The 144,179-nt window shown below is 43.1% G+C and overlaps 1 protein-coding gene across 5 annotated transcripts; it reads right to left on the bottom strand.

Annotated features, from left to right (window-relative positions):
- Positions 1-26,412: 26,412 nt before the first annotated feature.
- On the bottom strand, positions 26,413-127,553 carry LOC120933250 (GEM interacting protein). Of its 5 annotated transcripts, XM_040346355.1 has the most exons (23): positions 127,464-127,553; positions 126,910-127,383; positions 117,024-117,161; positions 92,519-92,612; positions 90,468-90,543; positions 88,963-89,023; positions 87,569-87,694; positions 80,642-80,706; positions 78,996-79,106; positions 74,086-74,166; positions 69,584-69,766; positions 62,083-62,220; positions 51,834-52,024; positions 49,753-49,859; positions 49,541-49,642; positions 47,729-47,824; positions 47,500-47,651; positions 44,952-45,140; positions 41,532-41,669; positions 39,015-39,199; positions 32,650-32,917; positions 30,690-30,729; positions 26,413-27,459 (listed from the first exon to the last, which is right to left on the bottom strand). In XM_040346355.1, the coding sequence occupies exons 2-23, from the start codon at positions 127,106-127,108 to the stop codon at positions 27,293-27,295; spliced, it is 2,907 nt and encodes a 968-aa protein (XP_040202289.1). In that variant the 5' UTR covers positions 127,109-127,383; positions 127,464-127,553; the 3' UTR covers positions 26,413-27,292. The 5 variants fall into 5 exon arrangements, with proteins under 5 accessions (XP_040202289.1, XP_040202291.1, XP_040202293.1 ...); XM_040346357.1 differs by having other exon boundaries at positions 127,141-127,535; XM_040346359.1 differs by lacking the exons at positions 117,024-117,161; positions 126,910-127,383; positions 127,464-127,553 and adding an exon at positions 116,154-116,251.
- Between the last annotated feature and the right edge of the window lie 16,626 nt (positions 127,554-144,179).

Genomic DNA, 144,179 nt, shown 5'->3' with positions numbered 1-144,179 from the left:
TTGAAAAATTGAAAAATAAAAAAAAATATTGCGGAATATTTTATTTTAACATGATGAATAAAATATTTTAAGACAGGGTGTTCAAATATTTTCCAAATCATTTCTTAAAAAAATATCAGATTATTCTAATTTCTGTGCACTGTGAGGAAAAGCAAGTCCTAGGTAACAAACTGAATCCTCCAATGCAAGAACAGTGGGCCAGATTCACAAAAGAGATACGACGGCGTATCTCCTGATACGCCGTCGTATCTCTGTGTTCCGGCCGTCCTAACTATGCGACTGATTCATAGAATCAGTTACGCATAGATAGCCATAAGATCCGACAGGTGTAATTGACTTACACTGTCGGATCTTAAGGATGCAATTCTATGCCGGCCGCTAGGTGGTGAGGCCATTGCGGTCGGCGTAGAATATGCAAATGAATAGTTCGTGCGACGTCATTTAGCGCAATGCACGTCGGTTTAATTTACCCGACGGAGCATGCGCAGTACGTTCGGCGCGGGAACGCGCCTGATTTAAATGGTGCCCGCCCCATTTCAAATGGGGCGGGCTTGCACCGAGCGCATTTACGTTACACTGCCGCAAGTTTACAGGTAAGAGTTTTGAGAATCAGGCACTTACGCTGTAAATCTGCGGCGGTGTAACGTAAATGGGATACGTTACGCTGCCGTGGAGCAATGTAAATGTATCAGAATCTGGCCCAGTATGCATTTCTTCCTTTAGGAGGTGCTGTGCAGCTATTGTAACAAGAAAAAGGTTTCAGTTTTGCTTTTGCAAGTTAGTGGGCGTGTTTGGTTTGTTTTGTCCTCTTCACTAGGCCTCAATAGCATTGGAAGAAAATACAAAGCAATAAAAAGGACATGAAAGTATATACTTAATTAAAAAAGGTAAGAGTTTACATTTATCTGATTCTGAATCCAGAAAACTGAATCATTTAGCTACATTAGTCTATCTTTATAAACTTGTGTGTAAATAATAATTTAATTACCAGTAATCTGGTTCTTCCCCCACCCCCACACACAACCATAGATTAGTGTCTTCTTGCAAAGTAGTCATTTTTTCTTGTTTTTATTTCCTACTCCCCTCAGAAAAATGGTGAGACCAACATCTAGCATATGGAGGCATTTTCACATTAGAAGTTCTTCTGAAAAGAAAAATGTGACTTGCAAATATTGTCAGATGAAATGTTCATTTCCAAATGCTACCAGGATGACAAAACACATTCTTGTATGTAACAAGTGTCCTGTAGATATAAAAAAATTCTTCATGGATCGAAGTGAAGAGGACAACAATGATGACAATCATTTTATGCCAAGTCAAATTGTCCATAGTCATGTTTTATGTTCCTAAAGTAGCAGAATGACCTTCAATCTTTAAAAGACAAAAAAGTGCTAATGTAGAATTTTTTTTACATTTTTCAGAACATTTCATTTTTTCCCTCCCAAAAAATAGAAAACGTTTTTTTTTTTTTTTTTCGAGCTTTAAAATTTCTAGAAATTTTACATCTCTACCTAAAACTGAAGCAGGATTTCGAAAACTTGACTTTCTAGCTATGCAATGTGGCAGAGCTGTGTGTTTCACAAGAATGGCTGAACAGAATTCCATATCTATTGGCAGGTAAAAGAGTTCATACATATAATTAGGTGGTGTACTGAGCTTTTTGCCCAGAGTTTCTAATGAAATAACCATCACAATGCACAGAAATGTTGGGCGAAGACGGTGGTGTCTGTCTACGCTTTCACAAACACAAATAAAGAAAACAGTGATGAAAATTGTAATGTGTCGATTGATGCTGTAAGTACACTTAGTACAGAAAACAGATACTGTATCATGTTAGAAACAAACATTCGCTGCCAATTTTCTTTCCCTGACGTAAAACGTAGAGCCGGGAGAGAGGGCAAACTCCATTCTCCCCTGAGTCACGGGAAAATGAGAATAACGAGGTCGTGTCTCAGCAGATAATCTGCTGCAGGCTCTCGGCCATCATGAAGAGAATCAGAGATATCATCAGTCCCATGTATGCAGTGGCGGTGCGTCCATAAAGGGCGCAGGAGTGCCGCCCCCTCTCTCCTGCACCGCTCTATGCAGTTTCAAACAAGACATTAAAAAAGATGTCTGGCAGGTGTATCTGAACTCTTGATAAGTCATGGATCACTGCCTTGGACATACACATATATACAACATCCTGAAGTCCAATAAAATTGATCCATGGCCAAAAAAGCCAACAGCTTACAGGGGTCAAACAGACCCCCACTTCACCAGTGCTGAAGAAATTTGACTTTGCTTAAATGGACGTAGATAAGCAGATACCAGTCAAGTCTGTACTCTGGTTCTCTACTTGGGGGGGGTTGCTACCACAGGACGGCACATTTTCTCAAATCGCCTTTCAGGACAACCTTGGAGAGAGCGCAGCTCCGCCTCTTCTGTAGGAAACACCCACAGGCTTTAAATCCCTCCTCTTCCACCATGGCTTCAGTTATTGTGTTTCCTCCGCCATGGTGGAAGCATCAGGTTGGAGCCAGGGAGCTGCGTTCTCTCCAAGGCTGGAGACAGGCTTTTCCCTCATTGTTTTACCTTTTTTGTAAGGTGGTGACTGAACCATCCCAGCTCCTCCGCTGTACCTTTAAGGGGGGATGCTCCGGAGTCCTCTGGTCTCGCCTGCTCACGGGAGCTTTAGGATCCATAGGGGACGCTGCGTCTGGTGCCCGGAGTCCGCAGGTTTTGACCCCGGTGGTCGGGCAGGTACCGTTTCTTTCAAGAAACATGTCCTGCATGTCGGTTCCGGGTCCCGGTCTGGCGGGTGACGTCACGCCGGCGACGCGGCGTTTCCTGTGGAGGCGTGGCGCTCGTGGCTCCTGGCGCCTGGAACGCAGGGACTGGAGGGCGGGTTCTCTGACCGGCGCTTCCGTTTCCGGCTCCTACTGATGACGCGGAGCCCGGGAAATTCAAAAGCCCAGCGTTTTCCTCTACAGCTGTCTCTCTGCAATGGAGGAAAGAGTTACAGCGATGGCGGATGCAGGCGCCGTCAGCACCGGTCAGGCCCAGGTAAGAGGGGTACAATGGTGCCTTTATTCTTATCCTTATGGGCTTTCTATTGTGTTTGGTTGTTTTCCTCCTTATGGGAGCCTGCTCTGCTCTGATGGAAGCCTATGCTGGGCTATCTAGCAGAAACTCTGGTGGTTGCTATGTTCTATCTTTCTTCTTAAAGGGGACATTTTTTTTTTTTTTTTTTTCACTCTGGTGGTGGTATTAGCACGGTGGTGGTTTCCCTTGCTTAGCTAAGAGAGCTTTGATTTAAGTCAGTTTAATTTCTCGTTTCAGGAGAAAACTGCTAGTAAATCTAAACCAGCAAATCCACCAAGCCAAAGGAAATGTCCTTCCTGTAAAAACCCTTTGAGAGACTCTTGGCAGAAAGCCATGTGTAGATCATGTATTAAAGACCTAGTTGAAGAGGAATCTTCTCAACAAATTAAAGAATTATTTTCATCTGTCAAGGAACTCTCGGACTCACTTAGTTCAGTGAAATCCATGCTAGTGCAGAGTGCGGTCCATACTGAGCCCCAGCAACCACCAGCAAGCCCAAGAGCTTCCACCTCCAGGCCGGTAGTGGTGGACTCTGGGGATGAGGGGACAAGTACTCTTCCCTCACTTGTAGACTCTGAGGAAGAGGAAGAAGAGGATGCAGGCAGAACCTCTAAATATAAATTATCCCTGGAGGATGTGGATGAACTTTTAGGTGCAATCTACACTACCCTTGACATTCAGGAGGAAAGAGTACAACTATCAGTCCATGATAAAATGTACCAGGGTATGGATGACTCCAAACATAGAGTTTTTCCTGTCCATAAAGTGTTATCTGACACAGTTAAGAAAGAATGGAAAGACCCGGAAAAAGGTCCCTTCCTTCCTAAATCTCTTAAGAGAAGATTTCCCTTTGAAAACAAAGAAACTGAGGTTTGGAATAAGAAACCCAGAGTGGATGCTGCCTTTTCACAGGTTTCTAGAAGGACAGATCTGGCCTTTGAAGACATGGGGGTCTTGAAAGATGCGATGGACAAAAGAGCAGATGCTCTCCTTAAAAAAGCTTGGGACTCCGCATCCGCCAGCCTTAAACCAGCCATGGCTTCCACGGTGGTAGCAAGAAACCTGGAATGCTGGGTAGAGAAACTGAAGGGCCACATTGAAGCAGGCACCCATAGGAAAGACCTTTTAGACTCCTTTCCTCTAATCCTTAATGCAATTAAATACATGGCTGATGCATCAGCCGAATCAATTAAAATGGCAGCCAGATCCTCAGCACTTGTCAATTCAGCTAGGCGTGCAGTCTGGCTAAAAACGTGGTCAGGGGATACAGCCTCAAAGATTAAACTTTGTGGCATCCCTTTTTCAGGGGATTTTCTTTTTGGGCCAGACCTGGAAACAGTCTTAGATAGAACGGCCGATAAAAAGAAGGCTTTCCCAGCCAAGAAGAAACAGACGTTTAAAAAGAATTTTCGTGCTGTTCAACAACCCTACAAAAATAGAGAAGATGTCAACAAAAAACGTTGGATTCCTCAAAAGGGTAGGGGAAGAGGTGGGGTTCTCTTCAGATCTCCTCCAGATCAAAACCCTAAAGACAAATGACGTAACTACTCCAGTAGGGGGAAGACTGTCATCCTTTCTCCCTCAGTGGAGTCAAATATCCACAAGTCCTTTCGTGAAGAACATCATTTCACAAGGTTACAAACTGGAATTCTCGGAATGTCCGCCAAGCAGCTTTTACATTACAGCCCTTCCAAGAGACCAAGAAAAGGCTTCGGCCATGATGAACCTTTTACAGGATCTGATTCAACAAGAAGTCATTGTCCAGGTCCCGAAACAGCAGGAGGGTCGGGGGTTTTATTCCCATATATTTCTTGTAAAAAAACCTTCAGGCAAATACCGGTTGATTCTGAATCTAAAGATCCTGAACAGATCAATACGGTACAAACACTTCCGTATGGACACAATTTACTCCATCACAAAACTGTTGTCTCCAGGTTGCTTCATGGCATCCCTGGACCTAAGGGATGCCTATTTACATGTGCCAATAGCACCAGCCTCCCAAAAGTTCCTTCGCCTAGCCATCAATCTGGGAACATCAGTATGGCATCTCCAATTCAGGGCCCTACCATTTGGCCTGTCATCTTCCCCCAGAGTTTTCACAAAGATTATGGCGGAAGCCCTGGAGCCTCTAAAACTGAGGGGGATCTCGGTCGTGCCATACCTGGACGACCTATTATTCTTCGCAGATTCCAGGGATCAGCTTGTGACGAACCTCCAAACGTCACAGACTCATCTCAAAAATCTAGGTTGGATTTTGAACTTAGAAAAATCGCATCTAGATCCCTCTCGGGAGATGAGGTTTCTGGGCTACACCCTAAACTCAGTAGTGCAAAAAGTGTTCCTGCCTCAGGAAAAGATAGACAAAATCTTTTCAGCAGTGGGTCAGATCCAGACGAACCTTTCAGTACCAGTCAGAACAGTTATGTCAGTTCTGGGCCTTCTTACAGCTACAATTCCGGCAGTCCAGTGGGCAAGACTGCATTCCAGACCACTTCAGAAAAACATCTTGCAGGTCTGGTCACACCAGGTGCCGTTCGAGAAGCGTTTCAGACTTTCTACGAAAGTGAAACGAGCACTATGGTGGTGGAGGGACCCTTCCAATCTAACGAAGGGTCTCCCATGGTTTTTTCCCCTGGACAAGCGTCTAACAACCGACGCAAGCTCCTGGGGTTGGGGAGCCCACCTGGAGGGTCAAACCGCTCAAGGCAAGTGGTCAAAAATAGAGGCAAGAAAATCGTCAAATTGGCGAGAATTGAAAGCCATTCATTTGGGTCTGATAGCTTTTCAACAGGAGGTCAAAGGACATCATGTACAGATTCTGTCAGACAATACGACAGCAGTGATCTATGTGCTAAAGCAAGGGGGAACCAGGAGCCAAGGGCTCATGGACTTAGCCAATCAACTTCTGTCATGGGCGGAAATAAATGTGGCCTCCCTATCGGCAGTCCACCTGAAGGGATCACAAAATCTCCTAGCAGATCTGCTAAGCAGAAAAAGAGTGGTGGAAGCAGAATGGAGTCTGAACCAGGAGGTGTTCGATATAATATCGGAGGAATGGGGACATCCCCAAGTGGACCTATTTTCAAGTCAACAAAATGCGAAGGTCCAGGAATTCTTTTCAATTCACAGAATGGATCAGGCAGTGGGGATAGATGCCCTGGCACACCCATGGAATTACCGGCTGTGTTACGCCTTTCCCCCTTTTCCACTAATCCCTCTGGTCCTAAGGAAATTCAGGGAGGAGAACACCAACTTGCTCCTGATCGCTCCTTTTTGGCCAAAAAGGCCTTGGTTTGCAACACTTTTGAACCTGGCCTCAAAACCTCCCTGGAGATTACCATACAGGAAGGATCTATTGACACAGGGCTCTGTGTGCCATCCGGAAGCAAGCAGGCTACATCTAACTGCTTGGTTTCTGAAGAAGACCTTCTAAAATCTAAAGGACTTTCTGATAAAGTAGTTAAAACTCTACTATCAAGTAGAAAAGAGGTAACTAGGTCCATCTACCTCAAGGTATGGAAGAAATTTAACTCTTGGTGTTCTTCCAAAAGTTTCGAAATCAAGAGTACTATTTCAGTTCTAGAATTTCTCCATGAAGGAATGGAGAAAGGTCTAGCCGCCAGCACCCTGAAAACACAGGTAGCGGCTCTCTCAGTTTATCTTGAAAGATCTTTATCCAAAGAAACTTTAATTTCTAGATTTTTTAGGGCTCTGGCTCGAAATAGACCGATAGCCCTCAAAGTTTTCCCTTGTTGGGACTTATCTATTGTTTTGCAAGGTCTCACGGGAGCTCCGTTTGAACCTTTACAGAGTGCATCGTTAAAAAGTTTAGTTCTCAAAACAATTTTTTTAGTTGCCATTACATCAGCAAGGAGAATCAGTGAGCTCCAAGCTCTAGCAATTAAGGAACCCTTCCTTAGAGTTTTGCCAGACCGAGTGGTCCTTCAAACGGATCCAGCCTTCCTACCGAAAGTGGCCTCAACTTTCCATCGGTCGCAAGAAATAATTCTACCAACATTTTCCTCAGTTCCGGCTAATGCAGGAGAAGAAGCTTTCCATACACTGGATGTAAGGAGATGTCTGTTACAGTTCCTTTCCGTCACCAAGGAGTTCAGGAAATCAAACGCTCTTTTTGTGGTATTCTCTGGTTCCCGTAAAGGGGAAAAAGCTTCTAAGAGTACGCTCGGTAGATGGCTTAGACAAGCAATTTCTGAAGCCTATCAAGCAAAAGGAGAAGTTCCTCCTTCTGGGATCGCTGCTCACTCTACAAGGTCAACCGCAGTTTCCTGGGCCGAAAGGGCCGGTGCTACGCCTGATCAGATCTGTAAGGCTGCTACTTGGTCCAGTTTCTCAACTTTTATTCGGCACTACAGGTTGGACTTGCTGTCGGCCGCAGATCAAGCCTTCGGCAGGAAGGTACTGCAGGCAGTAGTCCCACCCTAGGGTAAGTTACTTGGTTATCCTCTCCAAGGTTGTCCTGAAAGGCGATTTGAGAAAGGCCTAGTTAGACTTACCGGTGACGGTATTTCTAAGAGCCTTTCAGGACAACCGCTATTTCCCTCCCTAAATGTGTATAAAAAAGTAAAGTATATATCTATCATGGTGTTGTGGTTCTCTGTGCTTTGTTTTCCAGTGCCGGAGGCCACACAATAACTGAAGCCATGGTGGAAGAGGAGGGATTTAAAGCCTGTGGGTGTTTCCTACAGAAGAGGCGGAGCTGCGCTCTCTCCAAGGTTGTCCTGAAAGGCTCTTAGAAATACCGTCACCGGTAAGTCTAACTAGGCCTTTTTTTTTTTTGTGTCCTACATTTCCTACATTAAAAATAGTTGAGCGTGTTTTTTTTTTCCGCGGGACGATCGGCCGAGGTATCAGTTGACGGGGGGGGGGGGGGAGGTGTGTGATCGCCATTAGAGGGTAAGGGGGGGGGGGTGATATATTCTTACCTCCTTGGGTCCTCTTCCTGTGTGGGAAAATTTCCTGTATCGCGGGACTGCAGAAAATAAGTGTCTATGTGGGAAAGTTCCGCAGAATGCGTGCATGTTGGGAGGTATGTGTATATGTGTCAGAGATCGCATACAGCAAATGCTCATTTTGGTGCAGCAGGTGCTCATTCTTATGTGCATGTGAAGGATAATGAGCATAGGAGCCTAACTAGACATGCAAGGACAAGAATGTGCATTAGTATTGGCGCATTTATGCATGAGCGTGCGTGTTTGCATACGCACATGTCCACAGATCGTGTCGCCTGGTGGCCTATTTAAACCAAAAGTCTGCCTGGCCAAAGTGCTGGGTTTTCTTCAGCTCTGTTCCTATGGGCCAGATTCACAAACGAGATACGACGGCGTATCTACTGATACGCCGTCGTATCTCTGTTTCTAACTATGCGACTGATTCATAGAATCAGTTACGCATAGCTAGCCCTAAGATCCGACAGGTGTAATGGACTTACATTGTCGGATCTTAGGATGCAGTACCGCGGCCGCCGCTGGGGGGAGTTCTCGTCGTAAACCAGCGTCGGGTATGCAAATTAGCACTTACCGAAATCCATGAAGCTTTTTCCCTTCGTTAAGTCGCCGTAAGTGTTAGTTTGCCGTCGCAAAGATAGGGTACCTTTTACAAAGTGTAAAGTTAGTACACCATGTAAAAGTGTACCTGTCTTTCCCGCGTCGCTGTCAAATTTTTTTAAACATTTTTTTTTTCCCGGTGCAACTCTTTTTTTCCCGACGCAACTTTTTTTTACCCGTCGCGATTCACAAAACCTCGGCGCATCGTAACTTCGCGCAAAGCACGTCGGGAGCATGCGCAGTACGTCCGGCGCGGGAGCGCGCCTAATTTAAATGGGACTCGCCCCATTTGAATTGGCCCGCCTTGCGCCGGCCGGATTTAGGATACACCGCCGCAAATTTCCAGGTAAGTGCTTTGTGGATCGGGCACTAACTTGGAAAAATTGCGGCGGTGTAACTTAAATCGGAAAAGTTAAGTTGCGCCCGGGCTACGTGAATCTGGCCCTATGTTCCTAGTTATTGAAAGTCTGCTAACTTTGTTCCTGACCTGGCTGTGTCTGGCATGTCTCTTGGATCCCCCTTGCCTTACCCCAAGCTTGTTTGTGTTACCGACCTTGGCTTGGACTTCTGACCAAGGGAGGCCTGGAGTGGAGTAAAACAAAGAGAAAGATAACGGAGGGCCGGGCATGACTAAGTGTAAAGCGAGCCATTAAAGGGTTAAGATTGAGGAGATGTGAAGGGGAGGTGACAGGATGAGAAAGTTGGTGGAAAGGGAGGAGCGATATATAAGGAGGAGGAGGGGACTGCAGGGAACAGTTCATATGGAGTGAGACAGAAGGAGGCAGTTTTTCCCACCCACCCTCCCTGTGTTTTGCATGTCGTGTTGTTCATTTGTTTTCTTCTCTTTCAGATTTGTGGATTTGGGTCGTCATAGCAGCGGTGTAACGGCGGTGTCCTTGGTCTTTGATGGTGGCAGATGACATATGTGATGGAAGTGGTGGGGGGCTCATCTGTGGTGTGGGCCTCTCTGGGGTATTCCAGTGGAACGGTGTCTGCTGGAATACAGTTATGGTTGCACTGCGGGAAAAGGGGGTTGTCTCCGAGCTGGTGATACGGCTGGAGGCCTGGTATGGTAAAAAGTTTGTCCCGCAGTGTAGTGGTGGAAAAGGTTAAGTTCGGGGTGCCGTCAGAGACCAACAGGCTGTGCATGTCTAAAAAAGTTGTCGTTACAAAAGTTAATTGGAAATTAATTAATTATTTAATTAATTGGTTAAAGCGGAAGTAAACCCATCGATTTGATAGTTTCAAAAAACAGTTAACATTCCCAGCATGCCGGAAATGCTAGCTGTCACATTTGCTTGTGCTCTCAACCAAACTGTCAAACCATCCAATGGCTGGTTTCATAACTGATCACATGTGCAGCATCATGGCAGTTGTCGATTTAACAGAGGCCAAGATGGCAGCTTCCTTGGCTGAAAACGATTGGAGGGTTTACTTCCACTTTAATAAAAAGGCTGCTATGGCCATTTATAACTCCAAACTCTTGTGTGGTCGTTTTCATTTAGGTGGGGTAAGAAAAATGGGATGTGGGGGAGTATTGTGGGTAGATTAAGGTGGTATGGGTAAAATGGGGAAAAACTTTACTACATTGGTCATGACACCGCCTCCTTACTTGGTACCTCACAGCCAGCATGTTACCGACTCCTGCCTGTTCCTGACCTTGATCCTGACCCAGTCCATTACCATACCTCCCAACATTTTGAGATGGGAATGAGGGACACCGATTAGCAAATGTATGTAGGCATAGGACACGCCTCCTGCCACACCCCCTTAAAGGAGAAGTAACCAACCAAAAGTTATTTAAATCCACAAGGGATTTTTTTTACCACTACTATTCCTTTATATTGGCTTTTAAAATTTACAAATGCAGCAATTTAGAAATTGGATGAAAGGTTTAGCTCTGGTAAACACTATTTGAAAGATAAAAGTGCATTTTATATGCAACTATTCAGATCAGACCAAAATGAGGGACAAATGAGGACTAAAGAGGGACAGAGGGACGTTGCTCCAAATGAGGGACAATCCCTCGAAATCAGGGACAGTTGGGAGCTATGCCATTATTTCAGCTTTCTGGCATCTCCTGCCCAAGTAGTCCCTGTCTCCACTACCAGGGTGCTTGAAGGGGTACGTGATGGTACGTGATGTTATGCATGGATTCTCAATTCTAGGTTTCCTCCTTGACAGTCATGTGCCAGAGTAGACTTGCATGTCTTACTTTACATAACATTTCTGTGCATGTGTGTGTTTTTTTTATTCTTTTAGGTAAGCGGCTGTGTTATCTTATCCTCTACATCTTCACATCCTGTTTTGGTAAAATATATCAAAGGTAAGACCTCAAAGGACCACAACTGAAACATACCACGTTGTCTTTGTTACTCAGATGAGATAAGGATCCTTCCTCAAACTTTGTGCACGTCATTTATTAACCACTTCCATACCAGGCACTTATACACCTTCCTGCCCAAGCCAATTTTCAGCTTTCAGTACTGTCGCAATTTGAATGACAATTGTGCGGTCGTGCTACACTGTACCCAAACACATTTTTTATCATTTTGTTCTCACAAATAGAGCTTTCTTTTGGTGGTATTTGATCACCTCTGCGATTTATATTTTTTTGCGCAACAAATATTTTTTTTTTGAAAAAAAAAATAAGTTTTTCTTTGTTTCTGTTAATTTATTTTGTAAATAAGTACCTTTTCTTCTTCAATGACGGGCACTGATATGGCTGTACTGACGGGCACTGATAAGGCGGCACTGACGGGCACTAATAAGGTGGCACTGATGATGGGCACTGATAGGTGGCACTGGTATGCGGCACTGATGGGCACACATAGATGGCACTGATGGGCATTCATAGGCGGCACTGATGGGCACTCATAGATGGCACTGATGGGCACTCATAGCTGGCACTGATGGGCAATCATAGCTGGCACTGATGGGTACTTATGGGTGGCACTGATAGGTGGCGTGGGTGGGCACTGATAGGTGGGCACAAATGGGCACAGATGAGCACTGATAGGTGGCACTGATGGACACTGGTGGGTGGCATTGATGACACTGGTGGGGGGCATTGCTGGGCATCACAAATTTAATGCCATGATGGTGCTAGTCAGTGCCCATTTGTGGGCACTGATTGGCATATGTTATGCATACATTTGTACATGTGGATGGCCATGGGGACTTACCTGGCCATCCACATGTTGGGTGCTTCCCTGGTGGTCCTGGGCGGCATCCTGGTGGTCCAGTGTGCTCATCTGAGGGGGGGGGGGCTGCGCTGATAAACAATAAATAATGATAATAATAATTATAAACTTATCAGTTATATATCAGTCAGACGCGAGTGAGGAGGAGCCGATCAATGGCTCTTCCTGTTTACATCGTGATTAGCCGTGATTGGACACGGCTGATCATGTGGTAAAGAGCCTCCGCCGGAGGCTCTTTACTGAGATCGGTGTTGCGGTGTGTCAGATTGACACACCACACCACCGATCGCCGGGGCGCGCCCCGACAGGCGCACGGTGGCTGTTATCCTGCTGGACGTCAATAGACGTCCAGTCAGGATAACACAACCACTTTCCCCCCGTCAATATGCTATTGACCGGGCGGGAAGTGGTTTAAGAAAAAAAAAAATGTATATTTCATTTTTTTGCAAGTGCATGGGCCAGTTATTGTGATAGAACCAACGCAGTTTTTTTTTTGCCGTAAAAAAAACCCCACGCCAAAAATATAATATATACAAGATTACCAATCATTAGATGTGGTAGCTGTGTCGGTTTTCTTTATTTCGTTTTTTTTTTCTCTCTCTGTTCTCACCTGGTGATCTGACCAGTACCACACCTCCTGTATTAGTGAGACACAACTCTGGAGGAATGAGAACATGAGGCACAGCATATAGCAGCTTGGTCAGTCTGAGGGGAGTGTTAAATGTTTTAATAGATTCAAGGCCCATACACACGATCAGACTTTTTGACAACAGCGGTCTGATGGACGTGTTTTATCAAACAATGCGACCGGCTGTATGCTCCATCGGACAATTGTTTTCAGTTTTTTAATGGACAAATTTCTTTTTGGGATAAATGTTTTGCATGAATAAACAAAATCTAATCATTGTAAGATCAACACCAATATTCAGGATTAGACTTCACACATGTATGAGCATATCCATGAGTTCTGGACTGAAGCATTCAATACTTTTTAATTTGGTGTTAGCTGACCGGTTCAAATCTACTAAATATTTCTTGAGGAGGAATAATGTTTCCATAATGGTTACACCATAATAAAATCCAAAGTACAAACACGCATGCTCAGAACCAATGCTAAACATCGGACAACAATGGCAGAAGTTGCCCAAAGGGTGGCGGTAAAGAGCTGAAAAAACATGTGATTTGGTGAATGTTGGCTGAAAATGTTCTGCCGTGTGTATGCAGAACAAGTTCACGGCCAACGCCCTTCGGACTAAAATCCACAAAAAAGTCAGATGAAAGTCCGATCGCGTGTATGAGGCTTTACTCTAACTAGTAAGAAATTCTCAATTTGTTGAACTGTCATCACTCTGGCTGATGTCCCCTCTCTGAACAGAGGCCTGTACTGGTTTGTATTGGTCTTTCTTGACTGATGCTACTTCCTCTACCATGATGACTCAGACCGTCTTCCCGCTGTCGGCTGTCCTCTCTTCCACTGATGTCCCCGTTTCCAGCTGTCTCTCAATCTTCATATCCTCCTGGGTGGTATTCTTACATCTTTCCAGTGACTACACATGTATCTTTCTCTGCTCAGTCACATGTCATTCTTGCTACTCATTCTCATAACTCTCAACTTTGTTCTCATCCTGTTTCCACTGACAATAGAGAAATAGGCTGTATAGCAGGAATAATAAATAGTCACTACAGTATAATAACAAGTAAGATCATCAGGGCTGCCATCAGGAATTATGGGGCCCCTGGAGCAGAGAACCGGGGGGGGGGGGGGTGCTGCCACCTGAAATAGAGAAGCGGGGGGGGGCTGCCTCGAATTGAGAAGCGGGGGCGGGCCCTTTAGAAAAAAGAAGAAATAAAGAAAAATATTAAAAAAGGGGTGTAGCCATCCGGGGCCCTGGATAAAAGGCCCTTTAATAAAAATAAAAAAAGGATTATGTCTTAAGTTTAGAGTTATTCCAGTTAGATCATGTATCGGTTTATTTGCATTCTCTATGAAGTGCACTGTTCGTAGATGCTTCTGTTGTAACCAGTTCTTAAAAATGTACACAGATGCCTTTTAACCGTATGCTTGCCTTTACATGACTCTGTATTGCCTTTTCTACTTTACAATAAAACCCTTTTGAAAACAAAAAAAAAATAAAAAAAAAAATATATATAATAATAATAATGATAATAATAACATTTATAATAACATTTATATTATATTTTATATATATATATATATATATATATATATATAATAAAATAAATTAAAAAAAAAATATAAAAAAACAAAAACTTTTTTTTATAAAAAAAAGGGGGGTTGTCATCCGAGGCCCTGGGGATCTCTGGGGACCTCCTGACCTCTTTAAAAAAAAAAAAAATGTCCCTTTAATAAAAAATAAAATAAGAATATATTAAAAAAATATATATTTTTTTATATAAAAAAAAAAAAAGGGGGTTTGCCATCTGGGGCCCTGGGGACCTCCGGACCCCTACAAAAATTAAAATAATATAAAAAAAGTTTTTGTTTTTTATAAAAAAAGGGGGTTGTCATCCAGGGCCCTGGGGATCTCCGGGCCCCTGGGGACCTCTAGAAAAAAAAATTGTCCCTTTAATAAAAAATAAAATAAAAATATATTAAAAAAAAATTTTTTTTTTTATTTAAAAATAAATAAAAAAAGGGGGGTTGCCATCCGGGCCCCTTACAGGTGAAAGGCGGTGATCAGTGATTGCACATCGGACACTTTTGACACATTTTTGGGACCATTGTCATTTTCACAGCGAAAAGTGCTATAAAAATGCACTAATTACTGTGAAAATGACACTGGCAATGAAGGGGATAACCAGGAGGGGGTGCTGTAGGGGTTAAGTGTGCCCTAAGGGAGTGTTCTTACTGTGGGGGGTGTGGCTGTGCTTGTGACGTCACTGATCGTTGTTCCCTAACACAGGGAACAGACGATCAGTGACAGCCACACTAGGAAGCGTTTGTTTACACTTACCTCTCCCCGTTCTTCCTCTCTGTGACCCAATCACGGGACACCGGCGGCGATCCACGGGTCCCGCGGGCGCGGTCACGGAGGACAGGGCCCGTAGCTGGGCATCTTAAAGGGGACGTACCTGTACGTCCATATGCCCAGCCATGCCATTCTGCTGACATAAATAGTCGTGCGGCGGTCCTTAAGGGGTTAAAGTCAGATGTGTCTGCAGAAATCTTGCAGTCTCACTAAAAAATCACCGCCATTACTAGTAAAAGTAATAAAGTAAATAAAAAGTCTATAAATATATCCCATAGTTTGTAGACGCTACAATTTTTGCGAAAATCAAACGCTTATTGGGATTTTTTTTTACCAAAAACATGTAGCCGTATATATATTGGCCTAAACTGATGAAGAAATTTGATTTTTTTATTTTTATTTTTTATTGGATATAAAATTGAGGAAAGTGGTAAGTGGAATCTTGGGGTGAGGGAGCATCCAGAAGACAGCGAAGATCGCTGTGGTACCAGCTCCTCCTACGGTGATTCTTGGCTTCCGCAGGGATCGTCAGCTGTGAAATATGAATACTTACACTGGTAGAAGTTGGACCAATGTAAATATGAAAAAAAAAAAACATACCTAGAATTAGTCATTGGGATCTGCTTTATGTTACACCAGTCTGCGTTTTACATTGCATTTATGTCTAATGTGAATACCAGCAGATTCAGATTATGTATCTCTGTTTTCACTGTGGATGCAATACAGACAACCACAAGTGACATCAAAAAATTCTCATAGTTGATTTTGTACCATCACATGCTGCCATCTAGTGGCCACATGTATTTGCAAGTATTTTGTAACGGTTTTATTCATTTGTATTTTTTTCCATTCCCACCTCTCTATTGCGGTACATTGCAGGATCATGCTTAACATGCACATTTCCACAACCATGCATTTTACGTATGTTAGTGCGCTGTAGAGAAAAAAAGTTTTCATTGGCACCCCAATGTACTATACCAACACAACGTCACATGAATTGCATAGCAACAGAAGACAATAGGGTGGATTTACTAAAGGCAAATAGACTGTGCAGTTGCACTGTGCAAGGGAATTTGCTTTAGAGCTTAGTAAATAAGGTGAAGCTTCAAGGGGTTGTAAAGGTACAATTTTTTCCCCTAAATAGCTTCCTTTACCTTAGTGCAGTTCTCCTTCACTTACCTCATCCTTCCATTTTGCTTTTAAATGTCCTTATTTCTTCTGAGAAATCCTCACTTCCTGTTCTTCTGTCTGTAACTCCACACAGTAATGGGAGGCTTTCTCCCTGGTGTGGAGTGTCATGCTCGCCCCCTCCTGGACTACAAGAGAGTCAGGACGCTCTCTATGTTGCAGATAGAGAAAGGAGCTGTATGCAATCACATGCAAGAAAAATAAAATAACAGCATTTTTTCTTGCACGTGGATGATGGAAGTCAGCAGAGCTTCCCCTTATTTACAAAGCTCTGGAGAAATGGCCCTTGCAGAGTATAGGTCACTGGAGTATGTGCTTTACTTTACAAATCTTTTGCCAACTGGTAAACCACTTTCTAAGACCCCCATACACGCTATTAGATTTTCTGCAGATTTTCGTCTTCAGATTTACCAAAAACATGTAATATAAGATCAAACCTTTAGAGCCGGCTCACACAGGGGCGGCACGACTTTGGGGGCGACTCGGCAAGGCGATCTCAAAATGACTTCAGAGGACTTGCAAAATGACTTCTGTATTGAAGTCAATGCTAGTCGCCCTGAGTCTCCCCCAAAGTCTTACAAAAACCTTTTTCTAAGTCGGAGCGTCTTGAGTCACTCCTATTAGAACGGTTCAATTGAATAGAGCAGAGCGCGACTTGTCAGGCGGCTGAGTCGCCTGACGGGTCGCCCCTGTGTGAACCGGCTCAAATGCCGCGTACACACGATCATTTTTCAGCATGAAAAAAACTTAGGCCCAGATTCTCAAAAAAGCGCCTATCTTTAGGCGGGCGTAGCGTATGTCAGATACACTACGCCGCCGTAACTTAGAGCGGCAGGTCCCGTATTCAGAAAGGACTTGCGCTCTAAGTTACGGCGGCGTAGCGTAAATTGGCCGACGTAAGCCCACGTAATTCAAAGTAGGCTGGTAGGGGGCGTGTTGTATGTAAATGATTGGTGACCCCACGTAAATGACGCGCTTTACGAATGGCGCATGCGCGCGCATGCTCAGTATCACGTTGAATTTTCAAAGTAAATTACGCCCGCTCAATTCTTAGTCGACGTGAACGTAATCTACGCCCAGCTCCATTCACGGACGACTTACGCAAACGATGTAAAATACGACGCTGTTTGTACGTTTCCGACGTCCATACCTAACATGACTTACTCCTGCTTTATGAGGGGTAACTTTACGCCGGTCCGACACCTTACGTAAACAACGTATCTTGATACGCCGGGCGCACGTACGTTCGTGAATCGGCGTATCTAGCTCATTTGCATATTCAACACGGAAATATACGGAAGCGCCCCTAGCGGCCAGCGTAAATATGCACCCCAAGACACAACGGCGTAAGAGACTTACGCCGCTCGTATCTAGGCAAAATTCATGCGTAACTGATTCTAAGAATCAGGCGCATAGATATGACGGCACACATTCGGATTTTACGACGGCGTACGTGGAGTTACGCCGTTGTAAGTCCTTTGTGAATCTGGGCCTTCGTTTTTAAAAAAGTGAATTTAATATGATCGTGTGTGGGCTGCACATCGTTTTTCAGGTTCTGAAAAACGACCAATTTTTTTGCTGCATTTTTTAACGTCGTTTTAAACTATGTCATTTTTCGGGTTGTAAAAAATGATCGCGTGTGGGTTAAAACGACGTAAAAAATCTGCGCATGCTCAGAAGCAAGTTATGAGATGGGAGCGCTCGTTCTGGTAACACTACCGTTCATAATGGAGTAAGCACATTCATCACACTGTAAAAGACAAAAAAGTGCGAATCGTCTTTTACTAACACGGAATCAGCTAAAGCAGCACAAAGGCGAATGGAACTTCCCCTTTATAGTGCCGTTGTATGTGTTGTACGTCACCACGCTTTGCTAGATCATTTTTTAAAAACGATGGTGTGTGGGCAACGTAGTTTTAATGATGAAGTTGGGAAAACTTCGTTTTTTTTCATGCTGAAAAATGACCGTGTGTACGCGGCATAAGAGTTTTAATTTGTATGCAATCAGGCAGGCCCTTGCACTACATGGTTTTGGTAAATCTGAAGACAAAAATCTGCAGAAAATCTAATAGTGCGAATGGGGCTATATCTGTTTCATTTCAGTATTTGTTTTTCTTGAGCAGCTATTTAAGAGAGGTAAGTTTTATTAAAAAAAAAAAGAAAAGAAAAGAAAAATGATCCATACATTTATTTATTTTTTATAACACCACATATACATTTTTTTTTATTATTATTTATTGTTTTTTTTTACAAATTAGACATTGTAACATGGGGCATTAAAATACAAAATTATAATTTATGACAACAATATTTTCAAGATGAGTTTTTTTTTTAACGTGGAAGCAGTTTATACTAAAATGTATCTAAGCCTTAATGTGCACTAAATCTATTTTATACCCCCACTGCTGTACGACTGAGCTTTATTATGAGTCTGGGGTAGACAGCACCATGGGGGTTAAGATTTAGGGACGATTTACATCTATGTATTGCAGGAACGCATGTGTTAACGTGTGCGTAATCACAATGCACAGCAAATTATTCGACATGTTTTGCAGTGTCATTTATTTTGAATAACACCCCAACACAATTAAACAATGCACAGGCATTACAACACACTGCAACACATCACAGCACACCATAGTGTGTTGGAGAGAAAAATTGGAACGTCTGGTATTTGATACGTTGGAAACCCGATAACTTCAATGGACGTAAGCGCACATCAAAAAACCCACATTAACACAAGTGCATTAACACAGCGAACAAATGTAAATGGGCCCTTAGTGTATATAAGGGTTTAGTCCTAAAGAAAACACATGCAGTCAATGATCCATCAGAGTGCGCCTTGGGTAACCATTGAGATCTAAACCTTGGCTATTCTGACAAAGATCAATGCTGCCCGATTACATGGTGTACATGGGCAGCATTGTGGGGTGCAGGTGCTGTAAACTCAGAGGCGTATCTAGTTAAAAAAGCGCCTATGGCAAGCACTTAAACTGCGCCCCTGTCGAAACATTTGAACCCCATCTTTCAGATAACCTTAACAAAAAAAACAACTAACAAAACTAGTGATATTTATCATCCCTTGTGATACCTTGGGTTGTGACATATCCTCTTTATGGAGAAATGTGGGGTTTATTAGACCCCTGATCCCTCCTCTGCCCTCCAAGGCCAGGTAAATGCAGAACCGATACTGGAAGTGATGAAATCTTCATCACCTAAGGCCTCAGTTTTCACAGAGGAGAGAGAGAAACTGATGTTCCTCCTTCTTTTTTGTGCGCTGCCAATCCGACCAGATGGAATGGGAGAGCCTGGGATTACAGGGGAGGACTGTGGCTGAACGCAGCAGGGATAGCGCTGCCATTCTCGCTTAGCAAAGGTGCTGAAAAGGAGATCCTGCCTATGCTCGGGAGGGGGGAAGAAGAGACCCTCAGACCCTGGTAAGTGCCTTGCTGCCCAGCCACTTAACAGCGCCCCCTTCATATGGTGCCCATGGCACTTGCCATGGCTGCCATACCCTAGATACGCCACTGTGTAAACTGCAGTGGAGTGCTGGTATGTGGACAAGTCCTTAACCACTTAAGGACCGGACCAATATGCTGCTAAATGACCCAAGGGGTTTTTACAATTCGGCACTGCGTCGCTTTAACAGACAATTGCGCGGTCGTGCGACGTGGCTCCCAAACAAAATTGGCATTTTTTTCCCCCCACAAATAGAGCTTTCTTTTGGTGGTATTTGATCACCTCTGCGGTTTTTATTTTTTGCGCTATAAACAAAAATAGAGCGACAGATGCTATATTTTTTACTTTTTGCTGTAATAAATATCCCCCAAAAACATATATAACATTTTTTTTCCCTCAGTTTAGGCCGATACGTATTCTTCTACCTATTTTTGGAAAAAAAAATTGCAATAAGCGTTTATCGATTGGTTTGCGCAAAATTTATAGCGTTTACAAAATAGGGGATAGTTTTATTATTATTTATTTTTTTTACTACTAATGGCGGCGATCAGCGTTTTTTTTCGTGACTGCGGCATTATGGCGGACACTTCGGACAATTTTGACACATTTTTGGGACCATTGTCATTTTCACAGCAAAAAATGCATTTAAATTGCATTGTTTATTGTGAAAATGACAGTTGCAGTTTGGGAGTTAACCACAGGGAGCGCTGTAGGAGTTAGGGTTCACCTAGTGTGTGTTTACAACTGTAGGGGGGTGTGGCTGTAGGACTGACGTCATCGATCGAGTCTCCCTATAAAAGGGATCACTCGATCGATGCGCCGCCACAGTGAAGCACGGGAAAGCCGTGTTTACATACGGCTCTCCCCGTTCTTCAGCTCCGGGGAGCGATCGTGAGGGGGCGGCTAGAAACGAATAGCCGCGCCCTCGTCCCGGATCGCTCTACGTGGGTTTCCGACCGCCGCATGTAGCGACGTTTTTACACCCGCGCATGCCCAGAAGCTAGTTATGAAGCTAGCTTCAATGGAAAAACGTGGTGAACGTAACCTCGCTTTGCTAGAGCATTGTGAAAAAACGATGGTGTGTAGGCAACATCGTTTTTGAAAATTGAAGTTTCAAAAACGTAGTTTTTTACTTCACAGAAAATGTCATTTTTTTTCATCACATAAAGTGATGGTGTGTACGCGGCATTAGTGGTGGTGTCTGTATTCATTTTTTTTTTTTAAAGGACTTTCTCTTTATTTTTGCCGGTGGTCTGCCAGCAACTCTCCATGTCCTAGAGTAGACCTAGGGTAACAATACCAACTCTCTACACTTTATCTGTTAGCTTAGGTTCACATCTATGTACTGCAGTAACACATGCACATTGATCACATCCCATCATTTGAATGGCCCATCTCTGTAGAGAAAAGGTTCTTGTTCTCAAGCAGTGCACCACAACTACTACCGTATGCATTGTGGTGTGGTGCAACACATGTGCGTTGGCAAGGTGCATTGGGGTAGCATTAAGAGTGAATGGCACTACAGTGCACCAAAAGACCACACCCGCCTTTCCATGTATGCTAGCGCAGGGCATAGATGTGAACATAACAAGTGGAGTTCCACTCTCCCCCCCAAAAAATCAGCAGCTACAAATACTGTAACTGCTGACTTTTAATATAAGGACACTTTCCTGTCCAGGAGTCCAGCACAGTCTTCACCCGAACTGGTTCTTTACTTTGGGTCCCTAGAGTTGGCATCATAACTAAGGGAAACCGGCAGGGAAGCTGCACGATTTCCCACTACAAATGCGCGAGACGCGCTACAAATTATGCATAGTCTCGCAGGCTTCCGGGATCTTTGATGTGCCCCAAAAGGCTGTGGGCGAAGGTGGGGGTTCACTTTTTGGGTGAAGTTCCTCTTTAAGGAGCAGTGTTGTCACCCTAATATATTCATATTATAATACCTTCCTTTGTCCACCCCCCCCTCCTCCCTGATGAATCTGCATTTAACATTTTTGTAAATCAAAACCTCTATTGGGACATAATTACTTGGTCTTCTTGCTGTTTTTTAGCTCCATGATGACACTGAGTTTGGCGGCAGGGGTAAGTAGGCTCCTATAAACATAACTGTATCTATTCTAAGGGTCCTTTCACACGGAGCGGACCGTTTTTGTGTCCGCTCCGTGTGTGTCCGTCGGCTCAGCGGGGATCATCCGTAATCCCCTCTGAGCTGTCGGCGGACAGGGCGGTCCCCGCACACTGTGCAGAGACCGTCCCTGTGTTTCCTCCGCTCTCCCCTATGGGGAATCGGATGAATACGGACCGTCTGTCCGTATTCATCCGATCCGATCCGCCGGACGGAAGAAAAATAGGGTTTTCTTCCGTCCGAAAAACCGGATCTTTACGGACGCGGATCTTTGCGGACGTTAGCGGATGCATCATCCGCTAACGTCTGCAATCCCATAGGGATGCATTACAAGTCCGTAAACAGACTTGTAATAAACCGACGAACGGTCCGCACATGTGAAAGGGGCCTTAGATCGTTTTTCTGGAGCCAGAGCATTATATGAAAAAACAAATCACCATCATTCCTTTAGATGTGCATGCTCCTCTGATGGACACTGGGTGCTGCAGACTTTAGTTGTGCAATCTGTTTATCACTGGCTTGACTGCACTAGAGGGTGAGCTAGGGCAGTATAGGGGAAGGCTAGGGTAGTATATAGACAGGCTATGGCAGTATAGGGGCAGGCTAGGGTAGTATATTGACAGGATATGGCAGTATAGGGGAAGGCTAGAGTAGTGTATTTAAAGGCTAGGGTAGTATATAGACAGGCTATGGCAGTATAGCGGCAGGCTAGGGTAGTATATAAACAGGCTAGGGCAGGCTAGGTTAGTATATAGACAGGCTAGGGCAGTATAGGGGTAGGCTAGGGTAGTATATAGACAGGCTAGGGGTAGGCTCTGGTAGTATATAGACAGGCTAGGGCAGTATAGGGGCAGGCTATGGTAGTAAATAGACAGGCTAGGGCAGTATAGGGGTGGGCTAGGGTAGTATAGGGGCATCATGACACACAAAACTGCTGGAAAAAAGATCTTGGTCGTCAATTCGCTGGGTAAATAGAAGAGAAGGAAAGGTGGCTGTGGTTCAATTTGCCGCCCATCTCAAAGTGCTGCCTGGGTCCAATGGACACACTGGGACCCATGGTAGGGCCAGCCCTGGTCACCATTAAAGACTGGAGATCGGTGCTGATTTGTCTTCAACCCCGAGGGGCACATTGCTTGATTTGCCAAACATGAGAATGCGAGACAATTATTGTTGGTGAGTTTATACCCTATTGGGAAGTGGTGGCATGCTTTTCACGTGGTGCGATGTGGAGATCTCAAGCAACTTTATTAATACATCATGGACTTTTTAATTGAACATATTTATGTGTTGTTATTTTTAGGATATTATTTGAATTGGGCTTTATTTCCTTATTATTGACTGGGTGGTAATTTATTTTCACTAAGGTTTTTGTACGCCTTTCACAAGTTTGTTATAGTGCCATTATTTATCGTATATATAAATGTTTTGGTAGATTTTGTTATTATACACTGTTTATTTAAAGTGGCAGTTAGATATTCACTCATTTATTTTGCTCATCTATTTATGGCGCAGTGGTAGGATCAATAGTATAGGAGGGTTTATAGTTTAGATCCTGTGGTTTGTCCTGGTACACTAGAGTGTAGCAGCCTGCACGGTAATGCCCCCAGATGACGTCAATTATGACGAAACACATTGGAAAGAGCTAACGCACGTGACGTTGTCACGCTTGCAAGCAGTTTCTGGAATACTTGGAATCGTTTACTATTATGTTTTGTATATACAGCACTTGTTTTTATGATCCTTATGTGTGTATCCTTGCATTTTACTTTTAATAAATGTGTTTTATGGATTCCTACTATGTGGGATTATCTGTTTTGATTCTACGAGTAGTCTTGCACTACCACCATGGCCATGTATATCCATTATATTCCTAAGGAACCATGAGGATTAGATGTAACCATCTGGGTCTCAGTACCGAATACTGATGCCCCGTACACACCATCACTTTATGTGATGAAAAAAAATGAAGTTTTTAAAAACGTCACTTTAATTGACTGTGTGTGGGGGAAAACGTCGTTTTATGTCTTGTAAAAAACGACCAAAAAAAATTGAAGCATGCTTCAATTTTATGTGTCGTTTTTCAAAAGTGCACTTTTTACTTCACAGAAATTGACCGTGTGTAGCAAAAAACTTCGTTTTGTAAGACGTTTTTTCATCCACGCATGCCCAGAAGCAAGCTTCAATGGTAAAACGTGGTGGAACGTAACCTCACTTTGCAAGAACATTGTGAGAAAAACGATGCTGTGTAGGCAACTTCGTCTTTGAAAATTGAAGTTTCAAAAACGTCATCTGACTTCTTAATAGAGTCCATAGATTCTGGTAAGAGTCAATTTAACTGTTGGTGATGGACCATGTGGTGAATATATAGGTTTTTTGACAGTCCTCATTACACAGTGGTGAATGTCACCTTTGATTGGGGATGTTGTTTTCATTTATGCACATTTTAAACGGAATTATAATTTATATATACTTGTTTCACATACGTTTTTCACTTTACCAATGTGGTTTGCAGTATATTATTATTAGTTTTGCAGAATTTAGTTTATTTAGCAGATTGCACAGCTAATTTCTAATGGGATGCTGGGAATGTGTACTTTAATAAGGAGCAGTGTTGCCGCTCTAGGCTTCTGTCCTGATCTTGAATACAAACATCTACCCCTCGCCTCATCTTCATTACACAGCGGGGCAGCTAAGCAACCTTTTCTCTATATGTGCTCATGACTCCTAAACATCTTCTATTTATGCGTTTTCCCCATCTCAGTTGTCTGTAACCTTCACTGTATGTATATACAGCAGTACATTTTGTGGCTCTCAGAACAGGCAGAAGAACGCTGGATACAGAGAGGTACAGAGAGCTGTAAAACGCATGCAATGCAAATCCAGTGCACATACCAACCAACAGATTTTCAAACATTTTCTCTGGATGCATGCCACGCGACATCACTGGTGGTTCATCAATTGCGTGCCACATACTTAATAAATGTGTAACAAAATTCATGATTGTATCTGGAGCCATTTTTCTTTGGCAGTAGGAGCTGGCCAGATTAACACAACATTTCTCCCAACTAGTGTCAGGAATAAGAAAAAGAAGCTGGAAATAGTAGTAATTTGTTCTCAGCTGCTTAGATGTGAGTACACTGTCCCTGAAACATGGACATAGAGAAGAGAACAGACTCATTCCAAGGGAGCGCAAAGCTGTCCACACATATTATAATTCTTCCAGGAACACACATAACTTAAATGTTCTTCTGCAGTACAATTAGACTCTTCATAGCTGAACTCCAAAAAAAATTCTAAATACACATACAATATAGATGGAGTTTTTTTTAACCTGCCAAGGGATTTGTATTTCTGTCCATCTAGTCCTGAGATTTACATATCCTTGACATGAAGCATATCCTGGTGGTTAACACCACTTCCATTTAAAGGGTAAGGAACTTTCCCACAAAGTTTCCTTACCCTTTGCCCCCCATACCCCTAAGCAGTTTTAGCCCCCCAAAATGTGTCTACTTACCTAATCAAGGTATTGTGTTCATTTAATGTCCACACATGCGCAGTTCAGCCCAATAGACTATCAATCCACCCGGTTCAAGTCCACAGGTCTGTACATCACATACACAGACATCAGATGAAGAACCAAGGGGCTAATGCCTCGTACACACATCCGGGTTTGCAGACAGGAAAACTGCAAGGAGAGCTTTTGGCCAGGAATCCTGGCCGTGTGTATGCTCCTAGCAGTTTTTCCGACGGGAAAACTGCCCAAAAACCACCGGACAAAAAAAAGAGAACCAGCTCTCCTTTTTCCCGCCGGGAAAACTGGCGGACTTTTGCCCGGCGTTTTTTGGCAGTTTTCCTATGGGAAAAACTGCGATGAAGCATACACACGGCTGTGATTCCCCACCAAAGCTCCATCGCAGTTTTTCTGTCGGGAAAACCTCTCGTGTGTACGGGGCAAACACTGACCGAGCCGGTTTTTGGCTTTCCCGGCGGTAAAAAGTACACCGGGATACCCGATCGTGTGTACGAGGCAAACCAGTTCTCTTTTTTCCCGCTGGGAAAACTGGCAGACTTTTGCCCAGCGTTTTTTGGCAGTTTTCCAATGGAAAAACTGTGATGGATCATACACACGGCTGGGATTCCCAGCTAAAGCTCCATCGCAGTTTTCCTTTCGGGAAAACCGGCCGTGTGTAGGGGAAAGACTGAACCAAGCAGGTTATAGGCTTTCTCCTCGGGATTTTCGACGGGAAATATTCCCGACGGAAATCCCGCTCATGTGTACGGGGGAAAACTGTGTTTTTTTTTGTATGGGAGAGTTTATTCATTCCAAATGTAAAAACAAACAAAATTCTGAAGTACTTTCAAACGACATTCATCAAGTCATCAAGTGTACTGAGAATTTTCATATGAATATTCAAATGAATGTTCTCTCAAAAATCTGCTAGTGTATTGCCAACTTTATCCTATAAGGAATGCACTGGTATCGTTTTTTTTCTCCCCGTAGCTTGCTGACTAGACAATGAAAGGGCAGAAGCAGACTAATGAGGTCTTCTTCCTACTCACTTTGCTCTCTTCTCTAACCTCCATGTTCCTTGTCAACACATTTACATAAAGCACACCTAATTGACTCCAATGTGACTTTTAGTCTGAGTTCTGCTGTATAGGAGCTGATACCATATCAAATTCAGATACTTACACTAGTCACATAAAAAAAAATGTACTAATGAACACAGAGCTGTATTACTCTGTGTATTTTATAACTGCCTAGATTTCAGCTTTGAGTAACAGCTTGTAAAATGCAATGCTTTCACCTTTTTATTGTTGTTTGATATTTCACTAACAAACCTAAAATGCTTACGGTTGCAGTAGTGCGGGTGAGGGGGGCGGGTTTGTTTGGCGCCCGTGCCCTCAAAATATTGAGCACTGGCCGCCAATGGACTGTTCCATACCACCAAATGTTACAATGATTTTTAGAATGATGACATTCTGAACACATATTTTCTTAGGAATTCCCATCTTGTCATTTTACAATGAAAATGTACCCAGACGTATTAAAATGCATTTTCTGATTTATGCAAATGAAAGCAGGAAAAGTCAAAAAGTATTTTTTAAATATGTTTTTCCAGTGGCAAATTAGGACTGTCCCAGTAAAATCAGGACAATTCCTACTATATTTAGGAGTGTTTACGAGCCAATCACTGCTACCCATCTAATGGGCTTCTTCTTCATCATAAGTCCAACCTCACGCATCCATATAAATGAGATTCTTCCGATAGTGTCTTCTGTAAGCATCCACCTTGCATTCACTAATGTTAATCTCATTCTTATCTGTTTTATAAACTCACAGTTGTTTTCCAGGTTCACAAAGCACTGTTGACCATTGGCAACACCAGTACTGGTCTTTGAGATGCCAAGAAGATCCAACATTTTCACAAATTAATAAATAAGTCCACACTTTTTTTATAATATCTGATGATCGCCAGCAAAAAATAAAAAAAAATCTAGAACGCTTTTGTGAATTCCTCCATTCACTGGCACTTTGCAGGAAATTTAGGCCAAAGTTCTCATTATTTCCATTGTCATGTAAAAATTTCAGATTGGCCTGTTCTAGATCCTAGGTGTTCTGCATCTCTAGCTTTTACATAACACTTGATTAGCTACTGGTCTTTTTTAATATGGAGCTCAGTCATTCTGCTGATTGCCACCTTCACTATCAGACCTCCGAATTGGTTCCCCTCGAGCTGATTTCACTGGTAGCCGGCTGAAGTGACCCCTGGAGTAAGTTGCATTTGAAGCGTCTAAGTCTTCTTCTTCCTGGGAGACCCCATCACCAATTTTTCCATCTACATCTAGAAAGAGAGACAACAGTAACCATTTTTACTGATATTTGCCTGGAAAGGTTCTCATTTATTCAGATTTTGGAATAACTAGTAGTAGTTGTCGCTTTCAACTGGACATGTTTCTAACACTTATAAGATAGGAGCAAGCCAACTTTACAGAACAAGTCCAGCTGAAGGTGACACTACTTCAATTCATGTAGACAACAAATATTTTCTGATTAATACAAAAGAAGATTGTAGAAATCAGCTCAGTTATTGCAAGATGTGTGTGTGTGTGTGTGTGTGTGTGTGTGTGTGTGTGTATATATATATATATATATATATATATATATATATATACACATACACACACTGAGTTTTTTGTGAGTTTGCCCACTTACAAAGAAATTAAGGGTCTATACTTTTTTATCATAGGTGTATTTTAAATGTAAGAGATAGAATATCAAACAAAAATCCAGAAAAAAAAACACAATACAAATCTTATAAATTGAGTTGCAGTTCAGTGAGTAAAATAACTATTTGATTCCCAAGCAAAACATTACTTAGTACTTGGTGGAGAAACCCTTGTTGGCAAGCACAGAGGTAAGACTTTTCTTGTAGTTGGTTACCAGGTTTGAACACATCTCAGAAGGTATTTTGGTCCACTCTTCTTTACAGATCTTCTCTAAATCCTTAAGGTTTCTTGGCTGTCGCTTGGCAAGTTTTAGCTCGATCCATACATTTTTTATAAGATTATGGTCTGGAGACTGGCTAGGCCACTTCTAGCCTTAATGACCTTAATGTGTTTCTTCTTGAGACACTCATTTGTTGCCTTGGTGGTATGTGTTGGGTCATTGTAATGCTGGAAGACCAATCCATGACCCATCTTCAGTATTCTGGCTGAGAGAAGAAGGTTCTCATCCAAGATTTTACAATACATGGCCCCATCCATTGGCCCATCAATGTGGCAAAGTCGGCCTGTACCTTTTAGCAGAGAAACAGCCCCAAAACATAATTATTCCACCTCCGTGCTTGACTATAGGGATAATGTTCTTAGGGTCATAACCTGCATTTTTCTTCCTCCAAACATAGCGAGTCAAGTTAATGTCAAAGAGCTCAATTTTGGTCTCATCTGACCACATTACTTTCTCCCAATCCTTCTTTGAATCATTTATATGTCCATTGGACAACTTCAGACGGGCCTGTACATGTGCCTTCTTGAGGAGGGGGACCTTGTGGCCACTGCAGGATTTAATCCAGATCACTGTGGTCCCAACTGCCTTGAGATCATTCACAAGCTCCTCCCATGTAGTTCTGGGCTGATCCTTCACTCTTATAATGATCATCCCTACCCCATGAGGCAAAATCTTGCATGGCGCTCCAGCCTGTGGGCGATTGATGGCTATTTTGTATTTCTTCCATTTGCGAATAATCACTCCAACAGTTGTCTCCTTCTCACCAAGCTTATTGCTGATGGTCTTGTACCTTATTCTAGCCTTGTGTAGGTTTACATACTTGTAGAATATTACAATATTGTACCTGTTGTGCTTTGGTTTTGCCCATGACAGTGAGGTTTGAATGGAAGAAAGAGATTCTGTGGACAGGTGTCTTTTATACACATAACAGATTGTCGTTAGAAGCACCTTCCTAAATTGATGGGACTAATCTGTGTACCACATGAGCACATACTGTAGCCAGTCTGTGGGAACTAGAATTATTGTTGGTTGGTTAGGGGATCAAATACCGTATATACTTGCATATAAGCCAAGTTTTTCAGCACATTTTTTTACCTTATTACCCCCAAGGAACCCTTGAAAGTATTTTCAGGTCTACAGGAATCCCTGTTAAAACCAATTAATTGTGGGTCAGTAGGTAAAATACACCCTACATTCATGGCCAGACAAATGATTGGTGTCATGCTGCTGGCTCTTTTAAGTAGCACTGGTCCCCAAACTAAGCAGACACCATCAAATAAGAGGGTATTTAGCCACAGCTCAAGGAACCCCAAGCAATCTCTGGAAGAACCCTAGACTCCAGGAAACAGGACTACAGGTGTGGGTGCCCCCTACTGTGTTAGTAACAGCCTGTATACCCACTGGGCAGGAGCATGAAGAAGGAATCAAACACAAATGGGCCTTCTTCCTAAAGCATGAACCAAGTTCTTATTGGGACCAGATGCTTTTTTCTCTTCAGCGACCCAAGAAAAGCACAACTTTACACAAGTGAAGTTGTCACAAGTGATGATATACATACGTGAAGTTGCCAAGTCATGCCCAAGGCCTTTATCAGGGCTTTATTATCAATCCATGAAAGGATTTAACAATTAAACACATGGGCATTTGAACAACTGAATCTACCCGAATCCCTACAACCAGTCTTTTACTGAATCTGAAGTTTGACAAATATACAGTACAAATATACCGTATTTATCGGTGTATAACACGCACAGGCGTATAACACGCACCCTAACTTTAAAAGGGAAGTTTCAGGAAAAAAACTTTCCACAGCCCCCTGCGTATAACACGCAGGCACAGTTTACCCTCTATTTTCAGGGTAAAAAAGTGAGTGTTATACGCCAATAAATACAGTATATGTTTTCAGCAAATAAAAGGAAGAATGTAACCCTATCTTTCACTTGCAGCTCTAGTTGTAATTACACTTTAATGGGCTTATTTGGGGCAAGAAAGGGGAAAATATAAACCCTTGGACACCTCCCATTTGGCCCCTGAATTTGATGAAGGGTCTGACCACCGGCTTCTGTTCTAAGAAAAGACCCACATCTTGAAGCACCTACTTCGCCTGTTTATAAGATGGTAAGGGACCCATGTATTGGCAGTCCCCTTTACTGGGGATAACATAACATATCCCTGGTGTACCAAGATATTTTATTTTACCTTAACAAAAAAACATATTGGGAGGTAAAATGGTAAAAGTGATTTGACTCACTATGTTCATATTAAAATGATATTGAAAACATTCCCTTATCTGCAGAATTTTACACTATCCAGATTGATAGGGTATTGGGCCCTAAACAGAGGTACTGTATGGGAGTCACATGTAGTTCCCAAGAAGTCCCAGTACAGGTAGACAGTGCATTTATATGAACATCGGCTGTGTTATACACTGCAAAACAACATGAAATATAACACAAAGAGACAAATTTAGAACAAAATGAAATGCTATACGAACACCCTTCGCTCATCTGCTGTGCAGAAGTAAATGAATTGGGTTTAAATCACTACAGACAGAAAGAAAGTTACCTGGTGGGTGAGGACAGACTTCAGCACCCTCTGCTGTACCCTAAAACAGATCACCAATACAGAATCACTTTCATGTAAAATACTTTCATATATTACAGTACTATTATATTTTTTCTAAATCCTTTATGACATTTTTTTTCTATAATAAATACAGTACCTATTAGCTAAAATCCTATGAGCTAATTGCCTATTATTATCTATTACCCAAGTTAGTCTATGTTCCCTTTATTTTACCTAACCCTTCTTAATGCTTTACATTCTCTTACATTTTTTTCTTATTTTGTTTTATTCTCTATGGGGCAGATTCAGATACAATTACGTTGCTCCACGGCAGCGTAACGTATCTGATTTACGTTACACCGCCGCAGGTTTACAGCGTAAGTGCCTGATTCACAAAGCACTTACCTGTAAACTTGCGGCGGTGTAACGTAAATGCGCTCGGCACAAGCCCGCCCAATTCAAATGGGGCGGGCACCATTTAAATTAGGCGCGTTCCCGCATGCTCCGTTAGTAAATTTCCCGACGTGCACTGCGCGAAATTACGGCGCCCCGACGTTTTAATTTAAATGCGACGTGCGTTACGGCGTTTCGTATTCCCGGACGTCTTCCGCCAAAAAAAAAATCGAAATTTCGACGCGGGAACGACGGCCATACTTTAACATGGCTGATCTAAAGATAAGCCATGTTAAAGCAGGTGTAACTTTGCGACGGGTAAAAACGACTAGCGACGACGTACGGGATTGCGACGAACGTCGCGGATCTTCGTGGATCGCTGTAACTAGTCATTTGCATATTCTACGCCGACCGCAATGGCCTCGCCACCTAGCGGCCGGCCTAGAATTGCATCCTTAAGATCCGACAGTGTAATTCAATTACACCTGTCGGATCTTTTGGCTATCTATGCGTAACTGATTCTATGAATCAGTCGCATAGTTAGGACGGCCGGAACACAGAGATACGACGGCGTATCAGGAGATACGCCGTCGTATCTCTTCTGTGAATCTGGCCCTTTCTTTTCTTTTCCATTTACATAATTTTTTCTACTTGATCTTTTTTTCTGTCTGGTCCCTTTCTATCTCTTACAAGTCACAGTAGAGCAACATGCTTTAGCACAGCTCCAAATGGCAAAACGAAGTTCAGTACCTTAACCACTTGCCCACTGGACACTTATACCCCCTTTGCCAACCAGGCCAATTTTCAGCTTTCGGTGCTCTCACATTTTAAATAACAATTACTCAGTCATGCAACACTGTAACCATATGACATTTTTGTCCTTTTTTCCCACACAAATAGAGCTTTCTTTCGGTGGTATTTAATCACCGCTGGTTTTTGCACTATAAATGAAAAAAGACCGAACATTTTTGTAAAAAAAAAAAAATGCATTTTTCTTAGTTTCTGTTATAAAGTTTTGCAAATTAGTAATTTTTCTTCATACATTTTGGTCAAAACTTATCTCTATTTGTCCTGTTTATCATTAAAATTGAAAGTAAAAAAAATAACCACATTTTGAGTTGTCCCCCAGAAAAGCAATAGAGAGGGAATCTTCCAATGGGGACACTAGTTCTGGTAACCTGGGGGTTCCCAAGAACTTACTTTAGTTTGCTTGGATTTGCTCTCACTTCCTGTTTAGCTATGGGACAGGAAGTAAAGGAAAATCTCTGCAATGGGACACAGATGGCAGAAAAAAATCTGACAGGGTTTATAACCCAACCTTGCTCTATTCAAAATGAAAACAAAAGTTTTGCCCATAGTTCTACTTTAAGTACTGTATGGGGTCGATTTACTAAAATGGGAGAGTGCAGAATCTGGTGCAGCTGGGCATGGTAGCCAATCAGCTTCTAACTTCAGCTTACATATATTGGTAAGCATCAGAAGGGTACTTGGTAGGTTGGTAAACATCTGAGGTATTTACATCAGGTTATATATCACAGTAAAGTTGTCGAATGCAATTATTTCTTACTTCTGCCACTAGTAACTCAACAGAATCCAATTCTGCCTCAGATGGCTCCTCTGCTGCTCCCTGGTGGCTGGATACAGGAAGCTCATCCATTCCAAATATTTTCTCATAGTTGTTGATGAGGAATTCGACAGCTTGTGCCTGGTAGCCAGAGTCCAGCAGACAGGTCATAGGCTTGTCCTGTCCAGGAGATGGACGGATCAGCGTTGGGCCGAAGATAATTCCCAGGTTATTAGGATTCATTTTGTTCTCCTCAAATCTCTCCGAAACACTGGAGGTACACAAAATGATTTTAATAGTTCATTCAAATGTTCCATATCTGAAATCTACATATGAAATCACACGTGTATTTTATATATTAAAGCCCAAATACGAAAAAAAAAATAGCTTTTTTAGGTAAAAGGGACACAGAGAAGATTTACTTACCAGATCCTCCTCTTCTCTGTACTACTAGACTGGTTCTTGTAGCACCTTTCCCCCCACAATATAGTCTAAGGTTCTGATGTCATCAAGACCAACACAGGCTGCATAGTCCTGCATTGGACATGATGATGCCAAAAGACCATCCACCACTGGAGTGTGGAGGAGCGCCATCTGTTGGGGAGCAGGGGATCAGGTAAGTAAAAGCGCTTCTCCTCTCCCCTAGACAAAACAAGTGGTTAACCCTTGCAGTGCAGGTGCAGCCCCACTAAAAGGGATAATTCTAAAGTTTTCCGAAGTTGGGCTTTACAGCTGGAAAAAATACCTTTGCAATGGGTCTCCCTTTGCGATGCAAGAGTTGAATGCTCGTTTTTACTTAATGTGCCAGTAAAAAACACTTTTACTTACCTTACCCTTAACTCCCTCACTGGTACTGTTTCCCTGCAGACTCAGTGATACAAGATACCATCCAGCATCATTCAAACCACTTCCTGTGATCCCAGGTCTTAGTAGACACACCCCCAGGGTTGCATCAACACTGGATTTGGCTCACAGTACGTCTTCACAGAACATTGCTCACATGCTCAAATGTCATTGTTGTCTATCTATCTTGTCTAACTATCTAAGAGAGGTAGGGGCAGATCCTCAAAGATCTGCACCGGCGCAGCGTATCTGAGATACGCTACGCCGCCGTAACTTACCTGGCTTTGGTTTGAATCCAGAAAGAATTTGCGCCGTAAGTTACGGCGGCGTAGTGTATTTCTCGCGGCGTAAGGGCGCGGAATTCAAATGCGGCGAGTAGGGGGCGTGTTTCATTTAAATGAAGCGCGTCCCCGCGCCGAACGAACTGCGCATGCCCCGTCCGTCAAAACTCCCAGGGTGCATTGCTCCAAATGACGTTGCAAGGACGTCATTGTTTTCGTCGTGAACGTAAATGGCGTCCAGCCCCATTCACGGACGACTTACGCAAACGAAGTAACATTTTCTAAATTATACGCGGGAATGACAGCCATACTTAACATTGAGTACGCCACCAGATAGCAGCTTTAACTATACGCTGGAAAAAGCCGAACGGAAACGACGTAAAAGAATGCGACGGCCGCTCGTACGTTTGTGGATCGTCGGAAAAAGCTAATTTGCATACTCAACGCGGATTACGACGTGAAAGCCACCCAGCGGCCGCCGGAAAATTGCATCTTAGATCCGACGGCGTACTAAGGCGTACGCCTGTCGGATCTAACACAGATGCCGTCGTATCTTGTTTGGTGGATACCAAAACACAGATACGACGCGCAAAATTTGAAATTACGTGGCGTATCAACAGATACGCCGGCGTAATTTCTTTGAGGATCTGCCCCGTAATCTTTTTTCTTCATTGGGACTTCAACTCACTTCCTGTTGCATCCTTTGGACAGGAACTGAAGGAAAATCTCCTCAACAAGACAAAGACATAAAATATAAAAATAAACCTGTCAGCGCTTTTAAATGCTACCTTCACTACTCACTGGATTCAGATATAATTTAAGCTGACGCAAGGCAGATATAGATACAAAAATTAATGCAGCTCTGTATTCACTTTGTTTAAAGCTCAATACATCATTTAATGTACAGTACTGTACAAAAGTTTTAGGCAGGTGTGAAAAAATGCTGTAAATGAAGAAAGCAAGAAATAGAAGTGATAAATGTTTATTTTTATCAATTAATAAAATTAGTAAAAAAAAAAGTAAATGAACTGAAGAGAAATCCAAATCATATCAATATTTGGTGTGACCCCCTTTGCCTTCCAAACAGCATCAATCCTTCTAGGTATACTTGCATAAAGTTTTTGAAGGAACTCGGCATGTAGGTTGTTCCAGGCATTTTGGAGAACTAACCACAGATCTGTGGATGTAGGATGCCTCAAATCCTTCTGTCTCTTCATGTGATCTCAGATAGACTCAATGATGTTGAGATCAGGGTTTTGTTGGGAGCCGAACCATCACATCCAGGACTCCTTGTTCTTTACGCTGAAGATAGTTCCTAATGACATTGACTGGGGTCGTTGTGTGTTTGGGGTGGTTGTCCTGCTGCAGAATACATTTGGAGCCAATCACACTCCTCCCTGATGGTATGGCATGATGGTTAAGTATCTGCCTGTATTGCTCAGCATTGAGGACACTATTGATCCTGACCAAATCTCCAACTCCATTTGCAGAAATATAGCCCCAAAACTTGCAAGGAACCTCCACCATGCTTTACTATCGCCTGTAGACACTCATTATTGTACTGTTTTCAAGCCCTTCGGTGAACAAACTGCCTCCTGCTACAGCCAAATATTTTACATTTTGACTCATAAGTCAAGAGCACCTGCTGCCATTTTCCGCACCCCAGTTCCTATATTTTAGTGCATAGTTGAGTCGCTTAGCCTTGTTTCCACGTCAGAGGTATCTCTTTTTGGCCACAAATCTTTCATGAAGACCACTCCTGGCCAGACTTCTCCGGACAGTAGATGGGTGTACCCGATGGCACTGCTGGGCATATTCTGATGTCAAAGGAAAGTAAACATGATGGGTCTTTCATCTACTGCATTAAGTTTCCTTGGCCAACCACTGCATCTACAATCTTTGTGCTTCTTCAAAGGAGCTTAAACACCACATCTTGAAACTCCAGTCTGCTTTGAAATCTTTGTCTGGGAGACACCTTGCTGATGTAGTATAACTACCTTATATCTTGCCATGGTGTATGACCTTTGACATGAAACTGTCTTCCACAACCTCAACTTAGTAACAGAGTTTGGCTGTTCCTCATCCAGTTTTAAGCCTCCTACACAGTGGTTTCAATTAATGACTGTGTTTCAACCTACATATGAAGACGAAGCTAAGCTACTCCTTGGTGAAACACATTGATGTTTTCAGTATCATATGACGCCACCTGTTGCATTGCCCGATGTATTGAAACGGGACCAGGACTAAGTGGCAGCATGCCCTGTAAGAAATTGGAATAACACTAAGAGCAATCAGAACAGCCAAGCTATCGTAATGTATACACATATACACTGCCACCAAAATGGGGACTTATGCACTCTGCCTTTGATATTACTAGCAGCAGCGAGGAAGGAGATCAAACAAGGACTGAGAGCATATGGGATTGAGATGAATTGGAGCTATCTGCTGTTGTTACTTATATTGATTACTGCCTTGCTATATGCTGCTCCTCCCTTTCCTTTCCTTGATACTCTCCGTTGGCTGTCTGTGTGCTACAATAATCTGCTTAAGTCTTGCTGCCCTTAGAGACACTGCAATAATTTGACTCCATTAGCCGTATTCATTGAACTATCCTACCTTGACTGAACTTGCATTTGTGGCATTGATTTATCGGTAGGACATAATATTGGATCAGAACGTTGTATAATGCAAACATTGAATACATCCATCCATCATATGGATATATGTAATTACCTCTATAACCCCATCAGATAACGAATGTGTAGGTCCATGGGATCTATAAAGCAGTGAATATAGTTTAGGGGACTTTACACTATATCCCAGCTTGAGTTCCCAAGGGGATCCACACACATGTGATGTTACCGGATAAAGCTCTGACCCTTGAGAATAATATATAATATATAGTACAGCTCTGCGTGTTGACAAACTTGGTGTCCGGACATTATTTGTATTTGTGTTGCATGTTTTCTATTTGTTAGCCAGGTATGCAAGGTTATGAATGTGTTTTATATGTTCTTGTGTGTATTCCCTGATGCTGGGGGTCAATACGCCACCTTTTTTTAATATGTAAGAATTTTTGATACATAATATAATTAATAAATGAACATATTTTGAATAAACCCAACCACGTATTTTTGTCACTGAAGAAGCTGGTTTGTTAGCCTGGTACCTAGTTACAAGGGTTATGTTCTTATCCTGACCATACACTATACAAAAATTGTTCAAACCCATTTTCGAAAAATGAACATTCGGCCATGAGAACAAATGATAGTGCCATCATGTAATGACCGATGAATCGTTCAATGGACATAAATGAATCCGCTTTTTGTTATTTTTTTTTTCACATTTACCTAGTGCAAACAGATTTGACGGGAAACACATTAACCTTTCAATTTATCGTACGTTTGGCAAACATCATGTTTACTTTCCTTTGTCCTTCGTTTTTTTAGGTTCAAAAACGTCCCAACCGATTATCGATTTGTGCCCATTAACTGGCCGAAAAACAAACAAACTGTCTAAATGACCGAATTTCGAACGATTTTTCGGATAGTGTATGGCCAGCATTAGCAAAGATCATTAGCACCTGCTTGGTATAGTTGGTTAATCATACACCTGACTGTAAATCTACAAAATCCCTTACTTTGTGAAAGTGTGCAGGTGTAAGAATTGATGCTGGGTTGAAGCTAAAGGGTAGTCACACCAAGTGTTGATTTGATTTTGATTTTTCTTCTGTTCTCTCGCTTTGCATTATGTACAGTAAATTGATAAAAATAAACAATTAAAATACATATTTTTTAAAGTATTCTTACTTTACAGCATTACTTCACACATGCCTAAAACATTTGCACAGTACTGTATATTTTTAAATTCAAGCCGTTTAAGTACCTACATTTGATTTGATATCAGCCTTGTTCCATACAGGGTACAGCAGAACATAGCATTGGATAGAAGAAGCAGCACAAGCCAGACTGTTGTGCTGCAGTGCTCATTTGCTAACAAGGACATGCTGATAACAGAAGGATGAGCTCATCAGTGTGCTGCTTCTCTTATCACTGTCCAGTCCAAAGCTGGGGGAAGGACAACACTTGGAAGTGTTACTTATAAAAGGCAGGTCTCCTGCTCTGCCAGACAGAGCTGTGCTGTGTAGCAGGGCTGTTTAAACATCAGAACAGAAATACAAATGGTAGGTAAGACAGTATATATATATATATATATATATATATATACACACACACCGTGCTCCCCTGAAAATAAGACCTACACCGAAAATAGTACCTAGCACTATTTTCCAGGAGAGCTGCAATATACGGTAAGCCCTACCTCGAAAATAAGCCCTAGTTTAAAATACTTGTTAAATCCTATAATCCACTCTATTACGGTAGTACATAATGTACAATGTGTGTGTTTCTGTAATATAAATGCAGGGAAGAGAGCTCCGGGCGGTGCCACCGAAGCGTAGAGCAGCACTACAACAAAGGTATTTGGCACAATTATATTACAGAAACTCACACATGGTACATTATATACTCCTGTAATAGAGAGGATTATAGGATTTTACAAGCATTTTAACTCAGTTCACACTGGGGATTCCTGTTAGGCAGGGAGAGAGAGGGAGAGAACACAGCATATTACATGGCAAGACCTACCCCAAAAATAAGCCCTACTGTGTCTCTTGTTGCCAAAATTAATATAAGACCCGGGCTTATTTTCAGAGAAATGCGGTATATATATTTATCTATGTGTTTATCAGTTTGCCTGGAATCTTGCTTTAAAGATTCCAGATCAACAAATCAACACCCAAGAGCACAGTCTTATGCTGGCCATACACTATACGAAAAATTGTCCGAAATTCAGTCGTTCAAACAGTTTGTTCGTTTTTCGAACAGTTAATGGGCAACAAAATCGATAATCGCCGGGACGTTTTCGAGCCGAAAAAACGAAGGACAAGTTTGGAAATTTTCTGCCGAATGAACGATAAATCGGAAGGTTAATGTGTTTCCCGTCCGAACCTTCTGCACTAGTATATGTAAAAAAAACGAACCAATTTTTTTTAATTTATGTCCACTGAACGATTTATCAGTCATTACATGATGGCAATATTGTTTGCGCTCACGACCGAACGTTCATTTTTCGAAAGTTCGTTCGGACGATTTTTCGTAGAGTGTATGGCCAACATTATTCACAAATACAGTGTCCTCCATAAACATTGGATCTAAATTTGTAGTGAGAATGCCTCCTCCTTACTGATACAGGTGCGCGGTTAGGTGGCGGAGTGTATTGTAGTTACTGGGTGGGAGGCGGCAAAGAATATCCTTCATTCGTTGAAGAGCTTCTTGTTGAATCTCTGTCTCTTTCCTCTCTTCAGGGAAATCTTTTGAGAACGTCATAAATTCTTCATACAAGTGATGGGTGGCCACAGAATCTGGGAGCTGGAGGGAACATGGCAAACATCACTACTATAAATAGTAATAGTAAGTCACAAAACTATTATCCTGTGTCTTTTGGGTAATCTACTTGTGAATTATGTCAGTTCTCATCAGTCATTATTTTGTTAAGAAAGCAAAAAGTCTGAAAAAGTATCCCTTCCTGACCTAGAGGGCTTCAGCAGGTACATTTATATACTGAAGATGTTAGCATGCTGTTTATACAGACATAGTTGTTTGCAGCAGATACATGAAGATCTTGGAGAACCAAAGTCTCAACCAGTGGCGGCCCATCCATTAGGGGCGCAGGGGCGCCGCCCCCCCATCCATGCTTCTGGCCCCCTAATCTACATGCAGGGCGCTGGACATTTTTTGAAGCACATGATTAGAGCTAGATGTTAGGTCTCAAAAAAGGGTGGGCCCTGAGCACACCCACTTGTGTGACAACAGCGAATGAATATTGGCTATTGTCTCCCTCATTCTCCTCCCAGCCAATCAGGAATCCCGTATTGGCCAGGGAGTAACCATTTAGGATGTCATGCCTGATACAAGCCTCCATTTGTGAGTGCAACTTTTTACATTGTTTTCAATTGTTTTGGTAATAAAGGTAACTGCCTTTTATTAGTTTGCTGTCTCTTTTTTGTTCTATTCTAGAGCCGCGTACACACGACCGTTTTTCGGGTTCTAAAATTTTTTTTTTTATAATGTCATTAAAAACGATAGTGTGTGGGCTCCAGAGCATTTTTCACGATCTAAAAAAATGGGCATTAAAATTTTTGAATATGCTCTATTTTTTCACGACGTTTTTAACGTTGTCGTTTTTAAGGTTGTAAAAAATGGTCGTGTGTGGGCTTTAACGACGTGAAAAAAACGTGCATGCTCAGAAGCAAGTTATGAGACGGGAGCGCTCGTTCTGGTAAAAGTAGCGTTCGTAATGGAGTAAGCACATTCATCACGCTGTAACAGACAGAAAAGCGCGAATCGTCTTTTACTACACAATATCAGCAAAAGCAGCCCCAAGGGTGGCACCATCCGAATGGAACTTCCCCTTTATAGTGCCGTCGTACGTGTTGTACGTCACCGCGCTTTGCTAGAGCATTTTTTCACGATCGTGTGTAGGCAAGGCCGTTTTAATGATCAGGTTGAAAAAAAACGTCTTTTTTTCGAGACCCTTAAAAACGTCATTTTTTTGACCCCGAAAAACGGTTGTGTGTACGTGGCATAAGATATTATACTGCAATTATTATTTCTGCCACTAGGTGGTTATGTTTAGTGTAATTGTTATTCCTGGTATATGTTCACTGTTGTGGAACTTCACAGTTGTGGTGTAATTTCCAGTAATCAAATGATTGGAAACTCCATATAATGCATCTTGGAATTACAAAGTCTTAAAGTGGCACTTTCTTTTTAGCCTGAAATAAAAAAAAAATTTTTTAACAGCCTGCTCTGTGCAAGGATATTGCACAAAGTGACTCCTTTCATCCCCTTCTGGGATCCTCCCGTGGGCTCTCCACTCCCTTCTCTTCTGTGTGTGCGCCCATAGCAAGCCACTTGCTATAGGAGCACACATGTGGGCGCACTCCTGAGCCAGGCTGTGCGCTTCCATAGACACATACAGCTCAGCCCTGCCCCCTGCTCCCTCCTAGCAGGATTTGACTGACAGCAGCAGGAGCCAATGGCTCCTACTCCTGCTGCTGCAAGCTTTTCTGTGAAAAGAGCGACCAACGCTGCTGCAGATGGGCACAGCGCTGGATTGAGAGAGGACTCAGGTAAGTATTTGGGTGAGGGTAGGAAGAAACAGCAATTGAATATTTTTTGTACCCTAATACATATAATGCATTAAGATAAAATATCTTTTGACTTTCTGAGACACTTTAAAGAGCTGGCTTTTCCCTCTGCAAGAGAACCTCAGATGTGTTTTAAAAATACAGTAACCTTTAATCTGCACCATAACATGTTTCTTGTCACTTAAATCCCCCAACCCTACCCTTATCCCTACCACTTAATTTTGACTGCTTAACCTTAACCCTAACACTAACCTATTGTTTCACCTACTTTATCTGGCACCTGGATCTTTAGTGCTAAAAATTACCACTCCATGATCTTGGATCTACCATTCTACCTTCATGACCTTCTTGCAGACAGCTGGCCAAAGTCAAATTTCCAAAAAATTACAAACTTACTAAATAACCCAATTCATACTGAGCCACTCCCATTGTGTCTTGTGGATTTAAAATGCCTTTATAAAAAAAACTGTGATAAATAATCTAGTGCCCCAGCTCTATACTTCATTAGGTTGTTCCCAGAATCCTCTCTGTTTGGCCTTGGCTTACGGTACCTCCTTTAGAAAGTGTTTGAGTGCGCTGGTGATGTCATGGGGTGAATGTCCCGACAAGTCCACTAGCTCACGTCCATTCTCAAAGGCCTGCAGAAGCTTTTCCACCCGGGCTTTAGCTCCACTGATTCGGTACAGACCCTAGAATGAAAGACAATAGAGTAAAGAAAAGGATGTGGGGAAAAAAAGGTAGAAAATTCATCTACCCCACCTTTAAGTATATATACAGTATCTCACAAAAGTGAGTACACCCCTCACATTTTTGTAAATATTTAATTATATCTTTTCATGTTAGAACACTGAAGAAATTACACTTTTCTACAATGTAAAGTAGTGAGTGTATTGAGGGAACCATGAATGCCAACATGTACTGTGATATACTGAAGCTGAGTATAATCCCCTCCCTTTGGAGACTGGGCCGCAGGGCAGTATTCCAACATGATAATGACCCAAACACACCTCCAAGACGACTACTGCCCTGCTAAAGAAGCTGAGGGTAAAGGTGATGGACTGGCAAAGCATGTCTCCAGACCTAAACCCTATTGAGCATCTGTGGGGCATCCTCAAATGGAAGGTGGAGGAGCGCAAGGTCTCTAACATCCACCAGCTCTGTGATGTCATCATGGAGGAGTGGAAGAGGACTCCAGTGGCAACCTGTGAAGCTCTGTCGAACTCCATGCCCAAGAGGGTCAAGGCAGTGCTGGAAAATAATGGTGGCCACACACAATATTCACACCTTGTGCCCAATTTGGACATTTTCACTTCAGGGTGTACTCACGTTTGTTGCCAACGGTTTAGGTGGACGGCCATGCCCATGTTTGCAGTTCTGCCATACTCTTTACATTTTCAGATGATGGATTGAACAGTGCTCCGTGAGTTGTTCAAAGCTTGGGATATTTTTTTATCACCCAACCCCACAACTTTATCCCTGACCTGTCTGGTGTGCTCTTTGGCCTTTCATATTGTTGTCTATTCACTAAGGTTCTCTAATAAACCTCTGAGGACTTCACAGAACAGCTGTGTTTATACTGAGAATAAATTACACACAGGTGACCTCTGTTTACTAATTAGGTGACTTCTGAAGGCAATTGGTTCCACTAGATTTTAGTTAGGGGTATAACAGAGTAAGACCCCTTTCACACTGGTGCTGCCCCGAGTGTTGGCGGTAAAATAGCGGTAAAACGCCGCATTTGGAGAAAGGGTTAAAACCGCCTGCAATGCGCCGCTACAATGTATTGCCGGCGGTACAACAGCACTGGCCATTGATTTCAATGGGCAGGAGCGCATTAATGAGCGGTGAGTTCACCATTGCTAATGTGCTCCAAAGAAGCTGCTGGCATGACTTTTCCTGACGCCTTGCCAGCGCACCGCTCCAGTGTGAAAGCCCTTGGGCTTTCACACTGGAGACAATAGAGCAGCTGTTTTAGGGCGGATTGCAGGCGCTATTTTTAACGCTATAGCGCCTGCAAAACATCCTCAGTGTGAAAGGGGTCTAAAGGGGGCTGAATACAAATGCACGCCACACTTTCCAGATATTTATTTGTAAAAAAAAATTAAAACCATTTACCATTTTCCTTCCACGTCACAATTATGTGCCACTTTGTGTTGGTCAATCACATAAAATCCCAATAAAATACATTTACATTTTTGGTTGTAGCATGACAAAATTTCAAGGGATATGAATACTTTTTCAAGGCACTGTATATATATATATGTATTTTTTTTTCTTTTTTCACCTTAGGCTAGGTTCACATCACGATTTTTACATCCGATAATCGGACCGTTAAATCGGATGGAATCGTATATGACAAAATCGTATGTAATCGTATGTCAAAATGTATTTTTTAAATCGGAATCATAAATCGCACAGCTAAATTTTCCATCCGATTTTCACTAAAAAATCGGATCCTGATTTCTGGGAAAAAGAAGATTCTTGAAGTTTCTAGCTCGTTCCAGTGTCTAGTGCGCATGCGTAATAAAAAATCGGGTACGATTTATCGGATAAAAACGCACAGTCATCCGATTTATTACGATTTAGATTGACCACAATATAAAAAAAATCGGACACGATTTTAATACGATTTCAAATCAGGACCAAAAATCGTGGTCAAACACGATTTTTGATGCGATTTTAAATCGTATCAAATCTGATGCGGATCAAATCGGATGCACTTGGGGACCTACATTAATGAATGGAAGTGAATGGATACGTTTTGCCATACAGATTTGTACGATTTCAAACCTAAGAATCGTGAGAGTAAGGATGATAAAATCGTGGTGTGAATGCACCCTTAAAGCAAAGCTAAACCCTTCTATTGTTTTCAGCCAAGGAAGGTGTTTGATCTTCAACTGCCATGATACTGCACATGTGACCAGTTATGACACCAGCCATTTGATGGCGTGACAGTTTGGTTGAGAACGTAAACAAATGTGACAGTTAGCATTCCAGGGATGTAACTGTTTTTTAAAACTGTTAAATCAATGGGTTTAGTTTTTAAGTGTGTATTCAGCTTTTCCAATTTAAACGCCCCAATGTAGGAGATAGTATTGGAAATATCAGTAACAGAGTTTTTCATTATACCCAATGATAGGTTTACACTAAAGACAGAGGCCCAGATTCACGTACAGCGACGTATCTTTGTGCGGGCGTAGCGCATCTCATATGCGCTACGCCGTCGTAACATAGAGAGGCAAGGCCAGTATTCACAAAGCACTTGCTCCCTAAGTTACGGCGGCGTAGCGTAAATGGGCCGGCGTAAGCCCGCCTAATTCAAAGTAGGCAGGTAGTGGGCGTGATGTATTAAAATGAAGCGTGACCCCATGTAAATGAAGGGCCGAACGAACGGCGCATGTGCGCGCATGCTCAGAATCACGTTGCATATACTCCCTAAGATACGACGGCTCAATGCCTTCAACGTGAACATAACCTACATCCAGCCCCATTCACGTACGACTTACGCAAACAATGTAAAATCTGACGGCTGTTCCGATGTCCATACCCTAACATGACTTACCCCTGCTTTATGAGGCTTAACTTTACGCCGGACGTACTCCTTACGTAAACGGCGTAGATTACAGCGACGGGCGTAAGTACGTTTGTGAATCGGCGTATCTAGGTCATTTACATATTGGACGCGTAAATCAATGGAAGCGCCCCTTGCGGCCAGCGTAAATATGCGCCCAAGATACGACGGCGTAGGAGACTTACGTCGGTCGGATCAAGCCAAAATTCAGGCGTATCTTGTATTGAGAATTAGGCGCACAGATACGACGGCGCATTCAAGAACTTACGCGGGGTATCAGAAGATACATTGGCGTAAGTCGTACGTCAATCTGGGCCAGATTGTTTATTTTTTAGTCCAGGGAATTAATCCTTTGCTATTAACAACTTTAGAAAAGTTCTAGGACAAAGTCTTTCCTTACCTGCTGTCCCAGTGCCCTCATCTCAATCTCAGCCGTACATTTGCTTATGACAAAGGGCACCTCTTCGGGGAAGTATCTTGGGAAATTGCAGAAATCCACACCAAATAAGGGCACTTTGTTGGGCAGTTTCTTGTGACCGCATTTGATGAGTAAAAATTCTAAGCATTTCTTGTGACAAATCAAATAGCACTATAAGGAAAAGCAAAAACAACCAATAACTCAGCTAAACATAGTAAATTAGCAGTAAAGAGAGCTCATTGTACCATCAAATAAAAGGTTTTTGTTTAACCACTAGCTGTCCGGGGCAGATTTGAAATGTTAAAAATAAGGGGTCACCTCCAAACATTATATATTGTCTGAAAGCAGAGGTCCTGGAGAATGCAATTGTCCCTGTGGCTTTTATGTCACATGATACTTGCGCAGCCATTTTTTATAAAACATTTCAGGACAAAAATACACATTAATTTTAGTGCACACAAACACAATATAATGCTATTTTTTGGGCAAAATATAAAATATGTTGTTGTGCTGAGTAAATTGATATCAAACATGTCAAGATTTAAAATTGTGTATGCCTGTGAAATGGCGACAAACTAAGATACTGTATCGCTCACCCCAGAGGGGCTGCTGTAGATACACAGGTTCTCCCTTAGGGCCCTTTCACACGGGCGGACGAACGGACCGTTTTTTACAAGTCCGTTTACGGACTTGTAATGCATCCCTATGGGATTGCAGACGTTAGCGGATGATGCATCCGCTAACGTCCGTAACGATCCGCCTCCACAAAGATCCACTTTTTCAGACGGAAGAAAACCCTATTTTTCTTCCGTCTGGCGGAACGGATCGGATGAATACGGACACACGGTCCGTATTCTTCCGATTCCCCATAGGGGAGAGCGGAGGAAAAACAGGGCGGTCTCTGCACAGTTCAGCTCAGCGGGGATTTACGGATGGTCCCCGCTGAGCCGACGGACACACACGGGGCGGATCAATACGGATCTGCTCCGTGTGAAAGAGCCCTTACTAGTGCAGAAGCTGCTAGTCACACAAGCATAGATCCACATACATTGACAATTCAGGCTCAGTCTAGGGGATGTCTTTTTATTATTTTTAACTTTAACATAAGAGGGGTTTAGGGTCACAGGACACCCCAAAACGATCAATAGCAATAAAAAGGACAAACTTCTCACTAATTTTCTCTATAGCCACCTTTCCTGGAGGTAATAAGGAATGGTCAGTACATCTAGGACTCTATAAGAGCAGTCCCAGTCTATATAGCAACTTCAAAAGCTTACTTTCCTTCTGGCACAACTAACAGTCCACAGCAAAGTTTATACTCACAATCTCCTAGGGGCTGTCTGTCACCCAGCTTCCACAGGTAGATCTTCAGTGAGAGAGATAAGAAGATCCGTCTTCAGTCCCAGGACTTAAGAACAGTGTCCTCCAGAAAATACAGAACTTTAGCAATCTTCCCCAGGCCCTCAGCCCAGCTCCTACTGAGGCCCAGACTGCAATCTCCTGTCTCAGAAGCTCTCTCCTAGGGGCAGCAGCCCCCTAGGGGGCTGGAACTCTCCTTGGAAAGGAAAGCACACTCCCCCTTCCCAAACATGTATCACCTCCCCAGCCACCTTCTGGACACCTCCTTCCAGGGAATGGATGGGGCATGATAAATATTCATACTGGTCATTTGTATTTCCCTGCCTTATAATATGGAAGTCTCTTCCAGAAACAGGTGGGAGAAATCAAACACCCAGCTAAGGAATCCCTGAACAGACAAAAACAATCAATCACTGCTCCAATCACTAGAGTGAAGCCCTAAACAGTACCTAAAACTATGCATAGGTGAAACTAAAAAATAATTTTTTATTGTGAATTATAGCTCTATAATTATTTAATTTTTTTTCACTGTGATACCTCAGATGTGTGTCAAAATCACAATGTACGTGCATGCTTGCATTTGCGTGTGTTCATAGGGGGACTGGGATGCTTTTTCTTAAATTTTCTTTTATTTACATTTTATTTTGGTTTTTAACATTATTTTTTTTTGTTTAACTTTATTGCTATCACAAAGAGAGAACAAGTCCCTTTGTGATAGCTTTGGGCAGGTGATGGGTACTCTCTATGGAGACATTATGGGTTTATTAGACCCCTGATGTCTCCCCTGCTCTTCAAAGCAGCTGATCGAACACAGATTGTATTTGATCAGCTGCTTTCCTGGCAGTAACAGCTGGGGAATGACAGCCATGAGACCTAAGAAATTGTTTATTTACAATTTCTTTCATCATATGGGGAAAGAATGTTCCTCCATCTCTTCTGTGGGAAGCCAGTTCAACAACTTACCATGGCCCTTGGCTTCCCGGAGGAATGGGAGAGCCTGGGAACCACCGCAGACGAGGGGTGGGGGGTGGATGAGGGGCTTTCAAATAGAATGCCATCAATGCACCTTGCAATCAAAATTTGCTTAAAAAATAAGGATTTATAAAACACTTAAATGTTCACGAAAACAGGCTACAACTGATCAAAATTCATTGGAGCTTCCATTTCTCACCTCGTCACATTCTACACCAGAGACCATGAAGCCTTCACACTCCCTACACTTGGTTGGCACTCTGATACGTCGAAGACGGTGGGTTTGGGCAGCTGGTGACATGACCAAGCTTGGCAGACTTAAGCCGTTCTCAGAGGCGGCATCAACAGAGTCTGTGCAATCACAAAGAGAATTTGGTTAGAAAAGAAAACATTATTAGCTGTGTATGATTGCTCATCACGTAACTCACCAACATCCTCTGCATGAAAGGAATCTCTTTCATCTGGATCATCAGAGGACATGGTCCCTGTGGAAGAGGCTTTAGCGACTTTTTTGCCAAAGTGGCCTGTATGAATTAGAATAACACGGGATGGCATCATTTGTGGCACTCAGCACAGCACAATATAAACTACACTTTCCTGCAATTAGAAGGATTGTTACATGCCATGGGTCACACAGGCCCCGAGATTAGGACAATCAAGTTTCAGAGGGGCAGAAGTTATGGACACATAACACTTCTAGAGGGTACCTGAGGAGGTTTCCCAGGAGAAGTACCAAGGAAAGTCCACTGGGATCACATCTGGGATTCTGGGATTTCCCTTAGGCCCAAAACAAAAGGTACTTCCAGTAAGAGAAGTTGAGCTGAACTAACTTAAAGACATAAGCAACCCAATACCTTCTCTGCTGATCTACTGTTATTACTACTGAGAGTCAAGAAAGTTCCATAAGAACATTGATTGGGGAATCACTGCATCTCCTTTGCAGTTATGTAGGTTGGCATACTTGGGCCCTGATACAAGATACCAACCAGAGCCAAGACAGGAAGGGAGAGGAAATTCTTCCAAAGTGAGAAAATACCTGGTTGTCCCTAGGGTCACCAGAACTAGTGTCCTAATTGGAAGATTTCCCCTTCACACCTGTGCTGGGGACAACCCAAAATGTGAGATTTTTTTCACTTATGCCCTTTGTGATAACGGCAAACAGGACAAATAGAGAGGGTGGAAAAATCACCCTAACCGGACACAGACAGTAGTAAAATCTGTCATGTGTTCTAATCCCTCTCCACTCTATCAAAAACTGAGGGAAAAAAACATTTTGCTATACTTTACATCAGGTTTCAGCACTTTTTCCTGTCCCCCTCCTGGACCTTGTATGTCTTTACATTAGATAACAAGGATTGGCAGACTACCAACTCACTGATGGAAAGAGAGCTGAGCTACTGAGAGAAAGCAAAGTTGAGAAGTTTCAGCTACAAGTTTGAGGATAAATTACTCCATAGTGGTTGCAGCTCCAGAGGTCAATGGAGGCTTGTTTTAAATGTTGTTTTGTTTCTGGCCACTGTTCAACTTTAGAACTCAAAATCACATCTCCAGAGGACATACCCTTAATGGTTTGGGCTTGCAGGAAGTGGATGGAATGACACTGGGTTGGGTACAGCTTTAACAAACAAGAACAACATCATTTCCACGGCAGCTAATATGTCCATGCTATTCTATTTTATATTTAACATCAGAAACCCCCATAGGCCCTCTTTTTGCACCAAGCCCTCTTTCCCACCAACTCTTCCCTCAACACCTTATACAGTTTGCCTCTCCTTCTCCTGCACACTTGCTCAGTGGTATGGAGATGTAAAAGGCTTTTGGAATTGACTAGTAGTAATAGACAACACCAGGGACCCAGTTTCAAACACTGCTACTCAACTGACCCCTGTTGCATTCTTAAGGACCCAGTTGGTACCATTGATGAAGGTATTGTCCAGAGAGTAAGCTCCTGCATTTTAAGGTATTCTTTTAGTTCATATCGACCTTCCCCAGAAGCAATTCCCTTTTTTATGTTATATTCAAAAGCATTTAATATAACTGTAGGCACATTTCTTAACCCATTCCTCAGTACAAAGTCTTTTTCTGATGTTAAACAAAGCCCCAGCAGTTTCAAAACTAAGTGGACTTTGTGTATTTAGAATGCAGAATACTCTGACCCCCTTGGAAAATAAGCATTACATTCAAAATGCTTGTCAATACTGGCAATACTGTTGTTTAGTATGCCTTTTAAATCTCATCACCTGGACTTTCTGTAGGAGATTCCAGCGACCTGGGTTCACTGCTGCCACTGATACTCTCAGAGTCATTGTGAAAAATCTTGTTTCCCCACGAGCCTCGTTCACCTAAAAGAAAAGAGACGTTGACGTGTATCCTTTAACACTGTGCATTTGGCTTTTTTAAGGAGTAACTATCCTTTAAGGAAATATTCTGGCCAATAAAATGAAAATTTTACCTGCAGACATCCTTGCAATATCATCTGTCTTGACATTTAGGTCAGACAAAGAGGAAGATACTCTGACCAGCTGCACGGCATTCTTCCTTTTGCCACCAGGGGACGACCTACACAACAAAGACCGGACAGGTTAGTTCTTTGGATAAACAAACCAAGCAAAGTTCAGTTTGCAGAAGCTTTGGCAAACTCAACAGGAAGCCTGCAAAAATGTATTGCCAAACCATACTGAAGTCTATAGGAGCAGAATATTTCTATTTTTGTTAGACTTTGAAGTCTATATTGCAAGATATTTTAAGTGGAAGGCCGCTCAAAAAAAAATTAAAAGCCAGCAGCTACACATACTTCAGCTGCTGGCCTTTAATAATAGGACACTTACCTGTCCTGGAGTCCAGTGATGTTGGCCTTATGGCTTCACGCCGGGAACCCTACTGCACATGCACAAGGCCACGCTCCTCTCTCCTACTGGCCCGGGGACAGGGGGAGGAGGAGGGAGGAGAAGGGACCCCACAGTGCGGTCATGGGCTGCAGCGTGGACTCCCAGAAGTGGGAACAGGACACCTGTCAAAGACCATGGCCACTGCTAAATGATCCCCAGCCGTCTTCTCTTTGTCAACAAACTTGCTGGAGATCTGTCATTTAGCAGTAGTAGCACTTCTTGAATTTTGAAAAGTCTTCGGCTAGCCATACCTTAATAGATTTCTCTATCCATGCTAGACAGCATGTATAGAGGGATCTTCCCTGATGACTATTTTATTCAGACTGCCAGAACCTACAGTTGTCTAACTACCCGAACATCGGTCATGTATGGACAGCTTTACTTCAGCATCATCTTCTGTCATTTAAAGTTTTTGGTAGATGATGGAGCGTTAAACCATCTGATAATTTTCTGGAATTCCATTGATGAGATATGTGTCTTTAATTTCCTGACTCTGCACACCTGCTGTGGTTATTACCCAGATAGCAAAGATAACTTGCCACAAATTTGTGGCAGTGTTGAATTGTAAGTCTGCTGACTTGGTGCACATTTTCACTGGCAAGTTGTACACTTGCAGAGCACTTGAAGTACAAGTTCTAGTTGACACTTTTCCAATTTGTAGAAAATTTGCATGGCAAGTCTCTAGCAAGAGCAAAGTTGCAGTGATAAATCTTTAGCAAGAGCTCTGCAAGTCTACAGCATGAAAATTCAGCCACAGTGACCCCTGTGGTGGGATGACTATTTCACAACATAAATGAACCAGAACTTGCAGAATATTTTCTAAGAAAGTTGATCTGGAGTCATCCAATAAGGACTTGCTGCAATTGTGCAACAAATTTGCGAAGCCTGGCAAGTCTAGCAAAAGCTTTGCAAGTCGTTTTCAAACTTGCAGCTCAATTGCTTGCTATCTGAGTGTGAGGGATTCCCACTCTCCGTGTTATTTTTTTGTTAAATTACGAAGAAGGAAACAGGTGGTTTAGAAACACCAAAATATTTTCCAGGTGGACAAAAGCCAGGGAAACCAGGGACTGACCCATCCCACTAGGCTCTCTGTATAAATTAAAATATTTAATTTAATTGGACCGATCCTTTAAAATGAATAAACAATCTTGCTCTTTAAGCTGGGACATATTTTTAAGGATTACAGGTGGTGGGTAAAGCTAGGTTACATAGTGAAAAAATTCTTGCTCACCAAGTTGTCTAGAGGTCATACAGTAAATACTGTACATCTACATGAGAGAATATGTGCACACCTAGCTATGTGACATGACAGTGGCAGAAGGCTTTAACAGTTATGATAAAATGCCAATCTTCTTCCTGTGATCTGATTATACTGTACATGTATGTTAGGCTGGTATATATTCATTGCAACCACTTCTAGCTATATGTCCCTGGTTGGTTCCTGACTACAACCTTGTTGGTAACAAACTAAGGCTTGTATGCAGGCTATAAACCTATTCCACCTATTCTGAGCTGTTTTGTCACCTAAATAAAAATTGCCTGCCCTGGTTCAAGACCCAACTAAATGGTACACAACAAGTTGACCATAAAGTAAGTAACTAAAATATAATGTTCAACATCCTCCCCAAGGGTCTGGTGACATCACCTCTGTCCTGCAGGGATGTACTCCTGGAAGGTGAATTTTTCTGGCTCAGTATGTTTGCGTGGCAGGCTCACAATGAACTGAAGATATCGGTCTCCAGCCTCATAGGGTTCACAAGTGCTGAAGAGGTTTCCATAGCCTGAGGGGACAGATTCACACTGTGTCCTCTTCATATGCATCAGATTCTGGGTCACCTGTGAGGAGACAAACCATACAATTGTTCATGGTGGCAAAATTGTTAGAGATAATAGATTGTAAGCTTCACTAAAACTAATGCCGCGTATACACGATCAGATTTTCTGTCGGAAAAACCTTGGATGGTTTTTCCGATGGAATTCCGCTCAAGCTTGGCTTGCATACACACGGTCACACAAAAGCTCTCTGAACCTTCGACGTTCAAGAACACGGTGACGTACAACACTACGACGAACCGAGAAAACTAAGTTAAATGCTTTCGAGCATGCCTCGAATTCTTACCGAGCATGCATCGGAATTCTGCGCGTCGGAATTGCTACAGACGATCGGAATTTCCCTTTGGAATTTCTTCCCTCTGAAAATTTGAGAACCAGCTCTTAAATTTTTGTTGGTGAAAATTCCAATAGGAAAAGTCCAATGGAGCCTACACACGGTCCGACCAAAAGCTCACATCGGACTTTTCTTGTCGGAAATTCCGACTGTGTGTACGGGGCATAACAGTTTAATATTGAGCATACAACAGTATAGAATAGTACCAGCACATAAAAATTGTGAAAGATAAAAATGTTGATAAACTCAGTAGGAACATACAAGTTGTACATGCCATGAAGACATCTTATCTGTGACTACTGACCTGAGTTACATTAGTCTCAAAAGACCGTGACAAGATATATGCCAGTGACCTTATCTTGAATTTATAGGAATAGCAGCAACCATTTTTACTTCTAGCACACAAGTTGCTTTATAGACATGTTTTGCTTGTTGGACTCATTTTTTGGATATAGGAGAGTCATTTGTGATTGACTGTATATATACTGTATGTCTGAGCAATTTGTTTTGAGATGGTGGTGATATATAAAGTTTCTGTAGTGTATACACAAGAACCTTTAGTCAAAACGATTGAATAAAATGTGGTTTTGAGAAATTGTGTTTAAGATGGTTTAAGATTTGGTCAGAAGAAAGTAGGATAGTTTAATTCTAACTGGCACATACAGGTAATATAGAGATTGGATTGTCATCTGTCCCCTAAAACTTGTTAGTATCCCCCTTTGCACACATTAGGTTTTGTAATGAGGGTGCAAGCCTTACATAGCCATGCAATGTCAGCCCCACCTTCCTACAGCCAACAGAATGGCCAAGTAGCATTAGGCTGCATAGGTGCTCCAGTGTTGGCACTACTGCATCTCAGCACTAAATAGCCAAAGTGGCTCCACAACAGAGGACTTGCATCACTCAATTGCAAAACAGCCAACATTGCAGCTAAATAAGGGAAGTTTATGCATTCAGAAACACATAACATTCAAAAGTTTCTAAATATAATTACTATGGGCCAGATTCACAGAGGAGATACGACGGCGTATCTCCTGATACACCGTCGTATCTCCTGTCCTATCTATGCGGCTGATTCATAAAATCATTTCCGCATAGATAGCCCTAAGATCCGACAGGTTTGACTTACACTGTCGGATCTTAGGATGCAATACTTCGGCCGCCGCTGGGGGGAGTTTGCGTCGTATTCCAGCGTCGGGTATGCAAATTAGCAGTTACGGCAATCCACAACGTTTTTTCCTGTCGTCACGTCGTCGCTAGTAATTTTTTACCGTAGCAATTTTACACCTGCTTTAACATGGCTTAACTTTAGTAGAGCCATGTTAAAGTATGGCCGTCGTTCCCGGGTCGAATTTCAATTTTTTTTTGTTTTGGCGTAAGACGTCCGGGAATACGAATGGACGATACGCATGTCGCCGTTCGAAAAAATTACGTCACTGCGCGCAAAGCACGGCGGGAATTTCAAGACGGAGCATGCGCAGTACGTCCGGCGCGGGAGCGCGCCTAATTTAAATGGTGCCCGCCCCATTTGAATTGGGCGGGCTTGCACTGGACGTGTTTACGATACACCGCCGCAAGTTTACGGGTAAGTGCTTTGTGGATCAGGCACTTACACTGAAAACTTGCGGCGGTGTAACGTAAACGGGTTATGTTACACGGCCGCAATTCTATGTGAATCTGGCCCTATGTACTTATATTAGGAGTGGTTGGTTTCATGGTTTACAAATCCATCATAACCTCCACAAACGGATGGACCTGAGCTGGTTGAATTACACAACAGATTCTTTTACTTTAGCTGACCTTCCCCTAATTAGGCCATTACTGCAGTAAACACTAAGGAGTTGATTTACTAAGACTGAAAACTGTTGCAGCTCTGCATATAAACAAATCAGCTTCCAGTTTTTTTTAGTCAAAGCTTAATTTAACAAGCTTAAAGTGGTTGTGAAGGCTGAAGGTGTTTTTATCTTTATTGATTTCTTTGCAGGAAGGTAAAAAATCTTCAGTGTGCAGCTCCCAGCCCCCCCTCCCCCCCCAATACTTACCTGAGCCCGATCTTGATCCAGCTATGTGCACGAGAGCAGCAGCTCTCCCGGGTCTCTCGCTCCTTATTGGCTGACATGCAGCAGCGGGAACAATTGGCTCCTGCTGCTGCCAACCGCAGCCAGTGAGGAGGGATTGGGGGCGGGGCTAAGCCCCGTTCTGTGTGTCTGGACGCACAGAGCAGGACTCCGGAATGAACATGCACGTGTGGCTTGCTATAGGGCTTTCTATGGGGCACTTGGCAGGTAGGAGGGGCCCAGAGTGCCAGCGTGGAACCCGAGAAGAAGAGAATTGGGGTTTCTCTGTGCAAAACCATTGCCCAGAGCAGGTAAGTATGACATGTTTGTTCTTTAAAAAAAACATTACAAACACTTGACATTAGAAGCTGAATGGCTACCATGCAGAGCTGCACCAGATTTTGTACTCTCCAGCTTTAGTAAATCAACCCCAACGTGTCACCATAACACAATAACATGTTTATGTTAAATTGAATTGATTGGTAAGGACATTGCTGTACAAGCAGGATCCCCTCAAAGTCCTACAACTACAATGCTATGTTTTCTAATGAAATCAGGAGATTCCAGCAACTTATCTTTTGGTATTGGAAGGGTAGCCGTAGATTGTAAAATTGTCTTTTAAGGCATGCCCCCAGGCCCCTGAGTGCAGCCCACTTGGAGAAATACTTACCTTTGTCCTTGATTCAACGATCTTCACTGTGCAGCCCTGTCCAGAGCCACACCGCCTGAGCTTGCGCCCAACAGCAGGACTCATACTGAAATATAATGAACCTTTTACTGCTATCGGCAATATGTAGCCAGGGCTCTTTTTGGACATTCCCTTTATCAGTATGGGCATGAGAGTCAATTAGAAAGTGTTTCCTAGAGGATCAAGAGTTCTTCTCTTAAGCGTGCAATGGTTCAAAAAGCCTGCTTAGACAAGATTGGAAGGACAGTGCATAGTGCAAGCAAAAAATCTAGCACTTGAAGTTGCTATGATATATGTGGCTGTGTTGGTTCAAATAGGCAATGGCCAGGGGGTACTACTGAAGTTCAGTAATTGAAATCTTGAGAAAAAAGAGCTGCAACGATTCAAGCAAGGGACAAGGTGACGTCTTATGACCTGTGTTGAGTAGGTCTTATTCTTCTACCAGTCATCAGTTAAACAGATAATACTTGGGGATTTCTTTGTAGTGCCCTATGACATCTGTTGGTAACTATAAGCATTTCTTAGGTGGAGTCTGGTGCTTGTGCCCCCAGATCTATTCTGGTATTTTCACTTTGGTGCCAGTTATTCCAGAGGCTTTTCCAAGTCATTAAAGACTAGTTTGTTGGGAAACTCTAAGCTTGCTGCCTCTGAGAAGCCTTATTTGCCCCGTTGTCTAAAAGTATCTATTTCTATTTACATTATGAGTGTAATACTTTCCCGTTGGCTCCCTTCCTCTTATCAAGAACTATTCAGGGTAACGGAGGTCACATCGTAGATCTGCTTATGATAACACTCCAGAGAACTGGCCTTTCGAGCAAGATATTCACTGTGTTGTCCTATGACGTATCCCCAACACCAAATGAACTCATGAACCCAGAACTGATCCCCAAATGAATATTATGTGGTGAGTCTAATGAGATAATTGGATTATACAAATACTAGGAGTCATATTACAGGACTGGGTGTATATCCCAACACGCCAACAAGTCAAAATAAAAGCTGAGTTCATGTTTTGATTGAATACAGCCCTGTAATGAATCATATTAATAACACGACAATGTCAGACGCAAGTTTGGTTACACTATGCAGAACAAGTTTGAGGCAGAACTGTGAACATTGGGAAGCTGCCGACCTTACAGAATATCAATATTTCCCATGTGTTTGCTTTTTATTATTATTTATTTATTTTTATAACGGCGTCAACTAAAATTTCAAGACAAATTTTCTGTGTAAAGGCCGGGTAATCCCTACAAATAGTGGGCTAGGTTCAGGTAGCGGGGCGCATTGTTACAGCGGCGTAGCGTATAGTATTTACACTACGCCGCCGTAAATCATAGAGGCAAGTGCTGTATTCACAAAGCACTTGCCTCCTAAGTTACGGCGGCGTAGCGTAAATGGGGCCGGCGTAAGCGCGCCTAATTCAAATGAGTATGAGGGGGCGTGTTTTATGTAAATGGGTGGTGACCCGATGTGATTGACGTTTTTTACGAACGGCGCATGCGCCATCCGTGTACATATCCCAGTGTGCATTGCTCCAAAGTACGCCGCAAGGACGTATTGGTTTCGACGTGAACGTAAATTACATCCAGCCCTATTCGCGAACAACTTACGCAAACGACGCAAAAAATTCAAAATTAGACGCGGGAACGAAATCCATATTTAAAGCGGAGGTTCACCCTAAAAAACTACTTTCTACCATGCCATGCAGCATACTAGCGTCAGCTACAGTATGCCTTTATTTATTTTTTTTGCGCTGTACTCACAGTGTAATCCAATAGTTTTGTTTTAGACAACCGCGGGAAATAGGCGTTCCTATCAAGAGGGGAACATGATTGACGGCCGGCTATGGCGCGTCACGCTTCCCGAAAATAGCCGGAGTAGGTCTTGGCTCTTCACGGCGCTATACGGCGCCTGCGCACAGACTAGGAGCTGACTGCGCAGGCGCCGTGAAGAGCCGAGTCCTATTTCGGCTATTTTCGGGAAGCGTGACGCGCCATAGCCGGCCGTCAATCATGTTCCCCTCTTGATAGGAACGCCTACTCCCCGAGGGAGTCTGAAACGGATTAAACTGTGAGTACAGTGGAAAAAAATAAAATAAATGCATACTGTAGCTGACGCTAGTATGCTGCATGGCATGGTAGACAAAAAAAATATTTTTTTTTAGGGTGAACCCCCGCTTTAACATTGCGTACGCCTCATAGAAGCAGGAGCAACGTTACGCCGGAAAAGCCTTACGCAAACGACGTAAAAAAATTCCGCCGGGCGCACGTACGTTTGTGAATCGGCGTATCTAGGTCATTTGCATATTCTACGCCGAAAACGACGGAAGCGCCACCTAGCGTAAATATGCACCCTAAGATACGACGGTGTAAGAGACTTACGCCAGTCGGATCTTAGGCTAATTTCGGCGTATCTTGCTTTCTGAATACAGAAAGAAGATACGCGAGCGCGGCTTTGAATTTACGCGGCGTATCTATAGATACGACGGCATAAATCAATGCTGAATCTAGCCCACAGTGTGTAAAGAATCAGTTCTTAGGTCTGCAAACATGTTATATTTTTCATTTCAATTACATTTTTTATTAAAATGTTGCATCAATATTAACACAAATACAGTCTTTTACACAGTCTTCAATTACGTGTCTCTTTACTCCTAAATAGATCTACCACAATCTACATTCTTGAATGTAGGAGAATTCTTGAAACATCTTCTCCTACATCAATTCAACTCCCAGCCAACTCATGGGAAAAAAAGGGGGGGGAATATCTCTCTTGTCTCTCTCCCATCATCTCCATCCGCACCTCCCCGCCCCACTCAACTAATTTACAATGTAACCCAGTAGCTGATAAACAAAAGCGTAGGAGTCCCTTCTTGATCTTCTTAGCAGAGCCTGCAGTGTAGATGAGCATCATGGGAAATGTAATTCCAAAAGATCTGGGGTGCCAAGGTTCGCCAACTGGCCTAGAAGGATCGGCAGCAGTGCTATCGGCGACGTACAAGCCACTTCTCTATTAGCTGTGTCCTATGTGTTTGCTAACATTTCCAGAATACGCCCCTTTTTAACTAATGACACCACCAAGCTTTTAATTCACTCCCTGGTCATCTCTCGCCCCGACTACTGCAAATCCTTCCTCAATGGATTACCTTTATATAGACTATCCCCCCTTCAGTCCATCATGAATGCCGCTGCAAGACTCATCCACCTTACCAACCATTTAATGTCCTCCACCCCACTCTGCCAATCCATCCACTGGCTTCCACTCACCCAACGAATAAAGTTCAAAGTACTAACAATAATTTACAAAGCCATCCACAACTCTGCCCCCTAGCTACATCACTAACCTAGTGCCAACCAAGCCGCTCTCTTTGGTCCTCCCAAGACCTTCTGCTCTCTAGCTCCCTTGTCACCTCCTCCCATGCTCGCCTCCAGGATTTCTCCAGAGCTTCTCCCATCCTTTGGAACTCCCTACCCCAATCTGTCTGACTGTCCCCTAATCTATCCATATTTAGACAATCCCTGAAAACCCTTCTCTTTAAAGAAGCCTATCCTGCTTCCAACTAACACGGTTTTACTTCCTCCATCAGCTCATCCCCCACAGCTTTTACCTTTTTTATCAATTGACCCTCCCTTCTTAGATTGTAACCTCTAATGAGCAGGGCCCTCTGATTCCTCTTGTACCAAATTGTAATGTAACTGTAATGTCTGCCTTTATTTTGTTAAGCGCTGCGCAAACTGTTGGCGCTATTTAAAACCTGTATAATAATAATAATAATAATAACACTATGAATAGGGGGCACCTGGAGAACACCACATTGGAAACATTTAATATCTAGTAGTAGTAAGTCACATTCAGCTTGACTTATTCTGTAACTTTGAAGGCGTTTTGAACCTTATCTGAGCAACTTTTTCAGTTCAAATGTTCAAAATGCTGGGTACGTTCCTATTACTCAGAACTGAAGAAGCATGTTTTAACAGATAAAGGACTTAAGTAGGGGTAAGCAGATTGATTTAGGGAAAACTAAAATTAATTAGCTTCAACAATAGATTTTTGATTTTGTTGTCAGTGAAATTTCACTGAAGTAGAAACACATTAAGTTGCATGGAGGAAATTTATGTGAATAAAAACTTTTTTCCTTTTAGTTACAGGGTGTTTTTATGGGGTTTTATTTAGGGCACTTTAGTTTATTTATATAGTGTTATTTGTATGTGTATGTTTTATTTTTCTGTAAATGTGGTTGTTAATTGCATACTATTTTATCTTACATTTTTCGTTGCCTTTTTTTTTTCTTTTGGTGGAAAATATATTTTTCACAGAAAGAGACCCCCCTCCATGCTATCTTGGTCTTGCAATTGCAAAGCCTGACTGGAAAACACTTCTTCCATGCTTCCTGATGCTGTAAAAGACATATAGCTAGATTCAGGTAGGGCGACACATCTTTAAGGCGGCGTAGCGTATCGTATTTACGCTACGCCGCCTTAAGTCAGAGAGGCAAGTACTATATTCACAAAGCACTTGCCTGCTAACTTACGGCGGCGTAGCGTAAATGGGGCCGGCGTAAGCGCGCCTAATTCAAATGAGGATGGGGGGGCGTGATTTATGGAAATGATTGGTGACCCGACGTGATTGACGTTTTTCTCGGCTCATCGTACGTGTTGTACGTCACTGCGTTCTTAATGTTCGGAATTTCCGACAACATTTGTGTGACCGTGTGTATGCAACACAAGTTTGAGCCAACATTTCATCGGAAAAAAATCCATGGTTTTGATGTCGGAATATACGATCGTGTGTATGCGGGTGGCATTAGAGTTCGATTGGGCAGATACAAACCACAGACCACAGACCATATTTTTGTCAAAGAAATGCCAATACTGGTGAATACTAATAAAAGACAAGATGTTGTTTCACGATCTACAGGTCATTAATCCAGATTTGTCATATTTCTTGGCACTGGAAAAAGATGCACTTATAGTAAGTTTTGTAGTCTGAAGAAAACCAAGTACCAAGAGTGTGTACCTAAGCATGTAAAAAGAAAATTAAACCCTTCCACCTTCGAAGGCAGGGACAAAGAAAGGTGAAATCATAATACTGGTACAAATGAATATTCAGAGAATAATGTTGGTAAAGAAAAAAGGCACATCCAATAATTGCCAATAGATGTTATTATGGCATGTAATAATTAACATTCCATTTTCTATCAAGAAAAACTAATTTTAAGCGGAATAAAAACCTTTTAAAGACTGATTATCATGTATGGAGCTGAAAGTTGGATCCTGTCACAGGCAGATAAGAAAAGACTTGATGTATTTGAAAAGAAAGTACTTTGGGGAATATGTGGAGGTTTATTTGAGAATAGAGTGTGCATATCAATATATCATAATGAGTTTAAAGAAAAATATAAGGATGCTAGACTATCATCATTAATATGGATTGCTAATCTAAAATGGTCTGGTCATATTAAACAGATGACTGAAATTTGAATTTCAAATAGGATTCACGAAGCAATAGAAGGTGGATAAAGACATTCTGACTCACCCAGAATATGATGGCTGTATAAAATCACTAGACATTAAAGGAAGATATGAATCAGAAAAATGAGAAGCCAAGGATAGAAAAGAATGGTGGCACCTACTGCAGAAAGCCATAGCACTCAGAGTATTGTGCTGATGATATCAAAGAAGGCATTCATAGCATCCCTCTAGATTTCCATGCTCTCTGCTTATCCCCTCCAGCCAACTGTGATCTCACCTAGAGAGCATGCACTTACTGTATAAAGGGATGTCATCAATGCCTCTTTTGCTATAACTTTGCATATAAAGAAGACTAAATCTGCAGTCAACTTTATCAGCAAACAGAAGGAAACTACAATTTGATGACCCCAGTAACTATCATTTAAAGGACATTAAAAAAAAAAAAAAAAAGGAACAAAGTCAGACTCAATTGATGGTCCTATATATATTAAAGCTCATTAAAAGCATGTTATATGACACAGTGCTTGTCCTGTGTCATTTGGCCCCCTGTAACACCTAAAAAACCTGGCTGATCCTGCCAGTTTCTCCCCACCCCTCTGTAAACTGACCACGGTGTATCATGGCTGCCGAGACCAGACACTGTGGTCAGTTTACATGCCTCTGTCATCAGCAGCCTGCTATCTGCTCTCCTGTCTGTCCCGGAGTCCTCCTCCCCTCCCCTCTCTGTCTGTGTGTGAGCTTCCCCCTCCTGCTGCTCTCATAACACTAACCTGTATACACCATCAGCACTGCCTCCTATTGCAGTGTCCCCTTCTGTGAATGATTTATAAATATAAATGCTGTAAATACCTAATTTAAGAGCCAAGATTGCGATCACATGACCAGCCAGCTCTTCTCTCCTCTCCTCCTCCCTTTCAGACTGACGTCAGGAGAGGAATCTCAGACCCGCCCGCTGCATCTCCCAGAGGACAAAAAGAGAGAGCTGGCTGGTCATGCGATCGCAATCTCGGCAGTGAAATTAGGTATTTGCAGCATTTATTTTTATAAATCACACACAGAGGAGGATACTACAAAAGGAGGCAGTGCTGATGGTGTATACACATGTTAGAGTGTCTTAACAACCACTTTAATAACTAATTTTTTATTTTAGAAGAGAACATATTATGATAATGTTCTTCCTTGTTTTCAGCAGAACACATTTTTGCTCCTAATGGCTTTGAGTAAGGGAACATATAGACTGGACATTCATATACTCATCAGGGTGGGGCATGTCAGGGACCAAGTTGAATTCTTTAATGCCAAATAAGGCCATTGACCCGGTTGTGCTGTCAGAGATGCTATTGAAGGTGAATCTAACTTATCAGAAATAAAAAAATGTAACCTACGATAGCTCATTTACATGTATGTTAACTATCATCTCTCATAAGTTCAGGTTTAAAGCCCTTCCCCTTTAAAAAAAAAAAAATATATTTATATATATATATATATATATATATATATTTAAACTTCACCTCTTTCAACACTTGGTCCCCCTGGTTAATGAGTTTCCTGATGTGGGATATAATTCTCTGGCGGACTTTCTCTTGTTGCTCACTCCTGGCGTTTGCTTCCCCTACACAGGATCGGTACAGGACCTCAGCCTCTTGTGCCTGCGACAAAAATAAATAGCCTTTAGTTAGCGAGTCAGTAATACATGTAACATATATAGATCATTTCCAGAACTATAGTGAGCCTTTGATTTAGTCCAGGTTATGGCTTCTCCTCTAACACTCTGATAAGTAACCCAACAGCCTCTTCATGCAAATATAATGAAATAATAGAGGAAATTTATATCTGAATAAACAGTCTGCATCACAAGAATAATTTGATACAGGGATATTTTCCACAAAATATGGGCTAAAGAAAGGACAAAGGATTTGAGAAAAAAAATTCTCAGGTTTCCATGTTATGATTTAAACCACCCAAAACCCATGACAGGGATAGGCTCTGGTGGGCTGAAATATCCAACCTCTTGGTTAACTTCTTGAGAAGTTAACTTCTTCAGCAAAACAATACCCCCCTCAACCCCCCCCCCCTCGATCTTTCACACAGCACCCAAAGAAATGTTCTACAACCAACGAAGTTCACTCTGAACCCCATCTCCATCGATGCCACAAAAAATATCATCGGTGCTTTGCGAAACAGCACAGCACCTAATGATATCATCCCCACTAAACTGCTGAAGGAATGTGCCGACATCCTGGCACCGTCCATCACGCAGCTTATAAACAAATCATTTAAGGAAGGCATAGTGCCCTCCCAGCTGAAAGAGGGCACAATCCAGCTCATCTTGAAGAAACCTACCCTTGACCCCAAGGACCCAACTCATCGCCGTCCCATAACAGCCCTCAAGGCTCTCTCCAAGGTAATGGAGAAAGTAGTGGTACAACAGCTGCAACAGCATCTGGATACCTATAATCTACTTGATCCATTTCAATCAGGTTTCCGTCCCGGACACGGGACAGAGACAGCATTGCTCAAAATATGGGACGACGCCCTTGAGGCCGCAGACGAAGGAGAATCTTGTCTCCTGGTTCTGTTGGACCTTAGTGCAGCCTTCGACACAGTAGACCACAAAATGTTACTGATGCGACTGGCCGAGGTAGCCAGAGTCGCAGAAGGTGAGTTATCATGGTTCTCCTCCTTTTTAGAAAACCGATCACAAACAGTGAAATTGGGACCTTTCACTTCTGAAAAGCGCACGGTGTCATTTGGAGTCCCTCAGGGATCCCCCCTGTCACCGGTGCTTTTCAATATCTATCTTCGCCCTCTCTTTGAAATCATTAGTAGCGAAAAACTACTATATCACTCATATGCAGACGACACGCAATTGTATTTTCGCATCTGCAACAAAAATGATCATCATCCCAGTTTAGAGAAATGTCTCTCTTTAATAGAAAACTGGATGACAAAGAGTTATCTCAAACTCAATAGTTCCAAAACAGAACTTCTTCTGTTTCACGCCAGTCGGAAGAATCAACTAGCAACAACCTGGATGCCGCCGCCCATTCTGGGCAAATCCATCACCCCTAGCTCCAAAGTCAAAAGTCTCGGTGTCATCTTCGACTCCTACATGACAATGGATGCACAAATAGGGTCAGTAGTCAGCAGATCTCACCATCTGCTGCGCCTACTACGCAGACTTATCCCATTTATTCCTAAAGAAGACATAGCAGTCGTGGCAGGAACAATTGTGAACTCCAGACTGGACTATGCAAATGCCCTTTACCTCGGGCTCCCAAAGTACCAGATCGCTCGTCTGCAGGTCGTTCAAAATACGGCTGCCAGACTGGTGACTGGGAAAAAAACATGGGAATCAATCTCACCTTCGCTGAGAATCCTTCACTGGTTGCCAGTAAAGAACAGGATTGCTTTTAAAGCACTCTGTCTGACACATAAGTGCATCCATGGAAAGGCTCCGCAATATCTATGCGAAAAGATAAAAGGCCACAACGCCAATTGCGTCTCGTCCATCTGGGATGAAAGGAGCAAATCTGGAGCGGAGCCATGGGTTTGTGTATGCTTTTATGCAAGTGAAAAACATCTATCCACCATATTTGTAGATATACAGTATAAAATATATATTTTTTTCCAATAGACCTGTTTCTTCCAAACATCAACACTATCCTTGCCACACAGGGAGGGTCTGTGCTGTACATTCCACCTCTTTATAACAGACTTCTCTGTGCTTCTAGGCATTGATAAAGCCATTTTTTTGTATCCATCTCCTGATGTGTGCCTGTCCACAACTTTACCCCGGAGATCTTTTGACAGTGCCTTGCCACCCATAGTTGTTTGTTTGCTTCAGTTGCACTAAGGCCGGGTACACACGGACAAACATGTATGGTGAAAGCGGTCCGTCGGACCGTTTTCACCATACATGTCTGCCAGAGGGCTTCTGTACGATGGTTGTACACACCATCGTACAGAAGTCCGCGCGTAAACAATACGCGGGGCGTGTCCGCGGTGTCGCCGCGTCGATGACGCGGTGTCGCCGCGACAATGACGCGGCGACGTGGGCGGCCCGCCTTTAAAATGCTTCCACGCATGCGTCGAAGTCATTCGACGCATGCGAGGGACGGCGGGCGCCTGGACATGTACGGTAGGTCTGTACTGACGACCGTACATGTCCGAGCGGGCAGAATTCCAGCGGACTGTTTTAAAACAAGTCCAGGAATATTTGTCTGCTGGGAAAAGGCCCGGCGGGCAAATGTTTGCTGGAATTCGGCCCGCTCGCGCCCACACACGACCAAACATGTCTGCTGAAACTGGCCTGCGGGCCAGTTTCAGCAGACATGTTTGGTCGTGAGTATGGGGCCTTATAGGGACTAAAATGCTCCAGGAAAGCTCTTTTCCTGCTGAGCTAATCAAAATGACCACAGCTGATTACAGTTGAAATCCAAACGACTTTGTTTAACATTGAGAAGGTGATTATTTACACCCGATTGACTTGGATGTTATAAGTAAATCAGCTGGATAAAACAAAAACATGTCTGTCTTTATTTTAGGCTGCAAAGCAACAAAATGTGATATTTTAAAGGGGGTGATTCATTTCTATACCCACGGTATTCTCATCCAGACCAACTGGGGTAAAGACACCTAAAGAGGGTCCAGCACACAGTTATGTAGCAAATATGCAGGCTGTGCTTATCGAATCTTAAACACAGGATGGATCTGAGTCAGGGTCAGGTATCCTTGAGCTGACAAACTAGCTATATTGAATTTTCTGAACACTCTTCATAGGCTGCATGCTACCTAATGTGACACCTTGCTATTTCTAAAGGTAAAAAATTCTCAGCGTGCTAGAAATCACTGTGAGGGTACACATGGACACAAGAAGACTGCTGTCCAACTATAACAGCCCACAGTAAATGCATTAAAACATGACTAAATAGGAACCCTACAAATAGCACTACTTAAAGGTATTCTTACAACATCCAATAACACCTGACATTAATAGATAGAACATAGCACATGAGTCACTATAAACATGCCACAACCTTTCTGACTGACTAACATAAGACCTTAAGCAATAACACCTCTTATTTAATGAGCTTTAAAAAATTCGAACACCCTGAAACATGCCAGAGCCTATCCTTACTGCTACTGAATAATTCTTAAGGAACCAAGAGCTTTGTGATTTCCATAAACGATCATGTTAAAGAACCCTATAATGAGTTACATCTCAGTTACATAACAGGTTATCTTTCCACATTTACTCCATATTGGAACGCTAAAGTAGAAACATTACTTAACAGTAGTTACTAGAATTGGTTTAGAATGGAACAAATGTCTATCCGAAGCAAACTATGGAGTTGATTTACTAAAACTGGAGAGTGCAAAATCTGGTGCAGTTGTGCATGGTAGCCAATCAGCTTGTAACTTCAACTTGTTCAATTAAGCTTTGACAAAATAACAAAAAACAAAACTGGAAATTGATTGGTTTCTATGCACAGCTGCACCCTCCAGTTTTAATAAATCAACCCCTATGTGAATTTGAAACATTTTAGTTTGATCTACAACTCTTCTACTATTTTGTTATATCACTCTCAGCCCTTTGTATGGTCCAATTAAAGGGGTTGTAAAGGAAAAAAGAATTTCCCCTAAATAGCTTCCTTTAACTTAGTGCAGTCCTCCTTCACTTACCTCATCCTTCCATTTTGCTTTTAAATGTCCTTATTTCTGTCCTCACTTTCCGTTCTTCTGTCTGTAACTCCACACAGTAATACAAGGCTTTCTCCCTGGTGTGGAAAGAGCCTCTTGAGGGGGGAGGGGGCGAGCAGGAGTGTTAGGACGCCCACTAACACACAGCTCCTTTCTCTATCTGCAAAGTAGGGAGCGTCCTGACCCTCCTGCTCTCCCCCTCAAGCGGCTTTCTCCACACCAGGGAGAAAGCCTCACATTACTGTGTGTAGTAACAGACAGAAGAACAGGAAGTGAGGGCTTCTCAGAAGAAATAAGGACATTTAAAAGCAAAATTGAAGGATAATGTAAGTGAAGGAGGACTGCACTAAGGTAAAGGAAGCTATTTAGGGAGAATTTATTTTTTCCTTTACAATACCTTTAAAGGCAGAAATATTTTTTTTAAAAAATAACTAATATGTTATACTTACCTCCACTGTGCAGCTCGTTTTGCACAGAGTGGCCCCGAATCCTGTCTTCTGGGGTCCATCGGTCGCTGTCTCGGCTCCTCCTCCTAAAAGCTTTCCACGTTCATGGTGGAAAGCTTTTGCGAGCGCGCTCCCGTGATACAGCGGCGTCCATAGCCAATGGCTGCGCTGCTATCAATCGACCCAGCCTAGCCATTCAACAGCCAGGCTGGGAACTGAACAAGATGACAAGCACACGCATGGGACTTTCGAACGGTGAGGTAAGTAAAACGGGGGCTCGGGGGGGGGGCGGTGCTGTCAGATTTTTTTTACCTTAATGCATAGGATGCATTAAGGTAAAAAAACGTTTACCTTTACAACCCCTTTAAGCCTCATACACACAATCAGATTATGCAACGGGAAATGTGTGATGACAGGCTGTTGTCGGAAAATTTGACCGTTTGTACGCTCCATCAGACAATTGTTGTCGGATTTTCCACGGACAAATGTGGGATAGCATACTTTAAAATTGTCCGCCAACAAATGTGTGTTGTTGGATTATACAATTGTGTGTATACAAGTCCTTCGCACAAAACTCCAAAGTACAAACACGCATGCTCAGAAGCAATGCTCACCATAACACAACATTAGCAGTAGTTGCCCAAAGGGTGGCGCTAAAACACAAAACTGAAAAAAACACGTAGTTTTGTGTTTGTTGGCCAACAATTCTTTGCCGCTTGTATGCAAGACAAGCTTGCGGCCAACGCCCTTCAGACAAAAGTCCTACGTTTTGTCCGATAAAGATTCGATCATGTGTACCAGGCCTTATTCTCTAGTTGTGGGGTAACTGTCTATTCTGAATAGGTTCCGATCCTATAACTGCCAAGGTATTCGGGGGGGCCCAAGGGAAAATTTCCTCCACTCCCACCAAAGCCACTAAGAGCTGTCTACCACCTCTGTTAGATATGTAATGAGAATTAATATACTTTATTTGTTACTGTAGGTTTACTCCTCCTGAATAAAACAAAACTTCTTAATTTTTCTAATTAAAACCTATATTTACAAACCTAAAAAATGCAATTTTAATTTAGTGTTTTGCCGCCATATTTCTGGAGATCAAGATTTTAAAGAGATGTTTTATTATTTTACCACTATAATCTTGTCCTAAAATACTGATATACACTATATCAGGGATATGCAATTAGCTGACCTCCAGCTGTTACAAAGTCCCATCATGCCTCTGTCTCTAGGTGTCATGCTTGTGGCTGTCAGAGTCTTGCTAAGCCTCATGGGAATTGTAGTTCTACAACAGCTGGAGGTCCGCTAATTGCATATCCCTGCACTATATTGTCTAAAGTATTGGGACACCTGCCTTTAAAGAGGAAGTAAACCCTGATGGGTTTTACTTTCTCTATGTTTCCCTGCAAAGGTAAAGCATAATGGGCTACTATTATGTGACACTTACCTGCAGGAGAAGCCCACGATGTCACCGTCTTCCACGCTAGCAGCGAGCATCCATTCTTCACCCCTCTTCTTCCGGGGGGCGCGAACTCCGGCTCTGTGACTGGCCGGAGTCGCGTGATGTCACTCCCACGCATGTGTGCGGGAGCCGCCTTTAACGGCATGACCCCAGCTTGAAATGGCACAGCGTGCCCTTTCAAGACGTTGCATGCACCGTTAAGGGGCGTCGCTCAGGGAAATTGCAAATATCTCCGAGACCATGTAGGTCTCGGAGATATTGCAAGCACCTACAGGTAAGTCTTAATATAGGCTTACCTGTAGATTTAAGTTGTCCCTGAGAGTTTACTTCCTCTTTAATGGCATCCCAGTTTTAGTCTGTAGGGTTCAATATTGAGTTGGCCCACCTTTTGTAGCTATAACAGCTTCAACGCCTCTGGGAAGTCTGTCCACAAAGTTTAGGAATGTGTCTATGGGAATGTTTGACCATTCTTCCAGAAGTGCATTTGTAAGGCCATGCATTGATGTGCTGCCAAGCTGACATGTGTTAATACATGCAGTTTAGTGAGTTACATGAGTTTTTATTACTATTCATTATTGCTATGTGCTGATTATGTATATATGCATGAATTTATTATGCCATTGCCATTGTGCATGTGTATAAATATGATATAACTTGTTTTACATGAGTTGTACTAATGCTATGTATTTACAATATTAAAACATGATTCTATCCATTTACCGCTACAAGTTAACAACCTCATTTAAAGTCACAATTTCCCTCTTGTTTTCCTGAACCAGGGATGGAGGCATGTATTACTGTGCTTCATTTAAAGTCCCAAAATTCCCCCACATTGTAGACCTCCACCCGATAGAACAACTTTGGGATGAATTAGAGTGGAGACTGTGAGCCAGGCCTTCTTGTCCTACATCAGTGCCTGACCTTACAAATGAGCTTCTAGAAGAATGATCAAACATTCCCATAGACACACTCCTAAACCTTGTGGTCTTCCCAGAAGAGTTGAAGCTGTTATAGCTGCAAAGGGTGGGCCAACTCATTATTGAACCCTATGGACTAAGACTGGGGTGCCATTTATCTGCTGCTTGTTCTTTTACATAATATAACTTGTCAGCCTCAACTTAAAAATCTTACAACCATCCTTCCTTACATTACATGTTTCATTTCAAACTGTGGCTTTGTCAGGGGACAGTGTGCAAAATGTGCTATGTAAATGCTCAGTGGTGTGTAACTGGTTCAGACTGAGATTAGAATTTTGTGAGGTCCAGCAGCAGTATGAATTCTACCCAACTACAACTAAAACAGAATTATCCCATGTGGCCTTGAACACTTAAGCTAAATGAGGCTTTGACCCTACTTATAGTCACAAAGTTTGATGTAATGCTTCCTGATGCTGTTTGGTCCCACCTTGGTCTGGGCCTCCTCACGGGATCTCCTGCGTCTTTCTACCAGTTTATTTGCACTTCCTGGGTGGCCTCCCGTATTCTGCTCCTCCTCAATCTTGGCACTTAGTTGCTTGGCTTTTTCCAAGTCTTCGCAGCGTTGTACGTATTGTTGTCGAGCCTTGCGCAGCGAGCTCAGGGTGTCTGACTGTGAAGGAAAATAACAAATGTGAGGGTGTAGTGGAACATAACCAAATAATAAAAAAAAAAGGGTAATAGAGGTACTTCAAATATGCCTTTGAGAACTGAATGTTCTGTAGCGGAACATACTTTTACAGCATTAGGGGGGGTAGATGACTTGTGGTGCTATAATATTTTCACACATGTGAATGTTGGGCTCTGATGAAGAGGGAACTCCCCTTGAAACGTGTCAGTCTTGGCAGACCCGTGCGGCATCTTTCCAACAATATAAGAAACTTCCATAGCAGTTCTTGTGGTTCTCCATGTGGATGTTCATGATGAGCATGCCATTTTTATTGGTTTGTGAGTATGATAACCTACTTTCTTATTAATAAATGGTGTTGAAAGATAATTGCCCCCTGTCTCTGTTTTTCTGTTTCTGGAAATAATCAAAGGGGTATTTAAAAATAAAAAAGGAACATCAAATATAAAAGTTATGTATCTCATCAGTAGGAATGGGCTCAGGCGTGGTCAGATTTTAGTCCCAACCCACCTGAGTAATCCTGCCGTCACTGCACAGCGCCAATCATGAGCAGCGTGTGTATGTGCAGCTGCAGGCGGGGAAATACCTCACTGCCCATGATTGGCGGTGTGCAGTAACAGCTTCCTCATGGGATTTCTCAGGTGGGTTGAGATTAGCATCCGAACTTGCCTTATTTTTAAAGTGTTGCTAAATCCAGAACCTGCATTCACTATATATGGTCTCCCACAGTACACAGAACATGGAAATACAAATATTTGAGTAAATATAGACTGCTAAATACCTTTTCTCATCAGCAGTATATAGCAGTCTTGTGACTCCTATTAGTGTCTGGTTAAATCTTGTAGGAGAATGTTTTATTCTCCTATAACTGTCCTATGAGGCTGCAGGACCCCTGACCCTCTGTCTGGACAGTGCTGATTGGCCCTGTGCTGATCACATGCACCCTCCCAAGGAAAAAAAACTCTCTAGCAATATATACACCAAACAGAGCATGTGCACAGTGACTCCAGGTGGATTGTGGACAGCGGGAAAAGGGGAGGATCAGAGAACACAGGATCAGAAAGCCTTTTTACAAAATGCGGAAGATTAGCCACTTAGGTTCCACAGTGAGTATAACAAGCATGCTTTACTGCATATGCACACTGATTTTACTGTTGTGGGTTTAGTAACACTTTAAATCAAATATATATTTTGACCATTCAGGGTAAAGTAATAGGCTCACTTTAACCCCCCCCCCCCCCAGCATGCATACTAATCATCCTTCTTGCTTCTGCTGCTCAGCTGCTGGGAATGATGAAGATACCTGCTACCTCATCTGACCTCATCTGACAGTTCCAATCAGTAGGCCGCAGAGAGTCTATAGGCTAGGCTGCAAAATTGAATGTGAACAAAGCCAAAACATAAAAGTCCAAAGTGAATAATAAACATCTATTGAAGGTCCAGCCAATAAAAAAATTCAAAAAAATCTGACAATGGGGACACCTGAACATCAATTTAAAATTATTTCAAGATAGCGCCGGCGTGTGTTTCACCGCCATCTTGAAATAATTTTGATTGATGTTCAGGTGTCCCCATTGTCAGATTATTTTTAGAAGACATTTTATTGGCTGACATAGTTATATAAACTGCAACGATCACACATGAGCCTTATACCCCAGATGATGTCCAATAGGACGAAACATGTTGGGTTGCCTATCGTTGCCTATACTCCATTTTAATTACAAGCTTGTTTTATCGGATTCACTGTAAGTGTAAACCCCATTTTTTTTACCATTAAATGTCAAACAGTATCACACTATCTATAAACAAGATGTGATCACAAAAAATGCGCCCCAGTGACTCACACCTCTGCGCTTAGGACTATAATACAATGAGAAAATTCACAGCTGCTGTTTTTAAAAGTTAAAATGTGACAAAGTATATATAACGTGTTCAAATGATATAAACATAAATTATATATAAACAGCGCTAGTATGTGTATGACCCACACAGTGAAAAAGAACAAGCGACACAATATAATAATAGACAAATGAACAAAGCCCGTGATTGAAAGTGTTCGTAAGCAAAAAAAGTTCGTAAAAAAGTAGCAAGGAAAAAAACTTATTCTCTCTCTCAAAATGTGAAATCTTCAAAGTAATTAATTTCCAAAGAATTCTTCCACCACACCCGATGTGAACAAGTGATTCCTCCACCAATAAGAATGGCCACTCACCAGAACGATTTGCCTGACACTCTCGTGTTTTGGCACAATAGCATGTAATGATTGTTCAAACCATTAGGCGAGCCTCCATTTCCAGCCAAGTGATAAATAAGATCCTCATAAATAATGAAGAAAACGTATAATAGTGTGATAACGTAAAACCAGTTTAATAACACACCACATAAAAAATCTGCAAAAAATGCACTCACAAACGGCCAAAGTAAAATTCGTGAAACACAGGGAACCCAAGATTAAGTCAATTCTATGACGAAACATGTCGGGGGCGTGGCTACAGTTTGACTTCTGACCATCTAACCAAACGTGAGAGGCCATTGCAGTGACTTATCTTCGCCAGTGACCAGCGATTGGATTTTTCTTTATGCCAGCTTTGTGGGCCACCATTTCAGTGTGGATCGAGTGGTGAGAGATACCTGGTTGTTTTTTCCTGGGTCCGCTGTGACCGTAGTTTTATCAGCCATACAATACTGAGGAATTTTCTGCTGTGCTGTGTTTCACGAATTTTACTTTGGCCGTTTATGAGTGCATTTTTTGCAGATTTTTTATGTGGTGTGTTATTAAACTGGTTTTACGTTATCACACTATTATACGTTTTCTTCATTATTTATGAGGATCTTATTTATCACTTGGCTGGAAATGGAGGCTCGCCTAATGGTTTGAACAATCATTACATGCTATTGTGCCGAAACACGAGAGTGTCAGGCAAATCGTTCTGGTGAGTGGCCATTCTTATTGGTGGAGGAATCACTTGTTCACATCGGGTGTGGTGGAAGAATTCTTTGGAAATTAATTACTTTGAAGATTTCACATTTTGAGAGAGAGAATAAGTTTTTTTCCTTGCTACTTTTTTACGAACTTTTTTTGCTTACGAACACTTTCAATCACAGGCTTTGCTCATTTGTCTATTATTATATTGTGTCGCTTGTTCTTTTTCACTGTGTGGGTCATACACATACTAGCGCTGTTTATATATAATTTATGTTTATATCATTTGAACACGTTATATATACTTTGTCACAGTATCACACTATCATTTGTTATTCATGCACACCATTTGATGTGATTCATCGCATGTTTTGGAGTCAATCATGGATATTTGACAGTCCTCATTCAACTTTGGGTGGAACCCTTCTTACCATTTTTCCAGTGGTGGGAGCTCCTGTTTGAGGTCATTCCCTCAAGAGTGCCTGTTTGACCCACGTGCTATACGGTACACATGTCCATGGAGTCTTGTAAGCGTGAACACTTTACCATTTTGACTGTATTTTCAAGATTCATCCCAGATTATCCAAGAAAGAACTTTCACTTTCACTTTATTCTGAATTCTAATGGACCTTCCATAGATGTTTATGATTCACTTTGGACTTTTATGTTTCGGCTTTGTTCACATTCAATTTTGAATTGCCTATTTTACCCTAAGGCCGCATACACACGGTCGATCGAAACCGATGAGAATGGTCCGATGGGCCGTTTCCATCGGTTCACCACTGAAGTGGCCTGACGGTCTGATGTGCGTACACACCATCGTTCCAAAAACCTATCGGGTCAGAACCCGGTGACGTAAAACACACGACGTGCTGAAAAAACGAAGTTCATTGCTTCCAAGCATGCGTCGACTTGATTCTGAGCATGTTTTGAACCGATGCTTTTCTGTACTAACCATCGGTTTGGACCAATCGGTCAGTGGTCCATCGGTTCTATTTTAAAGCATGTTTTAAAATTTTGAACCGAAGGACAACAGACCAATGGGCCATACACACGGTCGGTTTGAATGAAACTGAACTTCGGTCCATTCTCATCGGTTTGGAACGACCGTGTGTACGCGGCCTTACAGGTTCACATGCTATTCACTTGCTTATTTAGCGCCACACTTTTGTTTTTTACATGTCTAAAGGTAGCCTCATTGACTCACTACAATTGATCAGAATTTTCACTTTCTTTAATAAGACCCACTTAGCTTTTAATTAATTAACCAAATAAGATGACCTTTTGTTGATCTGATGGTTCTGGGTAACTGAACATCATTCCTGCTTTCAATATATTGTAAAAGGCCAGCCGGTGACTTACCACAGTTAATATAACTTACCATTCTTTTCTGTTCCCTTAACCACTGCTCTCGAAACTCCTTCCGCCACTTCTCAATCTCCGTCTTCTTTGCTGACAAGGGCTGAAAGACATTAACCTATTAATCATGGGTAGGTTTCCCTGTGAAAATCAGCCCTGTATCATTATGATCATGTTTGCTCTCAGTGTACTTCCTGTGTTAATATTCTATTATTTCCTTAAAGGGTCAGCCTGTGTGATATTTTAGTTATAGGTGGGGCCTGGTGGTCTGGTTCGACCCCTGGTATTTTGTCTTGGATACCCCAACAGAGACATCACCCTGCCGTAAACCAAGGCTCTGTTCCTGTCAACCTTGGAGAGTTGTGGGTTCCTGTCCACCTTTCTGTGTTTCTGATCCTCCTGTTGCTTTCTACATAATAAAAAAAATCAAAGACTCAACGTGGAGAGTGGAAGCCGCCCACAATGGCCACAGTAAGTGTGCAAACCCATTAACTGTGCAAAAAAGTCCCCAAGAGAAATAAAAAATAATTCTTGTTGTTTTACTCTCCACCATTATCTACCAAAAACGAATATATCAATTTTTGATGGATGGACCCTTTAACTATATTGTTCAATATATATGATTGGTTTATATGCACTGTACAGTATATGTATGTAATACATAGGTTATCAGAACTGAATACATACTATGTTACCAAAAGTAATGGGACACCTGCTTTTACACACACATGAACCTTAATGGCATCCCAGTCTTAGTCTGTAGGGTGTAATATTGAGTTGGCTCACCCTTTGCAGCTATAACAGCTTCAACCCTTCTGGGAAGGCTGTCCACAAGGTTTAGGAGTGTGTCTATGGGAATGTTTGTCCATTCTTCCAGAATTGCATATTGAACCCTACGGACTAAGTCTGGAATGCTATTTAACATTAAGTGCATGTAAAGGCAGGCGTCCCAATTCTTTTGGTAATATAGTGTAGATTAAATAAAGGCAATTTAGTTTATTAGCTATTTTTCTACACATGGTTGACTGTCTCTAATTCCAACAAAAAAAATACCAAATGCCACAGGTATGCCTCCCATAACCCGAAACCACTGAAAATGCAAAAAACAAACAAAAAAAAACTGACTAAAATGTTATTTATCAGCTGTACACACAATGAAACTTCCATACTTATTTGTGAACGGTGATACTAACTTTTATTTTAGGTTTGTTTTGTTTTTTATAAGAAACATAAGGCTGTCATTACTGTTCTCCTCGTAAAAATAATTGCCTGGCAGTAATGACATCCCTTACTCTACCTTTTTTTAATTATATGTATTTTTTGAATTTCTATGAACTCAAACAATGTGAATGACAAGACAGCAGTAAAATAAATGCTGATCCAATTTTTCACATTCAGTGGTAGCAAAAACAGGGATACATTTCCTACCTGATTTATAGAGACAATCATAGTTAAATACAGTGGAACCTTGGTTAACGAGTAACTCAGTTAACAAGCGTTTTAAAAGACGAGCAACTTTTTTTTTTTAAATCCTGACTCGGTTTGCGAGTGTTCTCTTGCAAAACAAATAGAATTCTAGCTAATGGGGTGTGCAGTACCGCATTTGGCCAGAGGTGCGGGGGCGCCGGTGACACGCGGATCGGTTCGGAGCAGTTCGGAAATACTTGCAATCACTCGGAAATACCTTCCTGAGGGTTTCCAAGTTCAGCCGAGCTGTCCCTGAGTATTTCCGAAGCTCTCCGGCGCTCCCCCGCCTCTGGCCACATGCGGTATTGCATGCAATAGAAGTCAATGCGGAACTAATTATCTTTGTTTTCATTGACTTCTATGGGGAAACTCGCTTTGATATGCGAGTACTTTGGATTACAAGCATTCTCCTGGAACAGATTATGCTCGTAATCCAAGGTTCCACTGTATATGCATTTACAAACCAGACATATATATATATATATACATAGCAAATTATTATTATGGTACAATCTGCTTAGTCTCTGGATGTTTAGGTAAGATGTTTCACTTATCAATTGAGCATAATAACCTAAATGTAAAACTAAAACAACCAAAAACGTGGATGTTGGATGGTCTTTCATTGTGGGGTTTAACAAAAATAACAAGCAGTGTTTTCCTTTCCACAAATTCATTTTTCTTCAATCGCTATGTGCTGCTTAACCTACCACCCCTCTTACCCCATCCCTCTATAGCATGGGTCTTCAAACTACGGCCCTCCAGTTGTTCAGGAACTACAATTCCCATCATGCCTAGTCATGTCTGTGAATGTCAGTGTGTTACAATGCCTCATGGGATGTGTAGTTCTACAACAGCTGGAGGACCGTAGTTTGAGGATCCCTGCTCTGACTCTGATGGTGGCATGCTGCAGAAGTCCCAGGGCTTTGGAACGTCTACAAAGGGGAGGATTTTACAGGAAAATAACATACATAGCATACCATAAATTCACATATAACCTAATTATTATTATTGCAGAATTTATATAGCACCAACAGTTTGCATAGCACTTTATAATACAGCTAAATGGGGGAATTATGTTAAAATGAATGGTGTGGTAACAGGGCAAGTATTAAATATAGGATCCTGTCAAGATCAGTTAAGGGGTTTGCATCAACTTACTGTATAGTCTTGCTGTAAGCTCTTCCAGCCATCTAACCTCTAAAATGCTATCTAATAAATCTGTCGGAGAGGCAGCCCCCCCCCCCCCCCCCCCAAGCTACTCATCATCATCAGAAAAGATAAAAAATACATTCTTAAATAAAAAAATACTGTCCCTTTAAGTGTGTGTGGGATACCGGACACACGGGTGTATCGGAAGCATGACGTGCTGCAACCACTGATTTTTTTATTTTTATTAAATGGCCCTGTAAGTGTATGCAGGGCGCCGGACACACAGCTGCTATGGGAAGCATCACTTGTTTGCATCATGTGATTGCAAACAAGAAGCTCTATTGGCTTCCTTTAAAAAGTCCTCGGGGTGCAGAGATCTGCGCCCTGAACACTCCCTCTATAGCAGGCATCCTCAAACTATGGCCCTCCAGTTGTTGCGGGAACTACACATGCCATGAGCCATTGAAAAAATCTGACATTCACATGAATAGGCATTATGGGAATTGTAGTTCCTGAACAACTGGAGGGCCATAGTTTGAAGACCCCTGCTCTATAGCATTGTTCCCTGTTGTGGTGTGTGATTGGCCATCTAATGTAAAGGAGGACTCTGATAGTGACATCTGATGTAAAGGAGGACTCTAATAGGGACATCTGATGTAAAGGGGAGACAGTCAACCATGTGTAGAAAAATAGCTAATAAACTAAATTGCCCTTATTTAATCTACACTATATTAACAAAAGTATTGGGACGCCTGCCTTTACACACACATGAACTTTAATGGCATCCCAGTCTTACGGGCAGATCCACAGAGTTTGCGTCATTTTCCGCATCGGGTATGCAAATTAGCGATTTACGACGATCCACAAACCACGAACGTACGCGCGGCCGTCGCATTTTCTAACGTCGTCTGTAGTCGGCTTTTTCCAGCGTATAGTTAAAGCTGGTATTTTGCGGCGTATAGATAGACTTGCCATGTTAAGTATGGCCGTCGTTCCCACGTCTAAATTTTTTTTTTTTTGTGTAAGTAGTCAGTGAATAGGGATGGACATAACTCACGTCTAAGTTAAAAAAATGACGTCCTAGCGACATCATTTAGCGCAATGCACGGCGGGAAATTTCGGGACGACGCATGCGCAGTTCATTTGGCGCGGGGATGCGCTTCATTTAAATGAATCACGCCCCCTAATCGCCGATTTGAATTCCGCCGCCAGAAATACACTACGCTGCCGTAACTTACGGCGCGAAATCGTTGAGGATTCGAAATTCCACCAGGTAAGGTATGGCGGCGTAGCGTATCTCTAAAACGCTGCGCGGATGTAATTCTCTCTGGATCTGGCCCATAGTCTGTAGGGTTCAATATTGAGTTGGCCACCCGCTTGTCAGTTACCCCTGATGAATGGAGGCAGGTAGTGTTAAGAAGTCCATTGGGAGCACAGAGAGCCCTGCAGCACAATGTCCTTAATCACTCTGTCTCTAGCTAAGAACCAAGCACCTGGCTATATATATATATATATATATATATACACACTGGGCTAGATTCAGGTACAATTGCGCTTTTTTTACGGAGGCGCAGGGCAAAGTATTTGCCCTGCGCCCCCGCAAACTTACTGCGCTGCCCTTGATTCACGGAGCAGTAGCTCCATAAATTGCGTGGGCGCGCCGGCAAAATGCCCGGCGTAAGCGCGCGCAATTTAAATGATCCCGTAGGGGGCGGGAATCATTTAAATTAGTCGCGTTCCCGCGCCGATCGTAGAGTGCATGCTCCGTCGGGAAACTTTCCCGACGTGCATTGCGGCAAATGACGTCGCAAGGACGTCATTTGCTTCAAAGTGAACGTGAATGGCGTCCAGCGCCATTCACAAATCACTTACGCAAACTACGTAAATTTTAAATTTCGCGACGCGGGAACGACAGGTATACGTAACATTGGCTGCCCCTGCTAATAGGGGCAGCCTTACGCGAAAAACGCTGTACGGAAACGACGTAAACTGCGTACGCAGGGCTCGCGTAACGTTGTGAATCGGCGATAGTATGCAAGCAGCCATCGCAAGAATGCAGCCTAAGATATGCGGGCATAAGAGCCTTATGCCGCGCATATCTTAGGCTGCAGTCGGCGTAACGAGGTTCCTGAATCAGGAGCATTCGTTACGCCGGGGCAAGTAAGCAATTGCGCTGTGTAACTATGGTTACACAGGCGCAATTGCTTCTTGAATCCAGGCCACTGTGTATAATATTTGTAATAATATGCAGTTATGTTTTATATATGTATAATTCATATGCACATTTAATTCAGTGACTCTAGTTTAGCTACTCACCAGGCAATACTTCTTCATCTGTAGCTGAGCCATTGTTTCAATGGCCAAGGATCCTGTCTGGGATTCATGGTCCAGAAGGAGGAGGTAGACATCTTGTAAAGGCACACATTGCTGCAAAAGTCCATACAGACTGAATCAATGAGAAGGTCCCCAGAAGCAAACTACAAATTTGATTCATATATATATTCTTAAAACATACAAGATCTTCTTTGTTAGGAGAGTGAAAATTCTATAAATTGCTAATCCTCCAGCGACTGTAAGCTGAAGGTCATTGCGGAAAGAGCAACAAACTGTAGATGATGAGCGTGGTTGTAATTAATTCTGGTAAGTGCTGAAAGGGCAAATCCATACATCTACCAAATATATACTTATATCATGTTCACCTGAAGGTAGCTGCAGTTTAAGTGGACATTAAACCCAATCCCACTATGAGGAATAATTTTTCTATATGCCTATATGGGGTGGATGGATCAACTATTGCAATGCCTACTGGAACCCCAACAAAAATGGGAGCTCCACCAAGGGGTCAGTACTTTGTTTCCTAGATCTATCTATTCACTTACCTGGATCCCCCTTTTCACTCTGTAAAGATCTATATGTAGGAAGGTATAGTTCTTTTAATGGGAACCTGTACTCCATAGGTGTCAAACACAAGGCCCGCTTTTACAACCCCTTTAAGGCCTAACTGAATTTTCAGCTTAAATTAGCTAAACATACAGTATTAGAGGTGCATCAAAACAAAAGCTTTGCAAAGTCAATCAGTTTGCTTCCCTAAAAAACAGCCACAGACTGAGTATTAAAGTATTGGTGCCCTTCTCTGGACTCTCTCCAGCTCCAGAACATCCTTCCTAAGGACTGGTGCCCAGAACTGGACAGCATACTCCAGGTGCGGCCGAACCAGAGTCTTGTAGAGTTAATTCCCTTTTTAATGTATGCCATTATTCTAATGGCTTTGCATTGCATGCCATTGCTGAGCCTATCATCTACTATGACCCCCAGGTTCTTTTCCATCCTAGATTCCCCCAGAGGTTGTCCCCCTAGTGAGTAGATTGCATTCACGTTTTGCCACCCAAATGCATTATTTTTCATTTTTTCTAAAAATAAACCTCATTTGCCATGTAGATGCCCACCCCATTAATTTGTTCAGATCTTCTTGCAAGGTGATCTTTGGTGGTTTGTGTCTGTGTCAGATCTAATTACTCTTTAGCTCTCACCTGCAGAACACTAAAGCGAGAGATTTAGGGATTGTGGAATATAGAAGTGTCAGTTCTTAGACTGCAGACAGAGGTTGGGCATTAATTAACCTGTGCACTGCCATGCCACATGCCTCATATTTGAACACAAATAGAAACTTCTGACACTGGAATGAGGAGATTTACTCTACTATAGGTTTTGCATACAGGGCAACAAATGACACATTGAAACTACATGATCAATACACATCTTATGCAGCTGAAAAACACAAGGTAGAGATAGTGAGGATTCTAATGCCTTATAAAGTTGTGGCTGAAATCCCATATTGTCTATCCCCACTCAATTGAAGGGTGCAAGATACCAAAGAGCGGCATGTATAATCCTAAACTCAGTAACAATCATTTTTTTTTCATTGTTAGCAACCGCCACAGCTGTGATCACATTCTCAGTACCTGCTGGCCCAGGGCACTCCGTGCAGACTCACATAGTCGGATGATGTTCTTGGCATATTCAGATTCTGCAGAAAAGAGAGAATGAAGAAAGGAATCCACCAAAAATCTACTATACATCCAACTCCTCAGAGATCACCAGATTTGACACTACGCCGGTTAGGCTTCATGTACACCCTGCCTAGATTTATCGCGGTGGCATAATCGCAGCACAATTTTGCCATGTTTTGCGTTTTCCCTGAACGCGATTCTTCCGCATTCAGGGGACGGAGGTTGATGGAGGTTGAACCTCACCTATCCACAGCTAACTCTCCTAAACTCTACTAAAAGCCTGTTATGTGTACATGGACACATTTAGCCGGATTCAGGTAGACTTAAGCCGGCTTATCTACTGATACGCCGTCGTAAGTACAAATGTGCACCGTCGTATTTATGTGCTGATTCTCTAAATCAGATACGCCTGAATTGTGGCAAGATACGACCGACGTAAGTCTCCTACGCCGTTGTATTATGGGTGCATATTTACGCGGGTCGCTAGGTGGTGCTTCCGTTGATTTCCGTGTTGAATATGTAAATGAGCGAGATACGCTGATTCACGAACGTACTTGCGCCCGTCGCTCTAATCTACGCTGTTTACGTAAGGCATTTTTCCGGGGGTAAAGATAAACGACCAAAAAGCTGGTCTAAGTCGTTTAGGGTATGGACGTCGGAACTGCAGTCGGATTTTACATTGTTTACGTAAGTCGTACGTGAATGGGGCTGGGCGTAAGTTACGTTCACATCATACGCATTGAGCCGTCATATCTAAGGGAGTATTTGCGACGTGATTCTGAGCATGCGCGCGCATGCGCCGTTCGTACAGCCATGCATTTACATGGGGTCACGATTCATTTGAATCCAACACGCCAACTACCTGCCTACTTTGAATTAGGCGGGCTTACGCCGGCCCATTTACGCTACGCCGCCGTAACTTAGGGAGCAAGTGCTTTGTGAATACTGGCCTTGCCTCTCTAAGTTAGGTCGGCATAGCGCATATGAGCTGCGCTACGCCCGCCTAAGAATACGCCGCTCTACCTGAATCCAGCTAATACTGTAGGCTTTTATGGAGTTGAGTTATGGAGCGTTGGCAAAAAAAAACTCCAAAAGCTTCTAAACTCAAGTTTAGGAGCTGCTAGTGTACATGGAGCCTTATGATGTGAACTGGTTGTAGAGTGGCATGCTTGGATTTTGACGAAAGTCTCACATTTTAACTTACTTGCCTTTTTATATTTCTATTAATGCACTATGTATTTTGACTTGTACTAACCACTGGATTGCCATTTGTTTTACCACAGGTACTCAGCTTTCTTTACTTGTTTGCTGCTAAGATAAAATTACAACCAAATACGGATAGGAATAACAGGAATAATCACTTTTCAAGGCTGTCTGCCTCAACCTCCGCAACATCTCTAAAATACATCCCTTCCTAACCAATGAAACCACAAAGTTCCTGATTCACTCCCTGGTTATCTCTTGCCTCAACTACTGCAACTCCATCCTCATTGGCTTACCTATACGTAGGCTATCCCCCTTCAGTCCATCATAATTGCTGTTGCCATACTCATCTACCATACAAACCGCTCAGGGTCTGCTACCTCTCTCTGCCAATCCCTACATTGGCTTCCACTGACCCAATGAATTCAATTCAAAATACTAACAATAACTTACAAAGCCATCCACAACTTGGCCCCCAGCTACATCACTAACCTTGTCTCAAAATACCAACATGCCAGTTGCTGTACCCCCAAATATCAAATTTTATTTCAGTAATGTTGTTCGTAGACAACGTATCAAAGTAAGTGTTAACAGCATGAACAGCAGAGTATCCAACTGACCAAATAGAAAGGGAAGGCACGACCTAGGGTAAATGACCATCAACGGCACTACGCATTACTCAAGATAAGACATAAACTCGAAATTGTATATTATTTAAGCGACAAAAAAGTGCAACAAGGAACCCTTCCAATACTGTCTCGTAGATATAGACAGTGGTGCCAACGTTTCGAGGCTTATGGGAAGTACCGCCTCTTCATCAGGGCTAGGGTGATGCAGAGATGTCGCAATACAGTCTAAAAATAGAGGAAATAAAATAAATACTTTCAGTAAAAAGTATAAATTTAAAATATTAATTACAGAGAACAATATACACAAATCACTGACAAATCCTCATCGTGGCTCTTACCATGTATGAGATAGTGCTCAAAACCCAATGTAAGGACAATCCTTACATTGGGTTTTGAGCACTATCTCATACATGGCAAGAGCCACGATGAGGATTTGTCAGTGATTTGTGTATATTGTTCTCTGTAATTAATATTTTAAATTTATACTTTTTACTGTTTATTGAAAGTATTTATTTTATTTCCTCTATTTTTAGACTGTATTGCGACATCTCTGCATCACCCTAGCCCTGATGAAGAGGCGGTACTTCCCATAAGCCTCGAAACGTTGGCACCACTGTCTATATCTACGAGACAGTATTGGAAGGGTTCCTTGTTGCACTTTTTTGTCGCTTAAATAATATACAATTTCGAGTTTATGTCTTATCTTGAGTAATGCGTAGTGCCGTTGATGGTCATTTACCCTAGGTCGTGCCTTCCCTTTCTATTTGGTCAGTTGGATACTCTGCTGTTCATGCTGTTAACACTTACTTTGATACGTTGTCTACGAACAACATTACTGAAATAAAATTTGATATTTTTGATATATTCTTGTTGACTAATTTAGTCTTTACTCTATAACCAATTTCCCACGCATAAAATCCCAATGAGGAAACACACCCCTTCGGGGGTACAGCAACTGGCTTATATTCAGGGATGTGGTGGGATAGTGGTTCTCAGTCTACAATTGTAGGGGACACCTACCTTTCTTTTTTCAAAATACCAACATAATCATCCTTTTCATTCCTCCCAAGACCACCTGCTCTCTAGCTCCCTTGTCACCTCATCCCATGCTTGCCGCCGATATAAAATAAATGAAAAAGTAAAAAAAAAAATTTAATGACCGTCTCCTGTACATTTACGTTGGCAGAATGGCACGGCTGGGCAAAGTAACGTATATTTACGTCACTTTGAAATTCGTGGCGAGCACACGCCCCTGCAGTGAGCTCTGTGACCATGCCCGTGGGACCCGCTGACTCGATGTCCGCCGTTGTCCCGTGATCGGGTCACAGAGCTGCAGAATGGGGAGAGACAAGTGTAAACTAGCATCTCCTAGTGACACTGTCACTCATCGGGAGCAGCGATCAGTGACGTGTCACTCGTAGCCACGCCCCCTAACAGAATCACTCTCTAGGACACACTTAACCCCTTCAGCACCACCTAGTGGTTAACCCCTTCACTGCCAGTGTCATTTTCACAGCAATTAGTGCATTTGTATAGCACTGATCGCAGTAAAAATTACAATGGCCCCAAAATAGTGTCACAAGTGTACAATGTGTCCGCCCAATAAAGTCGCAGCCACGATAAGAATCGCAAATCGCTGCCATTGCTAGTAAAAAAAAAATGAATACTAAAAATGCAATAAAACTACCCCTATTTTGTGGATGCTATAACTTTTGCGCAAACCAGTTAATATACGCTTATTGTTTTATTTATTTTTACCAAAAATATGTAGAAGAATATGTATCGGCCTAAACTGTGGAATTTTTTTATTTTTTTTTATAGATTTTTTGGGGATATTTATTATAGTAAAAAGTAAAAAATATTGCATTTTTTTTTCAAAATTGTCGCTCTATTTTTGTTTATAGCGCAAAAAAATAAAAACTGCAGAGGTGATCAAATACCACCAAATACCACCAAAATAAAGCTCTATTTGTGGGGGAAAAAGGTCGTCAATTTTGTTTGGAAGTTACGTCGCACAACCGCGCAATCGTCAGTTAAAGCAACACAGTGCCGAATCGCATAAAAGTGCTCTGGTCTTTGGCCAGCGAAATGGTCCGGGGCTTAAGTGGTTAAATCACCCCCCATCACTCCTGCACACACCCTATATAAAAAGCGCAGCATTGCACGAGCATTATGCCGCGTACACACCATCACTTTATGTGATGAAAAAAAATGACGTTTTTAAAAAAGTCACTTTAATTGACTGTGTGTGGGGGAAAACGTTGTTTTATGTCTTGTAAAAAACGACCAAAAAAAATTGAAGCATGCTTCAATTTTATGTGTCGTTTTTCAAAAGTGCACTTTTTACTTCACAGAAATTGACCGTGTGTAGCAAAAAACTTCGTTTTCTAAGACGTTTTTTCATCCACGCATGCCCAGAAGCTACTTATGAAGCAAGCTTCAATGGTAAAACGTGGTGAACGTAACCTCACTTTGCAAGATCATTGTGAGAAAACGATGATGTGTAGGCAACTTCGTCTTTGAAAATTGAAGTTTCAAAAACGTAATTTTTTACTTCACAGAAAGTGTCGTTTTTTTTCATCACATAAAGTGCTGGTGTGTACGCGGCATTAGTATGTAAACACCACGTAAGCACGTGTGAGGTATCAAAGCAAATGTCAGAGTAGGACCAATAGTTCTAGGGCCATAGTTCATGGTTAACTTATATACAAGTTCATATATAACTTTATATACAAGTAAAACTTATGTAGGATAATTTGTTTAATCTCTGTGTATCATCTGAGGCTGTTCATTTCACTGGGTATATGTGAGAGTTTACAACCACTTTAGTTACAGTGGGGAAAAGTGAGATCACTGACATGACATTCAAGGGATTCTGGATCATAAGACTGGCTGGACAGCATTATCAATCCTTTCAAATGAAAACTTTTGAATAATATCCATTTTGTCTGTATAGTTAGCAGTTTGCCAGAAGTTAAGCAAGTTGACTTCTGCTGTAATCATAAATAGGAAGTTCTGATTATCTGTAATATTGATCTGGAGGAAATACATCATTGAATCATGCCAGTCAGTCATTTCCTTTTCACCTATTTATTTAGAATCATAGAAACAAACCAAACTTGGTGATCTTAAAATAACATGTAAGTCTTTGATGTAAACTTCTTCTTAAAGAGGAAGTAAACTTCCTCTGCAGACATTTACCTATAGATGAGTCTATAATAAGGCTCACCTATAGGTAGTTTAAATATCTCCTAAACTGAATTCTGAAGGAACGGCCATGGGTGGCATTCCTTCCAAGTCCTGTGCCGTGAATGATGGCTTCTGTGTGCATGCATGGGAGTGACGTCATCACGGCTCCGGCCAATCAAAGTGCCAGAGCCAACACCAGGGAAAATGTCAGCCGTCTCAGCGGTGTGCAGACGCTGCTGTCGGGGCTTCGTTCTAAGGTAAGTATTTCATTATGCCTTTGTCTTGAAGGTTTGTTTTTTTTTTTCAGTTTTTTTTTTAAGCGTTTACAACCTATTTAAAGAGAACCCGTAGACCTATTTTCTTCTTATTGTTTAACTTATTTTACTGGCTACAAAAAAAAGTTTTTTTTTGTGGCTGTGACAGGATAGGAAGTAGGAGAAAATCACCCGCACAGGGGTACTAACCCTTCACCCAGAAAGGGGTACTAACCCTTCACCCAGAAAGGAGTACTAACCCTTCACCCAGAAAGGGGTACTAACCCTCCACCCAGAAAGGGGTAATAACCCTTCACCCAGAAAGGGCTAATAACCCTTCACCCAGACAGGAGTACTAACCCTTCACCCAGAAAGGGGTAATAACCCTTCACCCAGAAAGGGCTAATAACCCTTCACCCAGACAGGAGTACTAACCCTTCACCCAGAAAGGGGTACTAACCCTTTACCCATAAAGGGGTGCTAACGCTTCACCCAGAAAGGGGTACTAAGCCTTCACCTAGACAGGGGTACTAACCATTCACCCAGACAGGTGCACTAACCATTCACCCAGAAAGGGGTACTAACTCTTTACCCAGAAAGGGGTACTAAGCCTTCACCCAGACAGGGGTACTAATCATTCACCCAGACAGGAGTACTAACCCTTCACCCAGAAAGGGGTAATAACCCTTCACCCAGAAAGGGGCAATAACCCTTCACCCAGAAAGGGGTAATAACCCTTCACCCAGAAAGGGGTAATAACCATTCACCCAGACAGGAGTACTAACCCTTCACCCAGAAAGGGGTAATAACCCTTCACCCAGATAGGAGTACTAACCCTTCACCCAGAAAGGGGTAATAACCCTTTACCCAGAAAGGGCTAATAACCCTTCACCCAGACAGGAGTACTAACCCTTCACCCAGAAAGGGGTACTAACCCTTCACCCATAAAGGGGTACAAACGCTTCACCCAGAAAGGGGTACTAAGCCTTCACCTAGACAGGGGTACTAACCATTCACCCAGACAGGGGCACTAACCATTCACCCAGAAAGGGGTACTAACTCTTTACCCAGAAAGGGGTACTAACTCTTTACCCAGAAAGGGGTACTAAGCCTTCACCCAGACAGGGGTACTAACCATTCACCCAGACAGGGGTACTAACCATTCACCCAGAAATGGGTACTAACCCTTCAACTAGAAAGGGGTACTAACTCTTCACCCAGACAGGGGTACTAACCATTCACCCAGACAGGAGTACTAACCCTTCATCCAGAAATGGGCACTAACCCTTCACCCAGAAAGGGATACTAACCCTTCACCCAGACAGGGGTACTAACCCTTCACCCAGAAAGGGGTACTAACCCTTCATCAAAAGAGCTTTGGCCCTACGTCTCCTTTAATTTACCTTCTGCTCTGAAGTCTTCAATAAAGCATTTTTTTTTCAAAGCACACATCTACTCTTGCCATGGCTAACTAGAATCTACATTCTGGGCATCCTAACAGCTAGCAATGAAGTGCTATATACAATCTCAGATGGAGTACAACACATGGGATCACAAAATATTATCATTAAACAAGAGCTATATAATATTTGTAAGGACCGTACCATAGCTGAGTCTCTTTTCAATATACCCCAGTACTTCCCGGATATATTTACACCAGCGCTTGGCATAGTTCAGGGCAGACTCCACTCCTCCTTCACTATGGATGAGAATTTCATCTGCTTCTCCTACTGTAGAGAGAAACAAAAGACATTAAAGAAAAGTTCCTAATCAGTGGCTCAGGAGGAACGCTTTGGTTTCTGCTGAGAATTTTCTGAAGAGGGATTTACAGGGTCATACATTGTACCCATATGACATTTTTATTGTTTTTTTCACGCAAATATGGCTTTTTTTGGTGGTATTTAATCACCACTGTTTTTTTTTCTTGCTAAATAAATGAAAAAAGACTGATAATTAAAAAAAAAAACGTTGTGCACTGAAGAGCCTGCAATGATGGGCACCGATAGGCTTCGCTGATGGGCACTGATAAGGAGGCACTGAAGGGCATTGATGGGCACTGAAAGGCTGCACTGATGGGCACTGATGAAGTGGCACTGATGAGGCTGCACTGATGGGAACTAATAGGCGGCAATAATTGGCACTGATAGGCGGAACTGATGGGCACTGATAGGTGGCACTGATAGGTGACACTAATGGGCACTAATAGGCGGCACTGGTAGGCAGCACTGATGAGCACTGGTAGGCAGCACTGATCAGCACTGATAGGAAGCACTGATAGGTGACACCTTTTGCGGTTTCAATTTTTTGCGCTATAAACAATATTTATCCATCGGTTCAAAAATGTGAAACTTGTTTTAAACGATCGTTTGTAGGCACGTCCATGGTTAAAAATCCACGCATGCTCAGAATCAAGTCGACGCATGCTTGGAAGCATTGAACTTCGTTTTTTTCAGCATGTCGTTGTGTTTTACGTCACCGGGTTCTGACACGATCGGTTTTTTAACCGATGGTGTGTAGGCACGACTGACCATCAGTCAGCTTCATCAGTTAACTGATGGAAAAATCCATTAGACCGTTCTCATCGGATTGACCGATCGTGTGTACGCAGCCTAAGAGCTGTGAAAATGTGGAATAGACTCCCTCAAGGACTAGTTATGGCCAGCCCAGTAGATAGTTTTTTTTTTTTTTTTAAAGGGCTGAGTGCATTGATAAATGCGCAAAACACTGGATATTAATATTCATAGGTAATAACACCAGGGAGTGTTAATCCAGGGAATATCTATCTCTGCCTCCTGGTAGATCAGGAAGGATTTTTTTCCATCACTGGAGCAAATTGGACCATGCTTTGCTGGGGGGGTTTGCCTTCCTCTGGATCAAATGTGGGTATAGGATTTTGTATATGGCGTTTTTTTTTTTTATTACATTGGTTTGAACTACTTGAGTCTTTTTACAACCTGAATAACCATGAAACTGAAAGATCACCATAAAGTAAACTTACTGGACACGGCCACCCCATCTCTGTCACATGCCGCCCGAGCTAGTTCCACCGGAGTGCTGATCTGTATAGAGCAATATTACAGAAAGATGAGCATAAAACAAGACCAGCAACAAGGGGCATTAATATATATTTACAATGAATGTGCTTTGAAAATATTGTACATTAATGCATTTTTATTCATCCTTAAACCTACCCTAATTTGTGTTGAGAAGGGGAATTTGGGGGGAGGCAGGGAGTAAGAGCTGTTCTAGGAGGGCAAATTTGGGGAGGTGTGCTAGGAGTGGTGATTTGGGGGGGGGGGGGGGATTCATGTTGGGAAGGGTATGTGCTATAAAAGTAACATGGTAAAAGGGAAATATTTCCTTTTGGGGGGTTGCTAGTAGGAATGATTGGGGGTATAGGAGGGGAAATTTGTGGGGGGACTTGTGCTAGGATGGAGGATTGGGAGACAGGAATTTGTGTTGAAAGGGGGAATATTGGTGTGGGGGGGGGGATTGGAGGGGAAATCTTTTTTGCGGGGGGTGGGGGGGTTGTGCTGGGGGCATATTGGGAGAGAAGATTGGAGCTGGGGGGGCTAAGATTTGTGCTGGGAGGGGGAACTTCAGCAGGGAGCGGGTTTGTACTGGGAGGAGGGGGAACTATACTTAGGAGGTGAGCATGCAGATTAGTGTTTCTTTTTTCTTGGGGGGGGGGGGGTAGAATTTTTGCTGACACAGAAAGCACAAAATGCTGATACATCTTGGGTGGGCTCAGTTTGGCATGTTTACACTGGGCTCTAGATGACCTTGTCCCAGTAACTGAGTGCAGTAGGGGGCACTATCCCTTTCACTGTCACCAATGATGGGGCATTGTTCACTCCCTCTGATGCTCCCACTGGCCAACGTCTGGTCCCTTAAAGCAGAAATTTTGGAAACCCCTAGTTAAGGGGAACAAAAAAAGAAGATTCAACTACCCGATCACCCCCCACGCTCCAGTGGTCTAGGATCCTAACTTCATCAAGCCAAGAGCAGGGTCCAAAGCTCTGCGGTGGAGTGTGGAGAAATGTCAACAGGCCAACGATCAGGTAAATAAAGCTGAAGGAAGCCCTGTTATCCTCTGAAGCCTCATTCACACGTCCGAGGAACTCGACGGGTGAAACACATCGTTTTGCTCGTCGAGTTCCTTGTGAAGCCGTCGAGGATCTCGGCGAGCCAAATTTTCCCATTCCCGTCGAGGAAAAATAAGACATGCTTTCTTTTTGGCCCGACGAGATCCTCAGCAGTTTCCTCGTTAAAAAGTGTACACACGACCGGTTTCCTCGAAAAAAAAAAAAAAAAACAGCAAGCTTCTTGCTGGTTTTTGCCGAGAAACTCGGTCATGTGTACGAGGCTTCAGTGTCAGCTTCATTTGTACAATAAAACAACCAAGGCCTGGTGTATATTCGATAATAATCCACCACTGTACAGAAATAAATCCACAATAACTAGAACAACTCTGGTTTATAATGAATAGCAGATCTGTCTCACCAAAGGCTCTTCTTCCTCATCTGGTTGGGTCTCGGAGTTTGGAGTTTCAGTATCACTCAGGAACATGTCCACCGTTCTGTGCAAAACAAAGAGCATCAGTGTCCAGCAATCACACATCTATTATCAACCTTAGGCTGGCCATATATGGAACGCAATTTGGCCAGGTTTAGCAGGGTCGACCCATCTATGGCCAACTTGAGGCCGGGTTCACACATATGCGAATCCGATGCGAGTTTCTCCGCATCTGATTCACATGACAGGCAAGTGTAATCGGCTCTCAAGGGAGCCAGTTCACACATGTTCAGGGCGGCTGCGGTTCAGATCGAAAAAGGGTCTGGTGCGTTTTTGGGTCCAGTTCAGGTGCTGAACCGGTGTACAGGAACGCACCAGACCCCATGCTGTGAACCGCGGCTGCACATTTGTGAACCCGACCTAAAATTATATCTAAAGCCATAATTTTTACTGTATTAAGTATGGTAGTTTTTTTCCATCTGGGGAGATTTCTCTTCACTTCCTGCCCTAAGACCCAGCAAGAGGTGAGATGAAATCTCTCTGGAACCAAAGGGCATCCTATATTAAGCTAGCAATGCATGGTTAGCTTTTTTTCCAACATGTCCCTGACTCTGTCCTTTTATAACTGAAGCATAATCAACTGGGTTTACTATGTTTCAGTTTGTGAATGAATGAAATAGGAAGCTCTGTACAGAGCTATTCCTGTCCGTTCATTCTGTACAGCTGGGGCAGCAGAGATGAAGATTGAGGGCTGTGTCCTCAATCTCCTGACTCCGACTCAAAGGTGAAACATCAGAGGTCTGTTTAGACCCTTTATACCTCACCAAACCCTCCAATTTGTTTTAAATGAATGTAACAATAAATAAATAAAATGGTAAAAAAATACAAAATAAAATAACAAAAATAAAAAACTACTGACACTCCAGTGGCAGAACTACCAGGATTGCAAAGGACACACTTGTGACCAGGCCCTGGTGTTCCGCCACCGGGCTCGGAGGGCCCTTCTTGGTTTCTTGCACTGGGGCCCTGAAGGTTCTAGTTACGGCTCTGGGGCTGAATCATCCTTTGGCTTCTTCTTTGTCCTAGATACTTTTACAATGAGATCTCCCTGCCATAAATCCTGACTTTGTTCCTGTCCTCTAGGAGTTCTGGGTGTTTCCACCCACCTTTGTGTTGTCTCAGCTTCTCCTATTTCTTCCTCCCTAATAGAAAATAAAAAAAACTCCAGCAGAGACTGGAAGCCTTTCCTTATGGGCACAGAAGGTGTGCAGACCTGGGAACTCACCATTATGCCCCGTACACACAATCGGAACTTCCGATGGACAAAGTCAGACAGACTTTGTCAATTGGAAATTCCGACCGTGTGTATGCCCCATCGGAAATTCCGATGAATTCCATCGGAGTTAACATAGAGAACATGTTCTCTATTCCTCTGATGGAATTCCATCGGAATTCCGATGTGAATTTGGTCGTACAAAGGTCTGATCGTGTGTACGGGGTATTAGAGTCCCTGACGGGTATGTGGACCTGCTAGGTGGTTTAAGGCTGAAGTCCAGGCTAAAATAGTGTCTAAATAAAAGTGGCATGTGTATTCATACTTTAATCTTGGAAATTTTGCATATTTCTTCCAGATCTTTGCAGTAATCCATTATGACACTTTCCCTCTGTGTAGGAGCTTCCTGTAATAAAGAACGGTCAATGCTGTTCTCTCTCCTTGTGCAGGGTGACTGGTCTTGTCTCCGCCCCCTCCTGTAGTTTTCTGCAGGAAGCCTGTAGTGGGTGGGGTCTGCTGGGTCCCTCCCACAGCTCTGCTCTCTACATAAGCTAAAAAGCACAGTGATGCACCACTACATTTTCACGGTAGTACCTGTGTTTGCAATGGAATCTGATGTACACCAAGTACATTTATATCCTTTGTTGCTATTGAGGAACATATTTCAAGTTTTTGTGCCTGGAGTTGAGCTTTAACTTTCCAGGAACTACCCAAAACGTAAGTATCAGCTGTGGGTGGACGGACCCTTTAAAAAGGTGGCACTTACTCATTGCCGAGGCTTATCTCTAAGGCATCCAGGTCCCGAAATATTTCACTGAATCTTTTGCGGCCTTCCGTGGATCCACTGTGTGCATTGACATCTACAAAAGAAACATTACACTCTAGTTATATAACAGTGTTTATTTTGTCAGCAAATTTCGATTTAGTTTTAGTCTTAGTCCTAGGACTAAAATGGCATTTTAGTTTTAGTCCCATTTTAGTCTTCTGCAATTGTTTAAAGCGGTTCTCCACCCTAAAGTGGAGTCCCGCTGATCGGAACCCGCCCCCCCTCCGGTGTCACATTTGACACCTTTCAGGGGGGAGGGGGGTGCAGATACCTGTCTAAAGACAGGTATTTGCACCCACTTCCGGCCACACGCTACGGGCGAAAGACGGGTTTTTCTGACTTTCCGTCTGTCGCCCGTTGTGTGCTGGGTACACTCGGCTCCCAGCACACAGCGTGTGAGCCAATCGGCGGGCGCAGCGCTTCACTTCCTGGTTCCCTCAGCGTGGATGGCGGGGGGAGCAGCAGAGAGACGAGCGATCGCTCGTGCTCTGCTGCGATCGGCGCTGGACTCCAGGACAGGTAAGTGTCCTAATATTAAAAGTCAGCAGCTGCAGTATTTGTAGCTGCTGGCTTTTAATATTTTTTCCCCATGGCACATCCGCTTTAAGTTTTAGTCATATTTAGTCGACTAAACCTCCAGTATATTTTAGGCGCCTAAAACTAATTTTAGTCATCTAAAATCTAATGGGTGTAATTAAATTGTAATGCGTTAGTTAAAGGGGTTGTAAAGGTACAATTTTTTTTCCTAAATAGCTTCCTTTACTTACCTCATCCTTCCATTTTGCTTTTAAATCTCCTTATTCCTTCTGAGAAATCCTCACTTCCTGTTCTTCTGTCTGTAACTCCACACAGTAATGCGAAGCTTTCTTCCTGGTGTGGAGTGTCGTGCTCGCCCCCTCCCGGTGTGGAGTGTCGTGCTCGCCCCCTTGAGGGGGCGGGCAGGAGAGTCAGGACGCTCTCTACGTTGCAGATAGAGAAAGGAGCTGTGTGTTAGTGGGCGTCCTGACTCTCCTGCAGTCCAAGGGATGGGGCGAGCATGACACTCCACACCAGGGAGAAAGCCTCATATTACTGTGTGCAGTTACAGACAGAAGAACAGGAAGTGAGGATTTCTCAGAAGAAATAAGGACATTTAAAAGCAAAATGGAAGGATGAGGTAAGGGAAGGAGGACTGCACTAAGGTAAAGGAAGCTATTTAGGAAAACAAAAATTGTACCTTTACAACCCCTTTAACATTTCTCTACAATTTCCAAACTCATTATATACTGCTGGAGTGAAAAATCTAATATTTTATTATGTATGGTATTGAGGTATGAACATGCACTACAGACCAGTGTTCATTTTGAAGTCAAATTTCAATTTAGTTTTAGTCTTATGCCGCGTACACACGATCATTTTTCGGGTTGTAAAAAACGACGTTTTTCAGACTCTAGAAAAATTGCCCGTTTTTCAGAACCTGAAAAATGCTCTGAAGCCCACACACGACCATTTTAAATTACATTTTAAAAAAACATATTTTTTTACAACCCGAAAAATGATCGTGTGTATGCGGCATGAGTCTTTTGACTAAAATGGCATTTTAGTTTTATTTCCATTTTAGTTTTAGTCGTATTTTAGTCGTCTGAATTGTTTTAGTTTTAGGCGTATTTTAGTCAACTAAAATAATATTAATTTAGTCGACTAAACAGTTTGAGTCGTTTTAGTCAACAAAATTAACACAATTTTATGTACATGGGAAAAAGCAACACTACAACTATTTTTTCAAGTGAAAGAAATGTGAGTAAAATTGGCGACAACCCAAAAGTGAAAAAATTACAATAAAAAAAAAGTGAAGTGAATAATCACCTCAAAATACCCCAAAAAACTTTCCAAAATAGTGACGCTGGTATGCAAAATGCATTGAAGCTGTGCGACCGACATCCGTGTACGTCACTTCCTGACGGCTTTTGGACAGCACTTCCGATAGGCGTAAGGCACATCGGCTCTTCCGAGCGGCCTACAGACCAGGCTGTTTATGTTGGTGCTGACCTGAGAGTGTGTGAAGCTTTTCAACAACTATTTTCTTACAATATACAATTGCTACACAAGCCACGTTGTAATGGAACCCCTTTCTGCCGACTGCACACATACATGCGGCCTCATGGAACTGGGCTTTTTTTCTGCATATCTCCCTTTTTGCCAGGTTTCATACTAACGATCGGGACCAGGGACTGTCGGTTCCAGGTCACCTGATCGCTGTCATAGCCTCTGATTGGCTATCACAGTGATCAGTCACTGTGAGCCTGCCCCTGTGTTTACTTCCTCTTCTGAATAAAGAGAAATATATATTGTATCTTCCTCTTCTTGCAGGAGAGGAAATGTAAACAAACCAAAGCGTGTAAAAAAAAAAAAAAAATCGAATAAAAAAAAAGAAGAAGAAAAACATATATAGAAAAAAACAAGAAATTTAAAGTTTACCAGGGTTAGTGTTAGGGTCAATGTCGGGGGTCAAATGTAAAGGCAGGGGTCAAAGGTCACAGTCAGCATATTCTGGGTATTATTTTACTATAAAATACTATTTTGGGCCAGTTCTCCTTTGACAAAAGAAAAAAAAAAGGTGTAATCCATCTGAATACACTAAGAGCCGGTTCACACAGGGGCGGCACGACTTCGGGGGCGACTCGGCCAGGCGACATGAAGACGACATCTAAGGCGACTTGCAAAATGACTTCTGTATAGAAGTCAATGCAGGTCGCCCCGAGTCACACCCGAAGTAGTACAAGAACCTTTTTCTAAGTCGGAGCGACTTGCGTCGCTCCTATTAGAACGGTTCTATTCACTAGAATGGAACGCGACTTGTCAGGCGGCTGCGTCGCCTGACGAGTCGCCCCAGTGTGAACCGGGTCTAAGTAGTTGTGATGATATATACAAAGTTGCAAAATTGTGCTTAGGCATTTAGATGTTTTACCCCTAGGCGTGAAGGGCTTAAAGTAGAACTAAAAGGTCAAACTTTTTTTAATTTTAGATAGAGTAAGGGAGGTTTTTTTTTGCCATCTTTGCAGAGATTTTCCTTAACTTCCTGTCCCATAGCCAAATCAGGAAGTGAGAGGAAATCTCTCCAAAGTGAGGGAATCCCGGGGTGTCACCAAAGTCACCAGAACTAATGTCCCCTTCAGAAGATTTCCACTCTATTACTGTTCTGTCAACTGAAAATGTGGAATTTTCTTTTGCTTCCACTTTCATTGATAATGGTAAAAAGTACAAATAAGCAGGGTGAATCTTGAGAACGGGGCCACAGACTGCAATAAAAACTGACAGGAGTTCTTTACCCCTCTCCACTCTATCAAAAAAAAAAAAAAGTGTTGCCTTCAGTTATACTTTAATGTTAATAAGAAATGACCTTCCATTTTCAACCTGTAGCACTGACATTTTTTTTTTTTTTTTTTGTAGAGTTTAATGCAATATGGCAACCTGGAAGCCTTCTATACACAGTTGGTGTACAAATTGCCTCCAAAAATATAATTTCCTGCTGTGTGATTGGCTCCCTGATTTTCCCAGAAGTCTGCACTGAGATACAAGTCAGATTTTGGGCATCCTCTACAATAGAAAGGCATACTTGCCAACAGTCAGTTTGCGCCTGCCCTGGCGTGGTTGCCAGGCACTATAGCATTGTGTATAAGTCCTAGGGACAACAGAGTACCGGTAGGACTACTGGCCTTATGGGAAAGGGGGCTGCTATAGGTGAAGAACACAGTAACCAGCTATAATGTCTGACCACCTTTGTTCCCTTATATACACGATCAGTTTTCCCGACGGGAAAACTGTGAGGAGAGCTTTTGGCCGGCATTACCAGCACTGTGTATGCTCCTCGCAGTTTTTCAGATGAGAAAACTGCCCAAAAACCGCCAGACAAAAAAATAGAACCAGTTCTCTTTTTTCCCGCCAGGAAAACCGGCGGTTTTTGGCAGTTTTCCTATGGAAAAAACTGCGATGGAGCATACACATGCCGGGCTCCCGGCCAAAGCTCCATTGCAGTTTTCCTGTCAGGAAAACCGGCCGTGTGTAGGGGAAAGACTGACCAAGCAGATTCTCGGCTTTCCCCTCAGGATTTCCGATGGGAACTTTTCCTGTCGGAAATCCCACACGTGTGTACAGGGCATTAGTGTGACATTTAGTTATCATTAGAGGGGGGGGGTGAGTTTGTGATTATCCTATATAGATCTTTAGTTATCACTAGAGGGATCACCAGCAGTAGGAAGGAGGTCCTGATTCTACTATATAGATCTTTTGTTATCACTGGGTGGGGGGGGGGGGGGGGTCATCTCCACACCTCCAGGAAGAAGCAGGTCTTGTTCCTCTGTATAGGTCTGGTCTTTTAGTCCTCAATAGAGGAAGGAGTTCCTGATCTCCCTATATGGATCTTTAGTTAGGCCTCAATTAGAATACAGTAAAACCTTTGTTTGAGAGTAACTTGGTTTGAGAGCATTTTGCAAGACAAGCAATTTTTTTTAATAAATTTTAACTTGATATACAAACGATGTCTTGATATAAGAGTAGCATCATGTCACATTTTGACTTGATATACAAGCGATGTCTTGATATACAAGTAGCGTCATGTCACAACTGAGTATAAAATAGAAGAGAGGAGCCTCTAAGGCCCCATACACACGAGAGGATTTATCCGCGAATACGGTCCAGCGGACCGTTTCCGCGGATAAATCCTCTCGAGGATTTGCACGGATTTCCATGCGATGGAGTGTACTCACCATCGCATTGAAATCCGCGCCGAAATCCTCTGGCGATGACGTGTCGCGCCGTCGCCGCGATAATGACGCGGCGACGTGGGCGACGCTGTCATATAAGGAATTCCACGCATGCGTCGAATCATTACAACGCATGCGGGGGATCCCTTCGGACGGATGGATCCGGTGAGTCTGTACAGACCAGCGGATCCATCCGTTGGGATGGATTCCAGCGGATAGATTTGATAGCATGTCATCAAATATTCGATCTGCTGGAATCCATCCCAGGGGATAAATATCCGCGGAAACAGATCCGCTGGAGTGTACACACCATAGGATCTATCCGCTGAAACCCATTCGCTGGGATTTTTCAGCGGATGGATTCTATCGTGTGTATGGGGCCTTAGTGTAGTAATATGGTTACATTTATTGAAGGTACAACATTTAGAAACACACATGGCTGATGATTAAAACAGACACATCTAAGTATGCAGGTATCTGGGGTTAAGCGATCCACATAGACCATCTTCCTCACCGCCATTGATGTCATCCCTTCCACGAGCGCTTCAAGCCTCGCTTTCAGATCGCTCTACTGCAGGGTAGTCTTCCCGGTCACGATTGCAGACTGATAGCGGTGAGAGCCGGCGGTGCGGTGGATGGTCTATGTGGATCGCTTTACCCCGGATGCTTGTATACTTGGATGTGCCTCTTTTAATCATCAACCATGTGAGTTGCTAATAGTGTTGTACCTTTATTAAATGTAACCATGTTGCTACACTTAGAGGCGCCTCTCTTCTCTTTTACACTCTGTAGCTCCTGCTGGATTTTTCTTCTAATCCCCTTGTGGAGACTTCCATTTGTGGATGGACATTTTATGGTTAAACAACCCATCACATTTCTATAATCTTTTTATATGGACTATAAACTGAAAGACCTATGAATAAATGGTTGTGGAACGAATCATCTGAGTCTCCATTATTTCTTATGGGAAAATTTGCTTTGATATACAAGCATGTTTCCGGAACAAATTATGCTCGCAATCCAAGGTTTTACTATATAGATCTTTAGTTATCACTAGAGGGATCATCAGCAGGAGAAAGGAGGTCCTGATTCTACTATATAGATCTTTTGTTATAAACGGGGGGGGGGGTTCACCTCCAGGAAGAAGCAGGTCTTGATTCTCTGTATAGGTCTGGCCTTTTAGTCCTCAATAGAGGAATCACCAGCAGGAGGAAGGAGTTCCTGATCTCCCTATATGGATCTTTAGTTAGGCCTCAATTAGAATACTGTGTCCCCTTCTGGAGCCCCCACTTGCAAGAAGATATTGATAAGTAAGATAGAACAAATCTGGAGATAAGCTACAAAAATAGTGAAAGATCAAAAGCTGGCTATACACCGCTTAAAAATAACAGCTTCCTTCATTCAAACAAAAATGGTGGATGGAGGAATCCCCCCGCTAGGACCTGATGCTGTCGGAATACACTGATCAGCACCTGCAGCTGATGATCGACAAAAGTTTTCCAACTTGTTTGTTTGATAGAAGTCGATCAAATGAGGAAATGACCTCAAACTAGTAGGAGGACTAAATAAGCTTCAAGGAGCAGGCTGTGTCTGTGTCCGCTCTACATATGCAGAGTGGACACGGACCTGCCATCCACCCGCTCCGCTGATTGTGGCCCGCGACCAGTTACCAAGTCGCTTAAGTGGCCCTCGTGCTTCAAAAGGTTGGGCACCCCTGCAGTAGAACCAAACAGTATAACATTATAGTCCCAATTGGAGATGGAAAGTACTTGGATCATATGTTGCAGTTTCTTTATAGAAAGTAATTCTGAAATTGTTACTTTGTACGCAATTCTTTTGACATCCACAACCAGCTGTATCTAAATAATCTTCTGACTTTAGTGATAGAACCCAGTACCATAGTTGTGGGAATTCATTTAATATTTATTTGTTATATAACTAAGGTGAACTATGGCTGTGGCTATTAATTCCATTTGCAGGAAAACAAACCAGGTCCGGACTATCCGTTGGGGTCCCATTCACGCTTGAAGCTCCAAAACATTGGATGAGAAAAAAATCATTTATTCTCTATGGAGTTGCTTCACATTTCCACAAGTAACCTGAACGCCTAACGCCGGAAGCTCAAAAACGTTCTGGACCTTTTTTTGTAGCTGGAATCAGGCAGATTTTAGGGTTTTTGGCACGTTTTTATACCCATAGAAATGAATGTTGCGCGTTTTTGTGCAATTTACTAGTCAAATGAAAAAATGTAAAACATAAAATAGTAAAAATATATAAATGAATAAATGTAAAATTAATACACAAATAACTATAAATCAGCATAAATAATAATAAATTAATAATATGTGATAATACATAAATAAATAATATTTAAGCCTTATGCCGCGTACACACGATCGGTCCATCCGATGAGAACGGACCGATGGACCGTTTTCATCGGTTAACCGATGAAGCTGACTGATGGTCCGTCACGCCTACACACCATCGGTTAAAAAAACGATCGTGTCTGAACGCGGTGACGTAAAACACAACGACGTGCTGAAAAAAATGAAGTTCAATGCTTCCAAGCATGCGTCGACTTGATTCTGAGCATGTGTGGATTTTTAACCGATGGTCGTGCCTACAAACGATCGTTTTTTTCCCATCGGTTAGGAATCCATCGGTTAAATTGAAAACAAGTTTTTTTTTTTTTAACCGATGGTTAAATAACCGATGGCGCCCACACACGATCGGTTTGGACCGATTAAAATGGTCCATCAGACCATTCTCATCGGTTTAACCGATTGCGTGTACGCAGCATTAACCTTACAAAATATTAAATACATTATTAATAATAGTAATAATAATAATAAATAAACATCCAAACCCAAAAATAATATATTTATTTATTTTGTGTTAGGGTTAGAGTGTTTAGTTATTTATTATTTTTGTATTCAAATGTTTTTAAGGGTTAGGGGTTAAAGTTAGGAGTTAATTATTTATTATTACCTAGTATTCATTTATTGAATTCTTTTTTTATCTTATTTATTTATGATTATTTGTATGTATTTCTGTATTTATTTGACATATTATATTATTACATTACATTATTATTATTATTATTATTAGTAGTAGTAGCAGTAGTAGTAGTATTAACACCTTAAGCCGAATCCTAACCCTAACCCCAACTCCTAATCCTAACCTAACCTTAACTCTAACCCTAAAGCCTCGTACACACAATAGGTCTGAAGGACCGTTGTCTTAGGTTAACCGATGAAGCTGACTGATGGTCCGTCGCGCCTACACACCATCAGTTAAAAAAACGATCGTGTCAGAACGCGGTGACGTAAAACACAACGACGTGCTGAAAAATACGAAATTCAATGCTTCCAAGCATGCGTCGACTTGATTCTGAGCATGCGTGGATTTTTAACCGATGGTTGTGCCTACTAACGATCGTTTTTTTCCCATTGGTTAGGAATCCATCGGTTAAATTTAAAACAAGTTGGCTTTTTTTTAACCGATGGTTAAATAACCAATGGCGCCCACACATGATCGGTTTGGACCGATTAAAACGGTCCATCAGACCATTCTCATCGGTTTAACCGTTTGCGTGTACGCGGCATTAACCTTACAAAATATTAAATACATTATTAATAATAGTAATAATAATAATAAATAAACATCCAAACCCAAAAATAATATATTTATTTATTTTGTGTTAGGGTTAGAGTGTTTAGTTATTTATTATTTTTGTATTCAAATGTTTTTAAGGGTTAGGGGTTAAAGTTAGGAGTTAATTATTTATTATTACCTAGTATTCATTTATTGAATTCTTTTTTTATCTTATTTATTTATGATTATTTGTATGTATTTCTGTATTTATTTGACATATTATATTATTACATTACATTATTATTATTATTATTATTATTAGTAGTAGCAGTAGTAGTAGTATTAACACCATAAGCCGAATCCTAACCCTAACCCCAACTCCTAATCCTAACCCTAACCTAACCTTAACTCTAACCCTAACAGGAAAAAAAGTAATAATAAATGAATAATAAAAAGAAATAAAAGCTAATGGAAAAAGCTAAAAAAAAATCTGAAATACCTAGCAACAAATGATGCAACAGATGAGTTTTCTCTATTGGCTAATAAAAAAAACACCAAAGCTCAAAATCGCACATAAAAACACACTAAAATTGTGCATAAAAATGCGCAAATAAACTGAAAAATGCTCAACGACGCTACGCTCAGGTGTGAATGCTGCGTTGTTTTATGACAACGATGTCATTTTTTAAATGGAATAGGAAGATGCAGAATGATTTCGCCTGTTCATCTATTATTATTTTTTGGATAATTTGTTTCATAAAATATTTTAGCGTTTCACATCGAAATTGATCTGTAGTGTAACCTCTTTTCGGTGTAGTCTTTTCTTTACCAAGTGATGAGAGAATTAAAGGAAGGATTATTTTAATATTATTAATATAGAAAGGGGAACAGGTCATATGTTGCCCTTTCTGTGCCTTACAATATTTATTTCTTGTCCTGGCTACGGACAGGCAGAAGACTCAGCGAATGACAAGCAGGAAGACATCCATCTATAGAGAGACTTATCTCTGCTGATTTATCATGTATTCTGTGACTCACTTTATGGAAAATTCCCTGCCTGCACTGTATAGCTTATTATTCCCTTTTCTCCCCTGAATATGCCTAACATAGTACTATCAGAACAAAAATGAAAGAAATATTTCAGTCTCATCACCTCCTCCTCAATGTAGCTATAAAAAAACAAAAATTGCTCATACATGGTTACATAAGTTACGATTGAAGGAATGCACCGAAACATAAATAGGCTGTTTTTTTTTCTGCTTAAAGTGGAACTTCACTCTCTCAATCAACATTGACTATTTTTAATCCTTATACTGCTAGCATTAGTAAATAGATAGGAAAATATATCATATTTACTTGTTTTAAAAAATATATATATTTTATTTCAGTTACTTCCTGGTTTCTGGCCTAGGCAGAGTCTTCAGGAGGGGAGGAGGGGCTTTCTCAGCTAGGCACACCCTCCTTTCTGCATGTTTATTCAGAGATAGTTTTGTTAAAGTATACGTGAGCCCTCACCTTGTAAAAGACCCCTTTCAGTTTAAAGTAGGAAAAAAAAAAAACATTTGTGGCTATATACAGTATGGCCCGGATTCACAGACACTGGCGCATATTTATGCCGCCGTAGCGTATCTCCTTTACGCTACGCCGACGCAGCGCAGAGAGGCAAGCACTGAATTCACAAAGCACTTCCTCCCAAATCTGCGCTGGGTTTCTCAGGCGTAAGTCGGCGTAAGTGGAAGTGGGCGTGAGCCATGCTAATGAGGCGTGACCCCATGCAAATGATGGGCCGAGCGCCTGATAGATACGTATTGCCAACTGCGCATGCGCCGTCTCATGGGCGCATCTCAGTGCGCATGCTCACAATCACGTTGGAACAACTGCCTAAGATACGTCGGATCACTGCCTACGGCGTGAACGTAACCTACGCCTAGTCATATTCACGTCCTACGTAAACTATGTAATATACGTCGGCTTGAGTTCCCTGGTGCAGACCTTTGCATTGATGCTGCTGAGTTACACCTCCTTTATGGGGCATAACTTTACGCCGGACGTATGACTTTACGCGCACTGCGTCAGACAGACGGACGTTCGTGAATCGGCGTATCTCCCTCATTTGCATATGTGAATAGAAAATCAATGGGAGCGCCAAATATGTCCAGTGTAAATATGCGCCCACTCTACGCCGGCGTAGGCAAGTTACGTCGGTCGGATGAAGCCTATTTTCAGGCGTATCTTAGTTTCTGAGTCCGGCGCATAGTTACGATGGCGCATATGTGCACTTACGCGGCGTATCTCGAGATACGTCGGAGCAAGTGCTTTGTGAATCCGGCCCTATATATACATACAGTATCTCACAAAAGTGAATACACCCCTCACATTTTTGTAAATATTTTATTATATCTTTTCATGTGACAACACTGTCTCTATAATGTTGAATCTTTTCTCTCTATGTAGAATAATCTTGGACTAATAGAGTTAAAGGGGTTGTAAAGGTAAAACATTTTTCCCTAAATAGCTTCTTTTACCTTAGTGCAGTCCTCCTTCACTTACCTCATCCTTCCATTTTGCTTTTAAATGTCCTTATTTCTTCTGAGAAATCCTCACTTCCTGTTCTTCTGTCTGTAACTCCACACAGTGATTCAAGGCTTTCTCCCTGGTGTGGAGAAAGCCTCTTGAGGGGGAGGGGGTGAGCAGGAGTGTCAGGACGCTTCTTTCTCTATCTGCAAAGTAGAGAGTGTCATGACTTGCCTGCTCACCCCCTCCCCCCTCAAGAGGCTTTCTCCACACCAGGGAGAAAGCCTTGCATTACTGTGTGGAGTTACAGACGGAAGAACAGGAAGTGAGGATTTCTCAGAAGAAATAAGGACATTTAAAAGCAAAATGGAAGGATGAGGTAAGTGAGGGAGGACTGCACTAAGGTAAAGGAAGCTATTTAGGGAAAAAAATGTTTTCCTTTACAACCCCTTTAAGGTTATGCACATTGGACCGCAGGTTCGATAGACACAGATCGCTATTGTCAGCGTCATGTTGAATCTTCCTATCTGAACTGTTGTCTAATATTGAACTGTTGTCTAAACTAAACGGATCTTTTGGATTTCGGATTCTGCGCATTCGTTATCGTTTGTTGAAACAAACACAAAAATCCCTGAAATTCAGACGAAAATGCACGAAAATTCAGACGAAAATGCATTCAGACAAAATTGAATGCACATGTCTAGTGATTAAATAACACCAAAAGAGAGCTCTATTTGTGTGAACAAAATGATAACAATTTTATTTGGGTACAGTGTTGCATGACTGTGTAATTGTCATTCAAAGTGTGACAGTGCTGAAAGCTGAAAACTGGCTTGGGCAGGAAGGGGGGTAAAAGTGCCTGGTATTGAAGTGGTTAAACAAGATAGGATTATGGGGTATTTACCAGATTCTAAGCGAAGGTTCAATTGGGCTTTAAATATTAGAAAATTCAAGGTGGACAGATTATTTCTTGCCTGTGTCTATCTCCCGAGGGTCTTTGATGAGATTTGTAGAGTCGCTATTCATATAGATAATTGTGCCAATCTAGTGTGTAGGGACACCATTCAAAACCAAAGTCAGGGCATCACACTTCTATATGAGGGACATGTTTGTGCAGACAGCCAGTTTTATTACATGAGAAGCAGGATGTGGTTAGAACATCACACGTAAAATGTAGCTCAGGCCCATGCACACTGTTATACCCACATATCCTCAGCATAGTATATATACAACTACGCCGTGTATATATACACATCTGTATCACAATACATAAAGGAGACAACACTCTCTACATATACCACAATTAGGGATGAGCCAAACACCCCCCCCCCCCCCGTTCGGTTCGCACCAGAACCTTCGAACGGACCGAACGTTCGCACGAACATTTTGAACCCCATTGACGTCTATGGGACTCGAACATTCGAATTCAAAAGTGCTCATTTTAAAGCCTAATATGCAAGTTATTCTTGTAAAACGTCTTTGAGACCCAGAGTCTTGCCCCAGGGAACATGTATCAATGGAAAAAAAGTTTAAAAAACGGTAGTTTTTTCCATTGATACATGTTCCCTCGGGCAAGACCCGGGTTCTCAAAGACGTTTTCACAGGCATACTATAGACACCCAGCAGGTACAATATTTAAAGGAATTTTTCATTTTTTTAAATTTTTTATTATTTAAACATCATTAAAATCACTGCTCCTGAATCTTTAGGTGCAAACTACAGAGCACACGGCCAGTACACACCAAGTAGCTTTAGGTGCAAACTACAGAGGACACAGGCAATAAACCACGTAAGAATACTGCAGCTAGCACAATCACCTTCCTGCCAATAAATTAGGAAGAGCGGATCTAGCTAAACTATACAGTGTATAAATATATGTACAACACCTGGGATGTATATATATCCTCTACACACTGTAACATTAACTGACTAGCCTGCCTGCTCTATCTACCTGCAAATAATGACACTCTCTCTGTCCTCTCTTAACCACCGCAACACACTACACAAGGCCGACCTGCAGGCGGCCTTTTATAGTGTGGGGCGTGTACTAAACCCCCTGAGCCATAATTGTCCAAAGCCACCCTGTCCGCCTCCTCCATCTCCCCAGCTGTTATTGTGCCTGCCTCCTCCATCTCCCCAGCTGTTCTCGTGCCCGCCTCCTCTGTCTCCCCAGCTGTCCTCGTACCCGCCTCCTCTGTTTCCCTAGCTGTTCTCGTGCCCGCCTCTTCCGTTTCCCTAGCTGTCCTCGTGCCCGCCACCTCCATCTTCCCAGTTGTCCTCGTACCCGCCTCCTCCATCTCCCCTGCTGTTCTCGTGCCTGCCTCCTCCGTATCCCTAGCTGTTCTCGTGCCCGCCTCCTCCACTATCGCTCCTCCTCACAGGCTGAGCTGCTGCTCACCTCCTCTACAGAGGCCGTGATGGATGTCCTCCAGGGCCGATCCTCTCTCTGGAGATCCAGTCAGGGCTGTGTAGGGACCCTCGTATTCCCCAGCCAGGTTAGTGGGGAACTCACTCTTTTTAGGGCCCCTCATATTCCCCAGCCAGGCTAGTGGGGAAATCAGAGGCCATGGCTTTAACCCCCCTAGGCAGCAGTGGCCATAGACGGCTGCTTAGTTCGCCTAGCGGGAGCGCCGGCCCTGCATACACCAAGTGAATTTCTGCAGGTTCCTGATGAACTGGCCACCATTTTCTTATTGGGTGGCTCTCCTGGCCAAAAGTCAATCATCAATCCTAGAAAATGTTACAATACATTTAGCATTGATAGTTTGAGATTTCTTTCATTCAGCTTGCCACAATGTATGGCCAACCATGTAATGGAGATAAAGGCAGACGTGTTTGAAATTCAGCCTCTAATGCCCCATACACACGATCGGGAATTCCGACAGCAAAAGTCTGTGAGCTTTTGAACGGAAATTCCGACCGTCAAATTTTCAGATGGAAAAAATTCTTATCGGAAAATCTGATCGTCTGTAGCAATTCCGACATTATCTTGGCTCGTCGTAGCGTTGTACGTCACCGCGTTCTTGACGGTCGAAAGTTCTGAGAACTTTTGTGTGACCGTGTGTATGCAAGCCAAGTGTATCTACTCATACAAAAGACCTTTATTATAAAGGCCCTATTCACACTTTTGGGGCACACATAAAAAAAAATTAAGTATACACTATAGAATTGGAACAGACCTGGGACACCTTTGGGCACTCCAAATAGAAAAGTAATGTGGAGCACATAGTGCCCCCTCACCCCCCTGGCAGGCCCTGTTCTGAGCCACATTCCTGTCTGAATAATGTGTCCGGGTTTCAGGTGGACTGAAACCCGGACACATGATTCAAAACCCGGACTGGCCGGATGCGCATTCCAGGAATGTGCCCAGAAATGCGTATTTTTGCACATATATATATATATATATATATATATATATATATATAAAATAAATATGTATATATGTACAGTATGTATATACACGGACAATTTATTAGGTACACCTCGCTAGAACGGGGTTGGAGCCCCTTTTCCCATCATTCTTTGTGGAATAGATTCGGAGCCACTGTTGCACCACAGCTGCATGTAAAATATTTAGGTACGACTTTCATGCAACTTTTGAGGGTTAACAGTCTATGGCCCTCAAGTTGCATGACAGTTGAACCAAAGTAGTGCAATAGCTCATGAACTACTCTAGGTTGCACATACACGCACTGGCCACTTTATTAGGTACACCTTGCTAGTACCGGGTTGGGCCCCCTTTTGCCTTCAGAACTGCCTTCATTCTTTGTGGCATAGATTCAGCAAAGTGTTGGAAACATTCCTCAGAGATTTTGGTCCATAGTGACATGATAGCATTACACAGTTGCTACAGATTTGTCATCTGCACATCCATGATAAGAATCTCCCATTCCACCACATCCCAAAGGTGCTCTATTGGATGAGATCTGGTGACTGTGGAGATCATTGGAGTACAGTGATCTTATTATCATGTTCAAGAAACCAGTGGAGAGATGATCTTTGTGACATGGTGCATTATCCTGCTGGAAGGAGCCATCAGAAGATGGGTACACTGTAGTCATAAAGGGATGGACATGGTCAGCAACAATACTCAGGTAGGCCGTGGTGTTTAAATGATGTTCAATTGATACCAAGGGGCCCTAAAGTGTGCCAAGAAAATATCCCCCACACCATTACACCACCACCAGCTTGAACCATTAATACAAGGCAGGATGGATCCATGCTTTCATGTTGTTTACTCCAAATTCTAACCCGACCATCTGAATGTCTCAGCTGAAATCGAGACTCATCAGACCAGGCAACATATTTCCGATCTTCTATTGTCCAATTTTAGTGATCCTGTGCGAATTGTAGCCTCAGTTTCCTGTTCTTAGCTGACAGGATTCAGAAAGCACTTACGCCGACGTATCTTCTGATACGCCGCGTAAGTGCACTGATGCGCCGTCGTATCTATGCGCCTGATTCTTAAAACCAGATACGCCTGAATTTTGGCTCCATCCGACCGACGTAAGTCTCCTACGCTGGGCGCATATTTACGCTGGCCGCAAGGGGCGCTTCCATTGTTTTACTCGTCGAATATGTAAATGAGCGAGATACGCCGATTCACAAACGTACTTGCGCCCGTCGCAGTAATCTATGCCGTTTATGTAAGGCGTACGTCCGGCGTAAAGTTATTTCACATAAAGCAGGTGTAAGTCATGTTAGGGTATGGACCAGGGAACAGCCGTCGTATTTTACGTTGTTTACCTAAGTCGTACGTGAATGGGGCTGGGCGTAGGTTACGTTCACGTCGTAGGCATTGAGCCGTCGTATCTTAGGGAGTATATGCAACGTGATTCTGAGCATGCGCGCGCATGCGCCGTTCGTTCAGCCCTTCATTTACATTGAGTCACGCTTCATTTTAATAGATCACGCCCACTACCTTTCTACTTTGAATTAGGTGGGCTTACGCCGGCCAATTTACGTTACGCCGGCGCAACAAAGGGAGCGAGTGCTTTGTGAATACTGTTCTTGCCTCTCTGTGTTACGTCGGCGTAGCGCATATGAGATGCGCTACGCCGCTCTAAAGATGCGCCGCTCTACGTGAATCCGGGCCATACAGTATATATATATATATATATATATATATATATATATAGGCACATATTTATATTTATCAGTATACAGTGTGTGTGTGTATATATATATATATATATATATATATATATATATACACACACACACACTATATTACCTGCCTTTATACGCACGTGAACTTTAATGGCATCCCAGTCTTAGCGCACAAACAAGGTCCATAAAGACATGGATGAGCGAGTTTGGGGGGGAGGAAATTGACTGTCCTGCACAGAGTCCTGACCTCAACCCAATAGGACACCTTTGGGATGAATAAGAGCGCAGACTGTGGGCCAGGCCTTCTCATCCACATCAGTGCCTGACCTCACAAATGCGCTTCTGGAAGAATGGTCAAACATCCCCATAGACAGATTGGAGTTAACAGGCAGAGAAGAATAAAAGCTCAAACGATCAAAGAAGCAGCTTCTTTGAGCTCCAGTGTGCACGAGACCTTCTAGTGTTGTGGCTTTCCTTTGAGAAATGAGGTCCTCTTGTCTCTTGGAAAAACGTTATCCCGGGAATTGCATTATTCTCAGTGTATATAAATGTTCTGTTACAGCCAAACACCAGGTGATAAAACACTTCTTCCTTTAGGGTCCCTTAGACTTGGAAACAGCAATTCCACTTGGAAGAAAAAGTCTAATGCAAACAATGACTAAACTAAATATAAAGCCAAAACTTTTTTTTTAAGCTTTAGATTAGGGAAGGGTTCAAACCCGGTGAGTTTTTCTTTAGCTGTGTCACATTAGTGAGCACTTCTTTCACTTCCTGTCCTGTAGACACAACAGGAAGTATGAGGAAATCTCCTCAAAGTGAGAAGAATCCCCTGTATTCTGTGATTTTGGAGGGTCAATCTCCCCACTGGGAAGACAGCAATAAAAACAGGACAGAGGTTCTAGATCCATCCAAAACTAAGGGGAAAAAAAGTTTTCACTTTAGATACACTTTAACCATTTACCTACCGGGCACTTACACTTCCTTCCTGCCCAGGCCATTTTTCAGCTCTCAGCGCTGTTGCACATTGAATGACAATTGCGCAGTCATGCTACACTGTAACCATATGATATTTTTCAAATTTTCTTCACACAAATAGAGCGTTCTTTTTTCTTTTGGAGGTATTTAATCATTGCTGGGATTTTTATTTAAAAAATAAATAAAATAAAGACCGAAAATTTAGAAATTTTTATTTTTCCTAGTTTCTGTCAGTAAATTTTGTAAATATGTAATTTTTTTCCTTCACTGATGTGCGCTGATGAGGCATCACTGATGGGCACTGGCACTGATGAGGCAGCACTGATTAGGTGGCACTGATGAGGAGGCACTAATATTCTACACTTATGGGCACTGATGGGTGGCACTGGTGGGCACTGATAGGTGGCACTGATGCTCACTGATAGCCGGCACTGGTGGGCACTGATAGGGGGCATGAAAAGGCGGCACTGATGGGCATTGCTGGATGGCACTGATGGGCATTGATGGGCATCATTGATAGGCGGCACTGAAAGCCAGCACTGACTGGCATCACTAATGGGCATTGATTTATGGCTGTGGTGGGCACTGATTGTTGGCACTGGTGGGCATTGATTACTGGCACTGGTGATTAGGTGGCACTGATGAGGAGGCACTAATATTCTACACTTTTGGGCACTGATGGGTGGTACTGGTGGGCACTGATAGGTGGCACTGACGGGCACTGATAGCCAGCACTGATAGGGGGCATGGAAAGGCGGCACTAATGGGCACTGATGGGCATTGCTGGATGGCACTGATGGGCATTGATAGGCATCATTGATAGGCGGCACTGAAAGCCAGCACTGACTGGCATCACTAATGGGCACTGATTTCTGGCTGTGGTGGGCACTGATTGTTGGCACTGGTGGGCATTGATTACTGGCACTGGTGATTAGGTGGCACTGATGAGGAGGCACTAATATTCTACACTTATGGGCACTGATGGCACTGGTGGGCACTCATAGGTGGCACTGACGGGCACTGATAGCCGGAACTGTTGGGCACTGATAGGGGGCATGGAAGGCGACACTAATGGGCACTGATGGGCATTGCTGAATGGCACTGATGGGCATTGATGGGCTCTACAGATGGGCATTGATGGGCATCATTGATAGGCGGCACTGAAAGCCAGCACTGACTGGCATCACTAATGGGCACTGATTTCTGGCTGTGGTGGGCACTGATTGTTGGCACTGGTGGCATTGATTACTGGCACTGGAGGGCACTGATTACTGGCACTGGAGGGCACTGGTTGCTGGCACTGGTGGTGCTCTAATGTAATCAGTTGTAAGTCACGTAACAAGATTCAAGTAACAATGCACATGCTGCTTATATTTTTCTTATCCTAGAATTCGCCTTTAACAATTTAAAATAAAAAGTGGGTAGGGTAAGTATATGAAGGGATAGGAGATGCCCTCTCAATTGCTGTGGCAAGGTGACATATCTCTGAAAGGCATTCATGAAGTTCTATCCAACCTAGGTAAAGTGCCTGCTGGTATGCAATGTAAGTTTTATTATTAGATTTCCTTCTGAGAGCCCTGGGACTCCTGAGGCCTAAAGTACAATTTTTGACTGAAAATAAAAGCCAAATAAAGCCACACACCTTTTATTAACCGCCACCAAACTCCCTCATGTAAGGTTTATTACCAATTCCCTATGACCACACACACAAGTTGGCCATATAGTGCTCATGTGAGAGTCCTTCAACCACTTCTATACTTGCATACCTATAAGGTCCCTCTGCTACCACTGCCACTCTCCGTGGAAAGTTTTGAGTGGCTTCCTGAGCTAAGAGCCTGGCCTTTGTGCCCTTAGCCCCTGTGGCTCACAACTGACCAGACACAGTGATGATCCCGCAAAAAGTCTGCAAACTGGTTAAAATTGGCATACCAACTCATCTTCCTTGTGACTTACAACTGGCCGGAAAGGTCGCACACCACATTAATGATTCAACAGAAAGTTGTGGGGATCAGAAGAAGGTGGGATTTAGTCTAGAACTATGGGAGCTGGTTAAAATTGGCATGCCGGATCATCCTTTCTGTGATTCACAGCTGGCCAGTGAGGCCACACAAAACATTGATGGTCCTACAAAAAGTCGAAGAGAGCAGCAGAAGGTGGGACCAGGTTTTTGACTATGAGAGCTAGTCCAACCTGGCATACCATCTCCTCCTCTCTGTGACTCACAACTAGCCACTGAGGCCACGCACCACAGTGATGGTCCAACAAAAAGCCGTGGGGAGCAGAAGAAAGTGGGGTCAGGCTGGCATACTAGCTGGCATACTAACTGGCATGCTAGCTTATCCGCTTATCCTCTCTCTGACTTACAACTGGCCAGTGAGGCCCACACCACAGTGAAGATCCAATGAAAAGCCATGTAGAGCAGGAGAAGGTGGGCCAGCGTCTTGACTGTTGAAGCTGGTTAAAATTGGCGTATTGGTTCATCTTCTCTATGACTAAAGAATAGTACACATGGGTCAAAGGTTGGGCAGAATCTGCCCATTCAATAGAAACCGTCCAACATTTGGCCGGCTTGTATCGAAGGTTCATGTCTGAAAAAGGTTTGCTGACCGTTTTTTTTTCGATCGCCGCTCTCAGCCAATGGCTAAAAGCGCTGACCAGAGTGTTCTGGCAGTGGTGTTGCGTGCGGGGTGGGGGGGGGCTGCCCCCCTGTCAGAACACAATAGCCCCCCCCCCGTCAGAACACAATAGCACAGCAGGGGTGATCACTGTGCTAACATTGGATTGTTAGTACAAAGCAGGGGCGGACTGACCATTGAGTCACTCGGGCACTGCCCGAGGGCCCCATGCCACTAGGGGGCCCCATCTGGGTTGCCAGGCTCAGTAAAACCAGGGACAGTATGTAAAAATCTGTGTTTTTTTTTACATCTGTCCCTGATATGTCCGAAACCGACATGCTTTTGATGTGAAAATCCAGAGATTTTAGCTGCCCCGCCTCTGCGCTGCCTCCTGGCGTGGTGGCCATCTGTAAGCCCGGGGGCCCCATAATCTTCTATTGCCCGGGGGCCCCATGAGTTGTCAGTCCGCCCCTGATACAAAGGCTTCGACCTGAGCTGTCAGCTGGGTTAGACGAAAAAAAACTAGTAGTGTGTACAAGGCTTTACAACTGGCAAATGAGGTCATGCAATGCATTGATGGTCGAACAAATGTCTTGTGGGGCAGAAGAAGGTGGGACCAAGTTCCTGACTACGGGAGCTGGTTATCATTGGCATAACAGCTCATCCTCTCTGACTCACAATTGGCCAGGGAGGCCACATAACACATTGATGGTCCTACAAAAAGTAATTGGGATCAGCAGAAGTAGGGACCAGGTTCCTGACGATGGTTAAAATTGGCATACCAGATCATCCTAGGACAGTGATGGCCAACCTTGGCACCCCAGATGTTTTGGAACTACATTTCCCATGATGCTCTAGTGCATGGGTATCATGGGAAATGTAGTTCCAAAACATCTGGTGTGCCAAGGTTCGCCATCCTTGTCCTAGGACTTGGGTATGCTTGTAAAGTGTAGTGCAATCTGATTGCTATTGGCTAATGCAACCCGCACTAACTTGGGCCATTTCCCAATTGATGTTCACTCCTGCTGAAATGTTTTGAGGAAAATAAAATTTTAGGGAGTACATCGCTCCCTCTTGCTCTTATGGTAGGGTAGCAAACAATTTCTGTGCTAAACTGCTTCATCACAATAGAGAGGAAACACATTCGCTAACAAAACTGCTGCATGGCAAGTCACATGTATACCTTACTGAATATACACAGCCTGTGTGGTCACACCAAGTCCTCTACGTATAGGGCAGCTACACAAGCCACCATGGGTTACATGACGAAGAAGGATAAAGAGGAACAAGCTGTGGCAAACAAGTATATAAGATACAGCGAGACATAAACAACGATGGAGAACCAAAACACCGAGCAAAGACAAGTACACGGAGCAGGTTACTCAGCTACTTACCCCCTCCTCGGCCCGTCGCCATCTTGCCAGGCCCAGATGGAGTGGCCACCCCTATCAATTGCAGAACCTGGGCTCAGTGATGTAGTGACAAACAGCCACAGCTTCCTGACAGAAGACATCACATCAGGAAGTGCAAAGTGAGAGTGCTGAGCATTGCAATCACTCTGATGAGACTGTATATCTCATACGGAGGGGCAGGGCTCAGCTTACTGCTTATACCACTTCCTAATATTATTGACATGCTGCACTTGCATAATTGCCCACTGTCCCTGATTTCTAGCAAAGGTCAAAGTTCTTGATGGTCATGCTGCAACGAATCCCCCTAATTTCCAGCACCGTACTATAAACTATAGGCAAATATAAAAAAAAGGATATTAGGTAAATTTCTGTGAAACATGCACTTTTTCTCTAGCACAGAAAAAACCTGTTGATTCTGCCATAAATCCAGTGAGCTGACAAAGTAGGCCCGGATTCACAGACAGCGGCGCACATTTATGCCGCCGTAGCGTATCTCCTGTACGCTATGCCGACGCAGCGCAGAGAGGCAAGCACTGAATTCACAAAGCCGGTGCTCCCAAAACTGCGCTGGGTTTCCTAGGCCTAAGCTGGCGTAGGTGGAAGTGGGCATGAGCCATGCAAATGAGGCGTGACCCCATGCAAATGATGGGCTGAGGGCCAGACAGATATGTGGACGCATCCCAGTGCGCATGCTCAGAATCACGTCAGAACTACTCCCAAAGATACGTCGGACCACTGCCTACGGCGTGAACGTTACCTACGCTCAGCCATATTCACGTCCAACGTAAACTACGTAAAATACGCCGGCTTGTGTTCCCTGGTGCAGCCTTTTGCATGTATGCTGCTGAGTTACACCTCCTTTATAGGGCATAACTTTACGACGTACGTATAACTTACGCGCACTTGCGTCGAGCGCACGTACGTTCGTGAATCACCGTATCTCCCTCATTTGCATATTTGAATAAAAAATCAATGGGAGCGCCAAATACATCCAGCGTAAATATGAGCCCACTCTACGCCGGCGTAGGCAAGTTACGTTGGTGGGATGAAGCCTGTTTTTAGGCGTATCTTAGGCCTTGTACTCACGGCCAGACATGTCCGATGAAAACGGTCTGCAGACCGTTTCCATCGGACATGTCTGCCCGGGGACTGCCCGGGGACTTCTGTTCGATGGCTATACACACCATCGAACAGAGGTCCGCGCGTAAACAATACTCGGGGCGTGTCCGCGGTGTCGCCGCGTCGATGACGCGGTGTCGCCGCGACAATGACGCGGCGACGTGGGCGGCCTGCCTTTAAAATGCTTCCACGCATGCGTCGAAGTCATTCGACGCATGCGAGGGATGGCGGGCGGCCGGACATGTACGGTAGGTCTGTACAGACGACCGTACATGTCGGGGGGACAGGTTTCCAGCGGACTGTTTTAAAGCAAGTCCAGGAAACAGTTGTCCGCTGGAAACCTGTCCGATCCGCCCGAAAATGGTCCGCTCGGGCCTACACACGGCCAAACATGTCTGCTGAAACTGGTCTGCGGACCAGTTTCAGCAGACATGTTTGGTCGTGAGTACGGGGCCTTAGTATGTGGGTCCAGCGCACAGATACGACGGTGCATATTTGCACTTACGCGGCGTATCTGGAGATACGTCAGCGCAAGTGCTTTGTGAATCCGGGCCGTAGTCTTTTCTGCACTAAAATCCTACATTCACACGCAGTGCCGGGACAAGATCATCCAGTGCTTAGGACAAAGATGCCAAATTGCAAGCCCCCAAATTGCAAGCCTTTCATTAGGTGCAAACTTATTGGGGGGAGAGAGATCATAGCCTGTCCCTCCTCCCGGCTCTCCCCTCTTCTCTTTGCAACTGTTTCGTCAGATTCTGCGACCTGTCAGAATTGGTAATGGAAGTGACGTTCAGTCGCCACCATCTTGCTACACTCCGCACTTATCCATAGTAAGGATCCACTGAGAAGGGGGAGAGCGGACATCTTGTTACACCCACCAGATTTTTACATATTACACTTATTTTTAATAGGAAAGTAAGTTTATATAGCGATATACAGTGATTAGAACTCTGTGGGACTGGTTAGATGTTGGATTTTAAAAGCAGCAACCTTTTGTCACAAATAGCAAACTTGTGAGATGAGCAGGCTTGCCACTGCTTTTAAAATGCAACATCTAAACAGTCGGATGGAGTTCTAAGTGATGGATTTCAGTATATAAACTCAGTTTACTGTTAAATATAAGTGTAAAATGCAAAAGTCCGTCGGTGTAAGAAGATGTCCGCTTTAACCCTTCTCTGTGTATCCTTACTATGGAGGAGTGCAGGGTGTAGCAAGATGGCGGAGACGGAATGTCACTTCCGTTACCAATTCTGACAGGATGCCAGATCTGACGAAACACCACCTCCAGCACTAAGGTGACAGAAGTAGAGGTCACTACTCCTATCAGCATTATAGTAGAAGGAACAAGTGGCACCCCTATCCCTTCCACACACTATGCGCTCAGGGCAGCCGCCCCTTCTGCCCATCCTTAGTCCTGGCCCAGTTCACACGGGTGTCCAGGGGTGGATAGTTTGCTGCATTCTGTGCCATGGACCTGTATAAACTGGATGATTACCTGTGCCCAGAAACGTCATTAAAATGCCATCCCTGGACGCAAAACGTCAGGATCCATAATAGTTTTGAAGTTCTATACGCATGTAACTACTCAGATGAGTGTTTACATGAGAACAGCGGTGGCGTAGACCCTTGATTCTGGTGAAGACTGCTTCAGTACTATGTGCATGCAATGTTTAGCTCCACCCACAAGAATCCACTTATTCTCTCCGGTGGCCATCAATGTGACTGTGGCCTAAGCAGTGTCACCAGCTCTTCCTGAGATTTCCCCTGCTGGACTACAGAACACCACCCCTTTTCCTCATCTCCATAATCTCTGTGTTTATATTCTCAGCACTCTTTCTCTGATGCTGAGAATGTAAACAAGGAGGGGTTATGGAGGTGATAAGAGAAGGAGGTGTTCTGTAGTCCAGCAGTGAACTAGTGTTATATGTTGTAGCCTCATTATAATTAAGGAGTTTGTGTTATCATGTTAAAAATACCTGTAGATATGTGGCAAGCAACAAAACTGGTACACTTGATATTGTGAGAACTTCTGACTAATGAACTATTTTTGTGATATGGAGGGAGCCAGTTCACTAGTCCACTCATATTGCAGCATAGAGACCCTATAGCATCAGTACGGCTTCTTATTTTACTTATACTTAACTTAATATTTTTAGACTTATTTTACTTACTGTAAACTTTACTTTATATTGTTAGATTTATTTTAGTTACTGTAAACTTTATATGTTTAGACTTATTTTACTTATACTTTACTTTATATTTTTAGACTTATTTTACTTACTGTAAACGTTACTTTATATTTTTAGACTTATTTTACTTATACTTTATATTTTTTTTATTTTAAGAGCATGGTGTAGGGGCATACCTCGCACTCTGTTGATCAGGTTGGTCATGGCTTCTTGTACGCAGTGGGCTTTGAGAGCTGGATATTTGAAAAGGAGGATTACAACAGACTGGAGCAGTTCCGATAGCCTGAGCTCAGACTGGTCACAAGAGAAAGGACCTGATAAGGAGGGGAAACAATGGAGAGGGAAGAAATAAAACACGTCATACATTTGCTAACTTTGCTATAATACACCCCATCTACTGAGTGTATGGTAAATGTTTAGCTTGAAGAATGTTAATATCATTTTAATCTCTAAACTGAGGTATATTATCAACATATCAGAGGTATACTGTAGGTGTGATAGCACTGGAGCAATGGTGATATTGTTGGATATAACATAAAATTCCGTCTTCCCAACACATGCCTCGTGAGCGTGTTCGCGCGCCCCGGGAACTCGATGTTCCAGGGCGGCCCACGATTGCGGTCGGCAAAGGCAGAACAGGGGGGGGTGCCTTTGTAAACAAGGCATTCCCCTATTCTGCCTAGTGACACTGTCACTGATGGCTGTTCCCCGTGATCGGGAACGGTCATCAGTGACGTGTAGCCACGCCCCCTAACAGTAAGAACCACTCCCTAGGTTAATGTGCCATGAGGTTGCAGTGTATGAGGACCTTGTTCTGGTCTTGAGCTACTGTTTCTCTGATAGATAGTCTGTAAGGCAACACTCAGATGCCAAACTTTGTGGTCAGCAGTTTGCAATGTGTCCAGATTTTTGACAGTTTGGAGTTGATTTACTAAAACCGGAGAGTGCAAAATCTGGTGCAGCTGTGCATGGTAGCCAATCAGCTTCTAACTTCAGCTTGTTGAATTAAGCTTTGACAATAAAACCTGGAAGCTGATTGGGTTTTTATGCAGAGCTGCACCAGATTTTGCACTCTCTAGTTTTAGTAAATCAATCAACACCCTTGGATCAAGCCCTTACATAGGTCTCCTAAATGTTTCTCATCATGAGTCCAATCGGATCCACAGTTTCAGCCCTGAGGAAGGTAGAAACATTTCCCCTGAAATGCATTGGCTTCATCTAATACTATTATTCAATAAACATTTTGATTTGACCTTTGATTTGTCATGAACTTTTGGACTCGGCTCTCCTCAAACAACCATGTATAGTGATAAGAGTGGCGCTAGTCCGCACATTAACCCAAAAAATACAATCTTAATTAGTGAATATTCAAAACATATATCTATATATAATATCACAAGTGTGATAACAACATCTGTGCAAAAATGTATAAATTATAAGAAAGTGCTAGTGCATTACAAAGTGCAGTGCAAACAATTGTATTGTGCAATGTTATTAAAATGGTAAAAATATTTATTTAGTTTTATACTCAGAATTAGTGATAAAGAAAACGGAAAAAAAATAAAAATAACAAATTATTCCATTTAGAAAAAATGTCTCTGCTTCTAAGTGCATCAAGTACTCCACCACTGTGTGAATCTTTCACCGCTCTCACCAAAATGGACTCACCAGATGGATAAAATGGTAAAATCATGAACCAGCAAGAGAACCACAGTGTTTCCCCCAACGATCTCCAATTTACGGTCAGAATCCCCTTACACAAGTCACAGTAAATCATGGGGAAGACGTCACGCGACGAAACGGACGTAGGGCAGGGCAAGGACGCTGATGACATCGCTCATGCTTGTGGTCTATGACAGGTCAGAACAGGCTATTATTAGCTTTGCGTGTTACTCTCTAGTGACAGGTAGGCATTCGTCAAACGTGCATGGATTACAGAGGTTTTTTAATTTACCTGTGAGATGGTTTTACGCTATGGGAGCCTCCTTCCTTCTGTTTTGTCTTTCCCATGATTTACTGTCACCTATGTAAGGGAAATCTGACCGTAAAACGGTGATTGGGGATCGTTTGGAGACACTGTGGTCCTCCTGCTGGTTCAAAATTTTAAAATTTTATCGATCTGGTGAGTCCATTTTGGTGAGAGTGGTGAAGGATTCACACAGCGGTGGAGCACTTGATGCGCTTATAAGCAGAGACATTTTTTTTATAAATTAAATCATTTGTTATTTTTATATTTTTGCTGTTTCTCTTTATCATTATTTTCTTATTGAGTATAAAAAAAAAGCACTTTAATGATATTGCACTTGCACTTTGATATGCACTTGCACTTTCGTATAATTTATACATTTTTGCACAGATGTTGTTATCACACTTGTGACATTGTATATAGATATATGTTTTGATTATTCACAAATTAAGATTGTATTTTTTGGGTTAATGTGTGGACTAGTGCCACTTTTATCACTATACATTGTTTTTTATTGTTTTCTTACAATAATCAGAGTAGCAGCTGTCCATTTGAGCACATTTCTGTGGCGCTGTTATTTTTGACACATTACTCCTCAATACCCACCCCAAAGTTTGGCATACCATATATCAGGCCACTTTGAAGTTAACCTCAATAGACTTTGGTCTTTGTAGGCACCCCAAACACTCGATATCACCCAAACGAATTCACTAGAACCATGCTATAAAATTGTAATAAATATTTTAAAATGCTAACAGCAGAGGCACTTGTTTTCAGGTTAAAGAATATGGTTTGAGATGCCTTTTTTTCCGCTGCTGTCACCCTATGAAACCAGAGCAGGGCACATATGATTAATATCTTCAGTTCCTCTTCATGGTGAGACAGACTGACCATGTTACACAAAGATTTTCCAAAGCTTAAAAATGTTTCTGGCAGCATTAATGAGCATTTATGATGTTTGGAACGACTCTAAAAACCCCCTAGGGTATCCCAAGATCGCCCAGTGCTCTCTGATGCATTGTATTAGATGTCCATATGGGGGTAAGATTGGGCAGCTTGTGTCCATTCTTGGAATGCAGCCCATCACTTCATTATGATCTATACAATTCTTGCTTTTTTCTAAACTTTTTGTACCTTTCGGAATCTACCTTGTACATTCATTTATGATAGCAGTTCCACATTTGTGTAAGAACAATTTTTATATTTAAAGATTGGAATAAATGCCGTGCATGGTTCATGTGTAATACATGCCTTTGCCAAAGAATGTAGTGTAACTTACAATCATCTGCATACAATTGTCAGACTAAAAATATTCTGATTGCTGTGTGTAACCTAATTTTCTTGTAAAGGTCATTGTCAGTTGGCAACTTGAAACCAAGGAACTATAAATCCCAATATGCCGTATTGGTCAATGGAAAGCCATTGGTTGTTAAATTGTAGACTAGGACAGATTTGTTTACCCCTTATGCCGCGTACACACAATCTGGCTTTTGCCCGACCAAATGCACATCAGAATTCTGACCGAATTCCATCAGAGTAAAATAGAACATGTTCTATATTTAAACTCATGGGAATTTCGGATGGAATTTCTCCGATGGGGCATACACACGGTCGGAATTTCCTATGGAAAAAGTCTGTCTGACTTTTTACATCGGAAATTCCGATCGTGTGTACGGGGCTTTATTTGGCAGGGATGCCATGGTTTAAATATTAAAACAGTACGGCCGGGTACTAACGAGCAAACATGTACGATGAAAGCGGTCCGTCGGACCGTTTTCACCGTACATGCCTGCCAGAGGGCTTCTGTACGATGGTTGTACTAACCATCGTACAGAAGTCCGCGCGTAAACACTACGCGGGGCGTGTCCGCGTCGTCGCCGCGACGATGACGCGGCGATGACGCAGCGACGTGGGCGGGCCTGCCATTTAAAGGCTTCCACGCATGCGTCGAAGTCATTCGACGCATGCGAGGGACGGCGGGCGCTCGGACATGTACGGTAGGTCTGTACTGACGACCGTACATGTCCGAGCGGGCAGGATTCCAGCGGACGGTTTTAAAACACGTCCAGGAATATTTGTCTGCTGGGAAAAGGCCCGGCAGGCAAATGTTTGCTGGAATTCGGCCCGCTCGCGCCTACACACGACCAAACATGTATGCTGAAACTGGCCCGCGGACCAGTTTCAGCATACATGTTTGGTCGTGTGTACGGGGCCCTAAGCGCATAAACAATTTTTTTTTTTTTTGCAAGCAATGCTTGCTGTTCAAGCATGGCTTACATTAACCACTTAAGGACCCCTTCACGCCGATATACGTCGGCAGAATGGCACGGCTGGGCACAAGCACGTACCTGTACGTCCTCTTTAAGAGCCCAGCCGTGGGATCGCGAAGCTCCGTGACCGCGGGACACGCGGACCCGATCGCCGCCGTTTACCTACGTTCCTGCCTGTTCCCCCTGCTACCTTGCTGCCAGCCTGTTGCCGAACCTGCCTGTACCTGAGACGATGTTCCTGCCTACTCCTCCTGCTACCCTGCCGCCAGCCAGTTACCGAACCTGCTTGTATCTGACCTTGCTCCAGTATTTACCTGCTTGGCACTTGTGTGTCTACTACTCCAGTCCATCTGCCTGCACCTGCCTGAGCTCCAGTTCCCAGTCTGACAGCTGTTCCCAGGACCGCTCCAGTTCCTGTTCCAGTTCCGGTCCAGCTCGCCTACCAGCAAGTTTGCCAGGCTCTCGTGCGACTCTGCACTCCTGCGCCGCCTGTCTTCCCTATCAGGGGCCTCGAGTCAGAGGTGTAAGGGAGGCCTCCCTCTGCATACCAGACTGTTCCACCAGGTACGTGACAGTACCTCCGAGATTGGTTTTGGACAATATTGAGTTAAAAAATTCCTAATTTCCTCTGTCCTTCTCGCTGCTTGGACCGGATTCTGACTCGAGGGCTTCAAATTGTATAGTTCTGTATAATATTGCTCAAAACATTTTGCAATGTCCTCGTTCCTAGATAGGGTTACGCCGCGTTGGTCCAGAATCTGGTGAATTGTGTTGGAAGGTCTAGAGGCTCGTACCACCCTCGCCAGAAGTCTCCTGCACTTATTGCCCTGTTCGTAAAAGACTCTCTGGTGTAGCACATAGCGCCTTCTCGATCGCTTCCCTAGTTCCTCCAAGCAGGGAGCGAGTGTGTGAGAACTCCTGCAAAGAGTATTGCGTAAGGGAGGCTTTATGAGAGGCCTCCAGCCACCTAATCTTATCCGTTAAGTTCACTATAGTCTCCTGGTGTTGTTTTTTTAGCTTTCGCTGCCTGGGCCATAAGTTCCCCCCGAATCACACACTTGTGGGCTTCCCACAGAGTGAGTGGGGACATGTCGGGAGAGGCATTATCCACAAAGTAGTTGCGAATTTTAGATTTTAGGTGTGCAGTGAATTCTGCATCCTTAAGCAAGGATGAGTTCAGTCGCCAGGTCTTAGTCCTGGAGACCAACTCTGGGAAAGCCAGGGTGACCAAAATGGGGTGATGATCAGATAGAAACATAGGGTCTATCGTAGCTCGAGTATGATAGGTTAGGTCAGGTTGGGAAAGGAAGAAATAATCTATATGTGAATATTTTTGGAACGGGATTGAGTAAAAAGTATAGTCTTTGGTCGAAGGGAACGTATAATGTAATGCAAGTCCCTGAAGTTGTAGTTTGATTTGGCGTAGAGCTTGGTAGGGTAGCAGGGTGGTACCTGAAGAAGTGTCAACCTCCGGATAAAGTCACCCCCCAGAAGAACCATGCCCTCCTTGAATGAAAGCAGGATGTCATTGATCTTCCTAAACAAGTAAACCTGGTGCTCATTTGGGGAATAAATATTCGCCAAAGTTAGAGGCCTTCGATTTTTTTTAACAAAAATAGGTAGAAGAATACGAATCGGCCTAAACTGAGGAAAAAAAAGATTTTTTTTATATCTTTTTGGGAATATTTATTATAGCAAAAAGTAAAAAAAATATTGAATTTTTTTCACAATTGTCACTGTATTTTTGTTTATAGCGCAAAAAATAAAAACCGCAGAGGTGATCAAATGCCACCAAAAGAAAGCTCTATTTGTGGGGGAAAAAAGACGCCAATTTTGTTTAGGAGCCACGTCGCACGACCACGCAATTGTCAGTTAAAGCGACGCAGTGCTGAATCGCAAAAAGGGGCAAGGTCCTTAACCTGCATAATGGTCCGGGTCTTAAGTGGTTAATAGGGCCCTAGTTGTAGCCCCCAGCTGTCACTGGAAAGTCTGTGTGACCGGGCACTGATCGTTTGGTGAAGTGTAAAGATTTATTGTTGCCTATTTGCCAGTGTCTTAATTGGCTGGTCCTAAAAAGTAAAAAAAAAAAATCATTAAAAATTGGGGCAGACTTAATAGACCACTAGGTCTTTTTCTGCCATCACTCTTCTGAGTTTCTCCTACAGGAAGTCCCAGTGCTCATATAATATGTTACAATAGAGGCAAATCTCTCCGACACCTCGTCCACAGGGAGACATCTGTCAATCTTTGGCCATCCTTGGGGCCTGTGTTAACTGGCTTTTGTTCGCTTCAGAACTACTTCTTAAGTGGTTCTCAGTCTTATGCAGATGACCCTCTTGTGACATGCATTTGACCTGCTTCAAGGCAGCTTTGCATTCTCATAGGCCTCGTACACACGACCGAACATGTCCGCGGAAACTGGTCCGCGGACCAGTTTCCGCGGACATGTTCGGTCGTGTGTAGGGCCGACCGGACAATTTTCCGGCCTAGCAGACAGGTTTCCAGCGGACAAAAGTTTCTTAGCATGCTAAGAAACTTGTCCGCTGGAAGCCTGTCCGTCGGACATGTCCGATGGTCAGTACGACTCATCGGACATGTCCGCTGGCCCGAGAACCCGCGCATGGCGTCAAAGTGATTTGACGCATGCGTGGAAGCATTGAACTTCCGGGTTTGCGGACGTGGCGGCGTCAACGTCACCGCCACGTGACCGCGCTGTCTGTCCGCTGGGATTTTGGTTTGATGGTGTGTACAACCATCAGACCAAAATCTCCGAGCGGACATGTCCGATGAAAACGGTCCGCGAACCGTTTTCATCGGACATGTTCGCTCGTCTGTACAAGGCCTTAGACTCAGGCCCTTAAGCTGATGTCAAAAGCATGCTGCATTTACGTATTGAGGCTTATCAACACAAACCCTAAGTTTGCCAAATTTTGGAATCCCCAAATACACGCTCGAAATTTCCGACAACAAATGTTCGATGGGAGCTTTTTTTTTCAGAAACAAATAATAATGAATAAAACAATGCTTCTGTATAGATGTTCTTTATCAAGGAAAGTGTCAAATTCGAACATTTAAGACCATTCTTGAAAAGCGGGAAGCTGGTATTAATTATTGGTATCCCACTTTTTGAAGGGTCAGGCCAATAAAAAAAAACGTGGTACAATTTTTTTTTACAACATTTAAGAAAGTAAAACTGGGACAAAAACAAGTTGTTTCTCTAAGGCCTTGTACACACGATAGGTTAACCAGAGGACAACGGTCTGATGGACCGTTTTCATCGGTCCAAACCGATCGTGTGTAGGCCCCATAGGTTATTTAACCTTAGGTTAAAAAAAAGCCAACTTGCTTTAAAATTAACCTATGGATTCCTAACCGATGGGAAAAAAACGATCGTTAGTAGGCACGTCTATCGGTTAAAAATCCACGCATGCTCAGAATCAAGTCGACGCATGCTTGGAAGCATTGAACTTAGTTTTTTTCAGCACGTGTGTTTTACGTCACCGCGTTCTGACACGATCGTTTTTTTAACTGATGGTGTGTAGGCGCGACGGACCATCAGTCAGCTTCATAGGTTAACCTAGGACAACGGTCCTTTAGACCGTTGTCCTCTGGTTAACCTATGGTGTGTACGAAGCCCTAGACCCCTTTCACACTGAGGCGGTTTTCAGGCATTTTAGCACTAGAAATAGCCTCTAAATATCGCCTGAAAACTGCCTCCCATTCATTTCAGTGTGTCTTTTCACACTGGGGCAGTGTGCTTGTGGGACGTTAGGAATAGTCCTGCAAGCAGCATCTTTGGGGGCGGTTTGGGAGCGCTGTATACAGCACTCCCAAAACGCCCTGCCCATTGAAATAAATGGGCAGCTCTTCCAAAGCGACTGAAAAGCGCTTTGGAATTGCCGCAACATGGGCACTTTTAACAGTTTCTTTGGGGTTAATAGCGACCCGCTAGCGTCTGAAAATCACTGCTTAAATAGCGCTAAAGCGCTGATAAAATAATCGGCGATAACGTGGCCGTGCCCCCAGTGTGAAAGGGGTCTTAGATGGGTAAGAGATAATGTGATGAATTTTTCCAGAAGATAATAGATAAAATCTGATTGGTCAAAATGTTTGACAATACAGAATTTGTTTTTTGTTTTTTTTCATTGTATCCCGACAGAGGCACACACTGCTATCAGAATACACTGATCAGTAGCTTCCACTGATTTGCTGCAGCCACTGATCAAGGAGAATTTTCCAACACATCCAATTGAGAACAGTAGATCAAAATATTGACTTCTGTTGAGTAGGGTTAGCCACATACTGATTGAAATTTGACTGGTTGCAACTGGGCCAGCCAAATTCTGATTAGTATTTGGCAAGAGTTGTAGAGAGTTGTCATAGGAACAAGTGTCACAATTGGAGGATTTCCCAACATTTTCAATCTCAATGACAATGGTCACCAGGAAAAATAGAGAGTTGAATCTCCCCAGATAGGAACACAGCATTAAAAACCTTTGATTCCACACTTCAATCAAAACTAGGAAGAATTGCCTTTACATGCACCTCAATCTTGACATTTCAGTTTAACACATGAAAAGTTGAATCAACCACAGGCCCCTTCTTCTACTTGGTATTAAAGGGGTTGTAAAGGTTTGTTTTTTATTTTATAAATAGGTTCCTTTAAGCTAGTGCATTGTTGGTTCACTTACCTTTTCCTTCCATTTCCCCTCTAAATGTTTTTTTTCTTTGTTTGAATTTCTCACTTCCGGTTCCTCCTCAGTAAGCTTGCCCCCATTATTCGAGTCGTTCTGGCTGGGGGTTAGTCAGCGTGCCCGTTCCCTCCCTTGGGACTACATCCCTGCGGGAACACAGCCTCTCCCCGCAGGGATGTAGTCGACTCGAACCTTTACAACCCCTTTAACGAACCTCAACTAACCTTTACAACCCCTTTAACGAACCTCAACTAACCTTTACAATCCCTTTAACGAACCTCAACTAATCTTTACAATCTCTTTAACGAACCTCAACTAATCTTTACAACCCCTTTAACGAACCTCAACTAACCTCTACAACCCCTTTTTCGAACCTCAACTAACCTTTACAACCCCTTTAACGAACCTCAAATAACCTTTACAACCCCTTTAACGAACCTCAAATAACCTTTACAACCCCTTTAACGAACCTCAACTAATCTTTACAACCCCTTTAACGAACCTCAACTAACCTCTACAACCCCTTTTTCGAACCTCAACTAAGCTTTACAACCCCTTTTTCGAACCTCAACTAACCTTTACAACCCCTTTAACTTGCTGCATGGAAATACTCTCTTCCTGCTTGGAAGTCTTGCTCCTCCTGTTACATTCTACCTAATATAAAATAAATATACAATGTTAGAGCCGGTTTACACTGGGGCGACTCATCAGGCGACTCAGCCGCCTGACAAGTTGCGTCCTATTGTATTCAATAGAACCGTTCTAATAGGAGCGACACAAGTCGCTCCAACTTAGAAAAAGGTTCTTGTACGACTTCGGGGGAGACTCGGGGTGACTTGCATTGACTTCTATACAGAAGTCATTTTGCAAGTCGCCTCTGAAGTCGTCTTCAGGACGCCTTGCCGAGTCGCCCCCAAAGTCGTGCCGCCCCAGTGTGAACCGGCTCTTACAGGATAAGTGAGACTCTTTTTAAACCTCACCACCGAAGTTCCCAAGAGATGTAAAAAATTGCTGAGTTACTCAACTGTCTTGTATCCAAACCTTCCACTGGCTGCTGAAATTGAACTATCTACTGCATTGTTTTGGTGATCATGAACAGTTGACCACTTCAATCTCTCCCCAGCTCTCTCACCTGACCCCTGGTAGATGGCTCTCATCTCTTGCAGCTTCTGGTCTACTTTCCTGAGCCGAAAGCAGAACTGGGCCAATTCTGGTGAATTCATTGGGCGACATTCACGCCCCATCCAGGCTGAGTGGCAGAGAGCAGTCAGGTAGCATTCCTCTGCATGGTATCTTCTTGGTATTGCCCCAACCACCCCTGCAAAGTTCATGTCCTGGGCTGTAAAGAAGGGTCACCACTCACCGCAAACAGATGAGTCTTACTGTGTTCGCGAAATTTTCATTTTTTGGAAAAAATCTCCTGTTCTGATTTCATCCGGTTTCGTTGTTTGGATGGTCTACAGACCCGTCTCTCAAATCATCCCTTAACTGACAGCTGATAGGATGATTCCAATTCTTCTTTTTCCATAAACTTCATTTTCTCAGTTGACATCCTTCTCATCATTCCCTTCTCAAGTCCTCTGACAGCAGAGCTGGAAATGAAATCCTGCCGATGGAATAGAAGGAAATTATTCTCACACAAGATGTGATCAACCTCCAATACTCCACCCAGTCCTCCTGACTTACTATTCATCAATCTCACATAAGCAATAACTGTGGCTTATAAAGTTGATACTCATTCTAAGAAATGAGGGAAATGAGGTTCACGCGCGTGGAATCTAAAGCCAAACCAAATGTGAGTGACAAATGGAAACGCCTTAATAACTCTGTCACTGATGCTGAACAAAGTGGCAGACGGTAAGGAGACGGAATATGACAGGAGATGATAACGCCAGAGTGTCATTAGGGGATACGCTGAGATACCAAGATTCAGCTAAGTGGGCAAAGACCTTCTAGAATTCCGAGAGGTCCACATATTGCTTGGCATTTGTTCAACTATTACCACCAAGAGTTAAATTCCCGTAACAGGTGTGTGCTGGGATTTTAATTATCCTATTAATTATAGATAACCTGCTAAGCAGGATAAGTAAGCTAACCAGCCCAACATCTTTCCATAAAAGGACCAGGAAAAATAAATAAAAAAATAGTTTGTTTTATGTAAGAGAGCCTATTATGCCAATCACAAATCTGCATGTAAAATTTCCACACAAAACTTCACATATGTGGAATTAAAGGGGTTGTAAAGGTTTGTTTTTTATTTTCTAAATGGGTTCCTTTAAGCTAGTGCATTGTTGGTTCACTTACCTTTTCCTTTGATTTCCCTTCTAAATGTTTTTTTTCTGAATTTCTCACTTCCTGTTTCTTCTCAGTAAGCTTGCCCCCGTCACCTGGCTGGGGGTTAGTCAGCCAGAACAGCTTACTGAGGAGGAACAGGAAGTGAGAAATTCAGACAAAGAAACAAAACATTCAGAAGGGAAATCAAAGGAAAAGTTTAGTAAACCAACAATGCACTAGCTTAACCACTTGCCGACCGCCGCATGTATATGTACGTCCACAGAATGGCACGTACAGGCATATGGACGTACATGTACGTCCCCGCCTTTCCGCGGGTCGGGGGTGCGATCAGGACCCCCCCGCTACATGCGGCGGTCGGATACCCGCGGGGAGCGATCCGGGACGACGGCGCGGCTATTCGTTTATAGCCGCTCCGTCACGATCGCTCCCCGGAGCTGAAGAACGGGGAGAGCCGTGTGTAAACACGGCTTCCCCGTGCTTCACAATGGCGCTGCATCGATCGAGTGATCCCTTTAATAGGGAGACTCGATCAATGACGTCAGTCCTACAGCCACACCCCCTACAGTTGTAAACACACACTAGGTGAACCCTAACTCCTACAGCGCCCCCTGTGGTTAACTCCCAAACTGCAACTGTCATTTTCACAATAAACAATGCAATTTAAATGCATTTTTTGCTGTGAAAATGACAATGGTCCCAAAAATGTGTCAAAATTGTCCGAAGGGTCCGCCATAATGTCGCAGTCACGAAAAAAATCTCTGATCGCCGCCATTAGTAGTAAAAAAATATTTTTTTATAAAAATGCAATAAAACTATCCCCTTATTTGTAAACACTATAAATTTTTGCGCAAACCAATCGATAAACGCTTATTGCAAATTTTTTTACCAAAAATAGGTAGAAGAATCGGCCTAAACTGAGGGAAAAAATAATTTTATATATGTTTTTGGGGAATATTTATTATAGCAAAAAGTAAAAAATATTGCATTTTTTTAAAAATTGTCGCTCTATTTTTGTTTATAGCGCAAAAAATTAAAACCGCAGAGGTGATCAAATACCACCAAAAGAAAGCTCTATTTGTGGGGAAAAAAGGACGCCAATTTTGTTTGGGAGCCACGTCGCACGACCGCGCAATTGTCTGTTAAAGCGACGCAGTGCCGAATCGCAAAACCTGGCCTGGGCATTTAGCAACAAAATGGTCCGGGGCTTAAGTGGTTAAAGGATCCTATTTAGAAAATAAAAAACAAACCTTTACAACCCCTTTAAAGCCTAAATTAAAGTGGTTGTCCAGCCAGGGCAGAAAAAAAATTATTCAGAAGCTACAAATGCTGTAGCTGCTGACTTTTAATAAAAGGACACTTACCTGTCCAGGGATCCAGCGCCATCCTCACCTAGGCTAATTCTTCACTAGCCTTTGGGTTCCCGTTACCGGTATACTAACTGTGAGCAACCGGCTATGCCTCTTTCGGCTTCACAGCCGGGTGGCCACTGTGCATGTTCGAAAAATTACATGCCAAATATGGGAGAGAACTTAAAGCGGGGGTTGACCCTAAAAAAAAAAATCTAACATTGCATGGAGCCGAGCTATGAGACCAACACTATGCTGTTGTTTTTTTTTGGCGTACATACCATTTTAGGGCTATTTTCACCCCCGGCTTCCCCGCGGGAGTGGGCGTTCCTAATCACAAGCTGTGATTAACGTGCTTCCAGCCGGCGCATACTGCGCGGCACGAGTTGCCGAAAGAAGCCGAACGTCGGTGCGCAGGCGCCGTATAGAGCCGCACCGACGTTCGGCTTCTTTCAGCAACTGTGGCCATCTTGGGTAAGGGCAGATGATTCATATAGAATTTACTTCCTGGATCCCATCTGCCCTTAGCTTAGGCATGCAGGCAGGAGGGTATGCTTGGCTGAGAAATCCCCTCCTCCCCTCCTCTACCTAGGCCAAAAAACAGGAAGTAATTGAATAAATGGGAAAAAAAAAATATAACTAGGGTTGCACTGATAATGTATTTTACTTTTATAACTTTTATACCCGAAACCGATACTTTTGCGCTGTGATTTGAATTGCATGCAAAAAAGGTTTTGATTCTTTCCTAAAGGTACACAATATTATTGGGCACTAACATTTATAGGTAAAGTTGATCCGGGGGAAAATCTGATTGCCTCTCGAGGGATCAGGAAGGATTTTTTCCCCTGCTGTAGCAAATTGGATCATGCTCTGCTGGGGGTTTTCGCGCCTTCCTCTGGATCACCTGTGGGTGTAGAATTGTGTGTATGGCATTGCATGATATTATTTTTGATTTAATTATTTTTAGGGTTGAACTGGATGTACTTGTGTCTTTTTTCAACCTGACTAACTACCGTATTTTCCGGCGTATAAGACGACTTTCTGGATGCAAAAACATGCATCCAAAGTCGGGGGTCGTCTTATACGCCGGGTACGGTCTCCGTGCTCACTTTTTTTTCTAGCGGTGACAGTCTCTGTGCTGCGAGCGTGAATGATTTTAAAGACGCTCCTTCTCCTCAGAGTGTTCTGTGATAGGAGGAACACAAATCTTCCCAGCAGCGCCTCTGTTCTGTGTTCCTCCTATCACAGATGCCTTCTCATCCTCGGACGAGATGAGAAGATGTCCGTGATAGGCGGAAAACAGAACAGAGGCGCTGCTGGGAAAATTTGTGTTCCGCCTATCACAGAACACTCTGAAGAGAAGGCGCAGCTTTCAAATCATTGATGCTCGTGCCCGCAGCACGGAGACTGTCACCGCTGGAAAAAAAAGTGAGTGTTTGCGGTGATTGCACTGGGGGGCAACAAGTTCAGGCACAGTGGGGGCAAGTGATGGCACAGAGAGGGGCAAGTGATGACACAGTGAGGGGCAAGTGATGACACAGTGAGGGGCAAGTGATGGCACAGTGAGGGGCAAGTGATGGCACAGTGAGGGGCAAGTGATGACACAGTGAGGGGCAAGTGATGGCACAGTGGGGGCAAGTGATGGCACAGAGAGGGGCAAGTGATGACACAGTGAGGGGCAAGTGATGACACAGTGAGGGGCAAGTGATGGCACAGTGAGGGGCAAGTGATGGCACAGTGAGGGGCAAGTGATGACACAGTGAGGGGCAAGTGATGGCACAGTGAGGGGCAAGTGATGACACAGTGAGGGGCAAGTGATGACACAGTGAGGGGCAAGTGATGGCACAGTGAGGGGCAAGTGATGGCACAGTGAGGGGCAAGTGATGACACAGTGAGGGGCAAGTGATGACACAGTGAGGGGCAAGTGATGGCACAGTGAGGGGCAAGTGATGGCACAGTGAGGGGCAAGTGATGGCACAGTGAGGGGCAAGTGATGACACAGTGAGGGGCAAGTGATGGCACAGTGAGGGGCAAGTGATGACACAGTGAGGGGCAAGTGATGGCACAGTGGGGGCAAGTGATGGCACAGAGAGGGGCAAGTGATGACACAGTGAGGGGCAAGTGATGACACAGTGAGGGGCAAGTGATGGCACAGTGAGGGGCAAGTGATGGCACAGTGAGGGGCAAGTGATGACACAGTGAGGGGCAAGTGATGGCACAGTGAGGGGCAAGTGATGACACAGTGAGGGGCAAGTGATGACACAGTGAGGGGCAAGTGATGGCACAGTGAGGGGCAAGTGATGGCACAGTGAGGGGCAAGTGATGACACAGTGAGGGGCAAGTGATGACACAGTGAGGGGCAAGTGATGGCACAGTGAGGGGCAAGTGATGGCACAGTGAGGGGCAAGTGATGGCACAGTGAGGGGCAAGTGATGACACAGTGAGGGGCAAGTGATGGCACAGTGAGGGGCAAGTGATGGCACAGTGAGGGGCAAGTGATGACACAGTGAGGGGCAAGTGATGGCACAGTGAGGGGCAAGTGATGGCACAGTGAGGGGCAAGTGATGACACAGTGAGGGGCAAGTGATGACACAGTGAGGGGCAAGTGATGGCACAGTGAGGGGCAAGTGATGACACAGTGAGGGGCAAGTGATGGCACAGTGAGGGGCAAGTGATGGCACAGTGGGGGCAAGTGATGGCACAGTGGGGGCATGTAATGTAATGGCACAGTGAGGAATGTAATGTAATGGCACAGTGAGGAATGTAATGTAATGGCACAGTGAGGAATGTAATGTAATGGCACAGTGAGATTTGAAAAAGCCTGTTTCTGTCAGCGGTTCTGGCTCCCCCTCAGCTTCCAGAAAGACTAGTAAGAAGGGGGTAGTCTTATACAGTGAGTATATCCCAAAACCAAAAATGTTCCTGGAAAATTAGGGGGTCGCCTTATACGCCGGAAAATACGGTATGTAACTATATTTTCAGGCACACATCCAAAAAACAATTAATAAAGGCACATTTTTTTTTTTTTATTATTTAAATTTAAAGTTCAATTGTGCTCCAAGGGACCAGTAGATTGTGGTGTTACAGTAACACATGTTAAAAAAAAAAAATGGTGCTAAAAGCAGTTCCCTGCATTAAAAAAAAATGGGTGAGCTGCGATCTTCTGTGCCGTAAGATGACACGCCAAAACGGGTTGCTTTTTGCTCAGCTCGCTGTAATCCACAAAAAGGCTTTGTGTGAACACCGACATTGAATGCGATTCGCACCGCATTGCTGTGCACGTCACATGAAATGTCTGTGCGATGCAAATTCAGCCATGCAGTTTGTATGGCCGAATTTGCATCACATTTGGACCAAAATTGTACAGGACCGGGATTCACACTGGAAGCGGATTACATGATGTTCTCACTGCAATCTGTAAACTGTTCTGGGGGTGGGGGGAGGGGGTATCATTAAAGTGGAGTTCCACCCATAAATATAACATTACATCAGTAGTTTTAAAAAAATGTCATTAGTCCTTTAAGAATTTTTTTTTTTTTAGATGCCTTCAAAGTGTTGTTGCTAGGCAGAATAGTTAATCTTTCCTCTTCCTGCACCTAGGTGCTTAAGCTTCCTAACCTACACTGCACAGACTCCTGGGAATGTAGTGGGTGTAACTTTCCAGGAGTCTGTGCACTCCCCAGTCTCGAAGAATCATGTGACTTGGACAGTACAGGTGCTGAAACCTGATCTGAAACCTATTACACTGCTTGTGCAGCACTGAGCATGTGCGAGATCTGCAAGGCTGAAATCCAGGCAGTCATACAGTCTGGCTTCATGATGCCCACACTTAAGATGGCCCCAGTCAATTTCTATTTTATAAAGTGTCTAAATGCTGTAACAACCTAACAAAACGGACCTTAGTTTACAGACTAACTTTACTAGAATACATTAAGCTTGTGTATTACAGGGGTATTTATATTTAAAAAGTGAAATTGTGGCCGGAACTCCGCTTTAACTTTACATTGACACCCACAGTGGTTCGCAGATGTCAGTGTGAACAAGAGTGCGATTCAGATGCAATGTGGTAACCGTGCAGGTTACAATTGACAGTTCGTACTGCGATCTGCAAACCGATCTGCAGTTCACAGATGTGAGTGTGAACTTCCTGCGATTCAGGTGTGACGCGGGAACCCGCACAGGAATTGCAGGGTTTCCCGCATCCCATCTGTGTGAACCGAGCCCACACTTATGCCATCCCAGACTTTGCATGCCATTTGCACCACATTTTCTGTGCACATCACATGCAATGTCTGTGCGATGCAAATTCAGCCATACAGTTTGTATGGCTGAAATCGCATCGCATCGCATTCGCAACAAAATGGCGCAGCGCCCCTTTTTCTGCTCCACACTGGAACCAGATCGCATAGGAGTTCAGACCCATGCGGTCCGATTCCACAGTTCGCACTGCGTTCTGCAAACCGATTTGGGGGTGTTATTAACCTTACATTGACACCTGCAGCGGTTCGCACGTGTCAGTGTGAACCGCCTGTGATTCTGATGTGATGCGGGAACCCACACAGGAATCGCAGGGGTTCCCGCATCGCACCAGCCTTATGCCGTGTACACACGGTCGGAATTTCCGACAAAAAAAGTTTGATGTGAGCTTTTGGTCGGAATTTCCGACAAAAAAAGTTTGATGTGAGCTTTTGGTCGGAAATTCCGACCGTGCGTAGGCTCCATCTGACTTTTTCTGTCGGAAATTCCGACAGCAAAAATTTGAGAGCTGGTTCTCAATTTTTCCGACAAGAAAAACACGCATGCTCGGAATCAATTTGACGCATGCTTGGAAGCATTGAACTTCATTTTCTCGGCTCGTCGTAGTGTTGTACGTCACCGCGTTCTTGGCGGTTGCAATTTTGTGTGACCGTGTGTATACAACACAAGTTTGAGCCAACATTCCGTCGGAAAAAAATCCACGGTTTTCTTGTCGGAATTTCCGATCGTGTGTATGTGGCATTAGAGTTATTTTTTTATTTTTTTTGTATTCAAGTGACACTTGTAACATTCTTCTCTGTAATTGATACCAATACAACACAACTACAGAATACAGTAGAGCCCAGCTTCCCAGACACCGTCCATGGTAGTGAGTGGGATTATGGGAAATATGGGCGCAGTAGTCCATAGCCTAGCAATGAGCCCTGGTGCCCAGTGCCATGCGTTGGCTGTATTTTCAGCAGGTTAGGCCTATGATGAAGACACAAGGAGCTCTACATCACAGATTGTGTGGTAGGAAGTGTTTCCTCACCAGCTGTGACACAATCTGCACACAGGAAACACTGAGCACTGCGGCTCTCTGTCATTTCTCTGCCAAGGGAGGGGTGTGGGCTGGTGGTAATAGGAGCACTTACAGCCATTTATAAATTATTGTCATCATTTACACATCGACCGCAGCCATACTGTTCCTTTTCAGGCTGTAAGCTGAACCCCAGTAAATAAAAATACTGTACAGCTCAAATACATGTAGCACTACCCCCAGAGGAGCTGCTGGTTATTTTTGGGTGGCACGTTACCTCTATATTCTCGCTGTCCAGGGTGAAAGGAGAGTCTGAAGAATTTCAATGCCCACACAATGCACTTCTTTTTCTTGGGTTTATTTTTGCAGAACTTCAATAGAAAAGAAGGATGACGGGTGAAAGGGTAGGTAGGTTCAGGTGTATAGTCACAAATAGGGAAACGCTCCACCTTCCAGCAAACAGTTCTCATCGCCACTCTAGCCAGAGTGGGTATTGCTCATCCGGATAGGTCCCTCTCACTGGCCTAGCAATCAGAATGGCGCACAAAGTAAAGTACAGTCTCTGTCACAGACCTTCCTTTATGAGGAGACACTTTTAGGTAGATTCAGGTACAATAGTGCAAAGTTACGGCGGCGTAGCTTAACCTGTTTAGGCTACGCCGCCGTAAATTAGCTAGGCTAGTAATGATTCTCAATATACTTGCCTGCTAATATACGGCGGCGTAGCCTAAAGCGGGCGGGCGTAAGGGCGCCGAATTCAAATGACTTGGAGGGGGGCGTGTTTGATGGCAATGAGGCTTGACCTCACGTTTTTGAAAAAAAAATTCACTGCGCATGCACCGGGCGACTACATTTCCCAGTGTGCATTGCGGTTACGTACGCCGCACGGGCCTATTGATTTCGACGTGGACCTAAACTACGTAAATCCCGATTCGCGGACGACTTACGCAAACGATGTAAAAAAATCGAATCTCGCTGCCGGAACGGCGGCCATACTTTAACATTGTTATTCCACCTAATAGATGGAATAACTTTAGGCCTGTAATGTGCTACGGAAACGGCGTAAATCGACTGTGGCGGCCGGGCGTACGTTTGTGAATCGGCGTATAAACTCATTTACATATTCTACGCCGGCCGCAATAAAAGCGCCACCTAGCGGCCATCCAAAATATTGCAACCTAAGATAGGACGGCGCAAGCCGTCCTATCTTAGATATGTTTAATCGTATCTCTGTTTGAGCATACGCTTAAACATAGGTCGGCGTAGATTCTGAATTAGGTCGACTTATCTACTGATAAGTCGGCCTAACTCTTACTGAATCTACCTATTTGATCCGGAATCCTCTGCCACAGGATTCAGCACCCGGATCTCTCAAGCTTAGCTTTGGTAGAACTTTAGATCCGACAGGCGACACTGTCAAGCCTCTCAGTGTATGGTGCCTTCGATTAAGTTTCCAGGCCTTCTCCCAAGATACCGGCCTCTTGCATGGTCCTCTCCAGGATAGGTCCTCCCCTGGCTTCCTTCATCAAGTGGTTTCCTCCCGCAGGTGGGACAGCACAGGATCACCTTTGCAAGGCAGGCCCCAGCCAGACTACTGGGCCCACAAACAAAGTCACAGCCCCGGGCCGACGCGGTCCCAGAACCGGGATTCGGGACATGCACCTCAGGCTAGGCAGGCCACGAGGTGCGTGGGACGACAGACCGACGACAACCTTGCCCTAAAGGCGTCTGTCCCTTAAAGCGGGGGTTTTACCGTAAAATCAGGCATTGTAGCGCGAGCTACAGTATGCCTGTCCCGAATTTTTTCCCCCCATACTCACCTTGTAGTCGTCCATCGAAGATACCGGGGAATGGGCGTGCCTCTGGAGACGGAGGATGATTGACGGCCGGCTCTGGCGCGTCACGCTTCTCCGGAAATAGCCGAAATAGGCTTGGTCTTCACGACGCGTGCGCATAGCCTGTGCGCAGGCGCCGTGAAGAGCCGAGACCTACTCCGGCTGTCTTCGGGGAGAGTGACGTGCCAGGGCCGGCCGTCAATCATCCTCCCTCTCCATAGGCACGCCCATTCCCCGCGGGAGCCGGAATCTACGATGGACGACTACAAGGTGAGTACGGGGTTAAAAAAATCGGGACAGGCATACTGTAGCTCGCGCTACAATGCCTGTCTCGATGGTAAAATCATGGGATTGTGGGTGAACTACCGCTTTAAATACCCCTCCCATCAAGCACAGCGGGGCAACCACTCCCACTGATTCACTGCTGAGGGAGACACTCAATGTACCTTGACCCTGCTGCTGCCGCCCTTGGCCTGGGGTGGTAATGACGCCCCCAGACGAACAATGGTGGAACTCCCAGCACAGCCATGGCTGGAACAGAGGCTATATTGCCCTTAATCACATTTGTCTGAGCCAAATAACAGCTCAGACCCCACTAAATTTAAAGCAGCACCTGATCAACAGGAGCAGGGCGCTACATACATATAAAAAAATAATTGCCGCGCTAAATAAATAGTGAAAAAAACATGTGAGATAAAATAAAGTGACAATAATCAGTCCATAGGGTTTCCATATAAGTCCATAAAGAAATAAATGTAATAAATTGTTGCAACACGTGTCCGAAGATAGTGAGCGACCGTACACCCAAGTGCACCTTCCACCTTATTAGTACAAGATGTGCCCTTACCATAAGGTGACCAGATTTTTAAAATGAAATCCGGGGACATATTTTTTTTTACTAGTAATTGCGGCAATCAGCGTCTCTCTGCCCGTCGCCGCCGCCCGCCACACAGCCTGTCAAGTTTTACTCTCTGGGCCCCCGGCTACTACTGGGTGGGGAACGAAGGAAGATCACTCCGCCAGAGAAAGCAAGGAGATAGGTAGGCGTCTGGCCGGGACTTGAGCCAAGGCAGAAGAACATGCGAGCGGGAGAAATATATTCCCTCTACTCCGACCAGCACATGATCATCAGAAAGGGGCACAGATAATGAAAAAAAAATTAATTCCGATTTTTTTTTTTAAATTGTGCACTGTTTGAAATTGCCCCAGCCCCTGTTCACATCCAATCTGGGGGCAAACCCGGGGACAGACTTGGTACGGGGACAGTGTCCTCAATCTGGGTACTGTCCCCGGAAACCGGGGATATCTGGTCACCCTACCTTACCAGATAGCTAGACTCCTTATTGTAGGAGGTTTGAACATCGTTTTCATATGCGGGTGCTGCTCACGAATGCGTTTGCTTCTGTGCCAAATGACAATAGACCTGTGTTGGCAGGTGCCTACGTTAAGTCCATCTTTAGCAGGTATCACTCAGGGCTCTAGTGCTGCGGGAACACGTGGGAACGGAGTTCCTGCACTTTTTTCACAGCAGGAACGCAGTTCCCTTTGCAGGACTAGAGCAGCCGAGAGCAGCCGAGCCGCCCGAGCCAATCCTTCACTAAACGGCGATGCCCAGCTCGAGTCACTGTCGGGGGCAGGCGAACCTTAGTAATCCTTTGTTACTGGCCGCTTCCTGTATATGGATTCATTGGGTAGTGTGCAGGTATTCCGTCACTTCCTCAATGCCGCAATGTCTCCTGGGAGCTTTTGTCATTATTCCCAGGAGACATTCCAGAGGTCTGCCACAAGTTATCGCGGGATTTAGAAAGAACTTGCTTAAAAAAACATGCGGTTTAGTAATCATGCATATGAGCGAATAATTTTTTTTTTTTGGTGGGGGAGTGGACCTTGGGTGGGAGTTCCCACACTTTTTTCCCCAGGACTTGACCCCTGGTATCACTGCTAAAGACACCTGGCAAATGCCTTTTTTTCAAACCCTTGGAGAATAAAACAGGCAGATTCACTCTTCACTATATTTGTGAAGCAAATTTGAAATTTGTGGAATGCAGTGTTTGTTTGTTTTTTTGTGATCTCAGTGGGCCGGATTCAGATACCTGAGCGTATCTGTCCGGCCGGCGTAACGTAACGTTACGACGCTGTAACTTTGGGCGCTTAGTTCTGTATTCAGAAAGAACTTGCCCCCATATTTACGGCGGCGTAACGTATATGTTGCGGTGTAAGGCCGCATAATTCAAATGGGGATGTTGGGGGCGTGTAGTATTTAAATTTGTCTTGACCCCTCGTTTTTTAAGTTTTTATTGAACGGCGCATGCGCCGTCCATAAAATATCCCAGTGTGCATTGCTCTAAATGACATCGCAAGGACGTCATTGGTTTCGACGTGAACGTAAATGACGCTCAGCCGTATTCGCGAACGACTTACGCAAACGACGTAAAATTTTCAGAATTCGACGCGGGAACGACGGCAATACTTAACATAGGATACGCCGCACATACCCCTCATATAGCAGGGGTAACTTTACGACGGAAAAACCGAACGCAAACGACGTAAAAAAAAGCGCCGGGCGGTCGTTCGTTTCTGAATCGGCGTAAATCCTAATTTGCATATTCCTTGCGTAAAACATAAGGAAGCGCCACCTAGCGGCCAGCCTGAAATTGCAGCCTAAGATAAGACACTTACACCTGGCGGATCTTAGGGATATCTATGGGTAACTGATTCTATGAATCAGTCGCATAGATACGACCGAGCGCAATCAGAGATACGACGGCGTATCAGGAGATACACCGTCGTATCTCTTTCTGAATCCGGCCCATTGAGTTTACTCTTCCCTTTTTGCTGCTTAAGTAATGTACTCTTTGTACACCAGCCCATTACAGTCATTTTTATTTTTCCAATAAGCTAATGAATTCAGAGCCAGGTGGCACCCTGGGCATCCATTTCTGCTACTCTTCTCTTGGGTGACATCTAGTGGTCAAATAACATACTGTAGAACAGAACACTTGTCGAGCCCTATGAGCAAACTTGCACCAAAATTGTGAAAAGAAACATGAAATGCAGTACACAAAACTATGAACATTTTATATTTGAGATATATATATATATATATATATATATATATATATATATATATATATATATATATATATATATATATATATATATATATATATATATTCATTATTGTATGTAGTTCAGCTTTCATAGTTCACTTGTTTGACTAAAATCTGATTAATACATGTCTGCTGCAGTTTTATTTTGTAATGAGCTTATTGTGCTGAATTTAAAAAGAGGCTAGTGCTTTTTTTGAGAAAACTAGTGTTGATGGGATAGACTTAGATGTACACAAAGCTGTCTGAAGTTCAGTCTTATTACCAGCAAAAAATTATGAAAGTGAAGTTGATGCAGTAACTAATATTTAGTAAAAAAGAGGTATTAAACTCCAAATCAAAAATGTAATATGTTGCGGCTTACCAATCATTAGATATGGTGGCTGCATTCAATTTCTTTTTTTTAGGCTCCCCCCCCCCTCTGTTTTCACTCTGGATGAAGAAGCACAGGGGTGCCTTTGCACAGCAGCATATTCAGTTGGGGGAGGGGAGTGTTTGATGTACTAGCAGATGTAGATAAAGTATTTTTGGCTGCTGACTTTTATTTTATTTATTGGGGGGGGGGGGGGGGGCTTGAGAATCTTTTTAAGCAGTTACAGCAACCGTTTTTTCTCTTCTGGAATAACATAAATAAATAAAAACTGATCATTGTAAACACCCATCTAAGTGGTAAACGGTTTGTCTCATCCCTCTAACTGCCATTTTTACCAGACATCTTTGTCTGTAATTAGGAAAACAACAGACTTACTGGCTGGATCACTGGGTGGGATATAAAAGAAAAAATACCCTCCCCCTCCTAAAAAAAACAAAAAAAATGCAGCCACCACATCAAATGCCCCGTACACACCATCACTTTATGTGATGAAAAAAAAAACGACATTTTCTGTGAAGTAAAAAATGACGTTTTTGAAACTTCAATTTTCAAAGACGAAGTTGCCTACACACCATCGTTTTTCTCACAATGTTCTAGCAAAGCGAGGTTACGTTCTCACCACTTTTTCCATTGAAGCTTGCTTCATAAGTAGCTTCTGGGCATGCGCGGGTGAAAAAAACGTTGTTTTAAACGACGTTTTTTACTACACACGGTCAATTTCTGTGAAGTAAAAAATGACGTTTTGAAAAACGACACATAAAATTGAAGCATGCTTCTTTTTTTTTTGGTCGTTTTTTACAAGACATAAAATTACGTTTTCCCCCACACACTGTCAATTAAAGTGACGTTTTTAAAAACGTTGTTTTTTTTCATCACATAAAGTGATGGTGTGTACGGGGCATTAGAATTGGTGAGCTGCACAATAGTACATTTTTGTTTATGGGTTCAATACCGCTTAGTCTACAAATAACTATGAAGTGCAGGAGCTGCCTTAGATACACATTCTGTGGATGATTTAGATAGGGGATAGAAATGGCAGATTTTACCATGATGCACCAAGTGAATCATCATTCTAAATAAAATATATAATCTGTCCTCTTGACACACCTGCATTGCACTCTTAAGCTCACCTTCCTACAATGCCTTGTTTATGTGATGTGAAGTTTTGCACATTCTATATTCATTGTCCCAACAAAATTCTGCTGTATAAATATTGCATACACCAGAGTGGACTGGTCATTTGATGGTCTCTAGGTCGACACCTAGTGGTCAAAAAACATAGTACAGAGCACAGCTAGGCAAACCAAACTCACAGAATCTGTAAAGTGCAGCAGCTCTGAGCAGCAAATCAGAATTTTATTAAACTGAAATCAGATTAGTTGCTATGGCTTTCCACACTTCACTTATTGACTCTTTATTTTTTTTTTGCTCTGCTTAATTAAATGTAGTCCTACCACTGTAGAAGCCCTTGTACTTCAACAGGTTCTTTTCCAAACTACAGTAAAACCTTGGATTGCGAGCATAATTCGTTTTCGGAAACATGCTTGTAATCCAAAGCACTTGTATATCAAAGCGAATTTCCCCATAAAAAATAATGGAAACTCAGATGATTTGTTCCACAACCATTTATTCATAAGTCCTTCCGTTTATAGTCAATATATTGTAGGTGGAGCCCCCTGTAGAGTAGTCCAGAATCCAGTCCAACGTGCTCTGGGGGCAGCAGCACTCCCCTCCCTTTCAGCTCATTGACCCATTCCCTCACAGGGGAAAAGACCCCCCTCTCCCCAAGGCTCCAGACTATTTAACAGCCTCCCAGCCACCATCTGGGCACTCCTCCCCAGGGATTGGCTGGGCCCTGCTCAGAATTTAGGCAGATCATTTAAATCTTCTGGAGGCAGGGAAAAGCAATCAAACTCCCAGCCTGTAAAGCCCTGAATGGACTAGACCAAACAATTACTGCTCCTCTGATTACAGAAGGAATAAAAACAAATTTTACCTAGCAGCCTAACTAGGAGGGTGCTACAGCAATATAATAGCAATTATGAGCCACAGATCAGTGTCCTGTACAAAATAAATGTTTGAGCTATGTTTGTAGACTCACTGTTGTTGTTTGGAGGTTAACACGCCACGTGCAGGGATACATTGCATCTGGCAGTGACTGTGCATTAAAGGAATTGGCGCTTGTGTCGCCAACACGCCATATTTACTTTGAGTGTTCATGGCCATTTTATTTACCCCTATTGGATTACAAATTGTTATGTGCACCAACTAATGCTAGCGATGACTTCAGTTAACCAGAGGGAACGATTACAGGATTCAGTCTGACTAATTTAGCTATAAGGCTCCATTCACACCTAGGCGTTTTGTCGCCTGTAGCCCGACGCTACAATACGCCGGAGGGTCGAAATTGCATTGTTCTCTATGGAGACTGTTCACATCTCCTAACGCAGAATGCCGTACGTCGATTGAAAGCCGAACGCCGAATTTCAAAAAAGTCCCGGACCCTTTTTCTACACGCGTATCGGGCAAGTTAGGTGTTCCGCATAGCCGACAATACAATGTAAAAAAACGCGGTTTAAAACGACGCGTTTTGTCGCCGCAAATCGCGGGGACAAAACGCCTATTTTTTGTCGCCGCAAATCGCGGTACTTACGCCGCAAAACGCATAAGCGAAGGTGTGAATGCAGCCTAATAGTAGGACACGTGTCCAAGAACTGCCCGTTAGGGGGAGCTGAAGAGTTATAGACTTATATACCTAGCATAATTATTTTATACTCATTGTACAGTATTGTTGTTCCTGAGAGCTGGGTGAGGCCTAGTGGAGAGGTACTCCAGTGCTGGTGGTATCGTATTGGGGAGACAACTCCACTGCGTTCTTTCACAGGTCTGTATTATTGGTCTGTGTTATTTAAACCTGTCCTTAACCTTTATCATTGGCACTTGCAGGGCCCTGTAAGGTAAGGTGACCAGATTTTTTAAATGAAATCCGGGGACATATTTTTTCTTTACTAGTAATGGCAACAATCAGCGACTCTCTGCCCGTCGCCGCCCCCCTCACAGCCTCTCAAGTCTTACTCTTCGGCCCCCGGCTACTACTGGATGGGGAGGGGAGGAAGATCACTCCGCCAGGGGAGGCAAGGAGATAGGCAGGTGGCTGGCCAGGATTTGAGCCAAGGCAGAATAACATGCGAGCAAAGCTGAATGGGCATGTGCCCGAAACTGAAGAAATATTCCCTCCGCTCCGACTAGCACATGATCATCAGAAAGGGGCACAGATAATGGGAAAAATATAACCCCCCTATGCTAGTAGGCATGGCGGAGCGGGGGGGTGTAATTCTAATTTTTTCATTTTAATCTTTGAAATTGCCCCTGCCCCCTATTAAATCAAATCTGGGGACAAAACCAGGGACAGACTTGGTCCGGGGACAGTGTCCTCAATCAGGGGACTGTCCCCTGAAACTGGGGATGTCTGGTCACCCTATTGTAAGGAGTCAACTGTTGTTCTCTTCACTAAGTAAACACTTCTTGGTTAATCTGCATTTTGTGTGGAGCCTTATCTATTACCATTTGAACAGGTGGTCAGCACAAGGTAATAACATTCAGTTGCATTTTTATCATTGTTTGATATCATTGTGGTTCCCAACTGCCAGTGGGTTCCACAATTATTGTGTAGTTCAGTTGTGTAGTCCAGTTGTGCCAAGGGAGGGTTCGAACCAAACTTCTGGGGTTGAGAGGCAGAGCGTAAACCCAAAATCTAAACCAGCAGCTCCTACGGGGGTAGTGCTACACTAGGTTTTCACAAAGGGGGACCTTTCGAACCTCAGAATACATTGGCTCCTTTTACTGTATTCATATTTTTAGGTTGAATATGTGTTTATCATTATTCTTATTAACATTTTGTGGAAAAAAGACAAACATAAGAAACTGTATGCATTTTTTTTTAATAACATTTATTCTAGACTTTATAGACCTCGCTTTTCTCTGTATACTTCTGAAGGTGCATTCGAGATACAAGCTTTTCTATGGCTCCTGACCTCCAAGGGAATGATCATCTTCCTGTCCTGGGACTGGACCGCTCTCCTCATTTATTGGCCTGCTTTCACGGGCGGTTACAGAGACAGGAAGTGAGGTGAAGTCTCCCCGGCGGGTTCATGGACAACAATGAAAACTT

The sequence above is a fragment of the Rana temporaria genome, chromosome 3 (assembly GCF_905171775.1).
Source record: "Rana temporaria chromosome 3, aRanTem1.1, whole genome shotgun sequence".
Lineage (NCBI taxonomy): Eukaryota > Metazoa > Chordata > Amphibia > Anura > Ranidae > Rana > Rana temporaria.
This window is presented reverse-complemented; position numbering and strand designations above follow the sequence as displayed.

Excerpts from the sequence above, each read along its gene's own strand:
- LOC120933250 (XM_040346355.1), bottom strand. The coding sequence starts at position 127,108 with ATGAACTTTGCAGGGGTGGTTGGGGCAATACCAAGAAGATACCATGCA. Across the intron at positions 90,544-92,518 it reads GAGATAAGCCTCGGCAATGA|AACGGTGGACATGTTCCTGA; the intron begins GTAAGTGCCACC and ends TGTTTTGCACAG. Across the intron at positions 27,460-30,689 it reads AGTCTGTCCTCACCCACCAG|ATGTAGATGGAAAAATTGGT; the intron begins GTAACTTTCTTT and ends CTCTCTTTCTAG.